At 37.9% G+C, this 141,598-nt stretch overlaps 1 protein-coding gene across 4 annotated transcripts; it reads left to right on the forward strand.

Moving 5' to 3' along the window:
- Positions 1–32,882: 32,882 nt before the first annotated feature.
- AGL (amylo-alpha-1, 6-glucosidase, 4-alpha-glucanotransferase) lies at positions 32,883–102,834 on the forward strand. Of its 4 annotated transcripts, none has more exons than XM_010377219.2 (34): positions 32,883–33,214; positions 33,777–33,926; positions 41,818–42,028; positions 42,575–42,741; positions 44,804–45,007; positions 48,861–49,042; positions 49,219–49,330; positions 53,073–53,196; positions 53,541–53,643; positions 53,745–53,842; positions 54,847–54,986; positions 56,035–56,222; positions 58,393–58,516; positions 59,108–59,271; positions 59,546–59,647; positions 59,761–59,916; positions 60,010–60,160; positions 62,587–62,711; positions 62,806–62,918; positions 63,031–63,165; positions 66,455–66,585; positions 70,948–71,084; positions 71,331–71,464; positions 72,155–72,330; positions 75,980–76,082; positions 80,023–80,248; positions 82,385–82,496; positions 89,468–89,603; positions 91,138–91,250; positions 92,262–92,473; positions 94,125–94,222; positions 95,167–95,254; positions 95,366–95,499; positions 100,323–102,834. In XM_010377219.2, exons 2-34 carry the CDS (start codon positions 33,845–33,847, stop codon positions 100,438–100,440), a joined length of 4,599 nt encoding a protein of 1,532 aa, XP_010375521.2. In that variant the 5' UTR covers positions 32,883–33,214; positions 33,777–33,844; the 3' UTR covers positions 100,441–102,834. The 4 variants fall into 4 exon arrangements, with proteins under 4 accessions (XP_010375521.2, XP_010375523.2, XP_010375522.2 ...); XM_010377221.2 differs by lacking the exon at positions 32,883–33,214 and adding an exon at positions 33,288–33,417 and having other exon boundaries at positions 100,323–102,825; XM_010377220.2 differs by lacking the exon at positions 32,883–33,214 and adding an exon at positions 33,293–33,700 and having other exon boundaries at positions 100,323–102,825.
- The last annotated feature ends 38,764 nt before the right edge of the window (positions 102,835–141,598 follow it).

Consider the following 141,598-nt stretch of genomic DNA (forward strand, 5'->3'; position numbering starts at 1 on the left):
ATGAAAGAAGTATTCCTTGAATTCGACATTGCACATGGATAGACAAAGGGATAGGTAGTTTATTTTAGACAAAAGCGTGCAAAAACATTAACTTGGAAGGTACTGGAGTTGTGAGGAGATGGTTCTGACTAGAAAAAAAGAGTTATGTTTTTGAGGACACAGAGCAGTAAAGATAAATGGCAGAAGTACAAAAGTATAGGCAGTCCCCAACTGGCAAACAGCTCACAATTACAAATGTACTCCCAGCTTCTTCAATATCATGGACACATACAAATATCTCATGCTCGGCCAGGCATGGTGGCTCACGGCTGTAATCCCAGCAGTTTGGGAGGCTGAGGTGGGCGGATCACGAGGTCAGGAGATGGAGACCATCCTGGCTAACACGGTGAAACCCTGTCTCTACTAAAAATACAAAAAATTAGCCCTGCATGGTGGCAGGTACCTGTAGTCCCAGCTACCAAGAGGCTGAGGCAGGAGAATGGCGTGAACCCAGGAGGCGGAGCTTGCAGTGAGCCGAGATCATGCTACAGCACTCCAGCCTGGGCAACAGAGCGAGACTCCGTCTCAAAAAAAAAAAAAAAAAAAAAAAAAAAAAAAAAAAATCTCATGCTCAAGCTGATGACCTTGTTTTTTACCTCACTGAGAAACTCGAAGGAATCCAAAGAGAAGAACAACCTTATCCCACAAACTACCAGCATTTGCACCTACCAGCATTTGCACCCTGGCATTCTGCCTTCTCTCCTATCCTCAGCATGAACTGTAGGTGTCCTATCTAAGGCTAATCCCTTTACTTGTACACCAAGTTCCTTCAGCCTCACCTATTCAAGGGCATTGTCCCAGCAACTCCCCCTCCGTGGATTTCTTGTATTTGCCCCTCCAGATCCATTTTCTACCCTGCTGTATGTCTGAATTGACATACTCCCCTGGTCTCTGGCTTCCAAACTGTTTTGGTCAATGAGAAGGACTGGGGATCCCCGGAAAGGGCTGGGGATGTGTGGGAAGAAGCTAAGTGAAGTTGGAGCATTTATTTTTCCAGCTCCCTCCCTGTGGGTTGGCTGAGTTCATCCATCAAATGGTACAAGCAGGCCCCTCCATACGGCTCTCCCATTCCAGGTTCTGGAATCCTTTCCCTTTCCCTCCTCCCTTCATGCTGAAAGGTGGTATTGATGCCAAACTGTAACTAACCCCAGGGCACTGTGCTAATCATTTCCTTACACTACAACCACAATTTTGTATAATAAATAGTCCTTCTTAAAACTCTCCTCAAAACTTTCCTCAATGGCTAGGCACGACGGCTCACATCTGTAATCCTAGCATTTTGGGAGGCCAAGCCGGGTGGATAGCTTGAGCTCAGGAGTTCGAGACCAGCCTGGGCAACATAGTGAAACCCTGTCTCTACTAAAAAATACAAAAATTAGCTGGGCGTGGTGGTGTGTGCCTGTAATCCCAGCTACTCAGTAGGCTGAGGTGGGAGAATCACCTGAGCCTGGGAAGTTGAGGTTGCAGTGACCCGAGATCTGTGCACCCAGCCTGGGTGACAGAGCCAAACCCTGTCTAAAAAAAAAAAAAAAACAAAAATAAAAACTCTCCTTAAATTACCCAATTTGCATGCACCATCTGCTTCTCGCCAGGACCTAGACTGATATATTATCCTTTCCTCTCCTATATCATAAATTTTCCCGTTCTACTGATGTCACTCCCATCAGTAAATAGATGTGCTGTTATTTCTCCCATGTTAAAAACAAAGATGGTCCTAACCCCATTATCCTGTTTCAGGTGCCACATCATTTCTCTGCTCTAACTTGTAGCAAATCTCCTTTTAAGAGTTGTCTTACTAGTAGACTTAGTAGAAACCTGTCAGGTTCTTCCTCACCCGTCCGGCTTTCGGTTCTTCTTCTCCAAACTTGCTCCATCTGTAATTTTCCTCATCTCGTTTAATGGCAATCCCACATATCCAATTTCTGGGGCTAAAAATTTGGAGTCATGCTTGACTCCTCTGTCTTTCTCACTTTCAATCCATTAAGAAGTCCTGTTGGCTCTACCTTTGAAATATAACCAGAATTTGACCCCTTTTCACTACCTCTGCCGTTACCATCCCAGTCAAATGCACCATGATCTCACCTGGATTCTTGCAACAGGCCCCAACTAGTCTCCCTGATTATGTATTTTCCTCCTATGGACTTCTGTCAACAAAGTAGCCACAATGACAGTGTTAAAATGCAAATCAGATCAGGTCACTTCTCTTCAAAAGCCCCTAGTGGTGCCCTCTTTCACTCCTAGTAAAAGCCAAAGTCTTTCCAATTGTCTACAAAGCCCTACACAATCAGACCCTTGTTTCATCTCTTACTTCTCTCTTACTCTTCTCCAGCCACAGTGGCTGCTCAAACACATTTGTTATGCTCTTGCCTTAGTACTTTGTACTGGCCCAACTCCGTTTCCTGGTGCACTCCTCCCTAAGATCTTTCAAAAGCCTACGAGAGAGGTAATTTTATTATACCCATTTTATAGAGGAAGAAATGGAGGCCTACAAGGGTTAAATAGCTTTTATCTGAACCCTGGTGGTATGATCTACAGGTCACTAATTCACAAGCCCTGCCGATGCAAATTAATGTCTTATGAGGAGACAAAAGCAACTCAGAAGACATAGAAATATTGCAGGAAACAGAAAGAAATTTTTTTTTTAAATCAAAGACATAGGAGAAAATATTCACTAAAAAAAGAATAGGTTAATATGAATAAGGAATAAACAAGGACTTTTTTTTTTTTAAGAGAGAGTCTCGCTCTGTCACCAGGCTGAAGTACAGTGGTACGATCTCGGCTCATTGCAACCTCTGCCTCCCAGGTTCAAGTGATTCTCCCTGCTCAGCCTCCCAAGTAGCTGGGACTACAGGCACATGCCACCACGCCCAGATAATTTTTTTTATTTTTAGTAGAGACAGGTTTTCACCATGTTGGCCAGGATGATCTCAATCTCTTGACCTCATGATTTGCCCCTCTCAGCCTCCCAAAGTGCTGGGGATTACAGGCATGAGCCACCACACCCAGCCAGCAAGGACTTTTTAAAATTCTTGAAATTAAACATATAAGAGTCAAAAGAAAAGATTTAAGTAAAAACTATGAAAGATAAAGTTGAAAGAAAGAAAAATACCTTCAAATGAACAGCACAAAAAGACAAGCAGATGGAATATATGGAAAAAGTAATAAGAGATTTAGAGGACTTAAATGGAGAATCAAATATTTGATTAGTAGGAGCTGGGTGAGAGAAAGAGAAAATGTAGATGAAGCATATTCTCAAAAAAATAATACAAGAAAACTTCTCAATATCATAATACATTAATCTCCAGATTAACAAGAAAATTTCTCAATACCAAAGTGTATTAATCTCCAGATTAAAATTGGCCCACCAAGTTCCCACTACAGTGAATGGTCTCCCGGTAGAAATAGAACAGAATAGATTTCTTAGATGGAATATATTTCTTAGAACAGTCTTACCAGCAACCTGTCATTGAGAACCAACTCAAATAAAGGCAGTCTTCTTTTGGCCTGTTACAGGTTGAGGACCACAGCACCTCCTCCAGATTGGTTATATCATCAGTTGGTTCAGTGGCCACCAGAAAACTTCTGAGCTCCCCCTCTTCACCTGTCTTCCATGCATCTTCCAGAGAAGCCTCAAGAACTAGGTCCTCCCCAGTTGAATACATTAAGAGATTGCCCTTTCTTCCTTTAGATATACTATGCCACAGTCACCTCAAGCCCCACAGTCCTGGGCTAACCAAGAGAGACTCTCTCAGAAATCTCTAGACTAAGAAATAGGCAGAGACTCTATATTCTTATTTACCCAAACTCCAGGGGATACAAGCCAAGCTCTTCTCAAAATTTCGTTACCATACTTCCAGCTCCAAGGCAGACCTACTGGTTCTGCACCTCAGCAAGAATTCATCCAAGAAATAGGATGTCCCCTCCCAATTTTTGCAGGCTTACCATATTAACTCTTAGAACAAGCACACCGTTATCTGTATGTGTGTGTGCACACGCACACATGCATGCACACGCATACTGTACATTAGAGCAACTCTGCCTGCCAATACTGCTTTCACTCCCCACTAATTTTGCCTCTGAAGAATCCCACCCCTCCAGTCTCCTTAAGCCCCCACTCCCTAAAGGAAGAAAAGGACAAGCCGTTATCATATCCAGCTGGAGAGGAACCAGTTCTTGAGGCTCCCCAGGAAGGAACATGGAACACGATAAAGAGTAGGAGTCCAGAACTTCGCCTTGGCCACCGACCAACTGATGAGGCTGAGTTGGTGGCTCTCTTAAGAGTGTGGAGAACTAAGTGCTTCTGGGCCTCACATCTGTACTTTAGTTGTTATTCTGGGACAACAGGAAAACTCTCACTTAGCAACCACTGTGTTACACCTTGGATCCTGTTACACTGAGTTTAACCCAGGAGACCAGCCAGGTGAAGGCCCTTATGATGGCTGTGGGGCAGCCTAGAGAGTGATCTGTCCTGAGTGGAGCAGAGGAAAGAGGTTTCTAGGAGAGAGGTCTCCGAGAACAAAATGGTGACAGGGGAGGGACTGGAATTATTTAAAGACAAGTTTGCCAAATATGATGCAGTGTATTTGGGAAATATGTGTTTAAAACTAACTCTACAGACTTTTCAAAAATAAATTTGCCATAAGTTGGATACGATCTAGGAGGAGGTAAGTTAAGGGAGGTCAAATATACAAGTGGAACTCATGCCTTTCACTCCCCCTTCAGAGTGGTCTTAGTATTACCTAGGTAAGTGAGTGCCCTACCATCACTTGGTTTTATCATTACTAGCATTATTCCTTTTGCTGTACTGTGCTCCCAGAATAAGAGGAAATAGAAGATAACCTTGGAATGGTTTTTGGTGTTGTGGTGGGGTGGAGGGGGATTGTTTGTTTTGTTGTTTTTGCTCTGCAAAATAATACAAATAAATTTAACACAGAATGATGCATAACTAAGAATTCATTCTCATTTTAGCAAAGTCAGCAACTCCTTTTAGTACATCTGTAGGAAGGAAAATTTTACTCAAGGAACTTGAGACGTTTTTCAAAGAAAGAAATCAATACCCTACCCCCTTTTCTCTGAGATTTGGAGTTAGGGAGCTTGGGCTGTGTGTATTTAGGCTGGTTACAGTGAAAGTCAAGGAGTTTTCTGAAATAAAGTTATTGCAACAGCATAAAGAGGGGACCAATGCTCAGTGCCAAGCCCCAGAACTGAGCCAAGGGAGAGAAACTATGATTTTTTTGAGTACATGAGGCAGTGTATGGTGGAATCTACCCTAATCCAGCCCACCTGAGGGTAAATATGCACTCAGGAGAAGTCACTGCATGCTATTTCAAAGATTTGATTACTGAAGTCTAATCTGTAGTACCCAGGTGGGGTCCTTTCTACAACAGAAAGTCCATAAGTAACAAATTCCAGAATCCAAACTGAACCTGCTCTCCTGGATAGATTTGAATAGATTCAAATCCTGGAAAACTGGTTGGGGGAAGAAATAAAAAGAGCCATGAGTCTCGAGTTATGGTCAGTTTGGATACACCCTTTTTTACTAAGAGTAACACCAAGAAAACATGATTGCCTATCCTTAAAAATCACCTACTGCAGGTGCTCCAGCCTCCTTGACAGGGGATTTCACCCCAGTTATGCAGGGCAGACACTCCAAACTGAGGACGAGGAGTCTCTAGTATAGACACTTCAACAAGATAACATCAAGGCAGTTTAGATCAATCACAACATCACTCTTACTTGCTCCTAGGTACTGGTAATAAGTACACAGGATTCCTGGAAAAACAAAAGAAGGGCATTGAGGGAAATAGATCAGAACTGCTGCCAGTGTAGGCTTGTAGATTCCAGTGGTCTGTGTCCCGTAGCACTACGGGGAACTATTTCCACTTCAAACTATAAAAGCGTTCACCTCAAGTATTTTGTTTTATATATTAGGGTTTGAAAAGAGAGTTTCACCACTAAAAATAACTCAGCCAACATAGTGTTCTTCCACACTCTCAGGCAGCCTCCATCATTTGATACAGCTGTCTGTTCAAGTCTGCCAACAAGACAGTTAAAAATAGATGGTCAGTCTCCTTTAAGGGTGTTGCATAATTGATTTATATAGTTTTCCATATTCATTTTGCTAGATTAGTTGTCTCTAAACATTTTTGCTTGTGCTCCATTAAAAGACATTGGAAAAATTCATGTATCCTTCACAAATGTTCAAAGTTGACCACTTAATATTTTTAATATGTTTAGATAATTGAAAGGTTTATTTGTCCATGGGTTAATATTACCTTATGGCTAAAATCAGTCAGGATTTAGCTATTCCTGTTTTTCATTTATATCTATAGCACTAAAAAACCTTGTTCTCATATGTAAGTAAATGAGATTAGAAATGTTGTTAGCGGCCGGGCGCGGTGGCTCAAGCCTGTAATCCCAGCACTTTGGGAGGCCGAGATGGGCGGATCACGAGGTCAGGAGATCAAGACCATCCTGGCTAACATGGTGAAACCCCGTCTCTACTAAAATATACAAAAAACTAGCCGGGCGAGGTGGCGGGCGCCTGTAGTCCCAGCTACTCAGGAGGCTGAGGCAGGAGAATGGCGTGAACCCGGGAGGCGGAGCTTGCAGTGAGCTGAGATCCAGCCACTGCACTCCAGCCTGGGCAACAGAGTGAGACTCCGTCTCAAAAAAAAAAAAAAAAAAAAAAAAAAGAAATGTTGTTAGCAATGTCAATCAATTCTTTAAACTTTTCAAGTTAAATGACAAACAACATACAGTGATCAATTGTCAAAGATTATTTTTAATGATCTATTTAGATGACCATCTATTGAAGGTCAACTTAAATTTTGACAAAAGCAATGAATTAGAAACCATCTGACTTACAAATGTGTTTATTACTCTGTCATTTGAATCATTCATTTTCAGAGTTTCTAGGAAGTATATGAGAAAGATTATATCAGCATTTACCAAATGACTATTAATTTGTCTTTCACCTTGTTATAGCACTAAAATCAGATGAAACTGGTATAAGTACAATCTCTTGAATTATAAATTGTATATTTTTGGTCAGGCACAGTGGCTTACACCTGTAATCCCAGCACTTTCGGAGGCCAAGGCAAGAGGATCGCTTAAGCTCGGGAGTTCAAGACCAGCCTGGATGACGTGGTGAAACCCTGTCTCTACCAAAAATACAAAAATTAGCTGGCCATGGTGGTGCACACCTGTAGTCCCAGCTACTCAGGAGGCTGACGTGGGAGGATGGTTTTAGCCCAGGGGGTAGAGGTTGCAGTGAGCCAAGATCATACCACTGCACTCCAGCCTGAGCAACAGAGGCAGATCCTGTCTCAAAAAAATAATAATAATAAAAAAATTAAAATTTTTTTAAAAAAGAAATTGTATGTTTTCGTATTTTTCCTATTGGATGTGAACAAAGACTACATATATTTTGCATCTGATAATTAATATTAGTATCTGGGAGTGGGGAATTAATCTTAATTTAATACAACTGGTTTTCTAAAGTTTAGAGCACTATATCATAGGTTATATTTTTTGATATTTTGTTCCACATCTCATATATATTAGTGTAGATCCTGTTTTTAAGAGCATGATATCATGAAAAGCAATGATAAGAGAAACAGGCCAGACTCAGTGGCTCACACACCTGTAATCCGAGCACTTCGGGAGGACAAGGCAGGTGTACTGCTTGAGCCCAGGAGTTCGAGACCAGCCTAGGCAATATAGTAAGACCCCTATCTCTATTAAAAAAATAGAAAGAAATTATCCAAGCTTGGTGGCACACACCTGTAGCCCCAGCTACTTACATGGCTAAGGCAGGAGGATGGCTTGGACCCAGAAAGTTGAGGCTGCAGTGAGCCGTGATTATGCCATTGCATTCCAGCCTGAGCAACAGAGTGAGACTGTATCAAAAAAAGAAAAAAGAAAGGAAGGAAAGAAAGAAAAGAGAAATAAAGAAAAGAAAAACAGACAAAGAGAAAGAGCAACAGAGAAAAGGTATCAGGCCCAGGGATGGATTTGAGTTTTTTCAGCCTGAAGCCTATATAATTTGAGGTGCAGACCTCTTACAGAAAAATAATACAACATTATGAATAAAAAATTAGGTATGTTTTCTCAGGAGAAAACAGTGGGAAAAAAGGAAAAAATTAAGTATGAAAGTAAATATTTAATAGGAGAACAAAATCTCAACAAATTATAGAATTTTAAAAGATAAATTCTACAAGCATCATATAACTCAGAAAATGATATAACAATGATGTTCATTAATACATCTATGACACTTCTTTTATAGTTTTTGACTGGACACTTTTAATCACCACTTCAAATGGTAATGACTTTCTACATCATTTTCTCTGAGAAAAATAGAAAGCTAATCGAGACTTCTCTTCTGCATAGGTGGTGTATTTTCATTTTATTATTGATAGTTTAGACAAGCTTCTGTTTCATCATTATTGGTAACTAGTGGTTAAGCCGCATCTGTCATTTCCTCCCAGTTTCTAGTCAGGAAGTGCTTTTTGCCAGAGCAACTCTCAGAGACTCCAGCCCATTGATTGACAAGGCTACTGTTACGGTACCTGGGCCAGTCCTTCCAAGTCCTTCCTGTCCCCCTTTCTCATCCACCTAAGTGAGTGTTGCTCTGATATGACTCTCTTAAGTGTAACTCATGATTTGGTAATAGTGGGAGTATGACAGGTGAGGTAGTCATGCAAAAACTGTCATCACTCCAACTAGTGAATTCAGTTATCCTCCCAAAGTATGAAATTACCCCATTTCTAATATTATGTCTCATCCTTAACAGACATTCATATCAGTCATGGAAAGACAATGGCCTAGAAGGGTATATGTGCTATGATTAAAAGAGGCTTCTTCAACACCACTATTTTAATTTTTCTTCTGAAGTTTTTTAATACTAAAGGGGAATGCATCATAGAAAATTTCAAATGGTGACCGGGTGCAGTGGCTCACTCCTGTAATCCCAACACCTTGGGAGGCCAAGGTGAGAGGGTCATTTGAGGTCAGGAGTTCGAGACCAGCCTGGCCAACATGGTGAAGCCCTATCTCTATTAAAAATACAAAAATTAGCCAGGCATGGTGGTGCATCCTTGTAGTCTCGGCTACTCGGGAAGCTGAGGCAGGAGAATCACTTGAAACCGGGAGGCAGAGGTTGCAGTGAGTCGAGATCACGCCACCACACTCCAGCCTGGGTGACAGAGCAAGACTGTCTCAAAAAAAAAGAAAAAAAAGAAAGAAAATTTTGAATGAATAAGAGGTATCCCTTTCTTTTGATAAGAGAATGGTAACAGTGAAAAAGAATTTGGGCAAGAGGAAAGGAGAAACAACATTAATGTGTGTTCTCTAGTTCTCTTGTTCTCTGAGCCAATAATACTTTTCTCTGTACTGAGCCGACATTAATACAGCTACTTGTGTTATTCAAATCTTCTATATCTTTCATACACTTCCTCTGTTTAACCTACCTTGAATTATTCCACTGTGACTGTGGATTTGTCCATTTCTCTCTGCAGTTCTATTTATATAATTTTTGGTTTGTAAATATTGAGGATATTTGATTATGTAATCAAGTTTAGAACTGTTACATATTTCTGGTGAATTGAATCTTATCATAGTACTTGTCTCATTACATTGCAATTATTAGTTTATTTGTATGTTTCACCCATTAGAGTGCTGGCTTATTAAGGAAGGGCTGATGTTTGACTCACTGGTGAATACCTTGGTACCACTAGTACAGATCAGGTTCTCATCAACTCCTGACTATTAATATAGCCCCCTAACCAGACCAGTACTAAGCTGCCAATTTCACACACTTAAAGGCCCTGTCAGATTAAATCTTCCTAGAAAGTAATTGTGATCATAGCACTCTTTTTAAAAATAGTAGGTTCCTGTTGTTCACAGAATAAAATACAAACTCCACAGCTTTTCATTCAACTTCCTCAAAGACTTGAAATCACCCTATTTTTCACTCACGTTCTTCTCACATCTAGGAGGTCAATCAAACTGAAATCCCCACTACTCCCACACAGATCCTGCATTCCTTCTGCTGTCCCCATATAATATCCAAATCCTAGTATAATTTTCCATCCCACTCTGCACGTCCAAACCCTTCAGAGCCAGTCTTAAAAGTCTCCTCCTTTGAAAGCTTTTAGCATTTTCACCCAAACTGAAATATTCTCTTCTTCTTTCGAATAGTGTTATGGGCTGAATGTGTCCTCTCCAAAAATGCCATGTTGACCGTATTCAGAGACAGGGCCTGTGAGGAAGTGATAAATGTTAAATGAGGTCATAAGGATGGGGTTCTAATCAGACAGGTCTGGTGTCCTTATAAGAAAAGAAAGAAACACCAGACTTCTCGCCCTCTGCCATGTGATGACACAGTGAGAAAGCAGCCATCTGCAAGCCAGGAAGTCAGCACTTGCTAGGAATCAAATTGACTGGCAGCCTGATCTTGGACTTCCCAGCCTCCAGAACCATGAGAAATAATTTTTTGTTGTTTAAGCCACAAAGTCTGCAGTATTTTGTTATGGCAGCCTGAGTTGACCAATACAAATAGTTAATGTAGTACTGTTTTGTCAATATTTCTTCAGGGCTTTAGATCTGGCAAGGTATTTGTCAAATTATTAACGTCAAAAAATTCTTGCAGCCAGGTGCATTGGATCACGCCTATAATCCCAACACTTTGGAGGCCAAAGCAGGTAGACCATTTGAGCTCAGGAGTTTGAGATCAGCTTGGGAAAATGGTGAAACTCCATCTCTACCAAAAATACAAAAATTAGCTAAGCATGGTGGTGTGTGCCTGTGGTCCCAGATACTCAGGGTGGCTGAGGTGGAAGGATTGCTGGAGCCCCAGAGGTCAAGGCTGCAGTGAGCCAGGATCATGCCACTGCACTCCGGCCTAGGTGACAGGCCAAGACCCTCTCTCATAAATAAAGAAATATATACAAAAATAATTCTTAACAATTCAAGGAATGTAGTAACCTCAGCACCAGAAAAATATTCTTATGTGCATATTTGCAGAGTCAGGTTTTCTTGTCAGATTAATATTTATTTGGTATCATGTCATCATAAAATTGAGTTCTTGAGAGTTTACAAGATCTTTTTTAACATATTGTTTTATTTACTTATTTTCCCCTCTTAAGTATATACTTATATATTTTCAAAGCTAAAATGATTCATTGTTATATAACCCTGAACTTCCAAGATGAAGATGTTTGTTTTTATTGTGTTATGAAAAAATTGTGTCTACTTTTTATGTATTTAATACAGGAATTTAAATTTGAATATATTCTTCCAATTTGTAATAGTTTAACTCAAAGACTCTGACTTTACTCATTCTCTTTTAATTAACTCAACCAACATAAAATATTGTTTGAATTCTCCTAGAGTTAGGAAATCTATTTCCTAGCATAGTCTGTACAAATAAAAATAGTGACTATATCTACATTCAGAATGTCTGTCCCAGAAAGAAATGAAATATAAGAAAAAAAATAGTGACTATAGCAAGGTTGTACAACTAAGAATAGTATAGTAGAATCATTTTTTAACTTATTTTCAAAGGGCAGAAGAAGAGATTACCAGCATTTAAATGTCAGTTGGGAGTGGATAAACCTACAAATGAAATTTTTGTAAGAGACAGAGAGAACAATCCAAGAGGTAAGAAGAAAATTAAGAGAATGTTGTCATTGGAGGTAAGAGAAAATGTTTCAAGAAAGAAGAGGTTGTGGGGCCGGATGCAGTGGCTCACGCCTGTAATTCCAACACTTTGGGAGGCCGAAGCGAATGGGTCACGAGGTCAAGAGATCGAGATCATCCTGGCCAACATGGTGAAACCCCGTCTCTACTAAAAATACAAAAATTAGCCAGGTGTGGTGGCAGGTGCCTGTAGTCCCAGCTACTTGGGAGGCCGAGGCAGGAGGATCATTGAATCCAGGAGGTGGAGGTTGCAGTGAGCTAAGATTGTGCCCCTAAACTCCAGCCTAGGCAACATAGAGACTTTGTTGAAAGAAAGCAAGAAAGCAAGAAAGAGAAGGAAGGAAGGAAGGAAGGAAGGAAGGAAGGAAGGAAGGAAGGAAGGAAGGAAGGAAGGAAGGAAGGAAGGAAGGGAGATTGACAATGGCAGAAGCCAATGAGATATTAAGATGAGAAATGGGATTTAACAATGTGAAAGTCATTACTAACCTTAGCAGAAGTTGTTACAAAAGACTGAGCAATGGTTCTCAACCAGGGGTGATTTTGCCCTGCAGGGGTCATTTGGCAATGCCTGAAGACATTATTGGTTGTCACTACTGGGGAGAGAGGACTGCTACTGGCATGGAGTGGATAAAGTCCAGGGGTGCCCTCCTTCTCTGACATAATAAGGGAGAGAGACAGCTTAGGCCACACAAAGGACCTGTCACAGATCCTTTGATTCTCCCACCGTTCCCATGAAGCGGAATGCAGGGGCCAGGATCATCTGATGGAGACTCAGTCTAGTATTCCAGGGAAGGGGCACCACCCCACTGCTGCTCTCCTTTCTCACAGAGCAAGTAACTTTATCAGAAGAGATCATCAGACAACTTGAATGCTCAGCAGTCTGGGTTGGCAGTTAGCTAGTTGGAGGAAGCGACTGAAAGCTAGCTGTCTAGCACCCAAGAACAGTGGGGACCATGGGAAGTTGTGGCTCCTGCAAGAGGGTGAAATAATGCCATCACTTTTCTAGGAAGTTGAGTTTAAGCATGGCTTCCTCAACCGGTCGAAGGTAATTCCTGGTTCTAGGTAGTCCACTGGTTCAGGTAACCAAGAGTGAGCTATGGGAGGCACTTTCAGACAATGCCACTCCGTGTTATGAAATTCTGTATATCATTCAATAAATGACATTTAGAATAGCTTGTTGTACATACATTTCAGCAAACTTCTCTCATTTTATTTCTTCATCACCCTGTGTGGTTTTTAGAGAAAATTAAGAAACAAAGGATGTGGCTTCAAATTGAAGAGGATTCTTTTTTTTTTTTTTGAGAGCAGAGTCTCGCTGTGTCGCCCAGGCTGGAGTGCAGTGGCGCGATCTCGGCTCACTGCAAGCTCCACCTCCCGGGTTCCCGCCATTCTCCCGCCTCAGCCTCCGAGTAGCTGGGACTACAGGCGCCCGCCACCGCGCCCGGCTAGTTTTTTTTTTTTTTTTTTTTGTATTTTTAGTAGAGACGGGGTTTCACCGTGTTAGCCAGGAGGGTCTCGATCTCCTGACCTCGTGATCCACCCGCCTCGGCCTCCCAAAGTGCTGGGATTACAGGCTTGAGCCACCGCGCCCGGCCTGAAGAGGATTCTTATGAAACAAACCATAATGTTGTTGACACTGACCAACTAAAATGGTTTAAGCTTAACTTACAGAGAATATTTCTAAATGTGACTTCTGATACATAAGCAAAAATAGCATATATAAATACCTACATTCCAAAATGGTGACATGTTCCATGAGGGTTTTGTTTTTCCTTTTATAACAAAGATGGTGGGGGTGGGGGGGAATAGAAAACAAAGCTAAAAAAACAGAAAGGAGAAAATGCCCAAAAGAGATTTTTTTCCCTTAATTGGCTTGGAGTTGTAGAATAAAATAACAGAAGACCTATGGCTAAGACAGAAAATATAGCTCCTGCTGGAAGAGATGAAATTTCTAAGGTCCTAAAATTTCTATTATGTTGTGAAAAGTCAAACAAAACAAAGTTGGACTTGACAGAGAAAGCTACCAAGTAGTCTTTGTCTGTGGCATTTTTTATTTAAAAGGTACTCTGAAGCTGCCTAAAAATATGCAATATTGAAATTAATGGGCAACTTGCCTTTTCTGATAGAATTCAACAATAAACAGAACTTCAATATATCAGTGTTCTTAAGGGAGATGCCATGGGGGGAAAAATAGTCATCAGGTTGATCATAGAGCAAATGTGTCCCTTGAAAGCTAAAGGTAATGCTTTGCCTCCAAAAAATAAAAATCATCTAGGAGGAAGAGGTAAATTATACAGGGGATGCAAAAGAAAAGAAGCCCTCCCTCTCTGACATAATAAGGGAGAGAGACAGCTTAGGCCACACAAAGTCATAGTTTTAGAATGTTTAAAGTATTCAAGTGAATTGGCTATCTAATGGCCTATAGATCTGAGAAAAGTAGGAAGTAAAGAATCCCAAAAATGGAAGCACTTGAGGCACAATGGCATGACGAGTGCCTCTCAAACTTGAATGTACTTACAAATCATCCAGAGATCTTGTTAAAACGCACACTCTGATTCAGCAGGTCTAACACTAGGCCTGAGATTCTGCATTTCAAACAAGTTCCCAGATGACACCAATACTGCTGGTCCTTGGGTCACACTTTGAATAGCAAAGTATTGATGACTCCTGACTTAACATAGCATCCACGGAACCCAAATAGCAAATCTCCACATATTTGTTCAGTCATAGAAACATACAGACCTACATAAGATTAGAATATTGGTGGCATGGGAAAACAGAGCTTGCTACCTTTACCTATGAGTCATTGAATTAATTTTTGCTCATGCCAATCAAACCTATTAACATAACACTGTCATGAGAATACTTGTGCTATTTTTCAGATAGTCCTAGAAGCACTGATAAAGCAGTACATGTTCACCTGGCAACATGCCATGAAAATACACGTGGCGATTATTATAAAATGCAGTAGCTCATATTTTACACAGGCAACATGTGGAAACTTCACAGTTATAAATCTGTGGACTTACTTGAGCAGAACATCTCATTTAAGTCTCAGGTAAAGCACATGCCTTGTAAGTTAAACCACGTGCTCAAGTGCCGATAGAGCAGTTTCTTGCTCCCTGCTCACTTGTACTCTGTCCAGCAGGGAGAATTAAAGATATGTGATCAGCAGATGAAGGTCTGCCAATGAGAACCATGTCTAGGATATGTTTTAAAATCTACAATTGGCCTGTTTTCCCTGTGTTTCACATTGGGGTAATATTCCCAGCCTATTAAATAGCAGCAGTCTCTTTCCTAAACCCCAAACCCAATTCCCTCTGTTTCTCTAGCTACTCCAGGCCTGATTTGTGTTCCAATTCTGCAACTAAGGGTAGAGCTTGGTGGAGAATCCTAGACAATACAATAGAGAATCCTAGACAATATGACTTTTGGGACCCTAATATTATGCCTGGTCCTTGTAGCCCCTTCCCAACCTCCTCACTATAGGATCTCTTTGTATCTATGACCTTGGTCCAACTCCAACCCCAAGAACAAATATGCCGCCATTCAACTAAAAGTAGTGCTGTTTAAGGCTACTACTATGTCTCACCCAATGAGACTGAATCCTGCCTACTTACGTCAGCCTGGATGCAATCCATGCCATCTCTGAAATGGTGCTGTTTTATTCTACAAAAAATCAGTCATATTGCCTAACCTGTCCCCTTCATCTTTATGTAATTCCATAATACCCTGTACATATAAAAATTATAAATTGGTTCCCACAATATTCATACAACAAAAACATCCCATTACTTTCCTAAATATTTCTCAGAATTGCTGAGATATTCCATTTTTGGATCCAAGCTCATGGTACCTGAAATGAAGAGATGGACACAAGATGCCTGGGGGGGCTAGAACTAAACATTATTGCTTTGAGAGTGGTGATGAAAATCCCTGTGGCTGAGCCTCCAGTTAATGGACAGAACAACTGTGAAGAGCATCCATAAGCTTGCCAGAAGCACTGCCTGATCCACATGTAGGACCAGCGCATAACAGGAGTATTATATTGCAGAAAGTACAACGCCATCCCATCCTAGCCAGAGAAATTAGACAAGAGAAGGAAATAAAGGGCAACAAAACCTGTAAGGAGGAAGTCAAACTGTCATGGTTATATGATCATATACATACAAAACCCTAAGGACTCATTCAAAAAGCTCCTAAGCTGGGCATGGTGGCTCCTGCCTATAATATCATCACTTTAGGAAGCCAAGGCAGGCGGATTGCTTGAGCTCAGGAATTTGAGACCAGCTTAGGCAACATGGTGAAACCCCATCTCTACCAAAATACAAAAAAATTAGCCGGGCATGGTGGTGCATGCCTGTAGTTCCAGTTACTCAGGAGACTGAGGTGGGAGAATCGCTTGAGCCCAGGGGGCAGAGGTTGCAGTGAGCCAAGATCACACCACTGCACTCCAGCCTGGGCAATAGAGCAAGACTCCATCTCAAAAATAAATAAATAAATAACTTTTTTTTTAAAAAAAAAAAAACCTCCTAGATCTGATAAATGGATTCAGTAAAGTTTCCGTATACAAAAATCAATGTTCACAAATCAGTAGCACTGCTATATGCCAACAACGACCAAGCTGAGAATCAAATCAAGAACTCGATCCCTTTTGTAACAGCTGCAAAATAAAATAAAATACTTAGGAATATACCTAATCAAGGAGGTGAAAGATCTCTATGAGGAAAACTATAAAACACTACTGAAAGAAATCCATTGTTGACACAAACAAGTGGAAACATATCCCATGCTCATGTATCAGGATGACTATATGGCCAAAAGCAATCTACAGATTTAATGCAATTCCCATCAAAATACCATTATCATTCTTCACAGAACTAGAAAAAAAATCCTAAATTCATATGGAACCAAAAAAGAGCCCACATATTCATAGCAAGACTAAGCAAAAAGGACAAATCTGGACGCCTCACTTTACCTGACTTAAAACTATACTACAAGGCTATAGTCACCAAAACAGCATGGTATTGTATAAAAATAGGCACATAGACCAATGGAACAGAATAAAGAACCCAGAAACAAAGTCAAATACTTACAGCCAACTGATCTTAGACAAAGCAAGCATAATATAAGGTGGGGAAAGGATATCCTTTTCAACAAAGGGTGCCGGGATAATTGGCCAGCCATACACAGAAGAATGAAACTGGATCTTCATCTCTCACTTTATACAAAAATCAACTCAAGGTGGATCAAGGCTTAAATCTAAGACCTGAAACCATAAAATTCTAGAAGATAACACTGGAAAAACCCTTCTAGACGTTGGCTTGGGCAAAGACTTCATGAGAAAGAACTTAAGAGCAAATGCAGCAAAAACAAAGATAGATGAAACTTAATTAAACTAAAAAGCTCTATAAAGCAAAAGAAACAATCAGCAAAGTAAACATGCAACCCACAGAGTGGGCGAAAATATTCACAAACTGTGCATCCAACAAAATACTAATACCCAGAATCTATAAGGAACTCAAACAAATCAGCAAGAGAAAGCAAATAATCTCATCAAACAGTGGGCAAAGAACGAGAATAGAAAATTCTCAAAAGGAGATATACAAATGGTCAAAAAACATATAAAAAATGTTCAACATCACTTATTATTAGGGAAATGCAAATTAAGACCACAATGGGATACCATCTTACTCCTGCAAGAATGGCCATAATTAAAAAATAAAAAAATAATAGATGTTAGTGTGGATGTGGTGAAAAATAAACACTTTCACACTACTAGTGGGAATATAAACTAGTACAACCACTATGGAAAACAGCATGGAGGTTCCTTAAAGGACTAGATGTAGAACTACCATTTGATCCAGCAATCCCTGTACTGGGTATCTACCCAGAGGAAAATAAGTCATTATACGGAAAGGATACTTGCACATGCATGTTTATAGCAGCACAATTTGCAATTGCAAAAATATGGTACCAGCCCAAATGCCCATCAACCAATGAGTGGATAAAGAAAGTGTGATGTAGGCCAGGTGCGGTGGCTCATGCCTGTAATTCCAGCACTTTGGGAGGCTGGGGAAGGCGGATCACCTGAGGTCAGGAGTTTGAGACCAGCCTGGCCAACATGGTGAAACCCCACCTCTACTAAAAATACAAAAATTAGTTGGGCACGGTGGCGGACACCTGTAATCCCAGCTACTCGGGAGGTTGAGGCAGGAGAATCACTTGAACCTGGGAGGCGGAGGTTGCAGTGAGCCAAGATCGCGCCATTGGACTCCATTCCAGCCTGGGCAACAAGAACAAAACTTCATCTCAAAAGAAAAAAAAAGAAAAAGAAAAAGAAAGGGTGATACACACACACACACACACACACACACACACACACACACACACATGCATGCACACCATGGAATACTACTCAGCCCTAAAAAGGAACAAAATAATGTCATTCACATCAACCTGGATGGAGTTGGAGACCATTATTCTAAGTGAAGTAACTCAGGAAAGGAAAACCAAACATCATATGTTCTCACTTAGAAGTGGGAGCTAAGCTATGAGGACACAAAGGTGCAAGAATGATACAATGGACTTTGAGGACTTCAGAGGAAGTTTGGGAGGGCAGTGAGGGGTAAAAGACTACACACTAGGTACAGTGTACACTGCTTGGGTGACTGGTTCACGAAAATCTCAAAAATCATCACTAAAGAACTTATCCATGTAACCAAAACAACCTGTTCCTCCCAAACTATTGAAATAAAATAAAATAAAATAAAAAGAAAGTACAATGCAATAATGGACTAAAGATCAGAACTCTCTCCTACATTTTTGGTTCCATGTGGGTCCCCCAGGATTCCTATAACTCCTACGGGAAAGGGAGACCTGCTAGGAGTCTCCACATCCCCAAAACCTTTTCTCATCCCATGACTACTTACATCACTGAATAAGGGCAAGTCAGTGAGGGCATGCCAGTGCTTCCTTGATATTCTGCCCAGCAAGCAGCTATCTTATGGATTAGGTTGCCCAAAAGCCCTTCAAGTCTTCCTAAAATGCAGTATCATCAGCACTGTGTCTAGCACAAATTCCTCTGATTTCCAAAGTATGGCTAGTACCTCACTGTACATTCTACTCATGATGTAGATTTTCTCTTATTTATCCATTCTCTATTAGAGATCATCGTATTGATACAAAAGTAAGGCTCTGAGAGTGGCTGACCTACACAGTTGGTCGGTGGCTCAGCAGGGTCTGCAATCATCTTTCCTGATATGCACCCTAGTGATCTTTTAATGTCACCATACCTTCTAAACGGTACAGAATTATGAACACAAGAATGTTGCTTGATATTTTGATTTTAGTTTTACTATTAAGATATAACATGAGAGAACTAGAAAGTATCTCAAATTTTTATGACTTTTAAAGTTTTATTTTACAACATAAAAAAATTATTTTATAATATCAAAAGCCTTGAGAAGGAAAGAGATAAGTTAAGGGCCAGCTGCGGTGGCTCACCCGGCAGCCGAATCGCCTGAGGTCAGGAATTGGAGACCAGCCTGATCAACATGGCAAAACCCTGTCTCTACTAAAAAATACAAAAATTAGCCAGGAGCGGTGACAGGTGCCTGTAATCCCAGAAACACAGGAGGCTGACGCAAGAGAATTGGTTGAACCTGGGAGGTGGAGGTTGTAGTGAGCCGAGGTCACACCATTGCACTCCAGCCTGGGCAACAGAGCAAGATTCTGTCAAAAAAAAAAAAAAAAAGAAAGGAAAGAGATAAGTCAAAATGTATCCTACAGAATAGATTAAATAAAAATGGCATGATTTACAAAATCAGTTCAAAGGCTAAATTTTGAACTGGTTCCGAATTTAAAGTATATTTCATACATTTGTACTTCAAAATACCATTATTATCCAATTTAAGCCTCATATCTTTTTAATATGTAACCTTATTATGTTTGATTCTCTATATAAATTATTTCCAGTAAAATACTTTTTTAAAAATAGAAAATAAAAACATATTAGTATTTTTCGTGTAACCAATGAAGTATTTACCTTGTCAGAACATGTATTCTATGTTCATGGAATAAACTTTCAAAGTGCTGATTAATTTAATTTAATGTTCTGTTGAGTTTTTACTATGTTGCATTTAAGATATACAAACCTTTTACCACTGTGTAAGCAGGAAAATGACTCTCACAGTCACTGTAAATTGAGAAGAGGGCTTTTTTTAAACCTTAGGTAGTTAAAATAGATTGGCCTTTGTAGTTACACCACTGACCTTTCCCCTAAGTTTACTTGATTGGCAGTGGAATACTTTTTTCAAGTGCTCTGGAAAGTTAGGTTGCGTTGGTCATCAAACTGAGAATCTATACAGATATCACTCATAGATTATACTTCATCTATTTTTATTTTTACACAATGTACTGTGTGATGACCTATATGAAATAATGACCTGCGTTGAGAGGTTAGACAAATTACTTTTATTTTCTAATTTAGACTTTAATTACTGGTTAGCCATGTACCCTCAGATAATCTATCAACTTAACTCTTAAGAAGTGAATAATGCATGAGTCTATATAGCTTTGGAAAAAGAAAGCAATCAATTATGACATGGAGTACATGAGAGAGTACAGTCCTTTCTTAATACCAAACTCTAAACTTTTCAACTCAACAATACTTTGTCAAATGTCATAACTGCTCACTTTTGCACTATTTGTAGAACTTGAATGTTTTCATATTTATACTTCACAGTAAATTAACTGTATGGAAGTTACTGAGTTTGATGTACTCTCTCTTGGGAAAAGGAGAGGGAAGAAAGGGCAAGAGATACACTGTTCTTGGATTCCTTCTCAAGACATTATTAAGTGTTTTCTATACCACAGGCAATGTTTTAGGTGCTGGGAATTCCAGAGAAAAGGTATTCTCTCCTCTCAATAAGCTCACCTTCTAGTAGGACAGACATTTAGTTGTTCGGTCAGGATACCTGATACATTCTTAGGAATTCTTACACTCCGAGAGCTTTGTTTTGAGAGGTTTGTTTTCCACCCTTCTAAGCTGGGCAAAGGACACAGAGATCAGCTGTCAAATCAATTCCTATTCAAAACTGAAGAAAAAAAAAACCTAACCAAACTTAATGAGAAGAGGGCTGCTTTTGAAAAGACAGTAAATGCATCATGGTTAGCACTATACTAACCATAAATTTACCATGCTGCTATGAGATATAGCAAATTCAAGCCCCTTAGCCTTTCCTGTGATACTTCAAAAAGAAAAAGTAAATGTGTATTCTTTAAAAAATAAAGAGGCCGGGCACTATAGCTCACACCTATATTCCCAGCACTTTGGGAGGCCGAGGCAGGCAGATCATTTGAGGTCAGGAGTTCAAGACCAACCTGGCCAACATGGTGAAACCCTGTCTCTACTAAAAATACAAAAATTAGCCAGGCGTGGTGGCGCACACCTGTAGTCCCAGCTACTCAGGAGGCTGAGGCAAGAGAATCATTTGAACCCGAGAGGCAGAGGTTGCGGTGAGCCGAGATCATGCCACTGCACTCCAGCCTGGGCAACAGAGTAAGACTCTGTCTCAAAAAAAAAAAAAAAAAAATTAAACATAAAAAATAAAGAATCATCTCAATTGATGCAGAAAAAGCTTTTGACAAAATTCAACATCCTTTCATGATACAAACACTCAGCAAACTAGAAGAAACCTACCTCAACATAATAAAAGCCACACGTAAAAAAATCTACAGCAAACGTCATATTCAATAGTGAAAGACTGAAAGCTTTTCTTCTAAGGTCAGGAACAAAGCAAGGATAACCACTTTCACCACTTCTATTCAACATACTGAAAGTCCTAGCCATAACAATTGATCAAGACAAATAAATAAAAGGCATCCAAATTCAAAAGGAACATGTAAAATTATCTCTGTTCACAGATATGATATATAGGAAACTCTAAAGATACCACACACACACACACACACACACACACACACACACACACACACACACACAAACTGTTAGAATAAATGAATTCAGCAAAGCAGCAGGATACAAAGTCAATGCACAAAAATCAGTTGCATTTTGATACATTACCAATGAACAATCTGAAAGGAAATTAAGAAAACAATTCTATTTAAAATAGCATTTAAAAACTTAGGAATTAACTAAACCGAGAAGAGATTTGTACACTGAAAACTATAAAACATTGCTAAAAGAAATTAAGAAAGACATAAATAAGTGGAAAACCATCCCATGGTTCATGCATTAGAAGACTTAATATTGTCAAAATGTCAGTACTACCCAAAGTGATCTACAGATTCAATGCAATCCCTATCAAAATCCTGGTGGCCTTTTTTTTTTTTTTTTTTACAGAAATAGAAAAATCAGTTTTAATATTCATATGGAACCTTAAGGGACCCTGAATAGCCAAAACAATCTTGAAAAAGAACAAAATTAAAACTTACTACAAAACTTTGGTAACTGAAACAGTGTGGTTGGTACTGGCATAAAGACAGATATATAGATAAACAAATGAAATAGAATAGAGAGCCCAGAAATAAACCCCAATATATATAGTCAAATGTTTTCCAACAACAGTACCAAGACCATTCAGTGGGGAAAGGACAGTCTTTTCAACAAATAGCGCTAGGAAAACTGAATAGCCACAAGCAAAATAATGAAAATGGACTGCTACCTAACCCCATATACAAAAATTAATTCAAAATGAATCAAAGACCTAACAAAAGAGCTAAAACTATATAATTCCTAGAAGAAAATATAGGGCAAAACCTTCATGATATTGAATTTGGCAATGAATATGACACCAAAGACACAGGCAAAAAGCAAATAGATAAACTGGATTTCATTAAAATGTAAAACTTTTGTGCATCAAAGGACACTATCAATACCTTGAAAAGACAGCCTACAGAATGGGAGAAAATTTTTTAAAATTATACATCTGATAAGGGATTAATATCTACAATATGTAATGAACTAACCTAAAACTCAACAACAACAACAGAAATTCAAAAGTGGGCAAAAGACTTAAATAGACATATCTCCAAAAGATATACAAATGACCAGTAAGCACATAAAAAAATGTTCAACATCGCTACCCATTAGGGAAATGCAAATCAAAAACACAATGAAATACCATCTCACATCTACCAGGATGGCTACTATAAAAAACAAAAAATAGAAAATAAGTGTTGGTAAGGATGTGGAGAAAGTGAAATCTTTGTGCACTGTTGATGGGAAGATAAAATGTTACAGCCACTGTGGAACACATTATGGTGGTTACTCAAAAAGTTAAAAATAGAATTACTATATGATCCAGCAATTCTACCTCTGGGTATATACTCAAAAGAATGAAAAGTATGATCTCAAAGAGATCATTGTATGCCCATTGATATGGTTTGGCTGTGTCCCCACCCAAATCTCATCTTGAATTTCCACATGTTGTGAGAGAGACCCAGTGGGTGGTAATTGAGTCATGGGGGCGGGTCTTTCCCTGCTGTTCTTGTGTTGGTTAATAAGTCTCACAAGATCTGATGGTTCTGTAAGAGGAAGTTTCCCTGCACAAGCTCTTTCTTTGCCTACCACCATCCATGTAAGATGTGACTTGCTCCTCCTTGTCTTCCACCATGATTGTAAGGCCTCCCCAGCCACGTGGAACTGTAAGTCCATTAAACCTCTTTCCCGTATAAATTACGCAGTCTCAGGTATGTCTTCATCAGAAGTGTGAAAACAAACTAATACACTCACATTCCTAACAGCATTATTCATAACAGGCAAGAGCAAACCACATGTCCATTAACAGATGACTAAATGTGGTATATACATAAAATGGAATATTAGGCAGCCTTAAAAAAGTAATCTTAGACCGGGCATGGTGGCTTATGCCTGTAATCCCTGCACTTTGGGAGGCCCAGGTGGGAGGATTGCTTGAGTCCAGGAGTTTGAGACAGGCCTGGCAACATAATGAGAACTTGTCTCAACAAAATAAATAAATAAAAATAAACAAAATTAGCTAGGCATGGTGGCATGAGCCTACAGTCCCAGCTATTCGGGAGGCTGAGGTGGGAGGATCACTTGAGCCTGGAAGGATGAGGCTTCAGTGAATCAAGATCATGCCACTGCACTCCCCGCTAGAGTGCAGTGAGACCCTGTCCGGAAGGAAGGAAGGAAGGAAGGAAGGAAGGAAGGAAGGAAGGAAGGGAGGGAGGGAGGGAGGGAGGGAGGGAGGGAGGGAGGGAGGGAGGGAGGGAGGGAAGGAAGGGAGGGGAGAGAGAGAGAGAAAGAAAGAAAGAAAGAGAGAGAGAGAGAAGAAGAGAGAGAAAGAGAGAAAGAGAAAAAGACTATCACAGGCTACAACATGGATGAACCTCAATATTTTGCTAAGTGAAATAAATCAGTAACAAAAACTACTGTATGATTTTATTATATGAAGTACCTAGGGTCATCAACATCATAGAGACAGAAAGGAGCAGCTGCCAGGAGTCTGAGAGCGGGGGAATGGCGCATTATTGTTTCTGATATAATGAAGTTAATATTTCTAAAGATTTGCCTTTGCAATATGCAAGACTTTCTCCATTCAGCCTAAGACACCCATCTGTCTCTGCAGGAGATTTGGATTGTTATAGAAAAAATGCATAGAGAAAGGAGAGTTAATGTTTAACACCTGACATTCAAAATAGGATTTTGCAGCAAGACTTATGAGCATTTTTGAGAAACAAAAATATTTCTAAAGGAAACCCATTCTCTTAAGAAAGGGTTTGAAAGATTGTAAAGAGGAGAAAACCTAAAGAAAAGAGAAGGAGGTGAAAGAAACGGTCTGATGTGTGATGATAGAAGCAAGTCAGATAGGTTGAGGGGATTACTAGATTATGAATTCCATGCAGGCAAGGATTTTTGTGTGTTTTATTCATTACTGTATCCCCAGTGCATAGAACAGTGCTCAGTACACAGCAGACACAGTATTTACTGAATGCACACAGGGCTTTTTGTTCTGCTCCCTGTTCTGAACTCTGGTTGTAGAATGCTATGCTAGGCAAAAAGGGTTGTGGGGGACGGGGTCCAAAAAGAGGGATCCTAGAATGATTAAGAGGTTAAAGCAAGGAGATCAGTTACAGATAGGACCTGGGTTTCTGCCCCAGTACACATTTTATGGATCCACCATGACAGAGGTGAGGTCATTCCAGCAAAGGCTTATGAAATGGATGTCTTGGGTCTTGGACCAGGCGGAGAACATTTTAGATACTCAGAGAGGGGTCTGTAGTGAAAGTAGGATCAAGAAAGGCTGAGACAGTAGGGGAGGAGGGTGCCTTTAGACTCCGGTCAAGCCAAGAAAGAATGACCAGGAAGTTATCAGCTACAGACATCAATAGCTTGTGCCAACAGGATAACCAGGAACAGGACTAGATAGACATACATTACGTGATGCCAGCCCCTGCACAACAACCAGTTTCAAGGTCACAGAGTTCAGCTCCCCCAGTGCAACCAGTTCATGTGAGATCCTGCTCCTTGTACGAGACATCTCTTAGAACGAAGTAGAGCGAGAAAGGGGCATCGAAACGATAGAAAAATGATTTCAAAGAGACTGGGTTAAAGAGATTATTTAAATAATTGGCTCAGAATTAGTTTCCAATCAGATTAGACTAAAACTATTTTTGTTTTCCCATACCTGCCTAGCAGTTAGGAAATGGTAAAGGAAATTGGAGAAACTTTTAAGAATAAAATATACTCTCTTCCTTTCTCTGCCATCATGGTTTGTGCTTGACTCTGCTTCTTGCCATGTCTTCTCACAAGACTTTCAGGATTAAGCATTTCCTGGTCAAGAAACAAAAGCAAAATCATCCCATCTCCCAGTGGATCCAATTGAAAACTGGTAATAAAATCAGGTAGAACTCCAAAAGGAGACACTGGAGAAGAACAAAGCTGGGTCTATAAGGAATGACACATGAGATGGCACACATATTTATGCTGTGTCAAGGTCACAACCATCTTACCATATCAAGCTGAAAATGTCACCACTATCTGGACAGTTGGACATGTTTTATTGGGAATGTAATATTTGCTCTGTGTATGTGCTGTTTGTGCACTGGTAGGCCAGATTCAGCAATAAATATGTGAGACCTTTCATTTCAAACAAACAAAAAGAATAAAATACACTTTTCTTAGTATATCTAAGTAGTGTAAATAGTTTTATAATTCTGTTCTCCAGAGACAGAAAACACAGTCCCTGTCTTAAGAAATCTAGTGGGATAATGAGTTATTATACAACATGGCACAATATATCCACAGTAAAGGAGCTCCAGGGAGCACCTAACGTAGACCCATGGGAGGCAGGGCACAGCAGGCAGAGATTTCCTGAAGGAGCTGTCTGAGATGATAGAGTCTTAGATTAGCAAGAATATCCTAGAATCAAGTAAACAGACTCACTGTTGGCATAGACATATATGAAGTCAACAACATTCCAATTCAATTTCTAAAACCTTATTGATGACCAGGCCATGGATGTAGCATCAGTGCCTCAGATGTAGGATTTACTGAACAGAATCACAGAGGATGCAATTGAAGTCACATTCTTTCACTTGCTCACTGTGATCTTAAACAAGTTACTTAACTTTGGGGACTCAGTTTCCTTGTCTTTATAGTGGGGGTAATAATAGTGTTGTTCTGGAAATTGAGTTAACTTAGAACAGTACCTGGCACCTCTTAAAAGCTCATTAATATTAGTTGTTACCATTTATAGAGCATGTATTAATTTTCGAAACATTTCAGACATTTTATTTTTGTGCTTCGTGGTAGATAAATTAACAGCTGAGGGATAAGTGCCTAAAAGAGGTTAAATGACTTATATTATGTTTGACGAAAGTACTTTTCCCTAATTCCTGTTTTCTTTGAAGAGAGAGTGTCCCAAAACAATATCTTGGATTTTCTTTGCCCTTTAACTCGCTCCATTCCTGAGGAGGAAAAGTGACTTCTCTGGTTGGAAAATTGGGGGAAAATAACTGTAAGCTTGGCTCACCTCTGTCCTTCTTCCTTTTAGGAGTGACCATGAAGTGACCAAGCACGATTCTTCCAGTCCTTCTGTGACTAGGAGAGGAAGTTGGCCCAGTTCTAGAGTTTAGTTTTAGCAAACTCATTTATCTGACAGATCTAAAGCATCATTCTCCAACAGGACTTTTTTTTTTTTTTCAATGTGGTCAAGCTCATTAAATAATCAGTTTCTCCCTCGCCTCCCCCCGCATCCCTTGGAGACATTCCTCCAAGAGCCTTCCATTCTCCTGCTGCAAACTGTGTCACTTTGATAACAATTAAATTTTAAAATAAAATACCACTCAAACTGTGTCAGAGACTACTAGTTGTCTACCAAAATTATTCTCTCTTTCCTGAACAACAAAACCTGGGTTTTAGCTAGTCTCATTGCTGCCTGCATAAAAGTTATATTTGCATGTACCTTGGGATTAAGTTTTAATTAACATGAGACAAGCAGAAATGTACAGTATTTTCAATAATTATCCTTAAAGGAAGAAAGTTCGCCCTTCTTTTTCTCTTCCTCCATCCTGATGCCTGAATTTGGATATGACAGCTGGAGTTCTGGAAGCCTTGTTGTACAATGAAGATGAGATCCACAACACAAAAGCGAGGAAGCTATGGGCTGAAAGGAGCCTGGGTTCCTGATAACATTATAGAGCTGCCCACCAGCTTTGAAGAGCTTACGTCTAGGCCTTTTTTTTTTTTTTTTTTTTTGAGACAGAGTCTCACGCTGTCGCCCAGGCTGGAGTGCAGTAGCATGATCCCGGCTTACTGCAGCCTCTGCCTCCTGGGTTCAAGGAATTCTCCTGCCTCAGCCTCCCTCCCGAGTAGCTGAGATTACAGGGGCACGCGCCACCAAGCCTGGCTAATTTTTGTATTTTTAATACAGACAAAGTTTCACCATGTGGGCCAGGCTGGTCTCAAATTCCTAACCTCCAGTTATCTGCCCACCTGGGCCTTCCAAAGTGCTGGGATTATAGGCGTGAGCCACCGGGCCCAGCATCCTCTATACTTTTATGTGAGAGAAAAATAAACTTATCTCTTGTTTAAGCCACTGTTTTGTGTGTGTGTGTGTGTGTGTGTGTGTGTGTGTGTGTGTGTGTGTTCCTGCCATCTGCAGCTGAGGTAATGCTAACAAATACAGCAAATCAGCTTGAAGTCCCCCTTTCCTGATCCTTTCTCTTCAACTAGACTGCCAACCCTAAGCCCTCATTTATGGAAACTCTGGAGCTCACAATTTTAAGAAGCAGCTAAATGTACTCGCAAGAGTAAAATGATTTCGTTTTTAAGTTCGGGCCAAACAACATTTTAAAAGATCTACTCTAAGAAAAAAGGAAACATCACCACCAAAAAAAAAAGCCTCTTGAGTATCCTCCTGTCATGCATTCAAAGCATTCCATATATTGTTTTTGATTAATTTATTATATCAATGATCAGGAATTTTTAAAGGACTTTTCCTATGCAAACTCTAAGAGCTCAAGTTTTGTTTTGAATAGAAATACAACTATATTTACCACTCTTTATGTACATCTCAATACATTTTCTAATAAATATTTATTGTATACTGACTAATCCTCATTTCATTCCCCAATTTTCCAACCAGAGAAATCACTTTTCCTCCTCAGGAATGGAGCGAGTTAAAGGGCAAAGAAAATCCAATATATTGTTTTGGGACACTCCCTCTTCAAAGAAAACAGGAATTAGGGACAAGTACTTTTGTCAAACATAATAAAACTCATTTAACCTCTTAGGCACTAATTCCTCAGCTGTTATTTATCTACCAAGGATCACAAAAATAAAATATCTGAAATTCTTAGGTTCCGCCTTTCCTCTGTTTTCTAATTTGGGCTGAAACATTGGGCTCTGACTTTGCTCTCTGAATTCACTCTTATATCCCCTCTTCACAAAGTAAGAAACTTTCTGGAACCTTTGGCCTCTGTCATGCACTGGGAACCTCCTCTTCATCTGATTTGTCTGACTACCATCTTTAACCCAGCAAGGACAACTAGATGTAACCCCTTCTTTAAAAAAAAAAAAAAAAAACTATTACTAAAAGTCTACCATATGCTAAGTGCTAGAATAGATGCTTCATTTTTTCGTCTAAGCTTCACGCCAAACTTGCAAGTGAGATCTTGTTCTCTCCATTTTATGGGTGAATCAACTGTGATTCAGAGTGATTAAAACGAATCCAAGGTTTGTTTGCCTCTGAAGTCTGTTTTCTATCTCATTTTAAAAAGATCTCTCTCCAATTTTCCATACCTCTATATCATTATATTCAAGTCTTCCACTTCTCCAACTTCAACTCTATTTCTTTTCCCAGCTTCCCTTTTGCTTCTCATTGACTGTATCTGGATATTTCAAAAGTACAGAATAAATGGTTCGATTCGGAAGGGATTCTGAAAACAGAACTCCGAATTTTACAAAGTAAAATTATGACACGATAATAATGGTATACTATGAAATAAAGTGCACAGAAAATGCCAAAGAATATAAAAACCAAATATAAGGCAGCCCCATCCATTTCAGATCCACAAGGTCACAGGATTAGGATCTAATTATATATAATAACCCAAATAACTCTTTTCCTTTCAGAAAGCATACACGCATACACACAACCCTGGAGAAAGTCTTTTCCAATTACAGTCCTCCTCCCACTCCCCAAACGCATTAACATCAATGTTTTAGAAAGCACTAGAGTCACTGCCAAATAGTTGAGGTTATCCATCAGATGTTTCTCAAGGCGAGCCCTTCTCCTTACAACGACAGCATGAGATTATTGTGTATATATAGATCACTGTCATGCACAGGACAGGCACATGACAAATGTGCATTAAAATGAAGGCTGCACATGGCACCACTGTAGCCCTAGACTGCAAATTCATTGGCATTCCAAGAACTTCACAAATAGCACAATAATGTGACTTTTCTTGTTTAAAATGGACACTATGTAGCTTGTAAAATTAATCTTAGAGGCACATCATATTAATCATGGTTCCATTACTTAACAGTCTTCATTTTCATTCAAAATATGAAATTTCCAAGATTAAGATCGTTTGGATTTACAAATCTTGTAAAATTCAAGCATTTGTATGAGAATAAATCATTACTAAAGGAATTGATGTCATCGATCTCTTTTACTCCTTATGTCTAATTGCAACACTGGGCATTAAAGTGAGAGTTTTACTGGAGGAAGGACAGCAGGAAAGGCTAATTTTGGAGCCCCGGAGAACAGTGATCGACAGGAGGGCAGAGTAATGAGATAGTCATAGGAGAGACTGAAAGTGGGAGGGGGCATGAAAAGGGAGAACTTGAAGACAAACGTAAATGTGATCTGTTTTCACAACATGGTCAGGGCCTCACTCTGCTAACATTTGTTTGTACACTAGTACTTAGTCTCTATCAGGCACGGTTCTAAGCCCTCATTTACTTAACAACAGATACTACTTTCATCCCCATTTTATAGTTGGAAAAACCAAAGCCCAAAGAGGTTGAGTACCATCCAAAGCTTCACAGCTAGTTAGTGGCAGAGCTAGGATTCAACACCAGGCACCACTTCATAACCATGAATTATCATTTTACACAGATGCAATCCAGAACAATCACTTTCAATCTTGTAATCTTGTTTTTAACCATAATCCTTCCAGTAAGAACACATGACTCAGTACACCAAAACATAAGTAACAGACACAGAAGCTTTGTGAAATAATATTTTTACCAAATGTAATGCATTTGGTAGTCCCAGCTACTGGGGATGGATGAGGAAGGCTGAGGGAGGAGGTTGAGGCTGCAGTGAGCCATGATTGCATCACTGCACTTCAGCCTGGGTGACAACAAGACCTTGTTTCAAAAAGTAAAATAAAATAAAAGAAAATAACTTTTTCTATTATATGTTATATGTTATATGTTGAAATGATGTCTTGGATATATTAAGTAAATTATATTGCTAAAATTAATGTTAACTTTTTCAAAACTTTTTTTTTTTTTTTTTTTTTTTTTGAGACAGTCTCGCTCTGTCACCCAGGCTGGAGTGCAGTGACATGATCTGGGTTCACTGCAACTTCCACCTCCCAGGTTGAAGCGATCCTTCTGCCTCAGCCTCTGGAGTAGTTGGGATTACAGGCATGTGCCACCACGCCTGGCTAGTTTTTGTATTTAAAAAACTTTTTTGATGCGGCTACTTGAAAAATTTAAATGACCTATGTGGCACTTTATATTTCTATTGGACAGTGCTTTCTGGTCGTTCAGGCCAAAAACCTTGGAATCATCCTTGACTCCTTTCTCCACTAGCCAATTCTGTAGGTTCTACCTTCAAAATAGTCCAGAATTCAGCACCTGCTATACCACCTGCTATACCACCTCCCCCCCATCCCCCCAACCCCCGACACACACAAAACACACACAAGTCACTTTCTCTTGCTTGGATAACTAAAATAGCTTTCAAACTGGTCTTCTTGCTTCCTTCCTTGCTACACTCTACAGTTTATTCAACTATTTACCATAAAGTTGCAGAGCGATCCCTTTAAAAGGTCAGATTATGTCACTCCTCTGTTCAAAATCTCCATGGCTTTTTTCCCAAAGTTTAAAAGCCCAAGTCCTTGCAATGGCCTACAAAGCCTTATAAGATCTGGTCACCTGCCCATGCTCCTGACCCCCTCTCCTGCCCCATCTGTCTGTCCTAATCTCTTACCACTCTCTTTCTTCACTCAGCTATGGTGACCTTCTTCGGTTCACCAAGTATGCTCCTGCCTCATAGTCTTTGTACTTCCTATACCTCTACATGTAACTCTCTACCTTAGACATCCTCTACCTTCTTTCTCAGTTTGGCATCACTTTACTGAACGTTGTATTTAGAAATGCAAACCTCTCTCTGCTTACTCTTCCACACTTTCCCCTTCTTATTCTATATAGGATATAATACATCCTTATTATATAGGATATATCATATCCTATATAGAATAAGAAGGGGAAAGTGTGGAATAAATTATACAGGATATAATATATATAATACATATAATATATCCTGTATAAATATATAATATATCCTGTATAATTTATTTAATTTATCTGTCTCTCACCAATAAAACGTAGGAGTTCTCTGAGGGCAGTGACTGTTTTATTGTTGCATTCCCAGCACTTTATGTGCCTGGAAAATAATAGGGGCCAGAAAATGAGCTGTGGGTTCCCAAAGTCAGTTATGGACCATTTGCAATTAGCCATTCTCAGAAATCTACAAAACAAACAAATACTTCAGTATGGGTTTTTTTAGCCTATATCCTCTTTGGACCTACAGTCATACCACAACAAAAAATGCAAGAATCTTCTCCACACCCCACAAGGCTTAGTTAACCAAATCTTCTGTCCATTTTCTCATGACCATTAGGAACCCTCCAAAAGCCCTGCTAGATGGGTTTTCCTTTACCCTCAGGCATTAAATCTCCTTAATCATCTGCAAAAAGTTCTGTGTTACTGGCCTAACATAAGTGCAACTTAATCTCAGATGATCTCCAGGTCTATCTAGGGTAACTTAGGTACACGCAGCTATGTATCAGTAGGTTCTAGACACCGTTAAGCATCAGTGGTGTTTGCATGCTCGATGGTTTGCAGACTGGCCATACCTTACCTACTGTGTCTGCATTCAGGAACATGTGTCCTATCTGTTAGCACTAGAAATGATGGACATGTGTTGGATGGAATGTCAAGGCTGTAGCCAGGACTCTTATTTTAGACACTTAGAAATCAGGGCTCTGAGAACTTAGGCCAAGTAAAAATTATCAAAACAAAGAAATATATCACGTGGTGGTACAAAAGGGACCAGAAGCCAGGTCGTTTGCCCCTCACCATTCAGCCCTTTCCACCAAAAATTCTACTGTGCAGCTCCACCTAACTCGCAGCCTGGTACCGCGGGATTTTCATGTGCAACTGTGAGCTCGCAGGTTGTTAAAGGAAGGCCGCGCCTCGGCCGCTGCACTCTCCCCGTGGCGAGGAGAAAACGCGGCTCCCGGCCTCGGCCGCAGCCGGCTCCAGGTCTCTGGGCCCGGAGCCGACTGAGACGGTGCGGTGACCACGCTCTCGCGAGACTAGCGGTCGGGGCGAGCGGGTCGAGCCTCCCGGAAATGGGCCAGCGGACTGGTCTGCTCCCACCTGGAGGGAGTGTGCGCACGGCCCGGTGGGGTCCCAGGTGTGCCGCGGCAACCGCGCGAGGCGGAGTCGCTGAGACGCTACTTGCTTCTCACCCAGCCTCCTCGGCCCTGCCCCAGCCGCCCGCCCCCCCTCCCTTTGCCCTTCAAGGCGCCCGGCCCTCCTTGGGCTGCGGCTTCTGTGCGCGGCTAGGCAGCCAGCCTTTCCCCCTTCTGTTTCTCCTGGTCCCCTCCCCCGACCGTAGCACCAGAGTCGCGGTTCCTGCAGTGCCCCAGAAGCCGCACGTATAACTCTCTCGGCGTAAGTGCTAGGAATGCCGCTGGCCTCGCGGGGAAGCGCATTCTTTCTATCTATAGTTCGCTCTGTACATCTTCTGTCTACGGCAACTATTCCAGAGGCAACAACTGCTTCCCTCTGTTCTCATCTCCCCATTGGTGGCTGACGACCCGAATTTGGGAATGGGGAGATCGCCCACCTGTTATCTTTGAGCAGACTAATCTCTTGTAAGCAGAAGTGCCATTCGGAGTCTCCAGAGCCCTGTGGCTTGGGGCTGGGAATGTCCCCCTGACTTCAGGCTTTCCTGAATGTATTGCTTTTCTCTGAGAATGCTCTAGGTTTTTAATTTTTTTTTAATTGTAAGACTCTATAATACAGCATTTTTATTTCGGTTTTATTCGTTGTGCTCAAAGGCAGGAAACAACTATTAATTTGCCTTCTCGAATCTTATTAGTTATAAGATTCGTTCTCTTTCGTTGCTTTGCTAGGCATAAAACACACTTCGAACATGTAAGTGCCGCTGTCAGCTCTGGAGAGTTTAAGTCAATAGTTATTTTCGATATTTTAATTCCTTTTTGTTTCATAGGGGTAACTCATTCGACTGTGGAGTTCTTTTAATTCTTCTGAAAGATTTCAAATCCTCCAGAAGCCAAAATGGGGCACAGTAAACAGATTCGAATTTTACTTCTGAACGAAATGGAGAAGCTGGAAAAGACCCTCTTCAGACTTGAACAAGGTCAGTAGCAAGTTGTTTGACTTGCTCATTTGCATCTTTTAAACTTTGAATTCATTGGCAGGCCTGTTAATTTTTTTAAAGGTTTAAGATAAATATTATTTCCAAGATCTAAAACTTCATTTGTACAAAGATGGTGCTGTGTTCTCCATATATCACTAATGAATGTTGATTTGAATTAAAACTATTTTATATCCCTCATGTTAGGATAAGGATAAAATAGCTCACTTTTCTCTGCATACTAATTCCCCTTAAGATTGAAGTTAAATATATGATCAGAAGATTGACCATATCATTTCTAATAACATTTACTATTAAAACTTGATAAATTACTTCGTATGTAATTTTGCTTTGGGTATGTGTGTAGTTTTGCCTTTATATAGCTCTTTCTCTTTTCCTTTGTTGAACCTTTGAGTTGACAAAATAGATATCAGCAAAAAGTATAGTAAACTATTGCTTATGTATATCAAAAACCTCTCAAATGTGGAGAAGGTAAAAACTGAAAATATTTTCTTACCAAATAAAAAGTGCAATAACTAATCTGGTTATGTTGAAATATATTTGATCTGTATTTAAAAGATCAAATTACTTTTCTACAAGACTAGTTAATAGATGTTTTGTTTTCTTCACCTTTGTAATTTTTCAACATTGAAGAAGTGCAATATATGAAAAATGCAATCACCCTTATTAATGTACCAAATGGATGTTGATAGTCATAAACACTTCGAAGGAATTTTTTAGTTTCCCTAATGTTTTAAGAGTTAAATTTTTGGAAAAAAAATGTCACACATACAATGTGTTATCTTCATGCCAAATCCGTGTCTTTTTCCAACTTTGGCATTTAAAATCACTGAGTACCTACTCCATTTTTGGCTTTCCTGACTCTGCACTTTTCTGGTTTTGATTTTTTTTTTCCCCCTACCCTGTTGCGTATTCTTGTCAACTTGGTGTCTCTTACTGGGCTCTCTTCCTTTCACTTTTTAATTAATTATGGGTATCTGCTAGGAATTCTTTCTTTTTCTGTTGTCCTTCAAAGAATTAGTTACACAGTCTCATGGCCTCAACTGTTGCCTCTGTGCTGACGACTCCTTTTGGAGGAAAGGCCTTGAGCTTTCTTCTTCTTGGAAGCTTTCAGTGTTTGATGGCAAGGGTAGAGAGCCAGAATTCTCCTGGCTCTGCTGCTGACAAGCTGACTTGGGGCAAGTTACATTAATTCGGAGCGTTCATTTCTTTTTTTTTTCTTTTCTCTTTTTCTGAGACAGGGTCTTACTCTGTTGTCCGAGCTGAGTGCTGTGGCATGATCACGGCTCACTGTGGCCTCGACTTGCTAGGCTCAAGCAATTCTCCTGCCTCAGCCTCCCGAGTATCTGGTATGACAGGCATGCACCACTATGCCCAGCTAATTTTTTTTTTTTTTTTTTGTAGACTGGGTCTCACTATGTTGCCCAGGTTGATTTTGAACTCCTGGTCTCAAGCCACCCTCCCTCCTTGGCCTCTCAGAGTACTGGGATTATAAGCATAAGCCACCGGGCATGGCCCCAATTCTGAGCATTAATTTATTGGTGAAATGAAAGTGGTAATTTCTGTTCTACCTTTCTAGGTTTTGAGACTCAAAATTAATAATTCATGAATTTCTAGTGACAAAGCCCTAAATAAATATAAGGCATTTATATGAATCACTCCATGTAGTCCCACTCTGGACCTTGGCTTCAGCCTGATATTATGCAATAGAATAGCATCAGGATAGCTCAACTTGGATATACTTAAATCTGGCATGTCCAAAAATATCCCCTCCCCATTCTCAATCCTTCTTTATTTCTCAGCTTCCCTGTTTATTTCAGGGGCATCTCCATTTTTATAGTTCCCAGGGTAGAAACCTTATATTCTTCTTTGATGATTTCTTCTTTTTTCCTGCAGTCTCTTTTAAGCTTGCAATTTCTTTCCAAATATCCCTGATTGCCTGTCTATTCTGTATGGCTGAATATAGATGCCAGAATAATCTTATGCAGTCTCTTCCCTTTTTATTAAGTGGTATGTATAAAATCAAATTTAAATACCTCTGTCTGATTTCCAAGACATTCTGTAATGAGACTACACCTTCCTTAACCAAGATTGTGTCTCATTATTCTCCATCATTAATGTCATAGATCTTTACAGCTGCCCAAGTCGTTCCTGTTAATTCCCTTCTCAGCAGCTTTTCTCATGCCTGTCCTTATACCCCTATTCCCATCAGATTCCTTTATATCTGTTAAATCCCATTTACCTTCAGTCTATGTGTTGCCTAAGTTTCAACTTTCAGCTAGAATTCTACCTACTTTGTGAAGTCTTTCCCTAATTTTTCACTGTCTGCTTCCTTTGACTTCCAGCTACACAATGAGCACAGAACTATTAAGTGCTGAATAATGAAGCAGTGTCAAAAAGCTTGTTAGTCTTACAGTGGCAGACTAGGGTTAAAATCTGTAAAAATTGATGAGGGCAGGTGACTCACACTTGTAATCTCAGTGCTTTGGGAGGCTGAGGCTGGAGGATCACTTGAGGCCAGGAGTTCATGGTCAGCTTGGACAACATAGTAAGACTTTATCTCTACAAAAAAGAAACAAAATTAGCTGGGCATGATGGTGCTTGGCTGTGGTCCCCAGCAACTTAGGAGGGTGAGGCAGGAGGATCTCTTGAGCCCAGGAGTTAAAGGCTATAGTGAGCTGTGATCCCAACATTGCCCTCCAGGCTGGGTGACAGAATAAGACCCTGCCTTTAAAAAATAAAAATAAAAGGCCTTGGCGCGGTGGCTCATGCCTATAATCCCAGCAGTTTGGGAGGCCAAGGCAGGTGGGTCACCTGAGGTCAGGATTTCGAGACCATCCAACCTGGTCAACATAGTGAAACCTCGTCTCTACTAAAAATACAAAAATTAGTCAGGTGTGGTAGCGCATGCCTGTAATCCCATCTACTTGAAAGGCTGAGGCAGGAGAATCGCTTGAACCTGGGATGCAGAGGTTGCAGTAAGCCGAGATGACGCCATTGCACTACAGCCTGGGCAACAAGAGCAAAACTCTGTCTTAAAAAAATATATAAAATGAAATAAAAATTCTGTGAGGATAAGGACAGCCTTACAAGCCTAGTGCAGTGTACAACAGTTAAATACTTGTTGATTTATTGCTAAGACTCTAGTTAAAACTAGCAAAAATTATAAATTCAGCTAACTTATTTGAAGAGGGAAATGTGAAGAATTTATGAAAAAAAGAATAATGTGGTTGACTTTATAACTCTGGTTAAAACCAGTAAATACATCCAAATGTTATAAATGAGAATATGTCACCTATTTTTGCAGTAATAGTGTGATCATATTATTTTAGAAGATAATTTGAAATGTGAAAGATGAGTTGAAGAGAAGGGACATTGGAGACAAGAAGCATTGAGAAGGCTATTTTAAAAACACATCTGGTTAAAGAAAAGGGTTTAACAGTCTGAGTTGAAAAAGAGAGGACAAGGCCAGGCGCAGTAACTCACACCTGTAATCTTGACACTTTGGGAGGCCAAGGCAGGCGGATCACCTGAGTTCAGGAGTTTGAGACTTGCCTGGCCAACATGGTGAAACCCTTGTCTCTCCTAAAAATACAAAAATTAGCTGGGCATGGTGGTGGGTGCTTATAATCCCAGCTACTCGGGAGGCTGAGGCAGGAGAATCACTTGAACCCAGGAGGCAGAGGTTGCAGTGAGCCAAGATCACGCCACTGTACTCCAGCCTGGGCAACAGAGTGAGACTCAGTCTCAAAAAAAAAAAAAAAAAAAAAAAAAGAATAAACAAAATAAGTACTTCCCAAATCTGAAATTCTTCCATCTTTTAAATAGGTTGATGAAATTTATAATTTTTACTATTTTTTAAAGAAAACATTTATACACAAAGGTTCTTTGATTAGATTGAGTTTCTATAAATTGAGTGGAGGGGAAAAGATAGAACATATTTATTTACAATAATAGTTTAATCCCTCATCATGCTAGTTGCCTACGAGAGATATGGCTAATACAAGTAAAGTATCCTAGCATTAGTATGAGGAATAAGATAGCCACACCATGTACTGCTATGACCTCAGCTAATTTTAACAAACTTAGTCATGGAATCTGACCTACTCTATCTAGGTCCTCTGATGTTTCATTTACTGTATATAAAAATTTTAGTTTCAGTGATTTGCATTAGAGGTCTACATAGTGGCTGTGTATCCCTCGGGGTATGCGCTGATATATCTATTGGGCTACCGAAGGAAAATGTAACATCTATCCCTCCCTCCCTCCCTTCCTTCCTTCCTTCCTTCTTCCCTTTCTTTTATTTTCTTTCTACCTATTTTAGTTTTTCAGTCTGTGTTAACAACATATGAATTACACTCTCAGTTTGTATGTCAGATAAGTTATAAACAAAAAAGGCATACTCAGAAGACAACGTAGAGATTATAGGTCTGGAAGGGGTTGACAATCACACCCTCATTTGTTTGCAGTATGTTGCCATGAATTGCACTTTTACTTAAGCTAGGTTAAGTAGCTTTACAGGTTATATTATCTTAAATAATGGAGTCACTATATTACTTTATAAGGAGAGGTAGAGTAACCAAGAATAGTTCTTTTACCTCACAGAAGTGATCAAACTTAAAAGATGAGTTAGAAAGTGTTTGAGATTTGTCCTTTTCAGGAATAGCAAGTAGTCTTAGATAGTATGATACTTAGAAAATATTTTCAGAAAAAATAAAAACTTAACTCTTTGATGTAAACATGAGTGAGAAAGTTAAGTGCTTTTTTGAAGGAAATTGATGCTGTGGAGCAGAGTTTGGCACATATTTTCCTGTAAAAGTTCAGGTCGCAAGTCTTTGCAGCTTTTCAGGCAGTGTACTCCCTATTGCAGCGACTCGACTCCTGTTGTAGCAGGAAAGCAGCCATAGGCAAACATACATGAATGGATGTAGCTGTGTTCCAGTAAAACTTCATTTACAGAAATGGGGATTGGGCTGGATATACTTTGCCAGCCCTTGCTATAGCGAAAGCATTTTGAATATATATTTTTAGAAATGCTTCTTCCATCATTATATGATTTTACCCAAAATAAACAGAACTTGAAATCTTTGAATCACTTTATTATAAAATATTAAAATCAAGACTTTTTAAAATAATGAAATTTATTTAGTTACATTGTTTTCACTGAGAGATATTATCAGTATTAATTTTTAGTGAGAACTAAATAAAATGTATTATTTATTTCATTTATATCTTATCTCATTAAGTTAACTTTTGTGTTTTGTAATTTACATAATCTATTAGAACATCGTACATATATATTATATAAATAAAGGACTTAGTTTGGGAATTATTGGGGTTTTTTCCTGAAGGTAGAGCACTGATCCAAACGCTATTTTGGAGATTTTAGATGAGTTTTAATCTTTGCACTGCAAGTTCTCTGAATCCTTGTGTAATTGTAAAAACAATATTTGTATAAAGTTAACAGGGGACAGATTGTACACATATACCTAGACAGCTAATCTCTGCTATTTGTACTTGTTCAAAATGACACTATTTCTCCTAATGATAAATTTAGTCATTCTTGTGAGATGTAAATGTTTATGCTTCTCAGTCACTAAATATTTTAGTTCATGTTTTAATTCTTTGTGTAATTATTTCTTAGTCTATCCCTTCATAATTGTAGCTCTAATTTTAAAATGATTTCCCCAATTATAAAATTATGCAAATGTATAAAAAGCATTTTTTCTGTGTTTTGTTTTTAAAAAATTAGGGTTATACTATCTAAACAATGTTGTAACCTGCCTTTTTCCCCTATTTGTAGTAGTATTATGGTGTACGTACTCTACCTCCCTGCCTACTGCCACGTTTCAGCCATACTTTTTTCCAGAAGATATTTTAAAAGCTCTACATAAATATGTAAAATGTAACAAAATAAAATAAATTAAAATTAGTTATTATTTTTACTTTTTTTAATGGAGTCTTGCTGTGTCACCCATGCTGGAGTGCAGTCGCACGATCTTGGCTCACTGCAACCTCTGCCTCCTGGGTTGAAGCGATTCTCCTGCCTCAGCCTCTTGAGTAGCTGGGATTACAGGTGCACACCACCACACCCAGCTATTTTTGCATTGTTAGTAGAGACAGGGTTTTGCCATGTTGATCAGGCTGTTCTCAAACTTCTGACCTCAGGTGATCCTCCTGCCTCGGCCTCCCAGAGTGTTGGGATTTCAGGCATGAGCTATTGTGCCTGGCCAAATATCTTATGATAAGATGATTTGTAATGGCTTTATAATATGCCAACTTGTAGATTTACCATAATTTATTTAATCATTGCCAATCATTAGATATTTAGGTTGTTGTCAGTTTATTTAATTTCAATAAATGAGGCCGTGATAAATATCTTTATACATAATCGCTGTTTATATCACTGATACTTTTCTCAAAAAATCTGTATAAAATTCCTAGATCAAAAAATATAAACATTCTTAATATATTAATACCAAATTATATTATAGAAAAAGTACATGTAGTTGCATAGAGAAGAAATTCTTAGTTTCATTATACAGTATTCTCTTAGTGTCTCTTACTGAAATATTTTGTTCACAGAAAATATTCCTGTTAGTATATCCTCTTTTATTACTTTGTTGGATGTTTAATAAATTAAGTATTATAAATTATAAATAATATATATTAAATATATAAAAGTTTTTTTCCTCTCAAAGAAATTCCGTAGATATTAAAGATTTTACTCAGTGGAACTAAACTTCCCTGCCTCATCAGTTATTATTGCCCATTATTAATTGAAAGTTATATTCATGTTTAACATTTATATGTATTATATTTCTAATAGACTTGACCATAGTATTTTCATAGTCTAATAATTATAAAGAAAGTTTAAAGTCTGCTTTAAACCAACCAAAACATTTCTTTCACAGTACAGTTTTAACTGTAATGTGCTTATTTGTTTTCTCTTATGGCAAAATACTTGTAGCACAGTGCACGAGTCTAAGGTATGTTTTTTAAAAAATAACCTAACTTGGGCAAAAGTAGAAATAAATGCATTGGCTCTCAGGATTACAAGAACAGCTTTAATAACTAAACCATGAAGCATAGGGATATAGGCAGTAGTGTGTTGGAGGTGCTTATGCTGGCTCACAAGAGCTGATTGTGCATATCCCTTCCCACTTCCACGTTCAATATTGTCGTGTTGGTAGCTGAAGGTTGTCCATGTCGGGATTATTTCAGCAAATACTCCAAGTCAGAGGTTCCCACCACCCTAGTCAGTTGCTAAATCTTTATTAGCACATTACTGGACTTGAGCAGACATCAATCGGGTTCAGTTGCCTTCAGAACTCCTGTTAGAATCCTGAATTCTGCCTCTGTAGAGGTTGACTTCTGTCAGTGAAGACTAGCTTTCTCAGTATGGTGAGATAATTGTCCCATGGCAGCTCCCAAGTTTTACATACTATCACATACTTTCTGACACTGTAGAGAAACCAGCTTTCTCTGTTGCAGTTGGAAAAATACTAGAGAAGGTCTCTCCTCAGATGCCCACCATTGAGTACTTAATTCAGAGTTGAGGATGGGGGATCATGGTAAATGGGGTTGTATAAGAATTTGCACATCCCAGAGTTGCTATGTGAATGGGAATGAGTTTCCAGGGGAAGGAGAAAGAGACATTACAGAGCAGACAGCTCTATGATGTTTACTATACTTGCTAAAATATGAAATTCAGCTAAATTGGAATACAAAGTAGTGCCAAAACAGCATTAGGTTTGTGGAGTTATTTTAAACATAATTGAAAAATCAAGGTTTTTTAAATAAAACATGTATTTTTTCAATCATGGTAATTTAAGTCCTACAATGAGTTTATTAAAATGTGCTTTTTATTTAGGGTTTGAACTACAGTTCCGATTAGGCCCAACTTTACAGGGAAAAGCAGTTACCGTGTTTACAAATTACCCATTTCCTGGAGAAACATTTAATAGACAAAAATTCCGTTCTCTGGATTGGGAAAATCCAACAGAAAGAGAAGATGATTCTGATAAATACTGTAAACTTAATCTGCAACAATCTGGTTCATTTCAGTATTATTTCCTTCAAGGGTAAGTCAGGTGTTTTGTTTGCGAGAAAAAAAAGTTAATTTATTCTGTAATTTGAAGTTACCTAACTTGTAAATGTTACTGTATGAACCACAGCAGTGCAATTTTTATAGTGCTTCCTTGAGATGCAAATGGAATATTCTTTGATTTCTAGGAGGTAATTGTATGGCCCATTGCAGAGCTAAAGTATCATGTAAATGTATTTTAAGTAACATCTTAAAAACTGTAGTCATTTCATGCAATCTGATTATAGGTTGCTGTTTATTTGCATGCCCTTGTTATTACTGATAGGTTGTAGTATACTTATTTTTCATTAAACCAACATTATTGGATATTTTGTGTATTATACATGTAATTATGTCGATTGTGAAAGGGTAAAAGTAGCTTTTCCGTTAAGTTTTGTTGCAACTTTTAAAATGATTTTATGTGCTTAGAAATAAATATATTTTATTTGGGACAATTAACCTTTTAGTTAGAGTCAGACTATATTATATGAGGACTTTTTTTCTATCAATGACTGAAAAGTTTTTGTTTTGTTTTTTCCCTTAGAAATGAGAAAAGTGGTGGAGGTTACATAGTTGTGGACCCCATTTTACGTGTTGGTGCTGATAATCATATGCTACCCTTGGACTGTGTTACTCTTCAGACATTTTTAGCAAAGTGTTTGGGACCTTTTGATGAATGGGAAAGCAGACTTAGGGTTGCAAAAGAATCAGGTAATGTCAGCTTGCTTTCTTTTTTCTTATTTAAAAAAAACATAATTATCCTTTGTGATACAGATTTCAAAAGTTTTGTGTATTAGTCCATTCTCTCATTGCTATAAAGAACTACCTGAGACTGGGTAATTGATAAAAAAAAAAAAGAGTTTTGACTCACAGTTCTGCAGGCTATACAGGAAGCATGACTGGGAAGGCCTCAAGAAACTTACAGTCATGGCAGAAGGCAGAGGGGAAGCAGGCACGTCTTACGTGGCCGGAGAAGGAGGAAGAGAACAAAATAGGAGGTGCTACATGCTTTTAAACAACCAGATCTTGTGAAAACTCACTCACTGTCATGAGAACAAGGGGGAAATCCACCAGCTTTCTCTCACCAGGCCCCTCCTCCAACATTGGGGATCGCAATTTGAAGTGAGATTTGGGCAGGGACACAAATCCAAACCATATCTTTTTGCCTGTACGTTTAATTTTGTTTCTTATTATATTTGGTAATATAAGTAGACAGAACCATATGTTAAAAAAAATTTTTTTTTTTTGAGATGGAGTCTTGCTCTGTCACCTAGGCTGGAGTGCAATGGTGCGATCTTGGCTCACTGCAGCCTCCATCTCCTGGGTTCAAATGATTCTCCTGCCTCAGCCTCCCAAGTAGCTGGGATTACAGGTGCCCACCACCAAGCCCAGCTAATTTTTGTATTTTTAGTAGAGACGGGGTTTCACCATGTTGGCCAGTCTGGTCTCAAACTTCTGACCTCGTGATCCACCTGCCTCGGCCTCCCAAAGTGCTGGGATTATAGGCATGAACCACTGCACCCAGCCCATATTAAATTTTTGATACTTAACCATTTTTAACCTATAAAAATGGCAAATTTTGTGGTTCAGCTTAAGAAATGAAGGAACTCCATAATGAAACAATTGCCATTTCTAAGACTTTACCATGTAAAAATCAGAGGTAAGCTATTGAAAAGTGAAGGAAAATGTCTTATCATTATATATCATTTTAATTCAACAAGCATTGCTTAACCATCTTTTGTGTAGAAGACATGTGCTATCATACATATCAAGAGCAAAATGAAACTTAAGTTATATTTTACTCTTCAGCAAAGGCAATATTAATTTTTTCTTTTTTCTTTTCTTTTTCTTTTTTTTTTTTTTTTTTTTGAGACAGGGTCTCACTCTGTCACCCAGGCTGGAGTACAGTGGTGCAATCTCAGCTCATTGCAGCCTCCTGGGTTCAAGTAATTCCTGTGTTGCAGCCTCCCTAGTAGCTGGGATTACAGGCATGCACCACCACGCCTGGCTAATTTTTGTATTTTTATTAGAGATGGGGTTTCACCATGTTGCCCAGGCTGGTCTCAAACTCCTGACCTCAAGTGATATGCCCACCTCAGCTTCCCAAGGTGCTGGGTTTACAGGCATGAACCACCATTCCCAGCCATATATATATATTTTAAGACAAGGTCTCACTCTGTCACCCAGACTGGAGTGCAGTTGGCCTGATCTATTTTTTGTAGAGACAAAAGTCTCACTGTGTTGCCCAGGCTGGTCTTGAATTCCTGGGCTCAAGCAGTCCTCTTGCCTTGGCCTCCCAAAGTGCTGGAATTACAGGTGCAAGCCACTGCACCTTATCTCAATTTTAATTTTCTGCTTTTTAAGTTGAATAATATATGAAGAAAGGAATGAGAAGTTCACTGACATAACTAAAACAAAATACAAGTACTATGGAACATTAAAAGTAGCTGAAAGACATATGTTGGTATACTCGTAGAAGATAGATTTACTACACGTAAGTATATAAATTTTCTAATAGGCAGTGTGTGTGAATTTTTTCAAATATTACCTCATTATCTCTGTCTTGTATATAAGGACACTGATATCTTGAAAGATTTAAATAAATTGCTTAAAGTCTGTTAAACTCTTGGTATTGGAACCCAAGTGTTTGACTTCTTTTTTAGTAGCATGCTTGCCTTGCTATTTATAATTAAGAAAGTTTAAATTTATATTTTTTTTATTTTAGGCTGGTTTTGTTTGTTTGTTTTTACAGCAGTTTTTCTTTGCTTTGCAGGCTACAACATGATTCATTTTACCCCATTGCAGACTCTTGGACTATCTAGGTCATCCTACTCCCTTGCCAATCAGTTAGAATTAAATCCTGACTTTTCAAGACCTAATAGAAAGTATACCTGGAATGATGTTGGACAGCTAGTGGAAAAATTAAAAAAGGAATGGAATATTATTTGTATTACTGATGTTGTCTACAATCATACTGGTATGAGCTTCATTGACTGCCTTTATTAATTTTGATGAGAATTTATACACACACACATACACACACAAACAGGAGAAGGGAAGGGACGAAAGAAAGGGAAAGGAAAGGGGCTAACATAAATTTTAAAAACACAAATGATGATTAGGTGTCCTTCCATTTAAAAAATTAGTATTTTTCCTTTCAAAGAAAACATTCTTAATTGAGGATAAAGTCAATATATACGTATCTTGCATCTGATGTTTATAAATACAGGAGAGTGATTATAGAAGGAACATAATGATCACATATTTCAACTTAGAGTACAGTAGTCCCCCCTTATTCACAGTTTTGCTTTCTGAGGTTTCAGTTACCTGCAGTCAGTCACATTTCAAAAATATTGAATAACTCCAGAAATAAGCAATGCATAAGTTTTAATTTTCATGCTGTTTTAAGTAACATGATGAACTCTCATGCCATCCTGCTCTCTCCCACCTGGAATGTGACTCATCCCTTTGTCCAGTGCATCCATGCTGTAAACACTACCTGCCCATGACTCACTGAATAGCCTGCTCAGTTATCAGATCAAAAAAACAAAATATCAAAAAATATATATGTAGGGTTTGATACTATCTATGGTTTTACACATTCACTTGGAGTCTTGGAAGGTATCCTTTAAGGATAAGAGGGGACTACTCTATTAATACTTTCTTAAGTAACACATGGATCCTATATTAGCAGGAGCTCTAGTACTGTAGTGCTATAGCATATATTAAAAAACGAAATGACTTCTATTATTTGGAGAGAAACTTATTAGTAAACTCTGAGAAGGTGTATCTGGAAATTATGTCTTCTACATGTTAAAAGAGCTGATTAAAGTTAGTCTGTTTTGGTTCCCAAGATTCCTTAGTGATATATAATTCTATTAAAATATATCAGATTTTTCCAGCTAGCGATCCTTGAGGAAATGGTTCCTCCCCTCACCTGTCAGAGGAGCTGAGCCTGGCCTGGCCTAGCCTGATAAAGCCTGGCCATGAGCAGCTTTGGGTTTAACCCAGTTTACCTTACAAATGTTATCTTGCATGTATGCTACAATGTAGAAAAGTTTGGAAAACACTGTTTTGCTTATGTAAAGAACAAGAATTCTATTTGGTACAAACATTTAAAAGATATAGCCGGGCGCGGTGGCTCAAGCCTGTAATCCCAGCACTTTGGGAGGCCGAGACGGGCGGATCACGAGGTCAGGAGATCAAGACCATCCTGGCTAACACGGTGAAACCCCATCTCTACTAAAAAAATACAAAAAACTAGCCGGGCGCGGTGGTGGGTGCCTGTAGTCCCAGCTACTCAGGAGGCTGAGGCAGGAGAATGGCGTAAACCCGGGAGGTGGAGCTTGCAGTGAGCTGAGATCTGGCCACTGCACCCCAGCCTGGGCGACAGAGCGAGACTCCGTTTCAAAAAAAATAAAAAATAAAAAATAAATATTTCTCCTTATGCTGAATGCCCTAGGATAATTTCCAGGGACTAAATGATTGTTTTTAAAATATTTTCACCAGTTAAATTGTTTTGCTAGGGATAGTGTTTATTGAGTTTCTTACTGCATCACTCCAAAAGTCCATATTTATTTCTTAATGTTGATGTGTGTTAAAACATAGTTTGGAGTTTGACTCTTCTTTCATGTAGAATTAGAAAAAAATATTTTCACTACCTGTTGTTTAGAATTCTTTCATTTTACAGTTGATTTTCGTTTCAAAATATTGAGAAAAGAAACAGTTTTAGGATTTTGCTAATTTAAAAATTGGGGATGGATGGAGTGGCTCACACCGGTAATCCCAGCACTTTGGGAGGCCGTGGCGGATGGGTCACCTGAGGTCATGAATTCGAGACCAGCCTGGACAATATGGTGAAAACTCATCTCTACTAAAAATACAAAAATTAGCCGGGCATGGTGCCGGGTGCCTGTAATCCCAGCTACTCCAGAGGATGAGGCAGGAGAATCATTTGAACCAAAGAGGTGGAGGTTACAGTGAGCCGAGATCGTGCCACTGTACTCCAGCCTGGGTGACAAAGCAAGACTCTGTCTCAAAAAAAAGAAAAATTTAAATTAGCTGGGTGTGTTGGTATACACTTGTCATCCTGACTGGTTGGGAGGCAGAGGCAGGAGGATCACTTGAGCTCAAGGCTGCAGTGAGCTGTGGTTGCACCACTGTACTCCTGCACTTCTAGGTGACAGAGAAAGACTCTGTCTCAAAACTAAATGAATGAATGAGAGCAGCATTGGTACTTATTCTTTTCTTTTTGAGACAGGGTCTCATTCTATATGTCACCCAGGCTGTAGTGCAGTGGTACCATCTCAGTTCACTGCAGCCTCCACTTATTGGGCTCAAGCAGCCCTCCCACCTTAGCCTCCTGAGTAGCTGGGACTTTAGGCACATGCCACCATGCTGAGCTAATTTTTAAAAGATTTTGTAGAGATGAGGTCTCACTATGTTGCGTCCAGCTGTTGCCTCTAGATGATGTCTCCAGCTCCTGGGCTCAAGTGATACTCCCTCCTCGACCTCTCAAAGTGCTGGGATTACAGGCTTGAGCCAGCGCACCTAGCCCAATATTTATTCTTTATAAGTGAAAATCCTATTTGGATATAAGTTATTACTACATTTTGTGTTTTTGAAAAATACCTTGAATTTCAGTGATTGTGTTGATGAATCTCGGAGGAACTATCTTGATGCAAGTTTTGAGAATTACCAATTTAACTTTTATTACAACTTCTCTGCTCCTTACATAGCCTCTCTTCATCTGAGTGTTTATTATGGGTATGAATAAATACTAAGTAAATAAATGATTTACTAAATAAATGACTGAAACTAGAAATAATAATGACTCTAAAATTATATAAGAGTGCTCAGCCGAGTGAATGAAGCATGAACACATTCATTTCAGCAGCAGAGCAATGTGGTTAAGATTGCACATTCTGAAGAGGGACTTGGCCAAGTTAATTCCTGACTGTATGACTTGGGCTGAGTTACTTAACTCTCTGTGCTTCAGTTCCTCATTTGTTAAGAGAACTTAACAATACGTCCTAATTTGTGTGGTAGGAAGTGAGGAATAATAAATTGGCATATTTAACTGCTTAGAACAATTTCTGGTATGTGGTAAATATTCAGTAATTGTTACTACTTTTTGTTTTATGTACATTAATCACTCATGCTCTTCAATATGAATTCAGGGATAATTAGTCCATTTTAAAATCAAACAAATTCCATGTAACTTTCATTTTTTTAATTTTAAAATTAAAACAAATATCTTTTTTTAAATAAATAGATGCAAGGTTTCACTGTGTTGCCCAAGCTGGTCTTGAACTCCTGCAGGCTATCCTACCTCCACTCCCACAAAGTGCTGGGGTTGAGCCACCATGCCTGGCCAAAACAAACTATCTTCAATGCTGTAAATATTTGGAATACTTTGCCAAACTCTTGATTCTGATTCTGAACTATAAGCTACATTCATATTCCTTGAGCATATTTCTTTTAGCACTTTCTCAGCCTCGCTTTTATCCAACTTACCAAAACAACATATTTCATTAATGCTTTAGGATTAGCCATACAAAAGTATTACCTATGAGAGAGTTGCTTTTTGTTTCATCAGATTTTCTAAGCAGAATTAAAGTTAAAAACAAAAAAGTATGGTGAAGCGAATGATAGGATACCATAACCAAAGAAAAAATGTTTCCTATAACAGTATCATTGTAAAATATTGATGTCTAATACAGAAAAAAATGAGTGGTAGATGTTTCTATTTTATTTCACCTCTAAACTTAACATAGATACAGTTTCAATTTAATTATGAGATACTCCTTTATGTCTCCTTTTTCCTTCAGCTGCTAATAGTAAATGGATCCAGGAACATCCAGAATGTGCCTATAATCTTGTGAATTCTCCACACTTAAAACCTGCCTGGGTTTTAGACAGAGCACTTTGGCATTTTTCCTGTGATGTTGCAGAAGGGAAATACAAAGAAAAGGGAATACCTGCTTTGATTGAAAATGATCACCATATGAATGTCAGTATGTACAGAGGAGTATCACACTAAAACAGAAAAAATTTCTAAAGTACACATTAAATATATGTTTGAAAATTACTTAGAATCTGTATTTTAATATGATAAACAGTATTTGGTTAAATGATTTTAAATAAATATATGTATATATGTATTTTTTAACTATTGACATTTTTCAGTCCATCCGAAAAATGATTTGGGAGGATATTTTTCCAAAGCTTAAACTCTGGGAATTTTTCCAAGTAGACGTCAACAAAGCAGTTGAGCAATTTAGAGGACTTCTTACACAAGGTAAAGGATATATGCTAGAATGTTCCTATCAATTTTAAGAAATTTGATATTATAAAGGGAAAACTCTTTTGCGTAATGTCATTATTACATATGTCATTGTATGATATTTGTGTTATTGTTGATATTATAAAACTGTGGTTCTGTAAGCTGAGAGTTAGCAGAGACATCTAAAGGGCACGTCATAATAACACATAACACAATTATTTCCCCTGGGTACTGTATCTTACTGTTAGTTAGTTCCATAGAATGCTCAGAAGTTTGTGGAACCCAGTATATAGTTATTATATGTATGAATAGGAAGTAGGTAGAAAGGTTATTTCAGCTGAGAATGGCTTGAAACAAGTTTTGAAACTGAGAGATGCGATAGTCTCCTGTTGTCTATAGTAAGAATCTTAACTGACATAGAGGGGCTTCCAACTGATTTTTCCCACTATTAAGGCCACCTAACCACTAGTGATACTGAAGCCAGATATCGGCGAGATAACAAAAGGTAACGAAGTGAGTCTTCTGTTAAGGACATAACTAATCAAGAAGGTAATGTGCCCCCAACAAAATAGCATAGGAAAAAATAGGTGAAATGAGAAAGTAGGGTTTGTAGGAGACAAATTAGAAAGGATTATTAAGAGCTATCTGCATTTCGTATAGGACAAGCTAGCAGTGAGGATTTGGAGAAGATCTTAAAATAAATATTTTTTTCTCTTCCAGAGAACTAGAGTAGGACTCAGAAATAGTGCCTTTGAAGTAGAATGAGCTCTAGGATACTCAGTCAGCTTCATGCATCAACTTTTGCAATTGTGTAGCACCTTTGTACAGGAATTTTTAATATTAACCTTTCTTCCTGTTTCATTTTACTAAAGGGCCTCTTATCTTCCCTTCCCCCAGTAAGCTGTATTATTTACATGAAATAATATGTGCTTATTGTAAAGAGAAAAAGCCCAATAGTTCAAATGTGTAAGAAAATAGAATGTATGACCTCCTCTCTCCCGAAACCCACATCTCAGCTACTACATATTGTTTCTTGTATTTAAGACTCTTCTTGAAAAAAATTCAATTTGATATATAATTGTATGTAATTCTATATATCGTATGTACATAAGTTTTATATTTATATTATTTTTACACATGCAAGTAAGACTAGAACGTAAACCGTCAACAACTTGTTCTTTTAGTTGACAATATAAATTTATTATAGCTAATTATTTCTTTTAACCTCTATAGCAATATGCTATTTTTAAAGTACTTGAATTTATTTAGCCTTTTTGATAGGTTGTTTCCAGATTTTTCATTTTTCATTCATTCATTCAATGCATATTCATTGAACCACATACTACTGTGTGCTAGACATTCCTCCAGGCATGAGGATTCATTGGTAAACAGAACAAAGTCCTTTCCCTGGATAAACTTCCAGTCTCATAAGCTGTACTGCAGAAAATACGTCCCTGTGCATGTTATGTTTACTTGCTTACGTGAGTCAATCTGAAGGATAAATTGTTAAACATGGAATTATTGAGTCAAAGCGTATGTAGATTTCAAATATAATAAATTTATTTTCATAGCAAGTTATACCAACTTAATATTATCACTGACATTAGATATCGTTAACCTTTATCATGTTTGTCAATTGGGCAAAACATACCTTATTTTAATTTACATTTCTTTCTTTTTTTTTTTTTTTTTTTGAGACAGAGTCTCGCTCTGTCACCAGGCTAGTGCAGTGGTGTGATCTCGGCTCACTACAACTTCCACCTCCCAGGTTCAAGTGATTCTTCTGCCTCAGCCTCCCAAGTAACTGAAACTACAGGCATGCGCCACCACACCCAGCTAATTTTTGTATTTTTAGTAGAGATGGGGTTTCAACGTGTTGGCCAGGATGGTCTCGATCTCTTGACCTCATGATCCACCTGCCTCTGCCTCCCAGAGTGCTGGGATTACAGGCGTGAGCCACCATGCCCAGCCTTTTAAGTTACATTTATTTGCTTATTAATGAAGTATATTTTTACATGTTAATTAGCTATTTATATTTCTTCCATTAATTGCCGTTAATGTTTCTTCTCATTTTTCTATTGAGTTGTCTTTTTTATATTGACATTATTATTGATTATTACACGGGCCTCAAATATATCCTCCTAGTATGCTCTTGATCTTTCAACTCTTGTTTATGGTGATTTTTTTTTCAATGTAGTCAAACTTTTCAATTTCTGATGGCTTCCAATCTTATATTATGCTTAGGAAAGACCTTCCATCAACATTCTCTTTTCTTCTAATTTGTATTTTTACATTTGAATATTTAATATACCTGAAACTTATTTTTGTATATTATATAAAGAAGATACTTAACTTGATCTGTATTTTTAAAATTATATTGAGTTGAAAATCCATCCTTTTATACTGATTTGAAGTACCACTGTAATACTTCATAGTGTATGGTAATACACAAAATATACATCTGTTATCTGTGCTCTTCCACTGATCCATCTCTTTTATTCTATCAATACTAAAGACTAAATACTAAATACTAAAGTTTATACTGATGGCATAGCTTTTTCTGTTTTTCAAGCGTTTCATTTCTTGGCAGTGTTCTTTTTTTTTTTTTTTTTTTTTGAGATGGAGTTTCACTCTTGTTGCCTAGGCTGAAGTGCAGTGGCATGATCTCTGCTCACTGAAACCTCCACTTCCTGGATTCAAGCGATTCTCCTGCCTCAGCCTCCCGAGTAGCTGGGATTACAGGCATGTGCCACTACACCCAGCAAATTCTGTATTTTTAGTAGAGATGGGGTTTCTCCATGTTGGTCTCGAACTGGCTGGTCTCGAACTCCTGACCTCAGGTGATCCACCTGCCTCAGTCTCCCAAAATGCTGGGATTACAGGTGTTAGCCACCGTGCCCACAGCAGTTTTCATATATTTACTCTTGCAGATGAACCTTAGAAACTGGATTTTAAGAATCGATTTGTATTTTATGCTGTTTTGTGAGGCAAACATGAATAACCACTACACTATGGAAACCCGTTATTTTATGTTTTTTTGTTTGTGTTTTTATAAGTCATTTCAAAGTCTCTTTGGAATAAGCCAGATGCAAATTAATTAGTTAATATAAAATCAAGTTCAATGGAGACAATCCTGTACCAGTTCTTAATTTTATTATAAACAAGTTCCAGAAAAAGAGTGAAAATTTCCCCAAAAACCATTTATTTCCCTTTTAATTTTTAAGTTGTTATCTAAGGAATATGGTTGATGAAAAGGGAAAGAAAGTATTAAGCCTGTGTGCTTCTTTTAGAGAACACAAAGAAAGTCAGGTTGTTAATAAGACTTTAGGAAGCAAACTTTGAAAGCAATCTTGAAAAAGAACTCCTGAGGTTAGAATATTTGGTAGCACATGGGAGGAAAACACGTTCCACTAAAGTCCTTAATGTGTTTAAAAAAAAAAAAAGAAAGAATAGAATAGAATAAGTGAATGCTGACGTAGGCAGAAAAGTGGTGCTGGGATTGAATTGATAGGAATCCTTGTGTCTTTCTTTTATGTTATTTTTGTCTCTCTGTTTCTTTCTCCACACGCCTTGTGTGTGTGTGTGTGTGTGTGTGTGCGCGCGCACAGCAAGATGAGAAGGGGAGGAGGTAGAAGGATACTTGTGAAATATTTGTTTTATTTTCAATGAAAAAATTATAGGCCCGAAATTAGAAAATAGTGACAGTTATAATCTTTGTGGATAGTTGCATTTAAGATACCATCTTTTTTTCTTTTAGAAAATAGGAGAGTAACCAAGTCTGATCCAAACCAACATCTTAAGATTAATCAAGATCCTGAATACAGACGGTTTGGCTGTACTGTAGATATGAACATTGCACTAACGACTTTCATACCACATGAGTATGTAATGTGTTTTTTTCTGTGAAATAAAGAATATTACTTATAAACCTTTATGGCTAGTATGATTTTCATACTACTTATTAAAAACGCTTAATAGAAAATGAAATAAAGTAATTCACTGTAATTCTACTATTTCAACACATGACATTTTCCCACTTTTTCTGTGCGTGGGCCATGTTTCTATATTTGTATATAAACATTTTTACAATTGGAAAACATCATCAGCCATAATTGAAATCCTGATGAATATATTTAAGGTTTCTGTGACCTTCGTTAGAAAGTTTTTAAATGTAGAACCTGTAAAGCCATTAAATACTATATCTGCATTTCTCCATCTGCTCTAGCAATGGGCCAGCAGCAATTGAAGAATGCTGTAATTGGTTTCATAAGAGAATTGAGGAATTAAATTCAGAGAAGCATCGACTCATTAACTACCATCAGGAACAGGTTTTACTTATTTTTGAACTGCTGCATTTCCTTGCATCTTATTACTATTTTTTTGTTGTCTTGATGATGATGATGATCTAACACAATTTAATGTTTTTCAGGCAGTTAATTGCCTTTTGGGAAATGTGTTTTATGAACGACTGGCTGGCCATGGTCCAAAACTAGGACCTGTCACTAGAAAGCATCCTTTAGTTACCAGGTGTTGCATTTTTGTTTTTTTTTTTTCTTATTGATGGTTGAACATTGAAAATTGTATTTAACATCTGAAATTAACCTAAATGTTTTCTTTAACATGTGACTTCAGTACATTTCTTAAATTGAAATAGAAGTTTTGGTTTGGATATAGGCTTAATATTAACTCATTTTGTTAGGCAAATATTTTGTTAGAGAAACTGTCATCAGTATGAACCAATTTATAGTTATCATTTACTTTAATGTTTCTGGAGGACTGCATACTTAGTGATAAATTCAATATTAATCAATTTAAGCAAGCATCTAGCTCCTTACTTTGTAAGTGACATGAAGCATAGGTTGGGCAACTAGAGTGTAGTAAAAGCCTTTGCATAACTTTACTTGAGTCTTTTTTTAAAATGTCTTTGCAAAGTAACATCAATGCCTCAATTTTTTTTCTTTTTTCTTTGAGATGGAGTCTTGTTCTGTCACCCAGGCTGGAGTGCAGTGGCGTGATCTCAGCTTACTGCAACCTCTGCCTCCTGGGTTCAAGCGATTTTCCTGCCTCAGCCTCCCAAGTAGCCAGGCTACAGGGGTGCACCACCATGCCCAGCTAATTTTTGTAGTTTTGGTAGAGACGGGGTTTCCCCATGTTGGTCAGGCTGGTCTCAAACTCCTGACCTCAGGTAATCCGCCCGCCTCAGCCTTCCAAAGTTCTGGGATTGCAGGCGTGAGCCACCATGCCTGGCCACCTCAATGATTTTTTAAAATAATTTTATGAAGTTTTAAACATTATTTAAAATGTTAGCCAGCTATGCTGTTGTGTTAACTCCCTGTTTCTCACATCCTCTAGATTTACTCAAAAAGTCTATTGAAGATTTTTGACCTATGTTGAACTTTTTTTTCTATAAATAGCATCAAACTAATTTTATTCTATTCGTTAGAGAAGAAGTTTAGTTTTAATGTTGCAAATTTATATTCTCTACAAGGAGTTTCTTTGTATGGATTTAATATTTAATTATATTTTCATAGGTATTTTACTTTCCCATTTGAAGAAATGGACTTCTCCATGGAAGAGTCTATGATTCATCTCCCAAATAAAGCTTGTTTTCTGATGGCACACAATGGATGGGTAATGGGAGATGATCCTCTTCGAAACTTTGCTGAACCAGGTATGTAATTTTTAACTTCTCTATGGATAGGGAAAGAATAGTTCATGGCAAGGTCAAAATAAAATCTGCTTTATTGATTTTCTTCCCCATTATTCTATTGGTTTTTAAACTATTTCACCAATAAAGGTACCAGAGGTACATACAATTTGAGAAAGAAAACATGGAGTCAACAAATAATAAGTTCATCTTCTTTCCTCTCCTTTGCCTTCCTACCTTTTATCTTCTCAAACAGAATAACTTTTATGTATCTGTTTTCTATATTGTGGGTCTATGTAAGCTTTTATTTGGACAAAATGTTATTGCATTTTTACAAACAAGTTTGAAACCACTGCTATTACAATTACATTGCCATAAGAGATATTTTCACTCATTGGCCAGAGGTATTAAGACATTTCAGTGGCAATTAAAAACTAGAACCTAATGGTTTGAGGTCCCCCCTCACTCTTAGTGTCTTGTTTTTCTATAGCTATTTCATTACCAGGAAGAATGTTGCAGGAACTCATTGATTTATTTATTTTTTAACATTTCAAAACTGGGAGTCTATTTTAGTGACATCAAAATTTATTCAAAAATCTTATGCTTTTTTTTAAGAGTATAAATTTGGGTGTAAGTATCTCTGCCCTCTTTTTTCCAGCCATTCTAAACAAAATCAAGCCATTCTGCTGTATGCCATGGATCTAATATAACCTGTTGCCAAAAATAAGTAGGAGGGTGGAAATGGAGCTTTAAATGTTTTTGGTAGAACTATGGTTTTGAAAGGCCTATGATATTAACATTTCTGTTTTCCCTTATGAAGTGACTTGGGTTTTTGAAATTGAGGACAAATTTTTAGAAGAGACTATAAGCTAGAGTTTTTTCAGAGTAGCTATGAGAAATAAATTATTATTATTTTTTTAAAACATTATCTCATACCACTTTAGATACAGTTTTAACCAATGTATCATTCGTGGCAGAAATGATCAAAGCAATTTAAAAATCAGTGTTTCCGTGAAGTAATTGTTTTCATTTTATTTCTTGAACTATTGAAAGCAATCTCTTTTCTGAACAGGCTCAGAAGTTTACCTAAGGAGAGAACTTATTTGCTGGGGAGACAGTGTTAAATTACGCTATGGGAATAAACCAGAGGACTGTCCTTTTGTCTGGGCACACATGAAAAAATACACTGAAGTAACTGCAACTTATTTCCAGGGAGTACGTCTTGATAACTGCCACTCAACACCTCTTCATGTAGCTGAGGTATAGAAAAACAATTTATCTAATATTAAGAAAAGAAATTCAGTGTTCTTTCCTAGCTTTCCTTAAGTAGACTATGCAGGTAAATATAGTCTTTTGCTAGTTGGACACCGGCATTGATTTGGTGGTAGTGTTTATCACTATTGCATAATTAGCGTAATTCTAACAATCTTTTGATGCAGTTGTTATGGAATACTGGGCTATAAAATATTTAACTAGTTAATTTTAAAATTTTAATTTAGGGAAGTTGATCATATTTCTGATAATATGAAGCGCTATTGTAAATACATAAAATGTGTTTACAATACATAAAATGTATATTGGCTACTGTAAATACATAAATGTTAATTTTTCTTATTTTTAGGTTGCTTTCAATATATTTAGAAGTGACTGTGAAGGTGAATAGCTTATTACACATTATAGTGGTGTGCACCTGTAGTGCCAGCTACTCGCGAGGCTGAGGCAGGAGAATCGCTTTAACCCGGGAGGTGGGGGTTGCAGTGAGCCAAGATCACACCACTGCACTCCAGCCTAGTGACAGAGTGAGACTCTGTCTAAAAAAATAAATAAATAAAATAAAATAAAAAAATAAACATTAACGGTATAGCATATTGAAGCCAGTCTAGCCTCATTGATTCAATTTTTATTATTTATAAAAATATAAGTGTAAACATAAACATTGTCTATTCCTCTTTGAGCTCTTTACAATAACTTCTGAACAATGCCAATACTTACAATATTACCTTCTATCTAATACAACTTTGTAATTAAACTCATAATTTTCATCCTGCTTATAAGATTTTTTTAATTTATTATTTTTAGAAACCCTACAGTAGCACTGCTTATAAGATTTTTGATAGCTTCCTAGTGACCAGTGTCACCTAGGTGTTCTTTGGAAATGTGTGTTTACCTGAAAAATATCTTATTTCTATAATATTAAAGCAGTATTATAATGTATATGTTTCAAGTCCTGTGATGAAAAATTGATTTGATTTGGAGGGATTTAGTGAACATTAGTTAAGCTGGTAGAACATTGTCTAGTTCCAGAAAATGACGGCTTTATTTTATTGTGCTTTTAGCAACAGCAAAAAAAAATATGCTTCTAAGATTGTTACATGGCAGAAAAGAATGTTCAAACTTAATTTTAAATTACAAAATCTAGGATTCTACTTGTTAGCTGATAGAATTTCAAGTATTTTATTAATCTTTGTGCAAATGCTATGTTTAACAGTTTGGAACCTATCTGATTTTTTATTATAAACCAGTGTTTATAATAAACAGCTAGATAGCACCAGTGTTAAATGTAAATCACACAAGTGGAAATTGTAAAGTGTAAGAGTTTTTAAGAGTTTTATCATCATCTGTAGGAGAAACTGGCTTCAGTCTGGTCAGGCAGACCTAATCTTTCCAACAGCTAAGTAATTCATCAGGGAATTTGTGAATAATTGTTTAGTCAACCACCTGGAAATTAAGTCTGATTAAAGTTTTAAAAATAAGCACATAGGCCCTGGCACAGTGGCTCACGTCTGTAATCTCAGCACTTTTAGGCTGAGGCAGGCAGATCATCTGAGGTTGGGAGTTTGCAACCAGCCTGACCAACGTGGAGAAACCCTGTCTCTACTAAAAATACAAAATTAGCTGGGTGTGGTGGCACATGCTTGTAATCCCAGCTACTCAGGAGGCTGAGGCGGGAGAATCGCTTGAACCTGGAAGGCAGAGGTTGTGGTGAGCTCAGATCACGCCATTACACTCCAGCCTGGGCAACAAGAAAAAAACTCAGTCTCAAAAATAAATTAATTAATTAATTAAATAAGCAAACAGGGAGAAAGCCTAACAGAATTGTAGTGTTATGATTTATATTTAGTAATATGAAACTAACATTTTTCTTCTTCTTTTTCTCTCTCATGTCTCAATATCTTTGCAAAATCTAATCTTCCTTTTTAACTGTTTTCTTCTCTTTATAAATTCTCTTGTTTCTATGTGTTTTGGTATGCTTGATATTTTCTTACATATGTACAATGAAATTTTATTTATTCTTCTTGAATTTCCATTTTATCTTGCTGCATATTTTTCTATGTCAAATCCATGCCTCCTTTTGTCTCCTTCCTTCCTCCTGTCTTGCTTTTCTCTTTGTTACATTTATTTGTTACATTTGTCGCTGTGCTTTTTACAGTACATGTTGGATGCTGCTAGGAATTTGCAACCCAATTTATATGTAGTAGCTGAACTGTTCACAGGAAGTGAAGATCTGGACAATGTCTTTGTTACTAGACTGGGCATTAGTTCCTTAATAAGAGGTAGGCTTGTTGGAGTGTATTTCCCATCTAAAACTTTAGCTTTTGTTTAAGTAGATTAAAGGATTTAATAGCTTCATATGCAATGCTTAATAATTTTATAACACAGTTAATGTTCTTTTAAATAGTTTGTATGACATATTCTAATATGACTCATTCTATTTTTATCAGTATAAGTTTCTGCTTTGGGGTAAGATACCTCATTTCAAATTGAAAGACCCGTAGGATGAACTGAAGACTCACTAACAAAACCATTTTTTGTTGCTGAAAATATGTAAACCTGTTTTTCATCTTCTACTGGGAGATATGATGTAAAGTTTAGATGTTTTACACTGAATTTTGTGTAGCTTACATCCCAGTAAACAACATATGTTCCCTTTTCCTTACATGAGCCATTTCTCCAGTTAAGTTGTGGGGAAAACTTTTTTGTCACTTAAACTGGTAGACATTTGTTTAAATCCTTAAAGCAGTTTTTTTTTTTTTTTTATAATATTGATGTGGTCTTTATTTTGAAAGTCATTTATGATAAGAAATCTAACCTCTTTCTGGACATAAATAATGAAGATTGTTAAAATATTCTGTAATGCTCTGCAGAGGCAATGAGCGCATATAATAGTCATGAAGAGGGCAGATTAGTTTACCGATATGGAGGAGAACCTGTTGGATCCTTTGTTCAGCCCTGTTTGAGGCCTTTAATGCCAGCTATTGCACATGCTCTGTTTATGGATATTACCCATGATAATGAGTGTCCTATTGTGGTAAGCACCTAATCTTTTTCATGTACTTATTTTGCTAAATGCTTTGATACTTAACTCTCTGACACTTGGTCACAATCATTTCCATATACTTCAAATTAGTGTCTTAGATTTATAACTGATTTATAATACATAATTTTCAGAATGTTTTGCTTGTTTAAAAGCAAATTAATTTACCTTATGAATTTATTTATGTAATTATCCTTTTACTTCATTATGCTGTAGAATGGCACTTTGCATTTGAAAGAAAGCAAACTTGCTTGTTGTTGTCTTCTAGCATAGATCAGCATATGATGCTCTTCCGAGTACTACAATTGTTTCTATGGCGTGTTGTGCTAGTGGAAGTACAAGAGGCTATGATGAATTAGTGCCTCATCAGGTTTGTTTATATGTTGTTTTTTAAAACCTACATGGCCAATAACTTTGGGCATTTTTATCAAAAAAATTCATTATAATTAAAATGTATCCATACTGAATTTTACCTTTGTCTAGATTTCAGTGGTTTCTGAGGAACGGTTTTACACTAGGTGGAATCCTGAAGCATTGCCTTCAAATACAGGTGAAGTTAATTTCCAAAGCGGCATTATTGCAGCCAGGTGTGCTATCAATAAGCTTCATCAGGAACTTGGAGCCAAGGGTTTTATTCAGGCAAGAAATTATTAAATTTGTTTCTTCAGGTTCAATTTCAGAGTAAGTCTTTCCAGTTTGAGAGCTAATCTAGTTGCTCTTTCTGCTTCTCAGGTGTACGTGGATCAAGTTGATGAAGACATAGTGGCAGTAACAAGACACTCACCTAGCATCCATCAGTCTGTTGTGGCTGTATCTAGAACTGCTTTCAGGAATCCCAAGACTTCATTTTACAGCAAGGAAGTGCCTCAAATGTGCATCCCTGGTAATGCAATCTGAAAATTGTTATTGTATTTGTATTATATCATTATATTAAATTATACTGTAATGTTATGGTTATAGATCATGTATATATCATATATATTATAACACAGTGCTACTGTGGATGTAATTGAAAAAAAGAATTTAAACTTTTTGGTAACTTGGCCAGGCATGATGGCTCACACCTGTAATCCCAACACTTCAGGAAGCTGAGGCAGGCAGATCACTTGAGTTCAGAAGTTCAAGACCAGCCTCAGCATTATGGTAAAACTCTGTCTCTATCAAAAAAAGTACAAAAAATTAGGTGGACATGGTGGCAAATGCCGGTAGTCTCAGCTACTCCTGAGGCTGAGGTGGGAGGATTGCTTGAGCCCAGGAGGCAGTGGTTGCAGTGAGTCCAGATCCCACCACTGCACTCTAGCCTGGGTGATATAGTGAGACCCTGTCTCAAAAAAAAAAAAAAAGAAATTTTTGGCAACTTATATTTTTACTGGGTGGAACAAAACCTAGACAGAAATACTTTCAAATATTAACATTTTTTGAGTTGTGAAATATTTTTGTTTATATTTTATTTCCTAATTTGTATAAAATGAACATTTATTTCTCTTTTAGCAGAGCAATATATATATTTGTGTTAGTGTATATGTATATATGTGTATAAATATATGTCTTTGTGTATATGCACAAACATACATACAAATATACAAACTAAAATGGAAAATAATATAACCTTATGTTTAAGGCTTTTCATAATCCATCCTTATCTACAATCCTAGCCCTATGTCAGTCCACTATTTCAGCCAAATAGGTATTTTTACTTCTTCCCAAATACTGTGTGAATTGTCTGGATCTTTCAAGGTCTAAAGTTGCACCTTCTTTGTTCAGTGATCTCTCTTTCTTCTGAACATACGGCAATTATAGTCTCTAAGTACTCCTTTGGCATAAAGAGTCAAAAATTATAAAATACATCCCTGAGATATGTCCTTAATGTTACTTGATTTTTTTCTGGATATGTGTATTTTATTGTCTTACTATTATATGTGGTATAGCATAACGTGCTCCTGTTCATGCAGGAGCTGTCAAAAGTTGTTGATTGATTGACCAAATGAAAATTCCCATAAAAATCATCATATTCTATATTGGTTGCTTGTTGCTGAGTATGCATAGTTCCTGTTTTTAAAAATTATCAACCTGAATACCTGAAAGTTTCTTTAATTGTTCACAAATTTATATTCACTATCCTTATCTGATCTTTGCTAATGTACATATTTAGTTTTATAGGACAACAGTCACAATGTACAATATTATCTCTGGTTTTGTTTTGGTCACAGATCATTCCTAAAATATTTCCTCTTGTCAGTCCACAAAATTGTGATTATTATTTTGTTAAATGTTTCATACGTTGTTATTATGCCCTTTTTAATATTCTTTAGTATGTTTAGTAGTGTTATGAAGTTTTAAATATACACTAAGGATAATTGTTTTTTCTTTTAAACAATTTTCTTAGTGTGTATTTAGAGAGGTAGAATTTCTAGATCAAAAGGTTCTGTTACCTGTTGCCAGATTAATGACTTAAAGCTTAAATTATTTAAAGTAAGGTTGTAATTTTATATAATCCATTGACCCTGCGGTTCTATCCCTAGGTATATATCTGGGAAATTTTCATACATTTCCATTTGAAGATATGCACAAGAATATTTATTGCAACATTGTTTATAATAGAGAAAAATTAGAGACAACCGTAATAGAACAGATGTATTTTGGTATATTCATACGGTAGAATATTATTTGACATTTGAAGTAAATGTGCTAGAGCTGATGTAGCAGTGTGAATGAATCTAAAAAATACATTGTTGACCAGTAAAAAGCAAGTTGCAAATATATGTAACTTGAATTCATTTTAATAAAACTTGGAAATAGGGAAAATAATATATGTTGTTTAAGGAAGCAGGCATGTGTAGTGAAAATGCCAGGAATAGTGAGCACCAAACTGATTTGAGGTTACCTCTGAAAGTGAAGAATGGGTACACGGATGCTTTACTTGTATTTGTAAATTTTTCTTTAAGTGAGGAAGTGGAACCTGGGTTTTTAATTTTTTTTAATCTGAAATATTCCAATTTTTAAAAAAATGTAAGCCTTTCAAGTGATTTGCTTTTTTCTGCTCAAAATAGGGTAGTTGTTTGCCAGAGCTAAACTATTATTTTGATACATTTCTACTTCAAAAAAAGCTTTGTTAACTAAGTCGTAATTTTTTTTTTTTTTTAAATGTAAGATGCACCTTGGGTAGAATCATCTACTTTCAGACTTCTAAAAAAAATTAACTGATATTTTCTTTTCAACTTTAAGTTAAATGATTTGAAACCACTTTTGCCTTCCTAATTTCGATGATTCCATAAGAAATTTTGTTAAAATGTTTTTATATCTTCCTAGGCAAAATTGAAGAAGTAGTTCTTGAAGCTAGAACTATTGAGAGAAATACGAAACCTTATAGGAAGGATGAGAATTCAATCAATGGAATACCAGATATCACAGTAGAAATTAGAGAACATATTCAGGTATTTAGGACTCTCATCTCTCTACTATGTTTAGCATTTTAAGAACATTAGAACTGTTTGTTGAATGGATTTTTTTAATGTATTTTTTTTCAAGCTTAATGAAAGTAAAATTGTTAAACAAGCTGGAGTTGCCACAAAAGGGCCCAATGAATATATTCAAGAAATAGAATTTGAAAACTTGTCTCCAGGAAGTGTTATTATATTCAGGTATGTTAACTGAGCTCAAACTGTTGACTTATATTTAAAATAGTTTGCATATCCTGTTAAATTTGAATAAATTACTCCTAAAAATTAACCACTTTTTAATTAACTTTTTCAGAGTTAGTCTTGATCCACACGCACAAGTCGCTGTTGGAATTCTTCGAAATCATCTGACCCAATTCAGTCCTCACTTTAAATCTGGGAGCCTAGCTGTTGACAATTCAGATCCTATATTAAAAATTCCCTTTGCTTCGTAAGTATGCCTTGTTTGATAGAGATTTGCCACTTTAATTTAAGTAAGTTACCACTAGACTGAATTAAGCAGTTTTAAGGGTCCTCCTATATCCTTGCTACTCAAAGTACGGTCCAAGGACCAGCAGTGTCAGCATCACCTGTTATTAACATTTTACTGTATTGCTTCATAATTTGTGTGTGTACCTGCATGTGTATTCTCTCTATAGATATAGATACACACATGCCTACATGAATACGTACACACACACATGCATCTCTCTGTACACACACAAACACAATTTATCCGAAGTATTTGAGATTAAGTTGCATACCTCATACCCTTTACCACATCATTTTTAAAAAATGTCAACATATGATTCTACTTTATGGCTTTACTGTAATGTATTTAAACAGTTTCCATTTTTGGACATCTAGATTGCTTCTAATTATTCCCTGTTATTATGTCTTTGTACATTCGTCCTTAGTTATTCCCTTTCTAGATGTCACTGCATACTACAGAAGAATATCGGTTTTGAGGTTTAGACCTGGGTTAAACTTTAGCTTCATTACTGTCAGTATGATCTTGGATAATTTGTTTAGAACTTTCATTATCTCAGTCTCCCATCTGGAAAATTTTGTAAGAATTAAATAGGATAACACATATAAAGCACTTAACACAATGCCTGGCACATAGTAAATGCTCATAGTTTGCCATCATTAGTACTAGTATAAATTTTCAGAAATGGAATTTTTGGGTTAGACGAGGGGTCCCCAACCTCTGGGCCACAGACCTGTACTGGTCCATGGCCTGTTAGGAACCAGGCCGCACAGCAGGAGGTGAGTGGCAGGTGAGCTTTATCTGTATTTACAGCTGCGCCCCATCACTCGCATTACCACCTGAACTCTGCCTCCTGTCAGATCAGTGACTGCATTAGATTCTCATAGGGGCGTGAACCCTATTGTGAATTGTCCATGCAAGGGATTTAGATTGCATGCTGCCTATGAGAATCTAATGCCTGATGATCTGTCACTGTTTCCCATCACCCCCATATGGCACTGTCTAGTTGTAGGAAAACAAGCTTAGGGGTCCCACTGATTTCACATTATGGTGAGTTGTATAATTATTTCACTATATATTATAATGTAATAATAGTAGAAATAAAGTACACAATAAATGTAATGCACTTGAATCATTCCAAAACCACACCGCCTCACCCCCAGTCCATGAAAAAGTATCTTCTGTGAAACCAGTCCCTGGCGCCAAAAAGGTTAGGGACCATTAGGTTAGACTATATCCATATATTTGAGGCTTGTAATACATACTGCCAAATTCCCTCCAGAAAGATTATATTAATTAATACTTCAGCTCTATCCAAGAGTTTCCATCATTACCAATACCAATATATTATACCACAATATAATATAGTGTTTAAGGGCACGGAATATAGAACCAGACTGACTGGGTTTGAATTCCATTGCAGACTCTTATTACCTATAAGAAGTAAGACTTGGCTGAGTGCAGTGGCTCACTCCTATCATCTCAGTACTTTGGTAGGCCAAGGTGGGAGGATTGCTTGAGCCCAAGAGTTCAAGACCAGCCTAGGCAACATAGTGAAACCCTATCTCTAAAAAACGTTTTTAAAAAATTAGCTGGGAGTTGTGGCATACACCTGTGGTCACAGCTGCTCAGGAAGCTGAGGTAGGAGCATCAGCATCAGTTGAGCCCAGGAGGTCTAGGCTGCAATGAGCCATGATTGTGCCACTGCTCTCCAGCCTGGGCAACAGAGCAAGACCCTGTCTCTAGAAAAAGAGACCTTTGAGAATTTATAATAGACATAATTATAGCACCTTTCTTACAGAGTTGTGAGGATTACTTGAGTAAAACACAATAGTTTTTGACACATAGTGATTGATAAGTGTTAGCTGTTACTAATCAAACTGGTAAATATAAAATAGTTAAAAATAACATCTCATATAATTTAAATATTAGTTAAGCTAAATTATTTTGTTCATTGGCCATTTGTATTTATTTGTTGAAGCGTAGTTTTATGTATTACTCCATTTTGCTATTGTGTTCAGCTTTTGTTGTTGTTTTGTAAGACTTTTTATTGTTAAGGATATTAACTCTTAATTCAAACTATTCTTAATAAACTAGTTGCATTCTTAACCAAAAAATCTGTGATGAAGCAGCTTTGTGTTGGATGAACTGCTTGTAAAATGCATGTTCCTCCTCAGACCTGCTCAGATTATTTTGGAGCAAGGCCAAGAAATTTGCAGTTTTATAAGATCCCCAAGTAGTTTTTAGGCAAGGAGTCCACTGGCTATGTGTTGAAAAATATTGCCCTAGAATGGAGTTGATACTGAGGCTTCTGAATGATTTGACTCAGGCTTGACTCACAAACTAGCTCTGAGGAGGAAAGCTGAGATAGAGAGAACAAAGCACAGATGACAATGATTTTCTAAATTGAGCCAGAACTAAAAGAGAAAGAAGAATATACATTCAAGAGGATATGTGTTCACATAAAATGGCAGTCACGTAAAATGAAATTACCTGAGTATCTATTATAGAAGCACAGGAAAATACAGTTTCAGCTGTATTCAGGTGTGGTCAGTTATACAGTCTTACTGCTGACCAAACAAAGGGAAATCAAGGCCATGATAGTCAGTCTTCCCTCTGACAGTTACCAGGAGGCATCTTAATCTGAGAAAATCCTGGTTTCTTGAATAAACAAGCTGAGAGGCAGTGCAGCCTTAGAAAAGAGAAGAGAAGGGATGTGGAGAGAAGTATAAAGGCAGAGAGGACGTGATTTCCTAGGCAGTTAACTGACTTTTTATTATTCCTTTAGTGATCCTCTGATAAGTGTTCTTAGTATACAATAACTAGCATAAAAAGTTCTTGATGTGTCACTTAGGGAAATATAAAGGAGGGAAATCAGATGAGAACACATAAATAAATAAAGGAAAGAAGGAAAACACTAAGTCCAAACTAGAAAGGCTAAAAAAACAAATTTATAAGATCAAGGATATAGAAGCCAAAATATTTTCCCAGCATACTTCTAATCAATACAATTTGGTACTTGATTATTTCCTTGGTTTGGGAGTATTGTTGCTTCTAATTGAATCTTTTGCATAATTTGTCCTTTAATAATTACTTACAATGTATGAGTGTAATGTTTATTTGAATGCTGAGTTCCTAAAACATATACTGCTAAGACATTTTATGATTATAATTCAGATTATCTTCTTTTGTTTCTATTGACAACAAGCGAAACTTCAATATATGGTTATCTTTATTTTCCAATTCTTAGTATTGCCTCCAAATTAACTTTGGCTGAGTTAAATCAGATCCTTTACCGATGTGAATCGGAAGAAAAGGAAGATGGTGGAGGGTGCTATGACATACCAAACTGGTCAGCCCTTAAATATGCAGGTCTTCAAGGTAAGCAAATAGAAGGACAGCTGAGCCTTGTGTTCTTCTTTTAGGGTCATCTGGTGTCTTCTTTACATGCAATAGAGTATGTAGGCTCAAGAGTATGCCTGCTTGGGTTGCAATTATGGCTCTGCTTCTACTCATTGATTGACCTTTGGCAAGTAATATACCCTCTCTGTGCACCAATTTCTGCCTCTATAAAATTTGAATAATATTATCTAATTTAGAAGGTTTTTGTGAGGATTAATGAGATCATTCACGTAAAACACTGAAAACAGGATGTAACACAAAGTAATTACCCAGTAAATTTTCCCTAGAATTACTAGTTCTATCTCTTTCCTTAAGGTCTGTGTATCTCTTTATGTATACTTGGACCTTCATTAATGTTTCTTGACCTGGTTTATTATATAAGAAGAAACAGAATATGCTTGTTTGGGCCCCAAGTGAGATTAGGTTGTAAATATAATCCATTCACCTTTTTTTTAAATCTAATTGGAAATATATTTTATTGCATATTTATCTTGTAAAGAGAACTTACAGTAAAACATAGAGTAGTTGTAAGATGAGTTAAAGGAACTAAATATTTATCAGTTTAATTCATCTAGTTGGTAATATTTCCTTAGATGTTTAAGAAATTTGCTTTATCACACCTGTATTCCTGATTCATATAGTTTTCCACTTATGCCTTTTGTTCAGCTCTTTATTTCTTTGTCCATCTAACCCATCTTTAAAGACTAATTTAATTCTTGCATCTTTCATAAAAGCTTCTTTAGCTATTGCTTTTTACAGTAATTTCTTTGTCCTCCAGACACCCATTGCATTTATTTTCTGTACCTCTTACTGGGCCCTTGAAATATATTGCCTTTTTTTGGTAATTAGTATAATGATTTTTGTGAATCTTTATCATTGTGATTAAGAAACAGGCTTTAAAACCAGATTTCCTGGGTTACATTGACTAGCTTTATAACCTGAAGTAAATGCTCTATGGCTGTTTTCTCATCTGCAGAATGGTACCTATCACAGGGATTATGGTTAGGATTAATGAATTAATACATGTGAACAGCTCACTAGATGACACCTAGTTCATACTAAGTAATTGGAAATTTCTAGCCTTAAAACCACACTAAGTAAGTAGGCTGCATACCTTGAGAAAGAAGAATTAAGTTTTATCTTTTTTATGCTTCTTGTTTTTTAGCTTTTGTATTTCCTACAAAACCAAGCACATTAGCAGTTCTCAATAAACTTTTTTGAGACTTTTTGGACTTACGATTTTTTTTTCTAAAATAGTCTCATTTTTAACACAGAATGTTTTGTGCTGTAAGAAAGAAGTATATGTGAGCCAGACATGGTGGCTCCCGCCTGTAATCTCATGCTTTGGGAGGCCAGAGCAGGAGGATCACTTGAGCCCAAGAGAGGTTTGAGGCTACAGTGAACTATGATCAGCGTGGGTGACAGAGCAAGACTGTGCCTTGTTATGCCCAGACCGTTTATTCCCCGAAGAAGACCACCAGAGTCCAGAGTCAAAGCCAAGCGGCAAGGATCTTTAATGCAAGTTCGAACTTGGTCCCTCCGTTCTACAACATACAAGAGGGCCCCGAACAATGCGTGTGCTGGCTTTTTATAGCCTAATGTAAACAGGACTTGTAAAGTTGCAGAGGAACGAGGGAACTCTCTAGGTTACAGCATTACAATTGGTTAACATTTTAAGTTTATACATTTAGCAGTTTTTTTATTGGTTCCCACGCTCTCACAAACGGCTGTGTTCTTATCGGGGACTTTCCAGGTGGTGTCTTTCTAAAGTTGAGATATATGGTAGTCTTTGAGTTGAAAGATATATGGTGGGGAGACATATGGTGGGATGAGCCCAGGAAGTTGAGAGACATATGGAGGGGAGACATATGGTGGGATGTGTTTATACTGGGCTCAGGAAGTTGAGAGATATATGGCAAGCACTGGTAATTAGAACAGAAAAAGAACAAGACAGGGACCCTCACAATGCTTGTCTATACAACGTCTGGAATCTATAGATAACATAATCGGCTAGGTCCGGGGTCAACTTTTAACTAGGCTCAAGGCGCCGCCCGGGCTGTCTGCCTGTGGGGTCAACTTTTAACTAGGCTCAAGGCGCTGCCCGGGCTGTCTGCCTGTGGATTTTATTTGATCTCTTTCAGCCTCAAAAAATAAATAAATTCATTCATTTAATTAATTTTAAAAAGATATATTGCCGGGCGCGGTGGCTCAAGCCTGTAATCCCAGCACTTTGGGAGGCCGAGACGGGCGGATCACAAGGTCAGGAGATCGAGACCATCCTGGCTAATACGGTGAAACCCCGTCTCTACTAAAGAATATAAAAAAAAAAGCATTGGGAGTTATACCTGATATAAATGATGAATTGATGGGTGCTGACGAGTTGATGGGTGCAGCACACCAACATGGCACAAGTATACATATGTAACAAACCTGCACGTTATGCACATGTACCCTAGAACTTAAAGTATAATAAAAAAATAAATTAAAAAAAAAAAAAAGAATACAAAAAACTAGCCGGGCGACGAGGCGGGCACCTGTAGTCCCAGCTACTTGGGAGGCGGAGGCAGGAGAATGGCGTAAACCTGGGAGGCGGAGCTTGCAGTGAGCTGAGATCCGGCCACCGCACTCCAGCCTGGGCGACAGAGCCAGACTGCGTCTCAAAAATAAATAAATAAATAAATAAATAAATAAATAAATAAATAAATAGATAGATAGATAGATATATGTTACCAGATTTAAGTAATTATCTGCTTCATTTTCACTCTGAGTTGTTAAACTACTTCTAGTTCACTAAAAAGACCAAATTTGTGTGTTTTCTTTTTCTAGCCTTTTTCTTATAGTTAAGTTTGATTCTTTGCTAATTCTCCTTATCTTTCTAATGGAATAATTCTTCTTATCTTTTCTAAATAGAATTGCCCTTACCTGTTTATTTTTTGCTGCTTTATACCAATCCCTTTCCCCTCTGATCGATTAATATTTTCAGCAACCCACATATTTCCAGCAGGCTGCTAATAAGAGCCTCAGATTAAATCAGATTTAACTACTTTGTTGACCTTTCTTTCCCCTAAACAAAATGTATTTCCCTCCTTATGATACGGTATATCTAGTCATGTTGGAATCCAGGAGTCCATTTTGGATCTGCACCTTTCATCCTCAATATCCAATCAGTCGTTATGATTTGTGGATTGTTTTCCATATTCTGTTGGGTACACCATATCCTTTTTATTTCCACAGTTTTCACTCTATTCTAGGACTAAGTCCTATAAACAAAACCAACTAACCAATTTTCCAAATCTTGTTACCTCATCTACAAATCATTCCATTTCATTGGTCGTCATCAGATCTGTTTCTAAAACATTGTTTGCCTTATGTCCTTCCATTATTCCACAGTGAGACCAAAATTTACCAAGCATTATCTGCTGTCCATGAAAATGCTAGGGCATATGTAGAATATTATTTTATAGTCTTTTTTCCCAACATCTTTATGTTTTAAGCTTTCTTCCCCAAAGAAGATTGTGAATCCCTTGAGGGAAAGAACTTTATCTTAAATTTATATATTTTTTAGTTTCTCAAAACATGCTACATACCAAGCAAAATTCATTCAATTCTAAATAGATAAATAAATTTAATCTAAATGAAGTCAGTGATGCCAATATAATTTTTAAGGTAGTATCATTGAAATAATAAAATCTGGGAAATGCTAACGCTTCTAACTGAAAACTAGAATTACGAATATATGTATATGTGTGTGTGTGTGTGTGTATATATATATATGTACACACACATACCTCACTTTGATACTTCACTTAGTTCTAAGTACCTCCCGTTAAATTTCAACAGTTCCTTCCAAAGCATGCTTTACTCTTATCTCCATAGGTGTTCTTGCTCCCTCTGAAACCAGTTCTATGATTTCCTTAAATCTAGACTGAATATTGATGAACCCACTAGTTTTCAACATGAAAAAACGTAGGCTTATCACTTTTCTTTCTTGAGATGCTTTTGGGCAGGGAAGCCTTGCCAGTTACCCTTGAATATTATAACATTAAAATCCAAAAGAATAAGACCAGTCCCAGAAGCTTTTCAGAATCCTGAAAAGCTCTTTATATCTCTTATGACAGTAGTGTCCTTCAGTATGCCTTTGTAACTTGGCTCAAGCCAATATTGTCACACTTATCTTCAACTATATTAAGCACTGTTGTGGACTGGGCAGCCCTTGTGTCTGCCTCTAATACGTACTCACCCCAAATCACTAGTATAGACACTAGCAGAGTAGGGACTAGAGGATATAGGAACAAATTGATGCTACCAATAATACTGCATGACATGTCTCTGAATTTTCAGGTTTAATGTCTGTATTGGCAGAAATAAGACCAAAGAATGACTTGGGGCATCCTTTTTGTAATAATTTGAGATCTGGAGATTGGATGATTGACTATGTCAGTAACCGGCTTATTTCACGATCAGGAGCTATTGCTGAAGTAAGTAGAACTATATTATAGTCCCAAAAAAATCAAGGACATAATAATAAATATTACCATGTTATATATAATATTTAGATTGTTTTCTAACCTGAACTATTTTCCTCCTTTCTTCATCATCTTTCAGTTCTAATAAATGGAAATAGGGTTTATAGATTACTAAAGTTGCATGTTTAGATTTACCTCTATAAACACACCTAGCCTGTACACATACCAAATTAACTTTCAAATTTATTTTTATAACAGGTTGGTAGATGGTTGCAGGCTATGTTCTTCTACCTGAAGCAGATCCCACGTTACCTTATCCCATGTTACTTTGATGCTATATTAATTGGTGCATATACCACTCTTCTGGATATAGCATGGAAGCAGATGTCAAGGTACATCCAACAAAACTTGAATAAATGGGCATATCTGTGTAGAAACTATATACAGAGTCACTTCATATATGTTCTTAAAAAACCAAACCATGAAGAATTGTCATAGAACTGAAAAGGCTTGTAGGTGGATAGTAGATTTATTAACATCCTTTAGTCTGTGTAGCATACAAAAACAAGCTTGAATATTATAAAATCTGTTCTAAAAGCTAATAAAATATATTGATAAGAATATTGTTTTATATTGTTTCTGTGTATTCATTGACTTACTGAGTTAATTGATAAAATTTCTGAAACATACATGTATAATTTTTCTAATTTTTCATCAGAGGAAAAAATTCCACTATTATTATGAGTGAAATTTTCCTTTAATGATGAATTTTCCTAAAATGGAACCACAAATTTAAGTGTACTAGTGAAAGCCACCAAATTGATTAGGACATACTTTCAGAATAACAAACTTTCATTTCTGCCATTTGTTTTACAACCATCTGTGGACTGTAAACCAGCTAAAATAATGGGTGAAATGAAAGCAGTTTTGAAATCTAACCAGATTTTTAAAAATTTTAACTAATATGACCATTGTTACAGATTGTATAGAAAAATCATTTGAAAGAAAGAAACCAAGTAAAATAAAGCTGCTAAAAATGGTTATATTTCTACAGGTAATTAATTCCATCACTTTTGTTACAGCTTTGTTCAGAATGGTTCAACCTTTGTGAAGCACCTTTCATTGGGTTCAGTTCAACTGTGTGGAGTAGGAAAATTCCCTTCCCTGCCAATTCTTTCACCTGCACTAACGGATGTACCTTATAGGTTAAATGAGATCACAAAAGAAAGGGAGCAATGTTGTGTTTCTCTAGCTGCAGGTAAGGAATTACGTACAAGGTTAAAATATGTAAATCAGTAGTATTCACAGAAGAAAAGTTATAGGAAAATGATTATTTTTAAAAACCTTGTAATGTTACTCAAGATTTTGTTTTACCACTTAGTACATTTCATAGATTTTCACTCATAAAAATAGTAACCATGCATACTGTTTAATTTTAACTATGCACCAGGCATTTATGTGTGTTTTTTATGGCTGGCTGATTCTTTTCTTCATGTTTCTATTTTTTCCAACTCTTGACATTCTGTGTTTTTTTAAAATCAAATTTATTTTACTATCTTCTTTTATATATTTTTCCCCAATTTAAAAAATATACCCAACCTCATAATTATCAAGAGATCATGTAAAGGTCCCTATAAATTATAAAACAGATGTTAAATAGTTTTTTTCATGGGTCTAATTGCAATCAAATGCTTTCAACATTTGAATCAATATCCTTTATTCCAAGAAGATTTAAAACCTAAATCAAGTAACAAATTCAAGTAAGCAAAATAGTAGGCTAAAGGACAAGCTTTTATTTTCTTTTTAATACATTTCAAGCATATTTCTAGAGAGTACTTAGTATTTGAGGCAACTGAAGTTTAGAACTTCCCAAACTAAACTGAAAAATACCAAGTTACAGGAAGAAAGAAGTAGTATTATCTGTGTAATTCCCTCTTTTACCCTTAAATTTGCAGCTACTTAGACCAGATAAAAAGACTTAGTGATACCCAACAACTAAAATAAAAATTACCTTTCCATTAAAAATGTTCATGAAACATTCAAAAAACGCTGTTTTAGTTCTATAATTGTGTTTTTAGATTTTCACTTGACTGATCTCCTGGTATCCGTTGTTCCCTCATGAATCCATGCAGATGCTCGTGAAACTGATCTTGGCCATAGGGGCAAAAGAAACATTGATATAAATAACTTGGTTTTAAAGCCTACTTTTTAGAAGCCTATTACAAAAAGTAGTAATTTCAACCTTTTTGATTGTGTACTGCTGTTGTTAAACATCTTCAAAATATACACTTTAAACGATATACTGATATAAACTGTTACATCTGACATACTTATCAGGTATGATACAAAACAAAAACTAAAAAATTAAGTTGATAAACAAATACAAATAAAAATGTGATATTTGCTCCTAGCCTCCCAAGGGAGTGTTTGCCTATTCTAAGATTTGCAGATAGGTTTTTTGGAATTCATTTGAAACTGACTGGGAATGTCTTCTTTTGGTTATAGTATTGCAACAACAATTAAAAACAGTGGCTAATACCTGTAATCCCAACACTTTGGGAGGCTAAGGCAGGAGGATCACTTGAGGCAGGGAGTTCAAGACCAACCTGAACAACATAGCAAGACCCCATCTTTACCATAAAAAAATTAAAAGTTAGCCAGGCATGGTGGTATGTACCTGTAGCCCTAGCTACTCAGGAGGTTGGGACAGGAGAATCCCTTGAGCTAAGGAGTTTGAGGCTGCAGTGAGCTGTGATCACACCCCTGCACTGCAGCCTGCGTGGGAGGAGACCCTGTCTCAAAAAAACAAAACAAAACAAAAAAATTGTAGCCTGTTCTAATAATTGACAAATTAGAAATCACTTAGAAGACATGAAATCTATTAGTTGTGTACTCTTAGAGGTCTAAAAGTTAATACAAACATTTCCATATATCAGTGCTAGAGATTTTATAGTTTTGACTTTTCACAAAGACAGACTGCATATATTTTTGGATATACTGATTGAGACTCACCTTTGAATCTCCCTATATTCCTATTTCGTACAAGGAATTAAATGGGTCAGAATACTAGGAAGTGTGTATGGCACAGAATGCTATATATATGTTAGCTGCTGTCATCACTATCATCAAAATTATTATGTATATATCATCCATATATAAACCATACATATTAACCATAAGTAAATAATGCACAATGTATTTGGGGAAATTTTGTACCATCGTTTTGGAGACAACATAGGTAGGAAAAAGATCTAATTCTTATCTTTCTTAATGGAAGAAACTAACATCTAATTCCCAATAAACAGAAACTTAAATTGTGAAGTACACTCAGGAATTGCCAAAACTTTCTTTTAGTCAAATTCTTTCACTTTTCAATTTACATATTAATATTGGTTTTTTATTTCAGTTATCAAATATTTATAGGGATGTATTATATACAGTTACAATTTTCAATGAATACATACTTATTGGTGAACAAGGTAGATGAGATTTCTACTCGTAAGTCTTATTTCCTATTGGGAAGATACATTCATTCAACAGGGAGCAAACAAGATAATTTTCAAATAGTGTTAAGTGCTTTGAAGATAGTTATAAATGAATGCTGTGTATGTTTTATTTGTCCTCAGTTTCCCCTAACCAAAATATGTGTTATATTTGTGCTTTAGCGTAATTTTTTTTTTCTTTTGAGACAGAGTTTCGCTCTTTTTGCCCAGGCTGAGTGCAATGGTGTGATCTCAGCTCACTGCAACCTCCACCTCCCGGGTTCAAGCAATTCTTCTGCCTCAGCCACCCAAGTAGCTGGGATTACAGGTGCCCACTACCACTCCTGGCTAATTTTTTGTATTTTTAGTAGAGATGGGGTTTCACCATGTTGGCCAGGCTGGTCTCAAACTCCTGACCTTAGTGTTTTATAAGAAACCAAACTCAATCTTTAAGTAAAATTTTAGATTGCACCATTAATCATACTTTTTTATCTTGTGTATAAAAGCTCCAGTTACCTAGAATGTTCAAGTTATTTGGCACATTAAATCCTTGTTTTTGTCTGTAAAATTAATTTTTAAGTGACAAGTAAAATTGTACATATTGTATACAGAATATAACACTTTTAAGTTGTTTTAAATTAGTGGGAAATTTGATAATAAATGTTGACTCAAGTGATAGATCAATAAGTGTACTTAATTAGGTATCATTAAGTTAATAATTTCATATTTTGATTTATTTATTGTCCTCAAGTTCAAGGTAGAGTCTTTTTAAATATATAATTAATATTTAGTGTTTATGTGTTAAATATTTGATCTCCAATTTTACTCTTTAAATTTAATTTATAAAAGAAAGTTTGGCCAGGTACAGTGACTTATGCCTATAATCCTAGCACTTTGGGAGAGCAAGTTGGGCAGATCACTTGAGCTCAGGAGTTCAAGACCAGCCTAGGCAACATGGCAAAACCTCGTTCTCTACAAAAAGTATGAAAACTAGCCAGGCACGGTGGTGTCCACCAGTACTCCCAGCGACTTGGGAGGCTGAGGTGGGAGGATGGCTTGAGCCTAGGAGGTGGAGGTTACAGTGACCCAAGATTGCGCCACTGCACTCCAGCCTGGACAACAGAGCCAGACCCTCTCTCAGAAAGAAGAAAAGTTTACCTATGTGTTCACCCCTCAATTTAGATAAGTATCCCTCTATAGCAGTGGTTCTTAATCTTATTTAGGTCATAGATTCCTTTAGGAATCTGATAAGAGGATGTAATCTCATTTGACAAAAGTTAACACAAATAATTTTAGATGGTTTTAGAGGATTTGCAGTACCTGTCTTTTACCCCAGGTTTAGAGGAACTGTTCTATAGTAATGAAGTTCATAGGTTTGTGTGTATTATTATGGTTAACATATTATTTTGTTGTGTTTTCCGTTAGGCTTACCTCATTTTTCTTCTGGTATTTTCCGCTGCTGGGGAAGGGATACTTTTATTGCACTTAGAGGCATACTGCTGATTACTGGACGCTATATAGAAGCCAGGTAGGAGATCCTCTAAAGTGTTGTACTGCGAATTTATGTCTGAATATCTTTTACGTGCTCTTCAAGCTTTCCTTCTTACCCATCTTTTCTCAACATTTGGTAGTTGTATTTTCTTTAGGTATTTTTTATTTTTGTATGTTCACTTAATAGGATCATACAATTTCAAAGGGGTGAAAAATCTTTGAAGTCACTAAGTTCTAGTCCTTCATATTACAAGTCAGGTTATCTTTAGCATTAGCTAATTTATTTCAACAAAACTAAAAATGTTATAACCTTTTTATGCCTTCTATAGTGAAGGCATTGCTAGTCTTTCAGTCTTGTGGAATTATAATATCAAGTTTTCCTCTATTTGTTGTCAAGCCTTGTAACCTCCAGTTTTATGTTTTCTAGACTTAAAATGGTTTATTTTTGTTTTTGTTTTTTGTTTTTGAGACAGAGTCTCGCACTGTTGCCCGGGCTGGAGTGCAGCGGCACGATCTCGGCTCACTGCAACCTCCGCCTCCGCCTCCCAGGTTCAAGCCGTTCTGCTGCCTCAGCCTCCCGAGTAGCTGGGATTACAGGCGCCCACCACCACACCTGGCTAATTTTTATATTTCTAGTAGTGACGGGGTTTCACCATGTTGGTTAGGCTGGTCTTAAACTCCCGACCTCATGATTTGCCTGCCTCGGCCTCCCAAAGTGCTAGGATTACAGGTGGTGAGCCACCATGCCCGGCCGTAAAATGGTATTTTTTTAATGTCACAATAATATGAATGAACTTATTGGAGGTTGAAAGGAAAGCATTACAGCAGTGCCACTCAAAATGCGTTCCACACATCAGTAGTGTCACCCTCACCTGAGAGCTTGTTAGAAATGCAGATTCTTGGACCCTATGCCAGGCCTCCCAACTCCAAACCTGCATATAGAGAGAGTAGGGTTATTGGGCAGAAATCTGTGTTTTCACAAGGTCTCTGGATGATTGTCAACAACCTAAGGCTGAAGTTTGAAAGCACAGGTCTAAAAGTTAAAACTTTTAGCAAAAAGGCATTTATATGTTACCTTGTTTTGATGCCATCAGGAAAATAACTGAAGTTTGTGTCCTTACATGCCAAAATTTTATTTTTGATACTTTTAAAACTGAAGTTTTTAGGTGGGCATGTGAAATGAATTGCATTTTTGCTAGTCAGATATAAGACCTTTTCTTATTATCATTATGGAGCTATAGAAATTTAGGAAGCTGTTTGCTTCTTCCCTAAATGCCCCTGAATTACTGATTTAGAAGAAGGAAATGGAACATCAGCATTCAGCCTAGTATAGCGGTTAAGAACTCTGGCTTTAGACCAGACTGCTAGCTTCTAATCCTGGTTCCAAACTACCAACTGACAAATTACCTCACTGGGTACTTGTGAGGATCAAATGAACACATACAGTTAAGGTGTCTAGAATAATATCTGCCACATGCTAAACATTTCATAAATGTTAGTTTTTATCATTATTAATATTGTTTAGGCTCCCAATTATCACTTCTATGCAATATCACAAATTTCCGCTGCTTAATTTTACATAGGACTATCTAGATTATTGGTTAGCAAACTATGGCCTATCGCCAGTTTTGTATGGCCTGTGAGCAAAGAATAACTTTTACCTTTTTTTTTTTTCTTTTGAGACGGAGTCTCGCTCTGTTGCCCAGGCTGGAGTGCAGTGGTGCGATCGCGGCTTGCGGCAAGCTCCATCTCCCGGGTCACGCCATTCTCCTGCGTCAGCCTCCCGAGTAGCTGGGATTATAGGCGCCCGCCACCTCGCCTGGCTAATTTTTTGTATTTTTAGTAGAGACCGAGTTTCACCATGTTAGCCAGGATGGTCTCGATCTCCTGACCTTGTGATCCGCCTGCCTCAGCCTCCCAAAGTGCTAGGATTACAGGCGTGAGTCACTGCGCCCAACCAGAATAGCTTTTACCTTTTTAAAGGGTCATTTAAAAGAAGAAGAAAGCATATGCTACAGAATTCATATATGTCCCACAAAGCCTAAAATACTTACTATATGGCCCTTTATAGAAAAGGTTTGCCTACCCCTGATCTAGAGGTGATTCCCAGAGAATAATATATTATCCCAGAGGATATTTGTTAGGGTGGTGCTAGCTGCCATAAATTATAAACACTTAAAATCTTAATGACTTTTCACAAATAAAATTTATTTCTTGCTTGTAGTCATAGATGCATGCTCAGTAAGCAGCCTTCCACATACTGATTCATGGAAGCAGGTTTCTTCCAGCTTGAGGATCTATCAGTTTCCATGGCTTCTGGGGCCTCTCCAGGAGGCAAGCAGAGAGGGAAAGAGAGCTGGGAGAACACACCTCTTCTCCATACACTTAACATGCATCAGTTCTGGCCACAACCAACTGTAAGATTGGTTGCTAATTGTAGGAAATTCGTTTTAGTGGACACATACCTCTACCACAGATGGTTCTACTTCCTCCCTCTACAGAGGTAATCATGAATCAGAGGTCATTTTGTTAAAGTGTACAAAGTTGTTCCAGATGGTTAAGATTGCTAGCACTATGGCCCGGTGTGGTGGCTCACACCTGTAATTACAGCACTTTGGGAGGCTGAGGTGGGCAGATTGCTTGAGTCCACGAGTTCAAGACCAGCCTGAGCAACAGGGTCTCTTAAAAAAAAAAAAAAAAAAAACTACTATTCTGACCTTTTATTAATTGATAATGTCACTGTCTATACTAATATTTTTGTACTTTATAAATAAAAAGTTTCCCATTGCATTACTGTTTAAAAAATGGGCTTTAAATTGAGACATAGAATTAATAAAAATTTCTGAATGGTTTAGCCAAAAAGCAGTAAGGCCTAGACATTTTAAATGACATTTCCAAGGTCACACAGATGGCAAAGCTAGGATTTAGACTTAAGCCTTCTTGTTTCTTAATTTCATGCTGTTTCTCGAGTGCCATGCTGTCTTACAAACTAAATTTTGGTTTGGTATATAATAGTAAAATAATGCTTTAAAAAATAAACTGTCTTCTACCAGTTTTTAAACTGGTTGAATTATGTTTTTCAAGGTCAGTTTCTACCAGTTTCTTTCTCTCTTTTTCTTTCTTTCTTTCTTTCTTTCTTTCTTTCTTTCTTTCTTTCTTTCTTTCTTTCTTTCTTTCTTTCTTTCTTTCTTTCTTTCTCTTTTCTTTCTTTCTTTCTTCTTTTCCTCCCTCCCTCCCTCCTTCCTTCCTTCCTTCCTTCCTTCCTTCTTTTCTTTTCTTTTTTTTTTTTTTTTTGAGAGAGTGTCGCTCTGTCGCCCATACTGGAGTACACTGGCACAATCTCAGCTCACTGCAACCTCTGCCTCCCAGGTTCAGGCAATTCTCCTGCCTCAGCCTTCTGAGTAGCTGGGACTACAGGCATGCACCACCATTCCCAGCTAATTTTTGTATTTTTAGTAGAGACAGGGTTTCACCATGTTGACCAGGCTGGTCTCAAACTCTTGAACTCAGGTGTTCCACCAGCCTTGGCCTCCCAAAATGCTGGGATTACAGGTGTAAACCACCATGCCTGGCCAGTTTGTTTTCTTATATGTTTGTTTTACTCTTGGTTTCTGCTATTTAAAATAATAAAGTTCATGTTTAATAGTTACTCTGATTTTGAAATACCATAGACTTCAAAAGTAGCATCTGGAGCTATGAGGTACCTTAAAAATCACCCAGTCCAATCTCACAAGAAAAAACTGTATCAGAGAGGGAGTCACACAGATTGTTAGCATAAAATTCTAGGCTAGAATCAAGGTTCCTGACTTTAATTCTCTATTTACTTACTCTATCGTGTACTTACTCTATCGTGTTATGACTACTTTCTACATAAAAATATAAAGAAATAGGGCAAGAGAGAAAATGCATTCAAAATATAGTCACCAAAAGTGACTGTTTTGTTTTCATTTCTGATCCACTTAATTCTATTGTTTTAGGAATATTATTTTAGCATTTGCTGGTACCCTGAGGCATGGTCTCATTCCTAATCTACTGGGTGAAGGAACTTATGCCAGATACAATTGTCGGGATGCTGTGTGGTGGTGGCTGCAGTGTATCCAGGATTACTGTAAAATGGTTCCAAATGGTCTAGACATTCTCAAGTGTCCAGTTTCCAGAATGTATCCTACAGATGATTCTGCTCCTTTGCCTGCTGGCACACTGGTAAAGATATTTCTTAAAATAATTTTTTTCTGAAAAATGACTTTTAGTTTCTAATGTAAAAATAAGTGTAATTAAGAATCCAAATCTTAAGAATTATTCAAATGTCAGTATTGATTTGACACCTGCTGGTACTGTAAGTGATTTGTCTTTGCCTAAAGAACTTTGCAACATGGTAGAAGAGATGATGATGTGTACATAAATATGGCCATTGCAATAAAGTGTAGAGGAAGTGTTGTGTAGTCTCTTTTTTTTTTTTTTTTTTTTTTTTTTTTTTTTTTTTGAGAAGGAGTCTCGCTCTGTCACCCAGGCTGGAGTGCAGTGGCCAGATCTCAGCTCACTGCAAACTCCGCCTCCCGGGTTTACGCCATTCTCCTGCCTCAGCCTCCCGAGTAGCTGGGACTACAGGCGCCCGCCACCTCGCCCGGCTAGTTTTTTGTATTTTTTTAGTAGAGACGGGGTTTCACCGTGTTAGCCAGGATGGTCTCGATCTCCTGACCTCGTGATCCGCCCGTCTCGGCCTCCCAAAGTGCTGGGATTACAGGCTTGAGCCACCGCGCCCGGCGTGTAGTCTCTTTAAAGAAAGAGAGAGAAGGTCCAGTAAGTAGGTCTCAGGGAGAACCTTAGAAAATAGCTAAAGTTTCACCTAAATGAGCCATAAAAGGTGAGCAGGACTTTAGGAGAGATGGGGAAAGTTGTTGGGAGACATTAAAGATGAAAAGAAGCTGGGTGTATGGCAGACACCTGTAATTACTTCAGCCTCTCAGGAGGCTGAGGCAGGAGGATCACTTGAGGCCAGGAGTATGAGTCCAGCCTAGGCAACATAGCAAAACTCAGTCTCTTAAAAAAAAAAAAAAAGAGGAAAGGAATAATGAAGTTGCATAGTGGATTGAAGCACAGTTTAGGGGACATAGTACTTATCGTGCTTTTATAAGAGCCTAGGCCCTTATAAAATACTTTTTGTAAAAGAGTCAATCTGGTTTGGCTTTTTGTGTACTATATCTGCAGGGTAGTAAAAGATTATGGAAAGGGTGAGCCAGGTTATGGAGAGCCTTGACTACCAATCCAGGGAGCTTAAAGGTTATCTTATGAACAGTGAAGAATGGATAGACATTTTTGAGTGATTTTTTCCCTAATCAAGAATGGACAATAGTGCTATACTTTTGCCACTTCTGATATGCCTTTATATGAATAGTTTGGTATATATGACTGGGGGGTGGGGAGGGGAGAGTAGCTGTGTAAGCTACTTCAGGGCTAGCATATATTTGTGTCCTCATGATATTTATTTATATCATGAAATACTCAAAGAACGTTTGTCCAAAATTTTTTTTTATTTGTCCTCTGTTATCGACTGACATTTCCGTTACAATGAATATAAGTTCATGCTATCAGGCAGGTAATTATTTTACACATAACTATTTGTTTTCTCACAGTTTATCCAAAAATATTTATTCACAGCTTTGTAATTTTTATAATTACTAATACAATTTTTATATTATAGAGTTTTGGTTTTATTCAGAGTCTTTAAAATGAAACATAATAAACAAGGACTCTAAACATTTTGCTTCTATTTAATATTCTTTACCTTATTTTTTAAAATATAATTGTATATTTTCCCAAATGTCATCCTGAGGATCACATTTATTGTTTATATGGGTAAAGAAAATGACTTATGAATTCTTTACATTCACTGGGGTATTTTCCAAAGTCATTATGGATCTTCAAATTTGAGAGTTCCCCTTTAGCACATAATTTATCCCCATTGCCTGTGTATGCAGATGAGCAAGAATAGCAATGCCAATTGAAAATTCAGATGCTGGATAACAAGCTAGGTTCATTTATTAGCTGAACAGATCTCTCTAGTAGAAACTGTACAAGCTCCCTAGATTCATTTTTGTCTATCAACAGATTATTTTATGTCACAGACATGAATAGTCAAAACTACTGATGTTAAATATTTGTATGCTCATCTGTATTATTTGGTTTATAGGAGCTGCTTCTTCCCTGGCCTCACCCAATTCCTATTTCTCACTCCAAATGAAACTATGTATTTTCACATTACTTCAGTTGTCAGATTTGGGGGAAAATAAGAAAAATGTAATTTCGAACAGAGGTAACATCCAGTTATGTCTCAAACAGGATCAGCCATTGTTTGAAGTCATACAGGAAGCAATGCAAAGACACATGCAGGGCATACAGTTCCGAGAAAGGAATGCTGGTCCCAAGATAGATCGAAACATGAAGGATGAAGGTACAGAACTTTAACTAAAATAGTACAAATTTATCGAGATGATGAAATTAAACCTTGTAATTGTTCACTTAATAAATATTTATTTGTAAGCCAAACCTCACAGTATAATGATGAAAAAGATTAACATAGTTCCTGATCTCACCAAGTTTTTAGTTTCTAGAGGAAAGATAAAATTTTATATCTTTTGTCAGCCAATTTGAAAGATAATTTTGGTGGTTTCATTTATAACTGTAATAATCACCATGAACTGAACTGCATGCTTACTTACTATGTGCTAGACATTGTGGTAACTACTTTACCTATGTTATTACCATTTAACACTCACCAAAACATTGGGAATGAGTGATATTGTTTTCATTTTTACTAAATGAAGACTGAAGCAGGGTAGCTTGCCCAGAGTCACATAGCTACTAAGTGTTAGAGGTAGACTTTACTCATGGTCTGTCTCAAGAGCCTAGGCACTTATAAAATACTTTTTGTAAAAAGGTTTGTTTGTATATGGTATTAAAATAAATATGCTTTTCTAACTTCTCTTGAGTTCGTAATGTTCCTCATCTCATGGCACACTATCATTGCTGTCAATGCAAGGCTAATAGTAATTTATTTCATTTTATTCCCCATTCCCCTTAGTCATTCCAATGGTTTATTGCATATTTATTTTGTAAAACATGCATTGTTTTATGTTCATGTGGGTTTTTTAAACTTTATAATTTTGAAAGATTAGACTCATAAGAAGTTGAAAAAATGATACATAGTATGCCATGAACTCTTCACCCAGTACAGTATCAAAATCAGGAGATTGACATCAGTATGTTTTCAACTTTCACCAGTTTTTACATTCACATGTGTCTGTATGTGTATGTGTAGATCCGTGCAATTTGACCCCATATATAGCTTCATGTTGCCACTGCCATAATCAAGATACAGAACTGGTCCATCACCATAAAGATCTTTGTGTACCCTTTTATGGTCACACCTAACCACTCCACCCCCAACCCTGGTCTCTGGCAGCTATTAATCTGTTCTGCAACTCTATAGTTTTGTCATTTTGAGAATGTTATATGAATGAAACTATATACTATATAACCTTTTGAGACTGATTTTTTTCACTGTGCATAATGCCCTTAAGATCCATTTGAGTTGTTGCATTTATCAATAGTTTATTCCTTTTTATTGCTGAGTAGTATTCGCTTTTATGCATATACCAGTATTTATTTAACCATTCATCCAAACCATTCATCCATTGAAGGACATTTGGGTTGTTTTCATGTTTTGGCTAATACAAGTAAAGCTACTATGAATATTCATGTACAAGTTTTTGTGGGACACATAGGTTTTCATTTTTTCTGGGATAAATGTCCAAGAATGGAATTGGTTCATATAATAAGTATGTGTTTTGTTTTAGAAGAAATGGCCAAACTATTTTCCAGAGTGTTTTACCATTTTAATAAATGGTGGTACCCCTTTCTTTTAAGCTGTTCTGATAGCTTCATAGACCACTACCAACTGTGTGTGGTGGGTTGGGGGCGGACTGAGATGGAGTCTCACTCTGTCCCCCAGCTGGAGTGCAGTGGCGCAATCTCAGCTCACTGCAATCTCCGCCTCCTGAGTTCAAACGATTCTTGTACCTCAGCCTCCGGAGTAGCTGGACTACAGGCACATGCCACCACGCCTAGCTAATTTTTTGTATTCTTTGTTGTTGTTGTTGTTGTTGTTGTTGTTGTTTTAGTAGAGATGAGGTTTTGCCATGTTTTGGCCAGGCTGGACATTGTGGTTTTAATTTGCATTTCCCTAATGGCTAAAAGTGTGGAATATCTTTTCATGTGCTCATTTGCCATCCATCTTCCCTCTTTGCTGAAATGTCGGTTCACGTATTTTGCACATTGTCTCTTTCCTTATTATTTTTCAGAGACAGGTTCCCACTCTGTCACCAAAACTGGATGGTAGTGGTAGAATCATACCTCACTCAACCTCTGATTCCTGGGTTTAAGCAGTCCTCCTGCCTCAGACTGCCAAGTAGCTGAGACTACACGTGTGCACCACTGAACCTGGCTAATTTCTTTTTTTAATTGTTTTGTAGAGATGGGGGTCTCCCTATGTTCCCCAGGCTTGTCTTGAATTCCTGACCTCAAGCAATCCCCCTGCCTCGGCTTCCCAAAGTGCTGGGATTATAGGCATGAGCCACTGTTCCCAATCTCTTTTGTCCATTTTGTAATTGTATGATTGGAGTGCTGTATTTTTGTGTTGTTGTTGTTGTTGTTGTTGTTGTTTTTACTCTTGTTTTTTTTTTTATTGTGGTAAAAAAGACATAATGTATATTTACCATTTTAACATGATAGTTACAGTTTTTAGCCATTTTAAGTGTACAGTTCAGTGACTTTAAGTACAGTCACATTGTTGTGCAACCATCATCACTCTCCATCTCCAGAACTTTGTCATCATTCCTAATTGAAACAGTAACTCCTCATTATCTCCTTCCCCAGCCCCTGGAACCACTATCCTACTTTCTGTCTCTATAAATTCAATTATCCTGGGAACCTCATATAAGTGGAATCATATAGTCTTTGCCCTTTTGTGCCTGGCTTGTTTCACTTAGCATAATTATGTTTTTATCAATACGTAAGAGTTGTACATACTTAGCATAATTCTTTTGAAGTTCAGCCATGTTGTAGCAGATGTCAGAATTTTATTCCTTTTTTTTGTCCTTTCTGTGATAAAAAACACATAACATTAAATTTACCTTAGCCATTTTCAAGTGTACAATTCAGTAGTGTTAAGTATATTAACATTGTTGTGGAACAGATCTCTAGAACTTTTTTACCTTGCAAAACAAACTCTATACTCATGAAACACTAGTTCTTCCTCGTCCATCCCCACTCTTCCCATGCCTTAGTAACAACCTTTCTACTTTCTGTCCCTATGATTTTGACTACTTTAGATACTTCATATGAATGAAATCATGCAGTATTTGTTCTTTTGTGACTGATTTTTTCCTCTTAGCATAATGCCAAGGTCCATCCATCTCATAGCATGTGACAGGATTCCCTTCTTTTTCAAGGTGCATAATATTCCATTGTGTGCATACATTTTCTTTATTCATTCATTGTCAATGGGCATTTTATTGTTTCCATCTCTTGGCTCTTGTGAATAATGCTGCAGTTAACATGTGTATGCAAATATCTCTTCAATATCCTGCTTTTGTTTTTATGTATATATACCCAAAGTGGAATGCTAGATCGTATGTTAATTCTATTTTTATTTTTGAGAAACTTCTGTAATATTCTCCATAATGGCTGCAACATTTACATTCCTACAACTATTCGAATTTCTCTGCATCCTTGCTAACACCTGGTATTTTCTGTTCTTTTGATAGTGACCATCCTAATGGGTATAAGGTGATATCTCATTCTGGTTTTGATTTGCATTTCCCTAATGATTAGAAGTGTTAAGCATCTTTTTATATGTTTGTTTGCCAATTATGGGTCTTCTTTGGAGAATTGTCTATTCAAGCGCTTTGCCCATTTTTTAATTGGTTTTTGGCTTTTTGGTTATTGACTTGTAGAAAAGTTTCTTGTATATTCTGGATATTAACTCCTTATCATACATATGAGAATTTCATTCCTTTTTAACATATTCCATTGTATGTATATACCACATTTTGTGTTTCCATTCATCTGTCAATGGACATTTGGGTTGTTTCCACCTTTTGGCCATTGGGAATAATGCTGCTGTGAACATTGGTGTACAAATATCTGTTTGAGTCCTTGCTTTCAATTCTTTTGGGTATATACCTAGAAGAGAACTTGCTGGATCATATGATAATTGTTTGTTGACCTTTTTGAGGAACTATCATATTGTCTTCCACAGTGGCTGTGCCATTTTACACTCTTACTGATAGTAAACAGGCTTCTGTTCCTCTGTATCCTCACCAATACTTGTTTTTTTCTGTTTTTGTTTGTTTTTTGTTTGTTTGTTTGTTTTTCCCACTAGTAGCCATCCTAATGGCTATGAGGTGGTATCTCATGGTTTTGATTTGCATTTCCTTAATGATTTCTTAGTGATGTTGAGCATCTCTTCATGTATTTATAGGCATACATACATCTTTGGAGAAATGTCTATTCACATCCTTTGAAATTTAGGGAATGAATTGAGTTATTTTGTTATTGAAGTGCAGGGTGCTTTGTATATTCTGGGTATGAAACACTTATTAAATATGGTTTGCAAATATTTTCTCCCATATTGTGGGTTGTCTTTTCACTGTCTTAAAAGTATCCTTTGATAAACAAAAGTTTCTGATTTTAAGTCCAATTTTTCTACTTTTGTTACCTGTGCCTATTGTATCATATGCAAAAAAGCCTCATCAAATTCAATGTCATGAAGCTTTTGCCATACATTTTTGTCTAAGAATTTTGTAGTTTTAGCTCTTATATTTAAGTCTTTGATCCATATTGAGTTAATTTTTGTATATGATATTAAATCCATTTTTTTGCATGTGAATATCCAGTTTACTCAGCTCTGTTTGCCAGAAAAAAAAATAAAAAACAACTGTCCCTTCCCCACTGAAGGTCTTGGCACCCTTGTCAAAAAAATATTTGACTGTAAATACAGGGTTTATTTCTGGGTTCTCTGTTCCATAGGCCTCTGTGTCTGTCTTTATGACAGAACCACACTGTTTTGGTTAGTGTAGCTTTTTAGTAAGTTTTGAAATGAGGAAGCATGAGTCTTCTAACTTTGTTCTTTTTCTATATTGTTTTGGCTATTCAAGGTCCCTGGAAATTCCATATTTATTTTAAAATGGAGTTTTCTGTTTCTACAAAGCATCATACTCTTTGGAGTATTTTTATGATACCTCCCTTAAGCTTTTCTGTCAGATATTTCCAACATCTGAGTCACCTCAGTGTTGTCACCTGTTAATTGCCTTTTGTCATTCAGGTTGCGATTTTCCTGATTCTTGGCCTGACAAGTCGTTTTTCGTGTTTTCCTAGACCTTTGGATATTATGTTATAGGACACTAGATCCTATGAAATCTTTCATTTTACCAAGTAGCTGTTATTTAAGTTTAGTATGCAGCTTCTGGCCCACTCTTGTGAGCTATGGTTTCAATGACAATTTAATATTTAGCAAGGTTATTCTGGTCTACTTCATTCATGGGCTATCAGGAGGCCACTCGGGAAACCTGAGTGGAATTCCACACTATGTAGTTTACTTCTCTAATCTTTGGGTGTGTTAATTCTCATCTGTTTCACATGTAGATTGGTCAGAGTCTGCCCAGGCCTTCCTATACAACTTTAAAGTATCGTTTTTGCAGCTTCCTCCTCTTCAGATCTTCCCTGAAATCTCTAGTTGGAGTGTGAGGGGCACCCCATCACTGCTGGGCAGGGCATAGAAATCCAGACTCTCTGCTCAGTCTCTGCTGACAGCATGCTGTCAGGAGAGGGGAGTACTGTCCCTTACGACCTGCTCCCACCGGGGGTAGAAGTCTATACTCCCCACCCAGTTTGTGCTAACATCATGCAGCAGGGGTGGGAAACACCCTGGGCTGCCTGCTGCCGCCCCAAGGCCACCTACTGCTACCAGGTTGGGAGTGAAAGTTTAGACTCCCCAGATTCCCCTCGTGGTGTCTGCGGGTACCACGCTGCTGAGGAAGGGGAGTACTGCCTTATAGGAGTCCAGGCTTCCATTCAGTCTCCACTGACATTCCAGGGAGAAAGGACATCCATGGTATTTGCTGGCATAGGGCGGATGTTGTCATGAAGGTTTCTGTCTGGTTAGGGTCCCTCTTTCCTTTTCCTTTGGCTAGAATCAATTGGTTTTTCTTGGAACTTTTTGTCATTACCTGTTGAAGGTTACAGGTTGCCTTTCCAAGGCAACATCTCACCTAGACTTTTTTAATATGGAGAATTAAAAAAAAAGAAAAAAAAAAAAACCCGGGAACTCACCACTATGACATTCCTCAAGTCTTGAGGTTCCTAGCCAATCTGCCTTCCTCTTTACACTTTAAGAGTCCTCTTATGATAGTCCACTGTATTACGCTCAGGGATTTTCATTGTACTTAAGAGAGGAGGATCAGGGAAAAATGAGTCTTCTCCCCTTTTTCATACCAGAAGTTTTTGTTCTTTGTGTACTTATGTGTGTTTGAGTATGTGTACATTCTTATGCTATATGTTACATAGCATATATTCAGTGTACTATAATAAGTACTATAATCAATTTATGTTTTGAAATTATACACAGATATTAGATATACCAGTATTATCTATGATTAAACTTTTACAAAAAAGTTATCTCACTATATGTGTCCTTTTGCAACTTGTTTTATTCAACCATTTTGTTTTGGAGATTTATCTTTTTTGTATAAATTTAAGGGGTACAAGGGCAGTTTTGTTACATGGTTGTATTTGGCAAGGGTGAAGTCTGGGCTTTTAGTGTAACCTTCACCCAAATAATGTACATTGTACCCATTAAGTAATTTCTCATCTGTCACTCTCATCTCACCCTTCTGAGTCTCTGGTGTCTATTATTCCACACTCTATGTCCGTGGACATATATTATTTAGCTCTGACATCCATTTTGATACATGTAAATCCAGTTCATTAATTTCAAATGGTATAGAGAGTTTCCCATTGTATGAATAAACTATAGTGTTTATCCATTCCTCTATTGAGCAGTTATTTTTTGTGAATGCAAGCAATGTGGCAGTGAATATCCTCATACACATCTCCATGTGCACATAAATAAGGGTTTCTCTAGAATATATATAGAAATGAAATTCCTATGTGGTAGAATATGCATATCTCCAACTTTGTGCTTTGTATATTCTGGATACAAAATCATAAGATACCACCAAACTTTGCTTCAGAGTGGTTGTCCTAGTTTATTATATTTAAAATTTTGTAAATGTTTTAAAATATTTGTATATACTGTATATAATACTTATAAAAATTTTATTTTATACATGTTTTGTTTTTTAGGTTTTAATATAACTGCAGGAGTTGATGAAGAAACAGGATTTGTTTATGGAGGAAATCGTTTCAATTGTGGCACATGGATGGATAAAATGGGAGAAAGTGACAGAGCTAGAAACACAGGAATCCCAGCCACACCAAGGTAGTGTTAATTTTATAGTGCTATGTAATTATACCCTTTTTAAAAAAAGCACATACTTGTGGAATCTTTTATTCCGTTAACTATGAACTCTTTATATTAAGTCAATCAAAATGTCCCTGCCTTCCTCCCTTCATCTCCCCATTGTCCATGCACACAATCCTCTTGATATAAGTTATCGAGTAACACTATCTGTTCTTTTCTGTAAGTACTCGTGGATTGATTCTCTACAAGCACCTCAAAGGAAAGATTTCTGATTCATGATCCCAGTGGTTAAGACATTTTCGTAACCTGAACTGCTTATTGATGTAAACATTTCATTATGGCCATCTTTTGCAAACATGGAAAACAACCAATTGTTCCGTCTTTTATTAAATTCTTTCACTTTCTGAACCTTTTTTCCTCCTAATTTTTTAAATCTTTTTTCCTAGTGTTTGTCATTTAAGAAGTTTTTATGATTTCAAATGCTTAGCATCAGATGCTATTAAAATAGCTTTTGATATTACTATCACCCAAATAACATACTTTGTACCCATTAAGTAATGTCTATTAAAATAGCTTCTGATACTATATTAAGCTGAGAAGTTAATTTCTTATTCTAATTTTTTTTTTTTTTTGAAAGAGAGCTTCACTCTGTTGCCCACGCTGTCTGCCTCCCAGATTTAAGCAATTCTCCTGTCTCAGCCTTCCAAGGACCTGGGACTATAGGCGCTCAATACCACACAGGCTAATTTTTGTATTGTCAGTGGAGACAAGGTTTCACCATGTTGGCCAGGCTGATCTCAAACTTTTGACCTTAAATGATCCACCCGCCTCAGCCTCCCAAAGTGCTGGGATTACAGGAATGAGCCACCGCACTCGGCCTCTTATTCTAAGTTTTATCTTCAGTAAGAATTGTCCAAAAAATTTAATAGTTGTGGACTGGGTGTGGTAGCTGACGCCTGTAATCTCAACACTTTGGGAGGTTGGGAGGTTGAGGTGGAAGGATAGCTTGAACCCAGGAGTTCAAAACCAGCTTGGGCAACATAGTGAGGCCCCATCTCTACAAAAAATAATTAATAAATAAGTTGCTATCTTTACATGCTTTACCAATTTTTTAAAATTATTTATTTTGGTACATTAGATCTTGTACTTCCCTTTTATTTTTCTTAAAAATGAGCTTTCAAATGAATGTGTCTGCCTTCCCTCATTTTCTCCAGCCCTATTTTTCATGTTTGCTATCTTTTCTCTAGTACCTTATCCCAATATTCAGATTCCTTACTCCTACCTTTTCCAACTTCCATCTTCTTTTATTCCACAGTTCCCATTCTACATCATAGAATTTTTAAAAAACATGTGAGGATGACAGACAATGGCAAAACAGTGAGAGGAAAAAATGTTTACATGATATAGTACACATTCCTATAGAGTAAGGATTTTTTAATAGTTTTCATAATATGTTAGTTATATGATTCATTACAATTGTTTACTGAATGCCCTTTAAATAGTACTTAAAGGACTCCAACTTAGAGAATAAAAATATGTTTTTTAATTTTAGAGATGGGTCTGCTGTGGAAATTGTGGGACTGAGTAAATCTGCTGTTCGCTGGTTGTTGGAATTATCCAAAAAAAATATTTTCCCTTATCATGAAGTCACAGTAAAAAGACACGGTAAGGTGGTTGTTTACAAAGAACCTTCAAATGTACTATGCATATTCTCAAGCTATGTAATCATTTGATTCAATCAGCTAATATCGGGAAACCCTTAAAATTAAGAAGAAAGAAAATTCATTAATTTACTAGTGTAAAAATTGTAACAATTCTAGTTGGACCATATTTTTAGCAACTTTGAACTGAGATAAGAAAGCAGCATAGCTATTGCCTTTATTGTGCTTGTCTTTTTCCTCAGTGTGACTGTGAGCAAGTTGCATTTCTGTGAGCAATTTTGTAATCTTTACATGTCTGTTTCTAGAATAGTGCTGTCCAAAATAATGTGAACCACATACATAATTTTAAATTTTATAGTACCAACATTTTAAAAAGTAAAAAGAAACAGGTGAAATTGGTTACAAGATATTTTATTAAATCAGCCAGGTACGGTGGCTCATGCTTGTAATCTCTACACTTTGGGAGGCCAAGGCAGGCAGATCACTTGAGCTAAGGAGTTTGAGACCATCCTCGGCAACATGAAACCTCAAGTCTACAAGAAATACAAAAATTAGCAGGGTGTGGTTATGTGAGCCTGTAGTCCCAGCTACTTGAGAGGCTGAGGTGGGAGGATTGCTAGAGCCCAGGAAGCAGAGGTTGCGGTGAGCCAAGTTCATACTACTGCACTCCAGCTTGGGTGGACAATGCCAGACCCTGTCTTAAAAAAAAAAAAACAGACATTTTATTTAACTCAGTGTATGTATATAAAATATTGTTTCAACATGTAATCAATATAAAATTATTCATAAGCTATTTTACGTTCTTTTTAGTGGTGCTACATCTTCATAATCCAGCTTATATTTTACGTTTATAACACATCTCAATTCAGTCTGGCCACATTTTCCAACAGTGGATACTTTATTGCCTTGTAGTAGATAAAAATAAACTAAATATTGCTATTTGTCTGTAACTAGATGTGTGAATTGTTTTGAATGATTAAAACTACCATGTCTTATGTCATTTGTCATTTTTCAGGAAAGGTTGTAAAGGTCTCATATGATGAGTGGAACAGAAAAATACAAGACAACTTTGAAAAGCTATTTCATGTTTCAGAAGACCCTTCAGATTTAAATGAAAAGCATCCAAATCTGGTTCACAAACGTGGCATATACAAAGATAGTTACGGAGCTTCAAGTCCCTGGTGTGACTATCAGCTCAGGCCTAATTTTACCATAGCAATGGTTGTGGTAGGTGATCCGTTTGTAAAAACATTTCAAAAAATGATGTGCTAGCGTTTGCTTAGTTCCTTATTCCCATTTGTTTTCAAATTCACTTAATGGCTAAAAAGTAGTATATTGCTTACTAGCTAGTTTTAAATAGTCTTTTCTAATTCATCAAGTATTATGCATATCACCTTTGACCTGTAACATTCAGTATCCAAGAACAGAGAATAATGGATGATGACTGATGAAGTGCTTCCTAGAGTTTTTCACATTCAGAGCATACGTAGAAGATAATATGTATGGCCAGATGCAGTGGCTCACACCTGTCATCCCATTTTGGGGACCAAGGCAGGAGGATCACTTGATCCCAGGAGTTTGAGACCAGCCTGGATATCATAATGAGGCCCCGCCTCCATATTTAAAAAAAAAAAAAAAGAAAAGAAAATGATATTTGTATAGCACAATAGGCTACATGGAGTAGCCTACATGCTTGTGCTAGATCCAGCTACTTCAGTTAGCTGCCCTGAAAGCTGAGGGTCTCTGTATCCTACACACCTGTGCTATAACCAGTGCCTCAGCACACTAGTTGGAAAGCCCTGAACTAGTGAACTAAAGTGGATAGCTTCAATTAACATTCTGTTTTCTTTGTTGCATTGCTGCAATTAGTTTTGTCTAGCAAAGAATTCTAGACTCTCCTTTTGTAAATCTATACTCTAGTCTAAAAATAAACTATAAGGAAGTAAAATAGAGAAGGTATATGTTCTTCTATGCCTGCCTAGCTGTTTTCACATTGTCAAAAAGAGTACCAAACCTAGTACTATAAATTATAGTAGAATGAAAAGTGTAAAAGTACACAAAGGTAGCTTTGGTTCAGTGTGCACTTTATTTTATTTAACCATTGAAATTAATGCATATTCTTGGTCAACAATGCTTTCTCTCTTCTTTCGCTGTATCTCAAGTAAATTTACTCATGCTATTCGAGTAAAAGTTCTGTATTTATTTATGGCCCCAGAAGCAAAAAATGGGTATCAGATGTACTTAAAGAAACCTATTACAAACCTGCTGAAGAATTAATTACATACATTTAAGTGTGTGCTATCTGGGTTCAGTGACTCACGCCTGTAATTCCAACGCTTTGGGAGGCTGAGGTGGGAGGATTGCTTGAGCTCAGGAGTTCAAGATCAGCCCAGCCTGGGCAACATAGTGAGACTTCATCTCCACAAAAAATTTAAAAAATATATTAGCCTGTAGTCCCAGCTGCTCAGGAGGCTAAGGCTAATCGCCTGATCCCAGGAGGTTGAGGCTGCACTGAGCTCTGATCTCGCCACTGCACTCCAGCCTGGTGACAGAGCGAGACCCTGTCTCCAAAGGGGTTAAAATAAAAGTGCGTTCTGCCTTCAGTGTAGCTGTGGCAACTTCCTTTTGGAGCTGAGTAACTTTCTTGAGGTGACACAGAGAAATAATCACCTCTAAAAGCTATCCTAACTTCTACGGCCAAAAACAGTCCTTCTAAGTCAGGCTTATAGGATTAGATCTGGTTGGGTATCTACACTCAAATTCTGACCCTCACTGTATTTTAAGTAATTTTTTTCAAGTTTATGAATAATTTCTGTGGGTAGGAACTAATTGTTCTGTGATCTTAAAAATTTATACATTTGTTTTTGGCATTCACTAGGCCCCTGAGCTCTTTACTACAGAAAAAGCATGGAAAGCTTTGGAGATTGCAGAAAAAAAATTGCTTGGTCCCCTTGGCATGAAAACTTTAGATCCAGAGTAAGTTGGAATATAAGTATTAAGAATGTTGTTGATATTATATTTAATCCAGATACATTGACATCAACCCTAATTTTTTTTGTTTGTTTGTTTTTTGTTTTAGCCAGGGCAAAAATTTTTGTACAGATGCCATCTCTACAAAAATAAAAATTAAAAACAAATTAGCTAGGAGAGATTGTGTACACCTGTAGTCCTAGCTATTCAGGAGGCTAAGGCAGGAGTATCAGTTGATCCAGGAGATCAAGGCTATAGTGAGCTATGATGGCACCACTGCACTTCAGCCTGCTTGACAGAATGAGACACTGTATTAAAACACACACACGAACGCACACACACACCAAAACCCACAATTAACACTTACTCTTGTGACCAGCTCTCCAAAAAAAGAAAAGTAACAAATGGAGTATAGATAACTGTGTTATAACTTGTATGTATTATAATAAAGCAATATGTATATTCAGTTGCTGTTTGTAACCTGATAATAGGCCAATTTTAATTTTAAAATAATTTTATGGAGAAGCTTAAAAACCACCTTTCCAATCTATAATTAATAAAACCATGTCTTTAATTTTTACTAATTCAAAATCTATGTATATTTCAATTATTAGACAGGGCTCAATATATTAGAGGCCTAGGAAATAGTTGACTTTAAACCAACCCATATTTAGTGCCAGGCTAGCTTCTGTAAGGCAAGATACCAGAATATTTTACAGTTTTTATATTAACCAGTATTTGTTAATCATTTTTAACACATGATTAAAGTCCTGTGAACTCAGTATGTACTAATTTAAGGTTAGATGGATAATGCACTAATGCTGAGCTTATTCTGTAGATTAGAAGACAAAATAATTGATTTCTCTTACCTTTGTTATTGAAATTTTTCAATGCTTTCTATGTAATATCTGATCATCTTTTATTTGACTTAAATTTTAATCATTTTGCAGTGATATGGTTTACTGTGGAATTTATGACAATGCATTAGACAATGACAACTACAATCTTGCGAAAGGTTTCAATTATCACCAAGGACCTGTAAGAATTTCATTTATCTTCTGAGTTTCAGTTTAAATTATTTTTCAAGTAATTTTTAGACATTTATGGTTTTTTTTTTTTTTGTCTTTACTTTTGAATAATCTTTTTTAGGAGTGGCTGTGGCCTATTGGATATTTTCTTCGTGCAAAATTATATTTTTCCAGATTGATGGGCCCGGAGACTACTGCAAAGACTATAGTTTTGGTTAAAAATGTTCTTTCCCGACACTATGTTCATCTTGAGAGGTAAGTCATCAGGAGCATGTAATTTCCATAACTAGTGTTTAGTCGGTTTACTAGCTATTAGGTAAATTACAGTTTCTTAGAATTGATCTCTATATGCCCTAGGTATCCCAATGAAAAGTGAAGCCTTTATTCTTTAACATGACAAATTCTGTTGTATAATTTTCACTTTCTCTTATTTTAGGTTATTTATTTTAAGTTGAGGTCTTGATATTGTGTGATTTATACATGTGGAATAGTCTTTGATTTTTTTAATTTTCCTGATGTTTTTGGATATGGTTAGCACAGGATAAATATAAAAATGTAAGGTACTCACCCTGGGCTTTTTGAGTAAATTGATTTAAAGATATATCAAGAAATAGTTTTCAGAAATGCTTTCATTATAGTTAAAATATCAGAGTTGGTCTTTTGCCTGTTATTTCAAAAACCATTTTTCACTTCCTTGTCCTAATTATTAGCAAATAGACAGTGTCAGAGTTACCTATCTTTATAAGATAGTATAAATTCAGAGGGTATCTTAATTTCCCATATTTTATATTATACATAAGTATATCTATGTTCTATTCCTCAGATTATGAATAAACAGCACAAATTTCATCTCCTTTCTCACAAGCACATAAGGGACTTCTGTGCGTTTCATATTAATAGAACCACTCCTGGTTTCTTTTGTTTGGTTGTCACCATGGTATAGATTTTACCATCCTTTTAACCTATTTATGTCTTTGTATTTAAAGTGGATTTCTTGTACATAGTAGCATGTAATCGGGTCTTGCTCTCCTGTAGCATGACAGTTTCTGCTTTTGGAATATTTAGACCATTTACATTTAAGGTGATTACTGAAATTGTGAAATTTAAGTGTTTGTTATCTATTTATTCTGTTTTTTGTTAGCTTTTTCCTCTTTTTGTGCTTCTTTTGCATTGAATATTATTTCATTTTAATCTCCTTCGTTGGCTAGTTAGATATAATTCTTGTTTATTTAAAATGGTTGCTTTAGGTTTATCATATATGTCTTTATAGTTTACCTTCCAGTGATTTACCACTTCAAGTAAGGTATAAAGAACCTTAAAATAGTATAGTTTCATTTTTCCGCTCCCGGCCTATATGCTTATTATTGTCATCCATTTTGCTTTTACATGTTATAACCCCCCACACTACATGGCTACTACTTTTGTTTAGGCAGTCAGTTATTTTTTAATGATCTTTAAATAATACATTAAAAAGTCTAATTACTCTTATAGTTGCCATTTTCAGTGCTCTTCATATTTTTGTGATATTCTGTATTTCCATCTTGTATCATTTTCCTTCTACCCGAAGGACTTTTTCCATCATGTCTTTGTAGTGTTTGCCTCCCCCTGATGAATTCTTTCAGTTCTTGTAAGTGTAAAAACAGATGTGTTTTGCCTTTATTTTAAAGATATTTTCACTGTGTATAGAATTCAAAGTTAAGCTTTCTCTCTTTCATACTTTAAAGTGGTTACATTGTTTTGATAAGAAATCTGCTATCATTTTTATGTCTAACCTACCATCACATCCATCCTGGTGTTTTTCATTTCACACATTGTAGTTTCCATTTCTCTTATCTGGGTCGTCTTTATATCTTCCATGTCTCTGTTTAATGTTTTGAATATATGGACTATAATTACAGTGACTCTTTTAATATCCTTGTCTGCTAATTCATTTCTGGGTTGCTTTTGTTTGTGAGTATTCTCTTTATTATGGGTCAGATCACCCTGCTTCTTTGCCTGGTAGTTTTTGTTTTTTGATTTTTGAAGAGACAGGGGTCTTGCTATCTTGCCCAGGCTGGTCTCAAACTCCTAGGCTCAAGCAGTCCTCCCACCTCGGCCACCTGAAGTGCTGAGATTACAGGCATGAGCCACCACACCCAGCCATTTGCCTGGTTATTTTTTATTAGATACCAGATGTGCATTTTACCTTGTTGGGTGCTAGATTTTTGGTGTTTCTATAAATGTTTTTAAGCTTTGTTTTGGAATGCAGTGAAATTACTTGGAAACAGTTTGATCCTTTCCGGTCTTGATTTTAAGCTTGTTAGACCTGACCAGAATAGCATTTGGTCTAGGAATAATTATTCTCCATTAGTGAATCAAGACCTATCTGTGTTCTCTAGCCTGTATTTCAAAAATTATGACATTTTCAAATCTGCCTGATGGGAACAAACAAGTGTTCCCAACACTGTGTGAGTGCCATGTACTGCTTCTTCTCATCCTTTTGGATGGTTCTTTCCTTGTTCTTTGGTTGTGTCCTCTTGTGAATTTGCTGGTTGGTACACTACAGATACTTGAGTGGGACCCTCTGCATATCTTCAGAGTTCTCTCTTTGTACAGCTCCCTCCTCTCTAGTACTCTATCCTGCAAATTGTAGCTGCTTTATAGTGTTCCTGGATTCTCAGTTCAACTCAAGGAAGTCTGCCAGGCTCCACCTGTGTTCCCCCTCTCTGTGCCAAATCCTGGAAATTCTCAAGGCAGTAAGGTATGGTAATCATAGGGTTTGCTTCATTTGTTTCTCATTCCTCAAGGATCACTATTTGTGTCCTAATGTCTAATGTCTTAATGTCCAGTTCTTCAGTTATATCAGACAGGAGGGAAATTTCTGTCCGTACTACTTCCTGTTTGTCACATATGGAAGTCCTTGCTTGCTTTCTGGCCCAGCAAGGTTTTCAAGACTCATCTTTTGCTTTCACTACCCTAGCCTGGAATTGGGCAATTCTCTAAGGAGGCCTTGCTCTTTATAGTGAAAAATGTTATTTAGAAGCCAGATCTGAACACATGGTGTATTGATTATTACTATGCCCCCCCGTAAATAGGGCTAGGGAATATATAATAATAATACATAAATATAGGTAAATACATACACACGTATCTTCATTTCAATGTATCCTGTCTATGTGTATTGAAAACCTGAGTTTACACCAGTTCCAATCTATTGCTCACTATTTAATTCTATTTTTCTCCCTTTATATATTTGTAATTCCATTTTCCAACAATTAATAACGTACTTCCCACATTGGGCTATCACCACCACATACAGTCTGCTCACCCAGCTTCGGCCTGATACCCCACACTAAGCCACCTCTATGTGTGGAGCCCTCCTGATACCACTTGGTTTCTAACTGCCCACTCTGGACCACTCTCACCCTTGGTGAACTCCCTCTTCATACCTCTTGGACTCTAACATCCTGCTCCATACTACCTATTACCCTTTCCTCTCCATTTGTGGTCACCTACCGTGCTCTGTCCCACCTAATGACTTCAGGATGAATTTTTCAGGAAAGCAAGGGAAAGGGGACTTCCTTATATTTGTATGGACATATTCCATGTCCTAGTGTCCAAGTCTAATTATGGGCAGCATATTCATGGTTTTGTAACCTCATTTTGTTTTTTAATTTTGGTAGTCTGTTAGTTTGCTAGAGCTGCAATAACAGAGCACTACAAACTGAGTGACTTAAATAATAGAAACCGTTAAACAGCAGAATATTGTCTCACAGTTCTAGAGGCCAGAAATCTGAAAAATCAAGGCATGGACAGAGCCATCGTCCCTCTGAAGGCATTAGGGAAAGGTCTCTTCCAGCCCTCTCTCCTAGCTGCTGATAATCCTGTGGCTTGTGGCAGCAAAACTCCAATCTTCATGTGGCATTATCTTAACTAATTACATCTGCAGTGACCCGATTTCCAAACAGGTTCACATTCTGAGGTACTGGGGGCTAGGACTTCAACATACAAATTCTGTGGAGATATAATTCAACACATTACAGATGGCCAGGTATCCAGCTTCAGTCATTTGGCATTTTACTCTGATGTAGCTTGAATACTTGGAAACATACATTTTCTATATTTTCCAGGTTTCTATGACATTTTTTAAAAATATGGTACCCAGCTGATATTAGTTATTATCCAAAATACCCTATTTTACCTAATGGGGTGATTTTTTCCCATTTTTACTATGAAATATTTGATGCCCACTGAAGCGTGTATGTAATACAGCCCTGAGTTACAAACCATAATAATGAAACAAGTGTGTTCCCACGACCCAACTTAAAAATGAAACATTACAGATTTCTGTACTTTTTAAATTCGTGTTTCGTTTTTAAGGGATTACATTGAAATTAACAATAAATTTGATGTGCTAACATCACTGTGTTCTGATAGGGAGGGCTGGAACAAGTTCTTTAACCTCTGTAAATGTCTCTTACCTCTCTATAGATAGGAATACTTATGGTACCTACCTTATAGGGTTACTGTGAACATTAAATGAGATAATATATGTAAGCAGTTAGTATTAGAATATAAAGGCATAATAAATACTAAGTTTGTTGTTTAGTAGAATGAGAAATTAATTGGCATTTTTTTTCTTTAAGTAGAAAGTACTCTGGAATGGCATTTCCCCCGCCCAATCGTAGTTCTTAGTGTTTCTTCATTACTTTTAGTTTTACAGTTTTATCAAGATCACACATAACACATCTGCATAATTACAATTTGAGTCTCATAAACTTACTCCAAAAGGAATAAAATTATGCCTGAGAGAGTATTTATCTCTGTATTTATATGTAGCTTGTAATGGTAGTTTCTTCTATGTTTTTAATACATAAAGGGATTCCTTGTATTTAAAAGTCTCAAATTCCAAAGATGGAATGTCAAAGAATAATTTCAGTCTAAATTCATTTGTATGTCTTTAGGATATTGTTTTATTTTGTAGCAAATGACTGCATATGATTATTTTCTGCACTAGAAGGCAAAAATCACCAGATCTTGCCTATTTTGTTAATATGTATTAAATGATGTCTTTGTAAAATGTCTTTTTTTTCATTCAGATCCCCTTGGAAAGGACTTCCAGAACTGACCAATGAGAATGCCCAATACTGTCCTTTCAGCTGTGAAACACAAGCCTGGTCAATTTCTACTATTCTTGAGACACTTTATGATTTATAGTTGATTACAGATTTATAGTTGATTACAGATATTAAGTATGCAATTACTTGTGTTATAGGATGCAAGGTCATCATATGTAAATGCCTTATATGCACAGGCTCAAGTCGTTTTAAAAATCTCATTTATTATAATATTGATGCTCAATTAGGTAAGATTGTAAAAGCATTGTTTTTTTTAATGTACAGAGTAGATTTCAATTTGAATCAGAAAGAAATATCATTACCAATGAAATGTGTTTGAGTTCAGTAAGAATTCTTCAAATGCCTAGAAATCCAGAGTTTGAAAAAGAAATACCATGTAATCTTCTATTTGTACATAAATAAAAATAAAATATGAAAATATAATGAAAGAAATGGAAGGATAGCTTTTAACTGTGGTATATATAATCTTCAGTAACAATACATACTGAATAGGCTGTGGTTCATTAATATTATCACCACGTACTATAGTATTCTTAATACAATGCTCACTGCATTTAGTAAATATTTAATAAATGGTGAATGATAGAATTTTCCACCTACAATATATGTTCCTAAATGGAGCACAGATGTTCAAACTATGCTTTCATTTTTTCACTGATATATTCATTTTTGTGTAATATAATGAATGCCAACAGTATATTTTATATGATTTACTTATGTGGGGAAACATGCGAAGCATTAGGAAATTTATTTCCTGAAAACAGTTTTGTAAAATTAGTATTGAGTTCTAGTTTACTATTATAAGATAGCTTACATTTTCAAAATGGAAATTGTTGGTCATATTTCTAGAATTGTAAAGAAAAAAGGATGTTATATTAGTTTTCTAAAGCTCAACTACTTTTAGTTCAAGCTCAAAAATCTATTGCTAGATCATAGTAGATACTGGTTTTCTATTAACTCAAAACCTACATTGACAAGTTTAACATTGAGAAGAATCTTAACAAAAATATGGGTATTAATTCAGTATATATCTTAAATTCAATAAAATCATTGGAAATTTTTCATGTTAACTTATTTTAAGATACCTTAAAAATCTTAAAGTCACAAAAGGAAAAAGGTTTTTAACATTTATATGAGTTCACATTTTTTAATAGAACTTATTTCCTAGGTAGAATTGATTTTACTGTTTTTTACTGTTTTCTTAAGAAAACAGTTAAATCATTGTGCATTCAGTTGGAAGAAAGTAGTTGCAAGAATTCTTTCATTGCTATATAATATTCAGTGGCTCATTTATAGCTAATAAAATAATGGTGTTTTAAAATAATGCTACTTTTAAAGTAGCATTTTTTTAACTTAAAAACTTAACTTAAAAACCTGAACTATGACTAAGAAATAAAACTAAAGAAGAAAACCAGCAAACTAAAACTTCTGGGCAGCAAAAATGTATAAATGCTTCAGATGTCAAATACCCATTCTTGAAAGCTCGTGTAATTTACTTTAAGATTATCTGCCTGCTGTTCTTCAAAGCTGACCTTGCTTTAGAAATAGTTTTAACTAGCTTAGTTTTCTGGCTTCCAAAACTGAAACAGATTAAATCCTACAAATTTAAGGACAGTTGTGACAGTAATCTGACCACTGTCTATAAACACATTGGTTTCCAAATCTCCCTTTCTTCTTCAGTTCCTTCCTTGCTCAATATATAACCTTCTCTAAACTGTGCGGGTAAAAGGAATGACTTTCCTTGAGAGAACCATTAGTTCGTCAAAGGTTTATGTAGTTTTGTTGCTCTATTCTAACTTTGATATTAAGGGAGGTAAGAAAGGTAACAGAAAACCAGCATATTTAACCAAAGCACGAAGTAATCACTGACAGTTAAATGTGACCAAAAAAATAAAAATTCACAATTTTTTAAATGTAGTCATTTTGGGTTATCTCTAGTAAGGCAAATACCCACGTTGGTAAATTTTTAGGATATTGTGTTGCACTAGAAAACTAAGTGGTTCATATTTCTAATGAGGAAGATTAATGAAAGAACATTGTTATATTCTGCATGGTATATTTTAAAGTTTAAGAAGGCATGTTAAACATTATTTCCTCTACGGTAGTTAAAATACAGAACTAGATTTTTAAAAGGTGTCATTTGACTAAAGAACGTTTAGGTAGAAGGCGTCATACTTGAGTGATGCTGGATAAGGTATTATTATATTTCAATAATGAACTATGCCTTGGTTTTTCACTAATCAAAATCAAAATTACTCTTTTACATGAGAAATGAATTTGCCAGTTTAGTATGCTGTGGTATTTTAATAAGTTTTCTAAGATAATTGGGAAAACATGAGACTGGTCATATTTATGAATATTGTAACACGTGAATTGTAATCCATTTCTGATATGTCTTGAACTACTCTGTCTAGTGGGCAAATGTCGTTGTTATCTCTGTGTGTTAAGAAAATAAAAATATTTTTTAAAGGTCTATATTTTGTTTCATTCATAGCCATTGCACCCAGCTAATTTTTTATTTTTTACTTATTTTTTATTTTGTAGAGACAGCATTCTACACTATGTTCCCTAGGTTGGTCTCAGCCTCCTGGCCTTAAGTGATCCTCCTGCCTCAGCCTCCCAGAGGCAATTAATTTGTCAGTGCTGACCAGAGCCATTTATTCAGTGCTTGCCTACTTTAGGTGCTTACCTTTTTGCAGGAGGCAGAGAGGAGGAAGAACTTTAGACTGTTTGGATTATTCATTAGGCATGTTGAAAGGAGCAAAATCAAATCAACTTCCAATGTATAAATCTGTGAGAAACTATACACTTCTGGTGACAATGGGCCTTCTGGAAAAATAAAAATAATTTTTTTAAATAAATAAAAATAAGCTGTGCACTTTCCTGGTACTTCTTGAAACCTTTTACTCAAGTGTGAATTTTTTATTTGTCTTTGATCAACTTACTAACAGTAAATACTACAGGCCAGAAGACATAATATATATACGTGCCTCCTAAAGTAGCCAAATTTTTTTTTTACTTTTCATTATATTACTGAATAATATACATATTTATAGAAAAGCATCTAATGACCAAAGTTGGTCAATTTGGTCTTTGCCTTAGCTACTGTTGGTTTCTTTTTACTGCAGATATGTATATCTTCATCTTCAGATAAAAGATATTAACCTAAAAATCCCAACCTGTAACTACCATAGCAAACTTGCCAAAATTACTTATATAGAACCTCAGTGTGCCAATATAATAAACTCATGGAATTTGCTTAGGAGCTGTTGGTTTCCCCGCAACACACCCCCGCCCCGGCCCCCCCAATTTGTATGAGCCTTGAATTATAGAGTAGTGCTAATACTTTGTCATTCCAGCCGTAGTTATTTTGGTTAGAGCAGAGTTTTTTGTTTGTTTGTTTTGTTTTTGTTTTTTTAAAGAGAGTCTTGCTTTGCTTCCCAAGCCTGATTACATACAGCTCATTACAGCCTCATCCTCCTGGGCTCAAACTATCCTCCCACCTCAGCATCCCAAGTAGCTAGGATGACAGGCATGCAACTACTGCACCCACCTAATTTTTGCATTTTTTTTTGTAGAGATGGGGGGCACACTGTGTTGTCTAGGCTGGTCTCAACCTCCTGGGCTCAAGCAGTCCTCCCATCTCATCCCACCTCAGCCTCCCAAAGTGCTGATGATAGGTGTGACCATTTCTGGCCAGTTTTTTCTTTAATCAGATCTTTCAGCACTTGCCTCCACCTTTGTAATCTCTTCTGTCTCTTCAATATTTATGTCAGTCTCAATAATAACCACTGTTTCTATTTCCTTCTAGTTTTATTTTTTTTTATAAGTGCATCTGTTATGAGGTGAGACATTACTTAGGTGTTTTTCCAAATTGTTAAATCCCAAACTTACAAGTTGAATATGATTGATGGGAAGTCCTTTTTTAATCTTGAATTATTCTTTAATGGTAGGGTCTACTAGAATACACTGTTTTCTGTGCCCATTCACCTATCTCACTATTCTAGTTTTTGTTTTAATATTTGTTAGAGCATTTTCTCACCACCTTTCTGTCTCATCAGTTCCCTAGGCTTTTCAGAATCTTACTTACTCCCACCGATTTGTTCTTTGTATGTATTTTCCCAAATCCAAAAACTGTTCTCTTAGCATTTTTACTAAACATGCCCTCATACTCTTAATTTGATAACAACAGACATATTGGCATTATTTAATCTTATCTTAAAACGTAAGCTATTGATTTAAAATTTTTTAGCTTGTTGGAATTCTTCCTAATTTTTATGTTTATGATTGCTGTGATCCATTTTGGTTCAATTTGATGGTCAATTGGTCAGAATAGAAAATTCAGATTCAAGAAACATTAATGGAGCCCCTACTGTATCAGCAATTTTACATTGGAGGTATTATATCCCTTTTGTAAATGAGAACATTGATAATCTTACCATAAATCAAATAGCAGATAAATTCCTGGACCCTAGACTCAAACTCTGATTTTCCTACCACAAATCATCTTACATAAACCCTCAAGATTGCTGTCCTCTGTGCTTGCCCTCCTGCTTCCTCCCTCCATCAACCCATAGGACCCATTGTTGCTATTATCAGTTTGCCATGGAAAGCATTAGTTCTGTTCTGCTTGAGCCTGGGTATACTTCCTTATTACCTGGCCAAAATTCTCGTATCTGCAGCCGTCTGCACTAATAAGATAACCCATGTGTTCCTGGCTAAATGTGTAGACTCAGTGCCAAGCATGGACTAGGTTATACAAGTAGGATAAATTTGCAAATGTAAGTATCTTATCAAGGAAGGTGAAACAAAAGTCAGAGACAACAGGAAGTGTTAATAATTAAGAGAAGGCCAACCGGTTAAAGTTGGTCCAAAGGAATTTCGGCCAAAAAGCAGGGCCCATGCCCATGCATTTTTAACACCAAACGGAACAAGCTATGGAAATTTTCTAAAAAATATGGCACTTAATTCTGCAAGTGTTCAATGTTAATATATTTATTGTAACTGATATATTTTCAAAGTACAAAACTGAGCACTAAGTCTTATTAGATATCTTTTTTATCACATAAAGGAGCAGTACTCCAAAAATGATTTATCTTGGCTCCCACATCACATTCAATGGATCACAAAAGTCTGGTCACTTTTACCTGACTGTAGATTTCTACTCATACTCTTATCTTGTACATAGATTAACATAATAATTTTTAAATTGATGACAATTTCCTCTATCCCTCATAGAGCTATGAGGAAAACCTTTCTTGAACACTGATGCTGTCTATTACTGGTCAGAGGAAATTGAGGTTTCTCTGTGATTCGGCCTCAGTCTCTTTCCAGTCCTATTGTTACAGTGTCTCCTTTGCTTTTCCCAAAGGTGATTACTTGCCTCCCTGAACCTTTGCTTATTCAATTGTGAAAACAGTGACTATAACATCTGTGGGTAGTAAGAATTCATGAGGGCAACCCATAGTATATTTAAGTTTCACTGCCTATAATAGAACCTAAATAATAATGGTCTACATAAGATAGATGTCAAGGGTGTGCACCCCAGAGCTGATATGATGGCTCCATTGTCATCAAAAACCAAAGCTAGCATTTAATGACAGAATACTCAAGAACTTCTCAAATATTTCTTTTAATATGAGCTCACTATCTCTTAGATGTTATAAGCAGGGGTAGACAATAATCTGTTTACTTTTTGTAATGTTTTTAGAGGCAGTCTCACTCTGTCACCCAGACTGGAATGCAGTAGTATGATCATAGTTTACTACAGCCTCCAACTCCTGGGCTCAAGTGATCCTCCTGCCTCAGCCTCTCAGAGAGCTGGCACTACAGGCATGTGCCACCAAGCCTGGCTAATTTTTAATATATTGTAGACATAAAGCCTCACTGTGTTGCCCAGGCTGGCCTCAAACTCCGGAACTCAAGCGACCCTCTAGCCTCAGCCTCCCAAAGTGTTGGGATTACAGGCATGAGCCACTGCACCCAGCCTATTTGTTTATTTTAACAATAGGGGAAACAACTCAAAGTTTACATCATCTAAATTGATGGCAAATTTTAAGGCTTGGCTAAAATAACAAATTTTCTCATCTAAAAAAAATTCTAATTTTATACTTAAACTCTAAAGAAGCAGAAGAACTATTACTGAAGTCTTTACTAATAAAGCAAGATAGAATTTTACAGGAATTTTTGTTGTTTGGTTGATTTTAATTCTACTTTGGTCCTTCTCATCATTGGACAACGTGGGGAAATGTATTTCAGACAAATAAATGAACTAGTTTGCAATAAATAGAGTGTGACTGTTTGATAGACTTCCCTTCTTTCTGAATGTCTACAAGAATAAGCTTTTTTATTTTCTTTAAGCAACTTCAAAGCACTAACTCTTAGACCTAGAGATCTGTTTCCTTTTTTTTTTTTTTTTTTTTTTTTTTTTTTGAGATATAGTCTCACTGTTTTTCCTAGGCTGGTCTTGAATGCCTGAGCTCAAGCAATCCTCCTGTCTCAGCCTCCCTCAGCCTTCAGAGTAGCTGGATTGCAGGCACACAACCCACATCTGGCTAGAGATTATTTATCTTAGAGCTTCACTTACTGGAATTCAGCTCTGCATACTCAGAAATAAGCAAATATATGCTTCCCTCAGGGGTCTTCATTTCTGTGTGTGTCTCATAATGTCATTGTTCCACTGAACCAATTGTGAGTCTAATGTTTAAAAATATGCCATTTCTATAAGACACAGTTCCCTAAGCCAGTGCTTCACACCCTTTACATGTTACAGAACACATTTAAAAAGATAAGCTTGGACTGAGTGTGGTGGCTCACGCCTGTAATCCCAGCACTCTGACTTAAGGGGATAGTTTATCAGTTTTCAGCCTATAAATTTCTTTTGTTGTTTTGTTTGTTTTCTTTCAGTGAATGGAATATAAATTTCTTTTGGAATGTTTAAGTATAATTGCTTTCCTAGAGAAAAAGAAACTGTGTTTTGAAACATAATATATGCATCTTTAAAGAACAACAATTAAGTGAACAGCATGAACCCACTACAGAGTTGAAAATGAAAACAAACAGCCTGTCCCTATTTTAGACAATACTACAGCCATGCAAAGATAGTAGCTGTTTATTTCGGGAATTCCTGTCTAGGAAGATGAGACTGTAAACCAACTAAAACAACTTTTTGCTCACTAGTATTTTTCTGATAATTATCTTGCTCATCAAGATTTATTTTAAAACACTTGCCTCATTTTGTCCACCAATACAAAGCTATTATTTTTAAACTCTGCCTAATCCCAACCAACTCCACCTTGCAATACCTGCCTTAAAAATCACCCAGCCATGTCCCAAAACTCTTTAAATACCATTCCCTAACTTACCCCTTCTGAGAAAATATTAAGATTTTGTTAAGATGGTATTTTTCCTTGCGGCAATATGTAAGGCATGATCAACAGATTTTTCTGGAGGTATTTTATGGGAGATTTTTACAGAGCTTTAGAACACAACCTTACCAGTATCACTAAAGTGTACTGCCTACCCCTCCAAATTAGATTCCTCTCTGCCACTGGTGGATTCTCCCTACTGATTTTATGTTAGTCATTTTCCTAATTATCTCTGTAGTGTTATATATGTATATCTTAATAGACGATTTAGTTTTGCCTGTTTTAACTGTTATATATTTGGAATTCTATTATTTCTAATCTTTTCTAACTTAATTTTTGTAACATATTATGTTCTTGAGATTTATTCCCATCAATGAGTGCAGCTTGTGGCTCATTTTTCTTCTCTGCTATAGTTGATTCCATTGTTTGAATAAGCCACAATTTATACATCCATTCAAACGATTCTCTATAACAAAAAAACACCAATTTTAGTCTCTTTTTTTAAATTTAAAAATAAATTTTCCAATATCTTACCTTCTTAATAGAGATGAGTTTCACTATGTTGCCCAGGCTGGTCTCAAACTCCTGGCCTCAAGGGATCCCCTCCCCCGCAACCTCGACCTCCCAAAATGCTGGGATTACAGACATGAGCCACCAGGCCTGGCCAGCTTTAGGCTCTACAGTTCTTTTGTTCACAATATGTGGCATATTACCCAAAATAAAGAAACATTTGAAGAGAAAAGCAACTGTGTTAGACAATCAAAAGAAAAGACAGACAAGGGAAGCAGATCAAAATGATGCACTCGCAGAGGTTAGCTGACAGACCTTTTCAAATAAGATTATAGACATGTTAAAAAGTAAAAGAAGGAAATCCTGGTTTACACCTGTAATCCCAACACTTTAGGAGGCAAAAGCAGGAGGACTGCTTGAAGCCAGGAGTTCAAGACCAGCCTGAGCAACATAGGGAGACCCTGTCTCTAAATTAGTAAATAAAGGAAAACACAGAGAATTCCAAAAGAAAATTGGAATCTATATAAAAGAATCAAAAAGACATTCTAGAACTGAAAAATATTTATCTGAAATTAAGAACTTGTAGGGTAGTTTTAACAGCAGACTGAGCGCTAGAAAGAATGAAATCAAAGGCCAATCAATTAAAAATATCGAAACTAAAGCAAAGAGAGAAAAATAATGGAAAGAACCAAGCGCCGCTTGTGAGACACACAGGACAGTGTCAAACAGTCTCACACACTTGTAATTGGAGTCTCAGAATCAAGGAAAATGATAACAATGACTGAGAGTTTTTGAAAACTGTTTATTGCTCACATTTTACCCCATCTGTCTTGTTTTCTTATTCTTCCTCTTCACACACACAGAGTACAGTTAACTCCAGTAAATTTAACATTGCTGAACTTTAATCAAATACACCTCCTATTTCCAGTGTTGTCAGTTCACTGAATAATGTCCTCCATAGCTTATTTTCCCGTCGAGTACAGGGTTCAGTTAAGATCAGGTGTGGCATGTAATTGTCATGTCTTTAGTTCCCTTTAATCAGGAATATTTCCATAATATTTCTGTGTCATTTATGACATTTTTGAAGAAAAACAGTTACCCCGCCTCTTACCAAAAGAATATTCTTCATTTTGGGTTTATATGAACCATTCAGAAAGGCAAATACACAGACACAAAAAGCAGATTAATGGTTGGCTGGGGCTTAGAATGAGAAGGGAAGAGGGAGTGACTGCAGTGGGGCATAAGCTTTTTTGTGGGGATGATTGCAATGTTCTGAGATTATATTTTGGTGTTTGTTGCATAACTTTGAAAATTGACTAAAAATCATTCATGTATATACTTTAAATGGGTGAACTTTTTGGTAAGGAAATTATATTTCAATCAAGCTATTTTTTTAAAGTTAGATGCAGAGAGAAGAAAAATTCAGAAAAACTATGATTAATATCCTCTAAGGTATAGGAAGAGATACTGCATTCAGGAAACAAGAACAGGATGCTGTTGCTAAAAAAGAAACACCTGGGGACATACAAATCGGTCTTAGATATTGAAAACTTCAGCAGAAAGCAATACAATTTTATACAATAAAGTTCAAGAGCTTTCCTAGAGGAGCCAGGGTGACGTTGAAGGAAGATCTCAAGGTGACAGTTACAGAGTGGACATAGAGATCAACCAGTGCCGATTGGAGCCGCTCAGGGAAGAGGGTTCTCCAAGTCATTAAAATTGATGGGATACCTAGTACTTTTGAACTTTTAAGAGGATTCCTAGGTAAAGAAGTAGGGCTGGCGGGTTGACTCATGCCTGTAATCCCAGCACTTTGGGAGGCCAAGGTGGGAGGATCACGAGGTCAGGAGATTGAGACCATCCTGACTAACACACTGAAACTCCGTCTCTACTAAAAAATACAAAAAATTAGCCGGGCGTGGTGGCAGGCGCCTGTAGTCCCAGCTACTCGGGAGGCTGAGGCAGGAGAATAGCGTGAACCTGTGAGGCTGAGCTTGCAGTGAGCGGAGATCACACTACTGCACTCCAGCCTGGGCGACAGAGCGAGATTCCGTCTCAAAAAAAAAAAAAAAAAAAAGAAGTAGGGCTAGATTGTTCCTAAGTACTTAGAAAACTAAGCAAGCAATAACAAAAATAGATATTTAACAACAGAGAAAACAACGTTTTGCAGAAAACGAAAGGTAATTAAAGTATACCATATGGCTCAGCTGTTCATAAAACTTAAAATAGTTATTAATACCATAAATGGTGAATTTTTATGATAACAAAGTTATGATGAAGTTATACTGACTGGACTGGGGATGGAAAATGTGTTTGTGGTAGAGGCTAGGAGGAATGGGAAGGTGTGTGTGAAAGATAATTAAATGGACATCTTCCATAAAAATCAATAAGTAATGCCTAAAATTTAAAAAAAAAAAAAAAAAAAAAAAACAAGAAATAGCAATATAAGCATGTTACACAGCAACATGGAGGTAACACCCAAAACAATCAGTTCAGATATGAAATGGTCGGAAGAACATGAAAGATCAGTAGAAGCTGGGGCTGACTGGGTGAACTGGTATTTGGGGAACAAAACTTACAGATAGATCTCTTAATGCTATAGGCAAGGAAGCTTTGATGGAAATAAAAAAAAAAAATAGGCCAGGTACAGTGGCTCACGCCTGTAATCCCAACACTTTGGGAGGCAAAAGGCAGGTAGATTGCTTGAGGTTAGGAGTTTGAGACCAGCCTGGGCAACATGGTGAAACCCCATCTCTACTAAAAATACAAAAATTAGCCAGGTGTGGTGGCACAGGCCTGAGATCCCAGCTACTTGAGAGGCTGAAACACAAAAATCGCTTGAACCTGGGAGGCAGAGTTTGCAGTGAGCCAAGATCATGCCACTGCATTTCAGCCTGGGCAACAGAACGAGACTCTGCCTCCAAAATAATAAATAAATAAATAAAAATTTAAAATAAAATTATATGAAATTAAAAATTGAACCTAGAGAAGAAAAAAGAAACACTCATCCATATTAGTGAAATACAGGGACATTTCTGCCTTCAAGACATCTGGCTCTGGTGATTGTTCTTAGGAAGCCAAAGAGATGTATATTTATATTAAATTATGTACATCAAGGGTGCTTTTAATAAAAAGATCTAGTAACAGAAAATTACTAATGTCCTCATTTCTGAAATGATATTCATAGTCCAGGAAACTTCCATTTCATGAGCAGGTGAAGAAGAGGAACCCACAAAGGAAACAAAATCTTTCTGAGTTTTAGGTTTCCTTCTGCAAGGTAGGAATACACTCACTTTATAATATTGCCAAAAGGATTTCCTTCTTTGCCAAGTTTTAAGTTCCCAAATTTTATCTTCTTTACCTCGTTTTAGAAGAGAATGAGAGAAAGAAAAGGTGATGAATGGCAGTGTACTGGTGCCTGGTGAGACATTCTCCTTTTTAACTAAGTAGTATTCCTTTCTACTTTTTCCTTCCTCAAATCCAAATCCTTGAAGATAGGAATCCAGCATTAACAACTATCAAGCCCTCCAGGTGAGTCTAATTAACAGTTAGGGTTCAGACCACTGCATCAATGGAAATCAGAATTCTGAAGCCAACAAATTTGACTACCAAAAGAAATCAAATATTTTCGTCATCTTGCCTTTTTTGCCTTTTATACAAAATGTTTACAAACCTGTGATCATATACAGATACAATTTCATACCCAGACACTGATTTTCAACAGGTATACAATTATTTCATTATATATCATATGAGAATTAATTTGTTCTAAGGGAAAAGTTCCAGGTGTAACACTTCTAGCTTTGTGTTCATGTACGTGAAAACTGAGGTTCACAAGAATTAAGTGACTTACCGATAAAATGAATATCATATCTTAGGAATCTTGAGATATGAGAATGAATACTCTCATATCTCAGGAAAGGAACAGTCACAGGAATCTAAGAATTAAGTGAAACAATCTGTCTAAAAATACCAATTTAAAAATAGCATTCATATAAGATGGATTATTCCATTAGAATGGTGATTCTCCACCAGGTGTGGTGACTCATGCCTGTAATTCCAGCACTTTGGGAGGCCAAGCTGAGAATCCCTTGAGGCTAGGAGTTCAAGACCAGCCTGAGCAACATCACTAGACCCTGTCTCAAAAAATTTTTTTTAATTAGCCAGGTGTGGTGACATTTTCCTGCAGTTCTAGCTACTCAGAAGCCTGAGGCTGGAGGATTGCTTAAGCCCAGTATTTAAAGATTATAGAAAGGTATGATCACACCACTACACTCCAACCTGGGTGACAGAGCAAGACCCTATCTCTATTAATAAAACAAAATTAATAAATCGCCTCTCTGGAGAGGTTTACCAATATCTGGAGACAATTTTAATTGCCACAACAGAAGAGTGCTACTTGCCTCTAGTGTGTTGCTAAACATCCTGCACAGCATAGGACAGGCCCTCACAACAAAAAATTATTGCAGCCCAAAATGCCAATAGTAATGAGGTTGAGAAACCCTGTACTACAATACATTAATATTTAAAACACAAAATTAGTGACTTTTATATCTCAATATTACCTTTAGCATCTCCAAAATTACCTCTATCTTTCGTTACAACTGTGGGGAAAAGAAAGAGAGATCAGACTGTTACTGTGTCTATATAGAAAGAAGTAGACATAAGAGACTGCATTTTGTTCTGTATTTGAGATGCTGTTAATCTGTGACCCTACCCCCAACCTTGTCCTTGCAAGAGACATGTGCTGTGGTGACTCAAGGTATGGGCTGTGCAGGATGTGCTTTGTTAAACAAGTGCCTGAAGGCAGTATGCTTGTGAAAAGTCATCACCATTCTCTTAATCTCAAGTACCCAGGGACACGTACACTGCCAAAGGTCACAGGGACCTCTGCCTAGGAAAGCTAGGTATTGTCCAAGGTTTCTCCCCATGTGATAGTCTGCAATATGGCTTCGTGGGAAGGGAAAGACCTGATCGTCCCCCAGCCTGACACCCGTGAAGGGTCTGTGCTGAGGAGGACTAGTATAAGAGGAAAGAAGGCCTCTTGGCAGTGAGATAGAGAAAAGCATCTGTCTCCTGCCCATCCCTGGGCAATGGAACACCTGCTTGTATGTTCTGTTTACTGAGAAAGGAGAAAACAGCCTTAGGGCTGAAGGTGGGACATGCTAGTGGCAATACTGCTCTTTATGCACTAAAAAGGTTTATGGAGATGTTTGCATATGCATATCAAGGCACAGCACTTTTCCTTAAACTTATTTATGTCACAGAGATCTTTATTCATATGTCTTACTGCTGACCTTCTGCCTACGATGATCCTATTATCCTACCACTTCCCTTTTTCTAAGATGGTAAAGATAATGATCAATAAATACTGAGGGAACTCAGTGCCTGCACGGGTCCTCTGTATGCTGAGCGCCAGTCCCCTGGGCCCACTCTTTCTTTCTCTATACTTTGTCTCTGTGTCTCATTTCTTTTCTCAAGTCTCTCGTTCCACCTAATGAGAAACGCCCACAGGTGTGGAGGGGCAGGCCACCTCTTCAACAACAAATATTCACCATATTAATAATTGGCTGAATAATTTGTTATATTGAAAACAAAAAGACATGGCTTTGAAGCAGCAGCAAGAGTTTAAGCTTGATTTAAAGCATCAGAAGGGCCACTACTCTTTTTAGGAAGTTTCCTGGTTAAAATTTACTGAAAACTAATATATTTTTCTTTACATGGAGCTCTAAGACGCTTCCTATTCTTGGATGCTTTACTAAAGTACTGACTCTCATTCATCTACCCCTAATGACATGACATAAATGATTCAGAATGCCCTTATGATAGAGGCAGGAGGCAGACAAATGCCTTAGCAGATAGGGACAGGTCCTCAGTGAAACCCTGTCTCCAAGTGGGAGACAGTTTAAAGCCTGAAAACCAAGCTACAAGTCAAATCCATGGACCAGATTGAGAACCTGTCTCCTCGTTTGACATGCTTTTCTCTGATCCCCAAGCTTCACCTAATTTACATATATCTACCCTTTCCTAATTGGTTTTCTACACTGCCATGCCCACTTTTGAGTGCTGCCTTTCTTTGCATACTCACAAACCAATCAGCATGCACGCCCTTATTCTGAGCCCATAAAAGTCCCAGGCTCAGCCACACTGGGAGAGAAACCACCTGACTGCAAGTGTGGGAGACCACACCCATGTCCTCTCCGGACTGAAAGCTTTTCCGTCACTCAATATAAAATTCTTGCCCACCCTTTTCATCCTTCAAATTGTCAGTGTATCTTCATTCTTCTTGGATGCAGAAGAAGAGCTCAGGAATGGCCTAATGTGGGTATGAGTCATCACACAAGCAGGCCAAGTGGGCAGAGTGCCTCCAGCAACAGGCAAAAGCCAAGCAAGGCCCAGGCAGTCAGGGGCAGCACCAGCTGTGGAGGTCCTCAGTCGGCAAAGTGGCTGAGAAAAATCCTGCATCACTTAGAAATGGAGTACACTTTACATGGAACACTGGAGGTCAAACTGCCAAATCCATCAAACCATTCAACAGGCCTATGAGAGCCACAACATCAAAGCCAAGACTACTACACAATCTATTGTCTTGACAAAAGTAAGTATGATGGTAGAAAGGCTATGTGCTGTGTATTAAAGACTGCTTCCTGATCTAACATGTTTAAAATTCCAAAAATTGTTCATAGGTGCTACATTTTATTGATATTTAATTTGAAAATGCATTTGCAAGCTGGTTGTCATAACTTCCTTCCTATCCAGCCAAATAGTTTAGGAATATTTTGTGTAATCTACTATTTTAAAATAGATAACAAGACCTCTTTTCGCTTCTTTATAATCCTATTAAAGTATTCCTATATGTAATTTAGAAATAAGCAATCTATCCTATTTAGGAATAGCTAAGTTGTTTTTATAAAACCCTATTATCTTTTTTATCTGACCCTCCATTTCTTCCTTGCTTTCCATACTTCCTTTTCCTGTTTTTTTTCCACGTTTTTTGCCTCTCTTGGTTTCCCTCTCCTGGTTTATCTCCTGATACCCTGATTCCCTGAGAATATACCTTATTCTTACCAGAGGAATTGTAGATATTGTATCGTCTCAGCTATATTCACAGCTTAAAACACACACACACACAAAACATAACAAACAGCTGTGAGTTAAAGACACTGATTCTAAACTCCTTGGATGAAACTTCGAAAATAATCATTCCAGTGACAAAGCAACCAGAGTATTTGTTTAATATCTTCACTTTTGAAAGAACTCTGAGTGATTTTTCACTACATTCCATCAGGATCTAATACTGTAATTCTCAGATGTTACATGAGATATATTATTGTGTGAAGCAATTCCATTTTGTAATAATCTATTATTATTCCCATTGTTCCTGTAGGGGGAAAAACCTTCAGCAAAAAACATTCTAAACCTGCTTCAGTAGCAAGCATTCTGTCAAGCAAATATTTTAACTGTTTGTTTATCTAAATTATTAAAGTGCTGTGTATTCGAATTCTAAGTTGTTGAACCAAAACGACTTTTTTGGTTCCAACTATATATAATTCAAGGTTTATTGCAATTGTGGGTTTTAATAGTTAACAATTTTTTCGAAACATCAGAGCACAGATAGAGAAAATTCTCCACTGGTACTATATGCAATCTTTGTTCTTAGATAAACTCAGACTATACCAGTAGAAATACTTGGAATAGATGTTTTACCCTTGGTAGTTTATTTCACTCTCCTTTACCTTGTAATGATTCTCATGGTAGAGCGAATAAGGGAGGGAGATATTTCTCAGAATAACTAAGATAGGCCTCCAAAAGAACGCCAGATATGATTATAGAACAATTTGAGTACAAATTAGAAAACGAAAAATGCTAAAGAGAACAACAAAATAGTTCAAAAATAATCAAGAAAGCCTGGAATTTTAAACTTAAATTCTCAAGTAGAGTTTTGGGTTGGGTTACTGTTATTTAATTATCTGCTGTTTAAAGTTGAAAGATATCTGAAAATCTCAAAGAAAAATCTGAAGATGTTCTAATAATCTTTCTTTAGTAATTTTTCAGTGATGTGTATTTCTTCAGCAAGTTATACTAAATTTCTTTCTCTCTGGAATAAAAATACAGTTAAGGGGCCGGGCGCGGTGGCTCAAGCCTGTAATCCCAGCGCTTTGGGAGGCCGAGACGGGCGGATCACGAGGTCAGAAGATCGAGACCATCCTGGCTAACATGGTGAAACCCCGTCTCTACTAAAAAATACAAAAAACTAGCCGGGTGAGGTGGCGGGCGCCTGTAGTCCCAGCTACTCGGGAGGCTGAGGCAGGAGAATGGCGTAAACCCGGGAGGCGGAGCTTGCAGTGAGCTGAGATCCGGCCACTGCACTCCAGCCCGGGCGACAGAGCGAGACTCCGTCTCAAAAAAAAAAAAAAAAAAAATACAGTTAAGGGAAAAAACGGACAAAGCAAACGTTACCTGTAAAGGTAGTGAATAGTCATTTATGCTTAGAAATTATAAAATAAGCTATTAGCATTCCTAACTTCGTTGACAAAATGACTTAATTTGCTAAATGCTCTACCCTTTCTTGTTTTTAGCAGTTAGTCCTTCTTGCACTATTATTAGTTCATCTTCCAGTAAATGGTTATTCCTAATGATAGAAACGATACTCATCTGGGAAGTAATACAAGAGATATTCTCTTGTACACAAATTCTTATATGAAGAAAGGTAATGATCAGCTTTAACAATTAGAGGTAGGAATAAGTGAGTAAATGATGTTAGCTTTGGTTCAATGAAACAAGCTGAAGTGAACCGAACTGCATAGCTCTATTTCTGAAGTCCTGATGAGGACCCAGTAGGGTAAAATATTTTAATTTCATCAGTATTTGCTGTACAGCTGGGGTAGGCCATGTGGTCTATTTTTGCAACAACTGAAACTTTCCTAGGCAATGCCAGAATATTATAACCACTAATTTGAAAGTTTTAACCATTGAAAGAGCTAACGTTTATTTCTGTGCTATTTATAAAAAGAAAAATGTTTAAGAAAATCATGAATTTATTTTCCATATGGTAAGCATACTAGTTACAAATTCAAACCCTGCGTATCAGGACTGCTTGGCAAAACTCAAAGCCTCATTTAATACAAAATGTATGGACTTGGCTGGGCGCTGTGGCTCACTCCTGTAGTCCCAGCACTTTGTGAAGCCAAGGCGGGTGGATCAAGAGGTCAGGAGATCGAGACCATCCTGGCTAGCACAGTGAAACCCCGTCTCTACTAAAAATTCAAAAAAATTGGCCAGGTGTGGTGGCGGGCACCTGTAGTCCCAGCTACTCAGGAGGCTGAGGTAGGAAAATGGTGTGAAGCCGGGAGGTGGAGCTTGCCAGTGAGCCAAGATCGCGCCACTGTACTCCAGCCTGGGCGACAGAGCGAGAGTCCCTCTTGGGGGAGGGGGGAAAAAGTATGGAGTTTAACTTTTTCTTGAAAATTATTCAGTATTCTGCTCCCTTTTTCACTGTTTATTAATAGTTGGGCTTTCCCTGGACCTGTAGACCAGATCTCTTTACTACATTCTCTCACAGGGCTTTGAAACTTCACTGGAGCATTTTTATGGTTATAGTTCTACATTAGTCATTATTTGAAACCCAGCATGGAACACTGCCTAGAATATAGCAAGTACTCAATGATTACTTGAAAAAATTAATGAGTTAATATTTACTGAGTTTAAGAAATTGGGCCTGGTGTGGTGGCTCACACCTGTAATCCCAGCACTTTGGGAGGCAGAGGCAGGAGGATCACTTGAGATCAGGAGTTCGAGACCAGCCTGGCCAACATGGTGAAACTCCGTCTCTACTAAAAATACAAAAATTAGCTGGGCGTGGTGGCGTATCCCTACAGTCCCAGCTACTTTGGAGGCTGAGGCAGGAGAATCACTTAAAGCTGGGAGGTGGAGGTTGCAGTGAGCTAAGATGATGCCACTGCACTCCAGGCACAGCAACAGAGTGAAACTCCATCTAAACAAAAAAAGTTTTTGAATAAATCCCAGCACTTCGGGAGGCTGAGATGAGAGGATCTCTTGAACCCAGGAGTTCAAGACCAGCCTGGGTAACATGGCAAGACCTCATCTCTACAAAAAAAATAAGTAAAAAAAAATTAGGTAGGCATGGTGGCATGTGCCTGTATTCCCAGCCTCTCAGGAGGCTGAGGTGGGAGGATTGCTTGAGCCTGGGAGGTAGAGGCTGCAGTGAGCAATGGTCATGCCACTCTACTCCAGCCTGGGGACAGAGCAAGACCCTGTCATAAAATAAAATAGTAGAGAGATGTTTCCAATCTAGAATAACTTTACAAAAAGAAAAGAAGAGAAATTGAATAACCATTTTATGGCTTACTATGCTGTTAAGGCACAGAGATGGAATTTTGTGTCCAATTTTATTTTATTTATTTATTTATTTTTTTTTAGAGGAAGTCTGGCTCTGTCACCCAGACTGGAGTGCAGTGGCACCATCTCGGCTCACTGCAAGCTCCGCCTCTCGGGTTCACGCCATTCTCCTGCCTCAGCCTCCCGAGAAGCTGGGACTACAGGCGCCCGCCACCTCGCCTGTCTAATTTTTTGTATTTTTAGTAGAGACGGGGTTTCACCGTGTAAGCCAGGATGGTCTCCATCTCCTGACCTCGTGATCCGCCCGCCTCGGCCTCCCGAAGTGCGGGGATTACAGGCGTGAGCCACTGCACGTGGCCGTGTCCAATTTTATTTTAACACAAAAATCTAAAACTAGGGAAAAATGCAAGGAGATTAAAAATAAAGATTAGGCTAGGAGTGGTGGCTCACTCAGGGGTGTCCAAGGGAGAGAGTACAGTCATGGGTTCTTAGTTTCTGTTTCTGGTTGAGCCCGTAAAGCCCCTTCCTCATCCCTATTTTCTCCTTATCACTAGAGGCAGAAACCAAAATCCATGGCCTCAAGGCTACTAAAAGCCTAAAACAAAACAAAACAGAACACCGACACCACCACCACCACCAACAAAAGAAGGCAGGTTAAACAAGATTGCTACACTTTGGAAGGCCCAAGCAGGAGGATCATTTGAGCCAAGGAGTTCAAAACCAGCCTGAGCAACACAAGGAGACCCCATCTCTACAAAAAATAAAACTAAATTAGGCCTGTAATGCCAGCACTTTGGGAGGCTGAGGTGGGCGGATCACCTGAGATCAGGAATTCGAGACCAGCCTGGCCAACATGATGAAACCCCTGCCTCTACTAAAAAAAACACAAAAACATAGCCAGGTGTGGTGGCACAGGCCTGTAATCCCAGCTACTCGGGAGGCTGAGGCAGGAAAATCACTTGAACCCACTAGGTGGAGGCTGCAGTGGGCTGAGATCGCGCCACTGCACTCCAGCCCGGGTGACAGACCCAGACTCTGCCTCAAAAATAAACAAAATAATAATAAATTAGCCCAGCAAGGTGGCAAACACCTGTAGTCCCAGCTACTTGGAAGGCTGAGGTGGAAGGATCACCCGAGCCCAGGAAGTTGAGGCTGCAGTGAGCCATGATCGTGCCACTGCAGTCTAGTGTGGGTAACAGGGTAAGACCTGTCTCAAAAAATAATAATAAAAATAAAAAAGAATAGTGGCTTTCTTTGTGGAATGGGAAGTGATTAGAAGAGGGCATGAGAGAAGTTTCTGGAAGCTGAAATGTTAGTTTCTTTATTTTTCTTTGTGTTTTCATTTTTGCTGTTGTTTTATTTCTCGATGAGGTGCTATTTGTACGTGTAAGATCAGTTGTTAAAAATACTTGAGCTGCACTTTTCTGTGTGTAGGTTAGAATTCAATTTTTAAAAAAGTATCTTACTGTTCCCCAATAAAAATCTGTTTTGGACCCCTTGCATAAGTTCAATAGTAACTAAACTTTTCTTTTTCTTTTTCTTTTTTTTTTGAGACAGAGTTTTGCTCTTGTTGCCCAGGCTTGAGTGCAATGGCACAATCTCGGCTCACTGCAACCTCCGCCTCCCGGGTTCAAGCAATTCTCCTGCCTCAGCCTCCCGAGTAGCTGGGATTACAGGCATGTGCCACCACACCTGGCTAATTTTGTATTCTTAGTAGAGACGGGGTTTCTCCATGTTGGTCAGGCTGGTCTCAAACTCCCAACTTCAGGTGATCCACCCATCTCGGCCTCCCAAAGTGCTGGGATTACAGGCGTGAGCCACCGCCCCCAGCTCCTTCTTTTTTTTTTTTTTTTTTTAAGTAGAAATGAGGTCTCACTATATTGTCTAGACTGCTCTAGAACTCCTGGCCTCAAAGGATCCTCCTGCCTCAGCCTCCTAAAGTGGTAGGATTACAGGTGTAAGCCACCATGCCTAGCCTGAACTTGCATTTTCTACTTTACTATTTCAGGTTTTAGAGACTTACTATCTGCAGTATGTAGCCTTTTAAAAATGTTTTGTTAAATTTATCCTTTCTGGATTATTACTTGGATTTGATTAGTAGGCTTGTGTGTATCATAATTTTATTTACAGAATTAGCTTAATGATTTCATAGGCTTCAGGAATACCCCCAATCTTTCTTTCCATCTCCAATCAGTTCTCTCTTCCATATCTTTTTACACACTTCTAAGCCTTATCCAATGTTACATAGATATTTAGGTAGACATATCCTGATGCCTGGCTTAGCAATCTTTTCCCTCTATCTCCACAGCATCAGAAAAGACCTGAGTGCCTCCAGGGAACTTCCTTGATTCAAGTGCTACCATTGCCATCTGGCTCCCCAGTTGTTTGGACCAAGGTATAAATTCAGCCCTATGGTAGAGAAGTCAGAGAATTGACAGGAGTTAGAATTAACTTCAAAAGAGTATACGTATTTATGGAAAGTATTTGACTCCTATGGCACAGGTCATTCTTTTTGTATTCTAAAGGGAATTATTCAACTAAAAGGCATGTAGGCTGGGAGCAATGGCACATGCTTATAATCCCAACACTTTGGGAGGCCAAGGTGGGAGGATCACTTGAGCCTAGGAGTTTGAGACCAACCCTGGCAACATGGTGAGACCCTGTCTTTAAAAATCAATAAATAATAAATAAAATGCACGTAATCATTTTATCTAGAATGTCACACACACACACAAAAGCCCTTTTTGAAAACTTAGATACAATCAGGGCTTTTTAGAAACTTTTTGCCAGGCTCTTAAACTTATGATTCATTTAAAAAGAAGTCCCTAGGCTGGGCGCAGTGGCTCACGCCTGTAATCCCAGCACTCTAGGAGGCCAAGGTGGGCAGATCATGAGGTCAAGAGATCGAGACCATCCTGGCCAACATGGTGAAACCCTGTCTTTACTAAAAATACAAAAATTAGCTGGGCATGTTGGTGCACACCTCTAGAACCAGCTACTTGGGAGGCTGAGGCAGGAGAATTTCTTGAACCCAGGAGGCAGAGGTTGCAGTGAGCCAAGATCACGCCACTGTACTCCAGCCTGGGTGACAGAGTGAGACTCCATCTCAAAACAAAACAAAACAAAAAACAAAAACATAGAAGAAGCCCCTAGCTGGGCATGGTGGCTCAGCCTGTAATCCCAGCACTTTGGGAGGCCTGAGGTTGGTGGATCACTTGACGTCAGAGGTTTAAGCCCAGCCTGGCCAACATGGTGAAACCCCGTCTCTACCAAAAATATAAAAATTTTAGCTGGGTGTGGGTGGCATACACCTGTAATCCTAGCTACTCGGGAGACTGAGGCAGGAGAATTGCTTGAACCCGGGAGGTGAAGGTTGCAGTGAGCTGAGATCGCACCCCTGGGTGACAGAGCAAGACTCTATCTCAAAAAAAAAAAAAAAAAAAAAAAAAAAAAAAAAAAAAAAAAAGAAGCCATTCTGTAAACTCACTGACGATCCAGAAATGTTATACAAGTTTCAAAAATGGCCCAGGCGGCGTATCATGCCTATAATCCAACACTTTGGGAGGCTGGGGCAGGAGGAGTGCTTGAGACCAGGAGTTTGAGACCAGCCTAGCCAACATGGTACAACCCCATCTCTACAAAAATTAGCCAGACATGGTTGCGCACTACTGTAGTCCCAGCTACTCAGGATGCTGAGGCGGAGGTTGCAGTGAGCCACGGTTATGCTGCTGCACTCTAACCTGGGCCTCAGAGTGAGACCCTGTCTCAAAAAAAAAGAATGCACCCAACCACTGCTGCCAAGTGCTGACTGCCAATTTAGGGAGCTAACAAGCTCCAGAAAGTGCCACAAGAGAACAGTGTGTCTTCTGCACACTCCTCAGACACACCCTCTGCACTGGCAATATACAGTTCAACAGTCTCCAGTTTAACCAACACTTTTAGCCAAATTCTGGGCATTGTCAGCCAAAATAGGGAAATGCATGTTTGCTTTAAATTTTATAATAAATGTGGCTTTACAGTAAGGTTAGCCCTAATATAAATTATGCTATAAATATGGATTTTTTGGCTGGGCACGGTGGCTGGCTCATGCCTGTAATCCCAGTACTTTGGGACGCTGAGGTGGGTGGATCACCTGAGGTTGGGAGTTTGAGACCAGCCTGACCAACATGGAGAAACCCCGTCTCTACTAAAAATACAAAATTAGCCGGGCGTGGTGGCACAAGCCTGTAACCCCCACTACTCAGGAGGCTGAGGGAGGAGAATCACTTGAACCCTGGAGGCAGAGGTTGTGGTGAGCTAAGATAGTGCCATTGCACTCCAGCCTGGATAACAAGAGCAAAACTCCATCTCAAAAAATATATATATATATTTTTTTTTCTCAGAAATGAAAATTTCCTTTCCTTTGGACAAATATTGACCATATTTCTTTTTTCTTTTTTCTTTTTTTTTTGAGACAGGGTCTTGCTCTGTTGCCCAGACTGTAGTACAGTGGCACATCATAGCTCAATGTAGCCTCAAACTCCTGGGCTCAAGTGATCCTCCTGCTGCAGCCTCCTGATAGCTAGGACTATAGGCACATGTCATCATTTCTAGCTAGTTTTTTTTATTTTTTATTTTTTTTTTAGAAATGGGGTCTTGCTTTGTTGCTCAGGCTGGTCTGAAACTCCTGGACTCAAGCGATTCTCTTGTTTCAGCTTCCCAAATCACTGGGATGTTAGGCATGACCTACTGCGCCTGGCCATGTGGGTGTTTTTGAATAATAAATGTAAAGAAACTCCAAATCAAGCATTACTTTTATATTCATGACATTGAGATTTGTATATAAAAGAAAACAGTTACAGATTATCATATAGATATTTGTTTCCCCTCATTTCTCCTTAATTGGGGATCTCAGGTCATTATGATTCAAAATTCAAAACATGGGAAAAATGGACAGACTTATCCTTAGAAGTTAAATTGATCTATATAAATGTAGACAAGTGAAGACTTTCCCCCTCTCCCTCTGATAATTCAATAACTGAGCCTCTGAAACATACTAACAACAGGCAGATTAATATGAGAAAAGGTATAGAAATTGATTATGTGTGTGGTGGCCTCACAGGAAGAAAAATACCTGAAAAACCAGGGAGACGTATGAGCTTATATACCCTCTTCATAGGCGAGAAGGAAGCCAGGGATGTAGCCAATTTCAGGCAGAGTAAACGACTTTGGGAAAAGACGAATGGCCCTTAGAACAATAGATGATCTTTTGCAACATTTGTCTGAGTGTGGTGTGGGCTTCTAGTCTCTTTTGTGATTGAGATAAACTTCACTGGTTGATGAAACTCCTAGAGAGTTTCACTGATGGAGAATTGATAACAAATTGAGTTCCTTTGCACGATCTATCTTTAGACAGATAAGGGGAGTTGAGGGAAAGCCTCTCCCTGTATTTGCTGTTTTTCAAGTGTCTTCAGCTGAAAGTAATACACCAAAGCACCATATTTTGGGGTGGCATTTCCTAAACCCCTCCATAAAGAATTGGAGAAGATTGAGAAAATAGAGAGCAGAGTTGCTGTGGAGTTAGATGCTAAGGGTAATCAGGCTGGGTTCACTTCACCCCACCCAGCCACCCCGATTAGATGAAAGTTTTTGTCTTCTCTCAATTCTCTGAGTCTTGCTGTCTGGGATCAGCATTCAGAACAAGTGTTCAGTAATATTTCTCTAAAGGAAAATGAAATTCACAGGTCATGGTCAAACTCTAACCATTAGCAAGAGATGCAACCAAAAAAAATGCTGATAATTCAGTTTAAGTCCCTGTAAAATAACCTTGCACACTGAAGAGCAGCAGGATATGCCACCCCAAAATATGCCAGCTTGGCATAAGGATTATTTTGAAAGGTGCAGCAAGAATAGTGATTGATTATATAGGCTCTTTTGAAGTCTGCTTTGCTGGAAGTTTTAATAAAGAATCTCAGATTGGAGTTTTAAAAGCCCCTCAAGTATAGGAAGCCACACCAAGGACTCACCAACAGATGTCTCTTCTCAAGGTTCCCCAAATATTCTGAGGTTCCTGGGCCTGCCAGAAAGTGATCTTTCTCCCCAGTAAGGTTAGGAACCCCGTAGGCAAGGTAAAAAGCCAGTTTTTTTCAATGGGCTTTATTGGCTCCATAAAGTCAACCTTAATTCCTTAAAACTGCCTGTCTTATCTGGGGTTTTCTTTGTTTGTTTGTTTGTTTTTTGAAATTCACTCTGTCACCCAGGCTGGAATGCAATGGCACAACCTCGGCTCACTGCAACCTCTGCCTCCCGGGTTCAAGTGATTCTCCTGCCTCACCCTCCCGAGTAGCTGGGACTACAGATACGCACCAGCACGCCCAACTAATTTTTGTATTTTTAGTAGAGACAGGGTTTCACCATAATGGCCAGGGTGATCTGAAACTCCTGACCTGGTGATCTGCCCTCTTTGCCCTCCCAAAGTGCTGGGATTACGGGTGGGAGCTACTGCGCCCCGGCCTGTGGTATCTGTTTTTAAGCATATCATTCACAAATGTGACATCTGAGTTAAAGCCTTGCTAATATAACTACTTCCATTTGTGCCTTGTTGCAAGGAGAAAAAGTTCTTATTGAACTTATATGAATAACCATGTTGTCAAGAGAATAAGAATATTTGATAAGAGATTCTGATTCTGGAAGGATCAGATATGGACAAAAAGATAAATGTTTTGTTTTGTTTTTCACTTAAAAGTGTATAACCTACCAAATTGCAGTAAGTTATAAACGACTGAAGAAAGTAAGAGAAAAGGGTTTCTTTAAATCTGGAAAATGATCAGGTGTGGTGGCTCACACCTGTAGTGCTAGTACTATGGGAGACTGAGGTGGGAGGATCACTTGAGGCGAGGAGTCTAAAACTGAGCAACAAAGTGAGATTTTGTCACTACAAAAAATTTAAAAAATTAGCCAGGCATGGTGGCACACTCCTATAGTCCTAGCCACTTGAAAGGCTGAGTGGGGAGGATGGCTTGATTCCGGGAGGTCCAGGTTACAGTGAGCAGTGATTGCTCCACTGCACTTCAGCCTGGGTGAAAGGGGAATCCTGTATTTAAAAAAAAAAAAAAAAAAGGGTTGAAGAACCAGAAATATTTCAAACAAAATATCATAGATATTATAATCATCCTCATCAGTTCATTTAATCCCATGTAACTAATTTTTGTTGTTGTTGCTATTGAGGCAGTCTTGCTCTGTCACCCAGGCTGGACTGCAGTGGTGGTGCAATCACAGCTCCATGCAACCTCTGCCTCCCAGGTTCAAGCAATTCTCATGTCTCAGCCTCCCGAGTAGCTGGGATTACGGGCATCCATCACCTTGCCTGGCTAATTTTTGTATTTTTAGTGGAGGTGGGGTTTCACTATGTTGGCCAGGCTGGTCTCCAACTCCTGGCCTCAAGTGATCCACCCACCTAGGCCCCCCACATTGCTGGGATTACAGGTGTGAGCCAACGCGCCGGGCCCCCATGTAACTAATTCTTGTTTTACTTGATCTTGGTTTAACAGTCTTATAAATCAATCGGTTTCTTTATTAGTGTTTTGAAAATTACTACCTACTCCAGTGGTATGCCTTAAAGTTTTCAGAAATCTGTCCTTGTCAGAGTCTTTTCCATGAATCTTTGGAAAAGAAAATACATTCAAATTATAGGTGTTTGCAGGAATTATAGGAAGGCATCATAGTAAAACAAACTAACTGTCTGCAGAAGACAAAAGACTCAAAATGTTGACACTTTGACACCTAATGAGACTTCATAAGAATGCAATTGACAAGAAAATTTGGTTATTTTTGTGACATATCATTTTAAGATAACTAGAATTATGACTTATACAAGGACATATCAAATTTCCAGGAATTTTATGCATTTCTGGAAGACATATTAATAATATATACCTATATAATTATAGCATAAAGGAGGTTAAGCATCACTTCTTATTTGACAATGCTTCCTATTTGCTTAAACTTATCAAGTAAGCTTGATTAGCTTAAGATCTTTCTTTTAATAAGGAGAGAACAAACCTGGGCAACAAAGTGAGATCCTATGTCTACAAAAAAATTTAAAAATTAGCCGGGCATGGTGGTATGCACCTATAGACCCTAGGTGCTTGGGAGGCTGAGGCAGGAAGATCACTTGAACCTAGCAGTTTGAAGCTGCAGTGAGTTGTGATCATACCATTGCACTCCAGCCTGGGCAACAGAGTGAGATCCTGTTTCACACAAAAAAGGGCCGGGCACAGTGTCTCATGCCTGTAATCCCAGCACTTTGGGAGGCCAAGGCAGGAGGATTGCCTGAGCTCAGGAGTTTTAGAACAGTGTGGGCAACACAGTGAGACCTCGTCTCTGCAGAAAATTTCAATAATAATAATAATAATAATAAAGAAAAACAATTTTTTTTAAAAAAGAACAATTTTTTCTGAGATTTTCCAGGGGCCCTCAAAATCCCAGTTTTTTTTTTGTTTGTTTGTTTTTTGTTTTTTTGAGACGAAGTCTTGCTCTGTCGCCCGGGCTGGAGTGCAGTGGCTGGATCTCAGCTCACTGCAAGCTCTGCCTCCCAGGTTTATGCCATTCTCTTGCCTCAGCCTCCCGTGTAGCTGGGACTACAGGCGCCTGCCACCTCGCCCAGCTAGTTTTTTGTATTTTTTAGTAGAGGCGGGGTTTCACCATGTTAGCCAGGATGGTCTCGATCTTCTGACCTCGTGATCCGCCCATCTCAGCCTCCCAAAGTGCTGGGATTACAGGCTTGAGCCACCGCACCCGGCCAAAATCCCAGTTATTAATAGTTTGAGGTCAAAATTTAGATTTTGATTTTGGGAAGTTTGTAAAAAATGTCAAAGTTTACAGACTTGTTTAAAATAGAATCACAGGTCACTGTGAAAAAATACTTAGTTATTTAATCAAAGTGGCCATTGAAAGACTTCAAAGGCAAAATACTGAGAACTGTAGCTGTAGAAAAAATCTTACCTCTCTTAATAGAGAATGCTATTTTTTTTTAAGGAATCAAAGATTTGCAAGAGACAACATGAAACAGAAAATTACTTTGATAATGACTGGTGAGATGGGCACACCTGTAATCCCAGCACTTTGCGAGGCCCAGCAGGGGCGGATCACCCGAGGTCATGAGTTCGAGACCAGCCTGGCCAACATGGTGAAACCCCATCTCTACTAAAAATATAAAAATTAACCGGGCATGGTGGTGCGTGCCTGTAATCCCAGCTACTCCAGAGGCTGAGCCAGGAGAATTTGCTTGAACCTTCTGGGAGGCAGAGCTTGCAGTGAGCCATGAGCACGTCACTGCACTCTGGCCTGGGCGACAGAGTGAGACTCTGTCTCAAAAAAAAATAGCAAATTACTTTGATAAGACAAAAAAATTCTTTGTTTTCAAGGCAGATTATTTAAAAGGTAAAGAAAACCTTAGCCAGGTGTGGTGGCATGTGCCTGTGGTCCCGGGTACTGGGAAGGCTGAGGCAGGAGAATCACTTGAACCCAGGAGACAGAGGTTGCAGTGAGGCGAGATCGTGCTACTGCACTCCAGCCTGGGATACAAGTGTGAAACTCCATCTCAAAAAAAAAAAAAAAAAAACAAAGAAAAAAGAAAAAGAAAGAAATGATCTTGATATTTTGTGAATATCCATTAACTAATTCAGTTTAGCATCAACTCAAGATTTTTAGTTACCAAAAGATCTTAGAAACTATTTCTGAGCTGACCTACTACCAAATATAATTACTGCTGAGATAAGGTTTGCCAGAATAATGATTTAATTTGATTAAACACAAATTTACAATTTTCATAATCTTAAACATCTAGTAGATTATAGTGCTAGCTTATTTTTTTCTTTATTATCTCTTTAAAATCCAGATCCTGCACAATGTGTTAGCTTATTTGATCTGTAAACCTGTATAGGTTTAGGAAAAGCATACTCAATTAGAATAAAAATGTATGCCTGTATTATACTTAATATAGATAACTCAGAAGACATGCTGTTTTTATTAAACCCACAATGTTAAACTAGCCTCATCTGCCAAATATTCACATAAATAATGTGAACTTAAATTCTTAAACCATTTAAATTAGTCTCTATGAAAGTACATTTTTATAGCCCATTGAAATTATTGGAAAGTCAATCCCCTAAATTTGTGGCAATTTCAAGAATTATATAAGCCTTATTTATCTCTAAATCAATCCGAATAGAACCTTTTAAGATATTTTATCATCTAATTTGAGAATACTGGGAGTCACAGGACACAGACAAATGCCTAGACAAATAGGGGTGCGTCCCCGGTGAAACCCCACTTCCAAGTCAAGGGCAGTTTAAAGCCTGAAAGCCAAGCTACAAGTCAAAAAATCTCTCAGCTGAACTGAGAACCTGTCTTTTATTTTGTGCACTTTCCTCTGATTGATCCCCACCCTTTACCTATTTTACATTTATCTACCGTTTCCTAATTGGTTTTCTCCACTGTCATGCCCACCTTTGAGTAGTGTCTTCGTTTTAACCTTTTTTACATACTCACAAACCAATCAGCATGCACTCCCCATTCTGAGCCCATAAAAAGCCCAGGACCCAGCCACATTGGAAGAGAAAAACCACCCGACTGCAGGGGTCGGGGACCACCCCCCAGCCCCTGCGTCCCCTCTCTGATGATAGCTGTTCCATGGCTCTATCGCCCAGGCCAGAGTGTAGTGGCGCAATCTTGGCTCACTGCAACCTCAGCCTCCCAGATTCAAGTGATGCCTCAGCCACAAGAGTAGCTGGGATTTGAGATGCTTACCACCACGTCTGGGTAATTTTTGTATTTTTAGTAGAGACAGGGTCTCACCATGTTGGCCAAGCTGGTCTCAAACTCCTGACCTCAAGTGATCCACCCACCTCAGCCTCCCAAAGTGCTGGGATTACAGGCCTGAGCCACTGTGCACTGATGCACTGTGCACCACCACTGATCTGCTCTTCGTCTCTAATAATTTTGCCTTTTCCTGGGTGTCATATGATAGAATCATACAGTATTCCATTGTACAGATGTATCACAGTTTATTCATTCACCCATTGAAAAACATTTCACTTGTTTCCAAGTTTCAGCAATTATGAATAATGTTGCTATAATCATTCATGCACAGGATTTGTGTGAACATAAGTTTTCAGTTCTCTTGAGTAAACACCTATAAGCCAAATTGCTGAGTCATTTAAGTGTATGTTTAACTTTATAAGAAACTGAACAATGTTCAGAGTAGCTGTGTGATATTATATAATAATGTATGATAAGTTACTTTGCATCCTTGTCAGCACTTGGTATTGTCAGTTTTTTGTTTGGCCATTCTAATAGCTATGTAAGAGCATATTGTTGTGATTTTTAATTTGCATTTGCCTAATGACTAATGACGTTAACCATCTTTTCCCATGCTTATTTGTCATCTGTATCTCCTTTGCGGAGGAATCTGTTCAAAACCTTTGCCTTTTATTTATTTATTTAGAGACAGAGTCTCTGTTGCCCAGGCTGGAGTGCAGTGACACAGTCATGGCTCAATGCAGCTTCAACCTCCTGGGCTCAAGCAATCCTGCAACCTCAGTCTTCTAAGTAACTGAGGCCATAACGGCACACCACATGTCCGGCAATTTTTTTTATTTTATGTAGCGCTGGGGGCCTTGCTATGTGGCTGAGGCTGGCCTGAAACTTCTGGCCTCAAGTGATCCTCCTGCCTCAGCCTCCCAAAGTGCTGGTATCATAGGTGTAAGCCAGAGCCCTCAGCCTCAGTTTTTAAAATTGAGTTTTTTTCCTGGCCTCAGAAGATCTTCCTGCCTTGGCCTCCCAAAGTGCTGGAATTATAGGCGTGAATTACCTTGCCCAGCCTATAATGATTCTTAAAATTGAGTAGTGTGTGTTCTCCAACCTTGTTCTTCTAATGTTGTTTTTTGTTTCTTGTTTTTTGTTTTTTGTTTTTTTGAGACAGAATCTCACTCTGTCGCCCAGGCTGGAGAGCTGTGGTGCAATCTCGGCTCACTGCAAGCTCCGCCTGCCAGGTTCAAGCGATTCTTCTACCTCAGCCTCTCCAGTAGCTGGGACTACAGGCACCTGCCACCACACCCGGCTAATTTTTGTATTTTTAGTAGAGATGAGATTGTACCATATTGGCCAGGCTGGTCACAAACTCCTGACCTTGTGATCTGCCCGCCTCGGCCTCCCAAAGTGCTGGGATTACAGGCATGAGCCACCACACCCAGCCTATAATGATTCTTAAAATTGAGTAGTATGCATCCTCCAACCTCGTTCTTCTAATATTTTTTTCTGCACTAATTTAATTCTCCTTTCCTTCTCTTGCTCCAATGATATGAATGTTACACTATTTGATATCACCCCACAGTTCCCTAAGTCTCTGTTCAATTTTTTTTGTGGTCCAGATTGGATAATTTCTATTGCTCTTCAGGTTTATAGCTCCTTTCCTCTTTTCCATTCTGCTATCAAGCTATTACTGAGCCTAGGTCTGATAATTCTAACATCTGAGTCATCTTGGGCTGGGATTTGCTGTTTTTTTCCACCATGAGTTGCTGCAATTTTCCTGTTTTTGTTTCTCTTGTTTTTTTCGATTTTTGAGCAATTTTGTATTGTATTCAGGATGTTTTTATTATTATGTTATGAGACTCTAAGTCCTGTTAAAATCCTCTTAGAAATGTTGGATTTTTTTCTTTGTTTTGGTTTAGCAGATAGTTGTCTCGGTTATGTTCAGGCCAAAGTCTAGCCTGCCTTCTATGGACCATGGAACATAATTTCAGTTTTCAAGCTTTTGCAGAATATTTTAATCTGTTCTATGTATGTTTCCCCCAGGGGTGAAATGGGACCTGGGTGGGGGTCTACACCACACACCAGTGTTCAAAAAGCCCTTGGTCTTGAAGTAGTTTAGGATATGCCACCTCAAAATATGCCACTTTGGTATATTGATTATTTTGAGGTGAAGACACTTAAAAAATAACAAATGCAGAGAGAAGCTTTCTCTGAACTCCCTGTATCTGACTAAAGACAGATATTCCAAAAGGAACTCAATTGTTATCAATCCCCTTCCCAGGAGTTTCATCAACAGAAAAGACTCATAATAGGAAAGCAGACTAGATACTATCCCCAGACAAGCTTTGTCAGAAAATATCATATCTCCCATCTATTCTTCCAAGAGCCCATCATTCATCTTTATTTTTTATTTTTATTTTTTGAGACAGGGTTTCACTCTTATCGCTCAGACTGGAGTGCAATGACACAATCTCGACTCACTGTAACCTCTGCCTCCTGGTCTCAAGCCATCCTCCACCTCAGCCTCCTAAGTAGCTGGGACTGAAGGTGCTTGCCACCATACCAGGCTAATTTTTGAATTTTTTGTAGAGACAGGGTTTCACCATGTTGCCCAAGGTGTTCTCAAACTCCTGAGCTCAAGTGACCCTCCCGTCTCGGCCTCTCAAACTACTGGGATTATAGGTGTGAGCCACACCCGGTCCATTCATCTTTCCTAAAAATCATTTAATCTCCCCAAAATGCCCACATCTCTTCTGCCCTTTCCCTTGTGATGATGATAGATAAGCTTTCAAATCTCACTGCTTTTTGGATATTTGCTTTTTTCTTCCTGTGATGCTCCCATGCACATAATAAATTAGCATACCTTTTCTCCTGTTGATCACCTGTTGTCAGTTTGTATTCTAGACCTAGCTATTGATCCTAGGTGGGTAAAGAGAAAGTCTTTCCCTCCCTTACAGTCTTCTATTTCAGATAAGTTTTTCCCACGAACACCTTGGGAGTGATCCTAAGACTTCAACCCTCTTTGAAGTCCTCTTCTCCAAAATCTCCATAATATTCTCTGGCTCCCAGAGATCCTTCTCCTGGTTCTCTGGCCCAAATGCCTGGTTTTTAGTCTTCCTATACTGTCAGACACCTCCCACAACTGGACCCATCTCTGCTGAATGTTTGTGTCCCCTCCACAAAATTCATAAGTTAGAACTTATTCCCCAATTACTATGAGGAGGTAGGGTCTTTAGGAAGTGATTAGAAGGTAGAGCCCTCATGAACAGGATTAATGCCCTTTAGAAGAGGCTTGAGGGAGTCCCTTTGCCCCTTCCACCAGGTGAGGACATGGAAGACACCACCTATGAGGAACAGGCCCTCACCAGACACTGAATCAACTGGTGCCTTGATCTTGTACTTCCTAGCCTCCAGAGCTCTGAGCTGTAGGTTTCTGCTGTTTATAAATTCCCCAGTCTGGCCAGGCACAGTGGCTCACATCTATAATCCTAGCACTTTGGGAAGCTGAGGCGGGTGGATTACCTGAGGTCAGGAGTTCAAGACCAGCTGGTCAACATGGTGAAACCCCATCTCTACTAAAAATCGAAAAAATGAGCTGGGCGTGGTGACATGCACCTGTAATCCCAGCTACTGGGAAGGCTGAGGCAGGAGAATATCTTGAACCCGGGAGGCAGATGTTGCACTGAGCTGAGATTATGCCACTGCACTCCAGCCTAGGCAACAAGGGTAAAACTCTGTCTCAAAAAATAAAAATAAAAATAAATAAATTCCCCAGTCTAAAGTAATTTGTTATAGCAGCCAAAGTGGACTAAGACAATCTCCAGGCAAATCAGCAAGCTCAGCTGCTGATAGAGTCACCACTCATAGGGAGAAGGCAGCTTTAGAACTGGAGCCCTACAGAGCCAATACAAGAAAACAGAAACAGAATAGTTCCTCATTTGTCAGAGGCGCCTCTTTCCAGTTTTCTTTTTAAAGATAGAGATACTCTCTTGGTGTTCCTTTTGCAACGTTCCAGAATTTTTCTTGCTTTGAGATAGTAGAGGGAAAAATATATGAAACTCACCATTTTGTTGGTTTTTCTCTGAGTTTTCTTACCCAATTTATCTTCTATTATTTTCTTTATTACCTTTATTATTTATTTTACTAATCTCAGTTATTTGTTTCATATGTTCTCTCCACAATTTTTGCTGTATTCTCTGGGAGAAATGGCATGGAATATGTTTATGCCATTTTTTTTTTTTTTTTTTTTTTTGAGACAGGGTCTCACTCTGTCACCTTCTGGAGTGTAGTGGAATGATTTGGTTTACTCCAGCCTCTATATCCTGGGCTCAAGTGATTCTCCCACCTCAGCCTCCTAGATAACTGGGACTATAGCTGTGAGCTACCATGCCTGGCTAATTTTTGTATTTTTTTTGAGATGAGGGTTCACCACGTTACCTACTGGTCTTGACTCCTGTGTTCAAGTGATCTGCCCACTTTAGCCTCCCAAAGTTCTGGAATTATGGGCATGAGTCACCTCGCCTGGCCTGTTTTATATATTTTAGGGAAGTAGAAGTTACAGGCTAAGTCATAAATCAATATATGGAGGTTATACATTGATTTGGCCTAAAAAGGCAGAATATCTTGAAGTGAGGGTTTACAGGTCATAGGTATCTTCAGAGATTCTTTAATTTGCAGTTGATTAAAGGAGTAAAGCTTTGTCTAAAATTTGGGACCAGGTGCAGTGGCTCACACATGTAATCCCAGTGCTGTGGGAGGTTCAGGTGAGAGGATCGCTTGAGCCCAAGAGTTTGAGACCAGCCTGGCCAACATAGCAAGATCCCATTTCTATTATAAAATAAATAAATAAAACAAAATGGTACAGCTGTTTTGAAAAACAGTTTGACTGTTCCTCAAAGATTAAATGTACTGAATGGAAATAATTAAGAAGACAGCTCAGGTGGGGCAGCACATGCCTGTAATCCCAGCACTTTGTTAGGCCAAGGCTGGCAGATCATTTTGTTACCGGGGGTCCTTGCTCCCAGAGCTCCCAAGATGGTGGCGGGCCACTTCCAAGACGGTGGCAAACCTCATGTTCTCTGACCTCGGGTTCTTGGCCTCACGGATTCCAAGGAATGGAACCTTGGGCCTTGTGGTGAGTGTTATAGCTCTATTAGAAGCTGTGGGTCACGGAAGAGAACCGTGGAACCCAGTGACTAGTGTTCAGCTTGATTAGGACGAACCCAGGCACTTAGCCATGCAGGAACAATGGCAAGCCTTTAGCCCGATCGGGAGTGGCAATGGGTGCCTCGCTGGATCAGGAGCACAGTGGACACCCTGCGGGATCTGGAGGGATGGAAGTCAGCAGCAGGTCTGCTATGGCGGCAAACAGCAGTGGTGGAGGGCGAGCAAAAGCTCAGCTGGAACCATAACAAACACAGACCAGAAGAGTGCAGTTGCAAGATTTAATAGAGTGAAATAGAGTGAAAACAGAGCTCCGGTATAAGGGGAGGGGACCCAAAGGGGGTTGCCATTGCGGACTTGAATGCCTGGGTTTATATCCTGATCCTTGTTCCTCCCGCTGTGCTCTCAGGCAATAGATGATTGGCTATTTCTTTACCTCCTGTTTTTGCCTAATTAGCATTTTAGTGAGCTCTCTAATTGCTGGGGTCTGGGCTAATTTGCAAGCCCCGTGATTAAAGGTGGATGCTGTCACCTTCCCAGCTAAGCTTAGGGATTCTTAGTCAGCCTAGGAAATCCAGCTAGTCCTGCCTCTCAATTTGAGGACTGGAGTTCAAGACCAACCTGGGCTACACAACGAAACTCTGTCTCTACAAAAAAATCCAAAAATCAGCCAGGCATTCTGGTGAGTGCCTGTAGTCCCTGCTACTTTGAAGACTGAGGTGAGAGGATCAGGTAAGTCCAGGAGGTCAAGGCTGTAGTGAGCCATGATTCTGCCACTGTACTCCAGCCTGGGTAACAGCGCAAGACCCTGTCTCAAAAAACAAAACAAAAAACATTTAAGAAGAAAATAAAATGAAAAAAAAAAATCTTAAAAAAGAATTAGGCTGGGTGTGGTGGCTCACATCTGTGATCCCAACACTTTGGGAGGCTGAGGTGAGAGGATCGCTTGAGTCCAAAGGTTCAAGATCAACCTGGGCAACACAGTGAGACCTCATCTCTATATAATTTTTAAATTTAATTTTTTTTTTTTTTAAAGACAGAGTCTCTGTCGCCTAGGCTGGAGTGCAGTGGCATGATCTTGACTCACTGCAGCCTCCACCTCCTGGGCTCAAGTGATGCGCCCACCTCAGCCTCCCAAGTAGCTGGAACTACAGGTACACACCACCACACCTGGCTACTTTTTTTGGGGTTTTTTTGTAGATACAGGGTTTCACTATGTTGCCCAGGCTGGTCTTGAACTCCTGATCTGCCCACCTTGACCTCCCAAAGTGCTACGATTATAGGTGTGAGCCACTTTGCTTAGCTTCTATTTTTTAAATATTAATTTTTTTTTTTAAAAGGCCAGGAGTTTGAGACCAGCCCGGGCAATATTGGGAGACCTTATCACTACTAAACATAAAAAAAATTAGCCAGGCATGGTGGTGCATACCTGTAGGTCTAGCTACTTAAGAGGATGAAGCTGTAAGATCACTTGAGCCCAGGAGTTTGAGGTGGCCGTGAGCTATGAGATCATGCCACTGCACTACAGCCTAGGCAACAGAGCCAGAACTTGCCTCTAAAAAAAAAAAAAAAAAAAAAAAAATTAAACATAATATTACCATATAACTCAGCATTCCTCTCCACTTATATACCTGGAGGAATTGAAAACAAGGACTTGGCTGGGCACGGTGGCTCATTCCTGTAATCCCAGCACTTTGGGAAGCCAAGGTGGGATATCAGTTGAGGTCAGGAGTTCAAGACCAGCATGGCCAATATGGCAAAACCCAGTCTCTACTAAAAATACAAAAATTAGCCAGGTGTAGTGGCATGTGTCTGTAGTCCTGGCTACTTGGGAGGCTGAGGCAGGAGAATCACTTGAACCCAGGAGGCAGAGGTTGCAGTGAGCCGAGATCTTGCCACTGCACTCCAGCCTGGGCAATAGAGCGAGACTCTGTCTCAGAAACAAACAAACAAACAAACAAAAAAACACAAGGACTTGAACAGATAAGATACTTGTACATAAATGTTCATAGCAGCATTATTCATAACACCCAAAAGGTAGAAACAACTCACATGTCTACTGATGGATGAAGGGATAAATAAAATGTAGTATATCCATAAAATGGGGTATTGTTCAGCCAGAAGAAGGAATAAGTTCTGATACAGATTACAATATGGATGAACCTTGAAAACATGGTGCTAATGAAAGAAGCTAAATAAAAAAAGGACAAATATTGTATGATAACACATATAAAATATCTAGAACAGGCAATCACAGAAAGTATATTATAGGGAAGAGACGTGGCGAGTCATTGGGAAAAACAGAGCTGACACTGCTCAGTGACAACACATTGTGAAGTCCTACTATCCTGGGTGTAGGTAATATTAAATAGTTCTTCAATTAGATGCTAATTCTGCCCTCTAGAAGGGGGTTCCCAATTCATTGTTCTTTATATTCCTTGATTTGACCTTCTGGGAGAGAGTTCTTCCTTTATTATATTTTTTAGTTATATGTGAAGAGGGTATTGGAGAACATGCACTCTTTGGAGGCTAACCAGTATCCTGGGCTCATTCCCTGTGTGTAGAGATCTGTAGGCCAAAGATACATGTTAAGTTTTGTCTAGGCTCTTGGCTCCTTTGGCAATACAATTATCTTATAAACATTACTGGTTTCTTATCTCTTAGATTCCAATCAGCTTCATTTGCCAATAGCCATACCACAGTTCTTTCCTTGACATATCTCCATTTATCTGTCCACTTAATTCCAGATACCTTGAGCCTATCAAGCTTGGTGGGAGACCAACACCTTTACTCCCTGTTTATTAAGCCATTTCATCTAATTGAAAGGACTTACTGGGTGATATCTCAATGCATTTAGAGATTTTAAAGATAAGTATGACAAGGATAGGTTTGATTTGATTTTTTTTTAATTATTATTAAAGGCTTCCATTAGAAAAGTATTTGCCATTGTCAACTCTGCCAGTTCCTGAATTTCTATGTTGTCTTTATTCCTTTCCATTCCTGCTTACAAATTAGTAAATTATTTTTTGGGTATTTATCTTTCATGAAGTGTCTTTCAAACACATACAACATTAACCTACACATGCTATTAACATTTTATTTTCTAGTCTCTTGCACTGGAGCTATAAACTTACTATTTTTATTATTTAACTTTTAAGTAATTGCAGGTCACAATTTTATCAAATATTGCATAGCACACCATGGGTTATCATTCTTCCAGCTGCTAAAATCAGTTTGCTTGCACCCATCACTTGGTCCCTAAGTCAAAGTCACAAAAGTCATGTTTTTGTTAAAATACATCCATCTCTGGCCATAAGTTTTTGTATTAATCTATACATGCTAGGTTTTGTCAATTTTTTTTTTTTTGCAACTCTTAAGTGCTTGGAAATTTGCAAAATCTTAGTGTGACCTCAAAGGAAGACACTGAGGCAAAATTAATATAAGTAGAGAGTTTATTTGGGCCAAGCTTGAGGATTGCAACTCAGGAGTACAGATTCAAGTTGCCCTGAATATACCTTCTGATTAGCAGCAGTTATAAGTGGAATTTTAAAGGAAAAGAAGAGACAGCTCCTGACTTTTTTACCAAGAATTTACATTAAAATAACCCAAGCTATTGATAGGCTATACATTGTTGTTGTTGTTGTTGTTGTTGTTGTTTTGCATCATAAATTCTGGGAACACAAAGATTATGGGTGAGGCAGCTGGTCAGGAACAAAATGACTTTAAACAGTTGTCCCCAAGCATGGATGTAGAGTGGGAGTTGGAGGATGGAAGGCAAGAATGATCAAAGTCCCATGTTCTTGTCTCTTTGGGCCTGCATACCTCCCAAAGCTCAGACTGCCCTGAGCTATTTTTCTTTTCTCATTGGTAACATAAAATAATAAAAATATATTTCTTGTTCATGCTGTATGTTTACTGCAGGTTATACATCTCCTAATTCTAGGATACAGTCTGATGATGAAGCAGTCATGATGCTGCACATTGCCAGACTCAAAAGCAGAGAGAAAGAGGATTCTAAACAGTCATAAATTGGCAATTCAATGCCCTGGCCCGGAGGTAACTGGCCAAAACTGGACATGTGGTCTCACTCAACCACAAGAGAGTCTAACAGTGCGACCTACTTTAAAAAGAGCCCTGCAGGTTGAGAGTGGGAAATAGTTGGTGAACAGCACGATCCGATTGCATACGAACTTCATAATCAAATGTACACTAGGACTGGTAAATAGAGGCCCAACTTTACTAGAGTTGTAGCCCCCATTCCCAGATTTAAGATGTCCCTTTAGCAGCACAAGTGCATACTATACATACTGTGCACTTTCTCCTAGTCTTCCACAAAGGAAGCTGTGGTGATTTTATCAGGTAACTGTGCTAGATACAGGGGAATCCCCAAGGCATTAATTTACATTTAACCCTGACTCTGAGATGAAACCAATTCATTGATTCCCAAATAGACTTTAGAGCATCAAGTGATAACTGAAGCCTTGATCAACAAGCCCCATAGGGCAGCAACCATGCAGGGTAGTTTCTCCAGTTTCTGAATGTACAGAGGGAGGAGAGGGCCTCACCTCTGTGAAATCTCCTGGGCCCCTGACTCGAAAAGTAAGTCTACTATAGGAAAAAACCAGAAGCCTCTGAAATACTCCTCGTCATAAATGAAGAGTAAGTTTTATTTCAAACCTATCAGATCCATGTTCTAGAGAATGCTAAACTCTACAGATCCATCTCACAATCAAAGGACCATGTTCATATTGACAGTTGAGCTCTTATAATGGAAGTAACCTCATTCAAGTCTTCTTAGAAGTAAGTGATGGACAAGTAGATAATCTTTGTCAATCCTTTCCAGTTTTGTTTACACATAGGTTTCTTTTTCCCTCTGAAGAACTAACAAGAAAAAGCCAGATTCAATTACTGTGATTTGGCAGCTTGAAACAACAAACTGGTTTTTCCTGCTCCTGAGCTTTAATTTCAGTCAAATAGTTTTAAAAGTTATGATGGCATAGGAACAAAATATTTGGTAAGTGACACCTGGAAACCTGCGGTTTAATTCCCTAAGCACTGAAATTTTTTTTCAGTATTTCAACCATTTTGAGCAGAAATTCTTTAAAAATGTCTATCAACATAGTCCCTGCGCTCTTTCTTTCTTGTTTGTTCTTTTCTTTATTTTCTCCTGGGTTTTCTAACAACCTCTGACCTTTATCCTTTAAAGTCTACCAGCTTGGCACTGTCTGAAGATACCGATCTGGAGAATGTCACTTTGTGTGCATAAAGTTTGCAGTGTCAACTGCACTAAACATAATTTGATCTGGCCTTCATTTCTCTGGGGCATCATAGGGAATCCCAGTTATTGTACAATATCACAAAGCATTCATGCCTTCAATAGGGTTGCCACATTTAGCAAATAAAATTATAGGATATCCAGCTAAATTAGAATTTCTGATAATCAATGAATTTTTAAAAGTATATCCCAAATATTCCATATTTCGTTGCTTATTTGAAATTTAAATTTAACAAGGCCTCTGTTATTATTATTATTATTATTTTAGACAGAGTTTACCCTCGTTGCCCAGGCTGGAGTGCAATGGTGCAATCTTTGGCTCACTGCAACCTCCGCCTCCCGGGTTTAAGCAATTCTCCTGCCTCAGCCTCCCAAGTAGCTGGAATTACAGGCATGCACCAGCACGCCCGGCTAATTTTTTGTATTTTTAATAGAGATGGGGTTTCTCCACGTTGGTTAGGCTGGTCTCGAACTCCCAAACTCAGGTGATCTGCCCGCCTCGGCCTCCCAAAGTGTTGGGATTACCGGCGTGAGCCACCGCACCAGGTGAAGGCCTCTGTATTTTATCTGACAATTCTAATTAGGTACCATTGAGATACATAGTCCTATTTGGCCCTGGCTGCCTTTAGACTAATATCTTGTTCTCATTTGTCTGTCTTCATGGTGCCAAAATTTCACCTGTAAGATCTGCTATGATAGAGAAGCCAAAGCTAGTCCTCCGGGCCAGTGTCCCAGATTGCTGTTTTTCTCGCTTTCTTCATGTTCATCTCTTTTCTTCACTGATAATTCTTATCTCTATTGCTACTTTTGCTGTCTGCCAACTTTCTCTTCTGTCTCATTTTTTTCTTCCTATGGCAGCTAAGCGTCATGTTTTAAAATATGGACTTTAAAGGGAGACAAATAAGGATTTAAATCCCAGCTTATTTTTCAGTAGATGTGGGGATTTCAGCAAGTTACCTGTCTGTAAACCTCAGTTTCTCTTTCTGTACAATATGATACTAACGCTTACTTTATAAGGCTGCTGTGAGAGTTAAATGAGAAAATATAGGCAAATCCCTCAAGGGTAATAGGATTGTTCTTATTAAAAGAGCTGCAGACTTTGGGTACTGACTTGAATTGTTGGATGTCCAGACTTGCAGTTCAGGCTCAGCTGACATTCTTGCCCTGCGGAGCTTTTGTAGCTTTCCCTTCACCCTCTGAAGGCTGGCTGAATAATCAACCGACAAAAGTCAGATTAATAACAGAAGAGGCAGGCTGGGCACAGTGGCTCGTGCCTGTAATCCCAATACTGCAGGCTGAGGCAAGAAGATCATTGGAGCTCAGGAGTTTGAGACCAGCCTGCACAAAATAGTGGGAACCCATCTCTACAAAAAGTAAAAAAAAAATATTAGCCAGGTATGGTGGCATGTGCCTATAGTCCCAGCTACTCAGGAGGCTGAGGCAGGAGGGTGGCTTAAGCAGGAGGCTGAGGCAGAAGGATCACTGAAGCCTTGGAGGTCAAGGCTATAGTAAGCCATGATCATGCGACTGCACTCCTTCTAGAGCAAGACCCTAACTCCAAAAAAAAAAAAAAAAGAAAAAGAAAAAAGGCATAGAAATTTATTGGTGTGCATGAGGAGAAATCACAGGGTGATTACTCTTATCCCCCACATAGTACACACGAGTATATACCATCTTTAGAAAGAATGAGAGTTTCAAGCATGGCCAAAAGTAGATTATGGTGGTAAATCAGGTTATAGTGGCAAAACAAGTTACAGGAGGGAGAGAAGCAG

Source organism: Rhinopithecus roxellana, chromosome 8 (assembly GCF_007565055.1).
Source record: "Rhinopithecus roxellana isolate Shanxi Qingling chromosome 8, ASM756505v1, whole genome shotgun sequence".
NCBI classification, from domain to species: Eukaryota; Metazoa; Chordata; class Mammalia; order Primates; family Cercopithecidae; genus Rhinopithecus; species Rhinopithecus roxellana.

What these genes read in the sequence shown, in the direction of transcription:
- AGL (XM_010377219.2), top strand. Translation starts at nt 33,845, where the DNA reads ATGGGGCACAGTAAACAGATTCGAATTTTACTTCTGAACGAAATGGAG. An exon ending in CCTCTTCAGACTTGAACAAG is followed by an intron (nt 33,927 to 41,817) that starts GTCAGTAGCAAG and finishes CTTTTTATTTAG; the next exon opens with GGTTTGAACTACAGTTCCGA. An exon ending in TTAAAAATTCCCTTTGCTTC is followed by an intron (nt 63,166 to 66,454) that starts GTAAGTATGCCT and finishes TCCAATTCTTAG; the next exon opens with TATTGCCTCCAAATTAACTT.